This window comes from Dipteris shenzhenensis, chromosome 18 (assembly GCF_047967505.1).
Source record: "Dipteris shenzhenensis isolate YYH24624 ecotype China chromosome 18, Dip_SZ_1.0, whole genome shotgun sequence".
Classification (NCBI taxonomy): domain Eukaryota; kingdom Viridiplantae; phylum Streptophyta; class Polypodiopsida; order Gleicheniales; family Dipteridaceae; genus Dipteris; species Dipteris shenzhenensis.
Window position 1 is genome coordinate 6,556,695 of NC_141613.1, and position 144,179 is coordinate 6,700,873.

Here is a 144,179-nt window from a genome sequence, read left to right on the forward strand (position 1 = left end):
TTTCCCAATGTCATGCTCTGCACATGTTATTGCTTTCTTTCTTCATCTTGCTTAGTACTCTTGCTTGCTAGGATGAATAAATGAAAGAATGAATGAAAGGGGGGAGAGTTTATATAAGAAATCTAGGTTTAATATTTATTCTCTCCTCTCCTCTTTCCCCCCTCCTATCTCCTCTGCCCTTCCTAGTCTCCCATGTCGAGGCCTCCCTGCCTTGTCCTCCCCTTTCCTCACCCATCTCCCCTCCTAGTGGCCCCAACTCTCATCCTTTCATTTTCCTCTTCTCTATCCCTCCCCCTAGCATGAGAAGTTCTTGCTCATTTGATCCTATCGTTGAGTGAGAGACTCTGTGGGAACATTGAGAATATTATTCCTTCCACAAATTTTGGAATTTTCTTTTGGGATTTGAATGTCATTTTGTGCTCACAGTTTAGTTTTTTATATATTTGTTGTTTCCAGTCTGAGTTCTATTAGCTACTAGAGTACTTGTGCTATCCCAATTCACTATTATGTAACGATTGATCCTTGTGATTGTGTTTCGATTCAAGACTTGTGTGTTCATGAATACTGTATCAGACCCATTTTTCTAACGTAGCAACCATCCCATTAACAACCATTCCGAGTTTGAATGTGAGACTAAAATACCACTTGAACTAATAGGTATGCTTTTTGATGTTATGCTTGCCATTGGTGGAAATCACAACATGATACATCTTGTGATAGAAGCTTGATCTATCTCAAAAATTAGCAAGAATCAATGAAAAATGGCCCTATCATTGGTGAAAGTGGAGCACTGATAACTATGTATGACATCTTGTGGGTATTAATATCTCACCTATATTTTGTCTAAGGCCTATTGCTAAAATCAAAGTTGCATAGTGATCCCAAAGAATGCATGATTCTATATGAGCACCAAACATATTGAGTTTCATAAAATATTCATTAGGGAGATGATGAAGGATAGCTAGATCATGTTTTCCCAATGAAAGAAAATGCAACCAACATTTTCACCAAGGCTCTATCTTGAGGACAAAGCAAGCATGTCATTGGAAGGCCACATTGGGTCAATGGAGTGTCATGTTGGAGAAGTGAAAGGAAAGCATGGAGTTGAACACAAAACAAGAGAATGCTATAGAATGAAGAAGGGTGAGGTCCATATGTAGGCACCTCTACATGAGCCACCAAGCTCCATAATCATCTCCTCAATCAGCTCCTAGAATCTCTTAATCAGCCTATGTGGCATCTACCACCACCTAACAATGCTTATGGGCACCTAACTGTGCCTCTAGCACACACACAAGGTGTGCATGGGGCATACACCTTGAGATACCCCATCAAACCCCCCCTCAAGGGAATGCCTCACGCTATGTCAAGGATACATCTAGTCACATAGTGTCTCAAGCCATCTCATGGTGGTCAAGGATAATTCTATGGCTAGGATCTCATGCTAGCAAGGGTTCCCAAGGGTGTGAAGTCAAACAAAGGGATACATAAGACCCCCCAATGGTTATCTCCCCTGCATGTACATGGACACAATGTCTACAAGAGGTACCATGGAGCTAAACACATACACATGGCCTACATCATATGGTGACCAGAGTTGTTTACAAAGAACACAATAGTTTATTCCATTCATTTTTGAGGACTATCCAGCCACAGTACCTTGACTCAACATAAAAGAGAGATATGGAGCATATGTGGAGCTGGTTCAAAAAGCATAATCATCATAGGAGGCCTCATCTTGTGAAGGCACATCAATCGAAAGTAAATTTGTGGTTTTGTAGTTTCTAGTTTTGTAGTTGCTTCCTTCTTGGCAACAATTATCTTGGCAATCTGCAACAAGGAAGCCATGTTGGCATTCTCTTCCATTGTAGCATAACAAACGCATAACAAAACATTGCTTCATGATTTGGCTTTCCACATATTTTGCATAAGCAAACCATGAGAGGGTCTAACCCAAGAATTGGGCAGTGTCTACTCGATCACAAGGCTAGAAAAAACTGAAAAGCTTCAAAGTACAAGCATTTGGTGTAGCAAAGATTTGTAACCAAATTCCAAAATAAAAATCATAGTGGAAATGATACTTCAACTTTCATGCTTCATAGAGGTGGCTAAATTAAAGTATTCCGAGCAAATCCAGGTATAGAGACCTAAAAGAAAGTTGTAGCCACAATTGTACTGATGCTATTCAACACTAAATATCAGAAATGCCAAAGTAGCATCCAATGTAGCACCGAATTCACAACACTGTTCAAACTGTCCAAAACAAAGGCCTGATCTTGGAGGGCTTGTATCTCACTCTTCAAATATCCATTAAAGAATGTTGTTTTCCATCCATTTGGAAGATGGGTCAACGTATGTCGTTTTATGAATCATAAGAGAGCTACTCAACGTAGATTCCTTTTCAGAATATCCATTAAAGAATGCTATTTTACATCCATTTGGAAGATGGGTCAACATATGTCCTTTTATGAATCAAACTGTTATGATTGCAATAGGCCTCAAGAAATTGTATATCCTAAGTTATAGCTATTTGTCACTAGCCTTGCCTTAAACTTTAGTTTTTTAATTTGTCCCCTTTTTATTGAGTACATCCATTTATGCCAATGACATTCTTTCTTTGCAGTAATGTAAGCAGCTCCCATATGTTGTTCATTCTTGAATTACGTTTACACTCTCACCATGAACTATTTCTTCAAAAGGTTGAGGTTCCTGCCACTATTGCACCTCTCCCACAAAAGTTTCATTAGAGTACTTCCTAATGATCTTAACTCTTTGCAACCTATATAGTTCTTTTCTAAATCCTTCATAAATAGAATAGCACCTACCAACTTCTTTTCCAGTGTTGAAGGGAGAGTCTCCTCTCCTCCTCAACCACCTTTTTTTGTTTAACCACAAACTTTGGCTATTGTACCTACAGCTCTAGTTCTTAATACTCTTCAATTTGAAGAGTAAGTGGTGGTTGTTTTAGTTTTCCAAGCTTTAGATGCATTAACCTCATCAAACACAACATCTTTGCTGATTTTTAGTTTCCTGGTGTGCACATTATATATCCTGTATGCTTCCTCTCCTCTTCAAATACCTTCTTTAGTTTATCCACAAACTTGGGCTATCGTACATGCAGCGCTAGCTCTTCACACTCGTCAATTTGAAGAGTAAGTGGTTGCTATTTTACTTATTTTTCAAGCTTAGCAGCATCAGCCTTTACACATTATATAGCCTGTACGCTTTTGGTCTTCTATAGAACTAGCAAATAGCATTTGACTTTTGCATCCAACTTTGCCTAGTTTTGTACACTCCACAAATACTAGGCCTTAGGATCTTGATCGCTTTGTTTATCTAATTCTCCACCTTACTCCAAAGGATTTTGAAAAAAGGGTTCGGCTATATCTATGTGAACTAATTCCATAGCATCTCTTGTTGTCTATGCCCAACCCATTAGAAATTGACCCATTCTCAAAACAATATTTTCATGCTTTTCTAACTTCATAAAAAATGTGTGGCAACCCATGGAACATTGTTGCGTGTGTGTCATTACTAAGCTCTCAAAATTAATATCAACATGAGGCTCTTGAACCTACAATCCATAGCATGAGGCGTCCAAATCTATAATCTAACCAATAAATTGTGGAATGATAAAAATTGAGATGTTTAGCAACCATGCACTCAAAAGTTTGATCCCATGTTTGAAGTCGTGCTCACTTCTAGCAATAGAGCCCTTGCTATCATGTGCCTCCTTTTACCCAAATCAAAAGCATGTTTGCGTTTGCCAACAAGTGAATTCCTGGATCCTTGGCAAGGAGGTGAATTTCTTACTTTATTTGTCTTTGCTTGAAGAAGCAATCTCACCCTATATCTAAACAAATCTCATTCTCTAAAAACACAACATTTCCTTTTCTAAGATGGCATGGGTTTTTTCTCTTCTATAGCTAGTGCCTTATCTTTAACTCTTTTTTCAAGTTGAGCACTTGCTAAGTTCTTGTTCTCTTCTTGCAATAAACAACCTATGAAGTCCTCAAATGAACGTTGTTTCTTTTGTATTGCCAAACTCTTCACATCAAAAGAAAAAGGTGTGATTCAATCTATTTGTACCACCTCAAATTTCTCAAGCATAACATCAACTCTACAAAAAGGTGTGATTCATATTATTTGTCCCATTTCAAATTTCTCAACATAACATCAAACTAAGCCAATCTATTATATTTGAGATTTGAACTCTACAATCTATTCAACCTCACTTGGTCTCATGGAGTACATGTGCTTCAATTCAAGAGAATACGTGGTGTATTCTTTCTTACATTAAGTCCTTCAAGACTTTTCGACAACAAGAAGTGGGCTATTGCCTCAAATGCTTTGATAATGAGAGGCCAATGGTTTTTCTTCTTTTACTGACCCCTACCAGCCTTTGTCAGCACCAAATTAGTGAAGAAAGATGTTTTATGCTTTCAAGCTAAGAATAAGATGAACCCTCCAATTTTAAGCATTATAATGATGTGTTTTGTTGATAGAAGTTATATTTTATCAATCTCTTGATCACAATGCACTCATAAATAAAGCACAATACTGGTAAACTCTCACATCACAAAGGGACAATTGCTTGCTCAAATTAAGTGCAAAACACTACAAAAGTACAAGGCCCAAATTGTGATGTGAGATCTTCCTATAGGTTTTATAAAATTTTCTAATGTCTCCCTTTCTAATGCATGATAGTAAAATTACTATCAAAACCATCCCAACTAAGCTTTAACAATCAGCCAAATGTCTACAATTTTTTCAAGGTGAAAAAAAATCAACAATTTCTACTAAAGTTTAGCCACACAACAAAACACAATCCGTACTACTTTATTTGTATAAACAAACAAAGGCTAAACAATGTGATTTTCACACATGGATGTGTTACATTTTTCATGCAATTTTATTGTAAATTTCAGTGATACTTGCTCATCAACAACCTACATGCTAAATATACAATCTCAACGACTTGCAAATGCAAAATCATATGTTCCAAGTTTAAAAACATTCCTCAAAAGTGCCAGACACCATTAAAAATATCCAAATCCATCCCAAAATTTCATGTGCAAAATTTACTTGCATTTTCCACTAGTTGATGCTTGTCTGCACCTTCTTTGGTCAAATGTGAGATTGCATCTACAATTCTTGACCATATTGAGCAAAACCATGTCAAATCTACAATTCTGTTTCCAGCTCTACATACTTAAACCACAAGGAGTTTCAATCTGCTTTTTCTTTTTGAACTTGCATGTTGCACACGACCTCAACTCTGCCCAGGCAAAAACATTTTGAGGAAAAGCAAAAGAAAGGAAAAACAATCTCGCTTTTTACCCCAAAAGCAACCGTATCTTGATAGTTGTCGCTGCTCCTCTTGCTGACTACTACTTCACTCGTGGAATAAAAATGCAAATGCTACTCTTTTCCACCAGCTTCAGCTCCAAATCGCTCCCATAGGTGTTGAGATGAGAAGCAATGTAGATGCAAGCAGAAAGCGAGAGAAATTGATGATCTCCCTAAGTTGGCGAGGGATAACATCTACACGAGTATGTGAACACAAACCAAGAGAATAATAAATTTATGTAGACACAAGTTAGGGTTTTCAAAATCCTTGATGGAGTGGTAGTGCGATGCGGTTGGCCAAAAGATTTTACTGACCACATCTAGGAAAGAGCATTCAAAGAAAGCATGCTCATGTTGTTGTACAGCGCCCCTGATGAAGCACAACCTCCATTGAGTATGGGTCAGACCATACCGAATCATCAAGAAGTGCTTCAGGATGGGACCGTCGCCTACTAGAAGGAGACGAATCGAACCACACACAAGCTAGCTATTGGGTTTACACCATTCCAACTAGTGTATGGGAGAAAAGCCATTTTGCCCATTGAATTGGAGATACATAATCTTTGCATTGTTGTTGGAATTATAGAAGGACATGAAGATGCCTATGCTCAATGCTTGGTACAGTTAGAAGACTTGAATGAATGCAGATTACAAGCCTTATAAAAGTTGGAAGCATCTCAAATAAGGCGCAAGGCACATTTTGACACTAAATTATGCAACAAGAAGGATATTGCAGAAGGAGATTTGGTCATGAGATTTCATAGCCGTTTGGACAAGCAGCTAGACAAAAAGTTTATCGGCTGATGGGAGGGACCATATTGAGTTAACGAATCAATGGAATGAAGATCAAATTGTTTTGGCCACAAGCAGTGTGTGTTTGTTAGAATTAGTGCTCAGTTTTCCTTTTGTTAGAAGGTTAATTGCTCAGCTTTTCCAGTTGTCAATGCCTTCTTTGGACCAACCAGTGGTCGTTTTTAATTTGACATCAATTAAGCTGAGCTAGGGCAGCTTATGTATACAATATTGTCACAGTAGAAATAGTGTTACAGCCTATGTATCGTCCATGTGTCAGTGAGTCACCATCTCATCAAATCCACTTATGATAAGGCATCCTTCTACAGATAGTTGACCATCCACCTGCCCTGTTTAGAAACTAGGAACAGGTTAGATCCAAGCTCTCATTGAGCTCCTTCCAGCATTGAACCCTGAGTCCTCCCACATCAATGCAGTTGAACTTTGCACCTTGATGTTTTTGTTAGTGATCACAAGAAGCATTTATGAGCTTACGTGATTCGTGCGTTACAGTATTCTGTCTCATGGGTTATGTTAGTCTTCCAAAGATATTAATAAAGCTCTCTCTCTCTCTCTCTCTCTCTCTCTCTCTCTCTCTCTCGGTGTGCACACCATGCTTTCTTTCATTACACGTGAATATAAACGACCCAAAAGGTTAGCTAAGTGGGTAAAATTTATGAGAATCATCATGGACGACTGCCAAGCTTGGTCAAACACAATTTCAGTCCAAAGCAAATGTGACTGAACCTCTTTATCATTCATATGGAAACCAAAGAGGGATTCCAATTTGAATCCAATGATGACATAAGATATGTGAGACCACCCAAACAAGGTGGTTCCATGGATTAATGCTCTTTTTCTATTTGCCATCGATGGGCCATACTAGTATACAAGTGGCACCCCAGCTGACCTCTATCATGCTTACTGCAGTGATAACCCTGAACTCATCAATTGCAAAATTGTACATATGTCCAGAAGAGAATAAAGCCTTCCTTTCTAAGAAGTTAGCAATGAACGAGCTGATCCTTTACGTGCTCGTTTCCGCCGTTTTTGTTGCATACGCCACAGACCAAAAATCAACATAAAGCCTGCATAATGAGCATATCTCTTTCTGAGAAGGCCTAACCAAAATTCACCACAAAGTATATCATCTATCTGTGTTTATACAGCTTGCAAAGCCCAACAGGCAAAAAAAAAACTGAAGTCAAGAACTTGTTATCTGATCCATCTAATCTGGCCAGAAGTCCTTTAAACCTTACATTGCATGACTTCAAATTGATCTTACCTGCTATACAAAGGAGAACAGGGATGAGCCACTGAACAGCCAGCAATGTTGATGAATCGAGCTGCACAAACCCACTGTCTCAGGCCTAACGTGGACTGACAAGCATCACGCAAACATGTCTAGAAAGGCAAACGATCAATATCAAAGCAATCTAGATATAGCATAAGATCCAATGGTTCACCTCATCATGGTTTAACCATCCAAAGTTTAAGCCAATATTCTGCTGTTGCTTTCGACTGGAGCCACCCCTTCCCATCTTCTGTGGTTCAATTAACTTGTCTTTTCCCTCCAAATCTGCATCTAATATGGTAAGGATCTTCTCTTCTCTACTTTCCGTAACAGCGGTTTGAGTGAGTTCTGTACCACTTCTTTGAAATTCAGAAATGGATATTGAGTTCCTACCCGAATCAGTCCTTGGTATGTGTGGCTGCATTATTTGAGGTACATCAAAAGACACAGACAACGACGATGGATCATGTCCATGAGAGTTCCTTCCCATTGGTTGGCGTTGTCGAAATGGGCCTTGCGGAGGTATAGTAAATCCTTTAGAGCCATGCACCTCGAAGCGGGCATCATTACCACATCGCAGCTCATGCCCAAGAACTAATGAATATGCCGAAAAGTTCACATCATCTCTTCGAGATGGAAGTGGACCCTCAGGACCAATTATGCCAGTTACTTGCTTTGAAGGGGCAAAAATCACTGGGTCCCGACTATCATAGCTAGTGAATTCCAAGAGCTTTCTGATCAACCAGTAGCAGTTAATCACCATATGACTGCTGTCCAGACAATTGGAATCCCCAAAGACTGCAACCCGACCTTTTCCAACTTCTACAGCACCAAGTACTGCTCCCTCCACCTTTCCAACATATAGACATTAAATTAGTACAGTAAAATTCAATCACATCAAGCAAAGCTCACAACATCGACTAGCTATAGTAACAGCCGACCTATGCACAACTACAGTGCCCACATGTCTCCTGCGAGCATGTGAGAGCAACAAAGACAATAGACAAGCAAGAGAGGCAGCGCAAGCTACAGAGAGAGACTCATGACACAGATGCAACAACTACAACCAAGACAACTGCGACACAGAAACGAGCAAACTGAGCAAAATAATCAAGAAAGGAAAAAGACACAGTGGACCCACAGTAGCAAGCAAGGAGCAAAGATGATGAACACGCGACTCTGCAAACAGAAACAAAGTGCCACACAAATACAGCAAGGCAAGCAAAGAAACAACGCAATGACAGAAGCAAGACAAGCGCACACAAACCTCGCAGCATGCTAGATGCGACACGCGACGCCGTTGACAAATCATACTTCTGGGAGAGCTTACTTGTGGTTGAAGAGACGTTTGAGATAAGGACACCCCTGATCTCCCCTTAGTACTATCCTGGAACGTGAACCGATGCACAAAACCACCAGCTGGAAACCTTGAAATATCTGTGCCAGAGGCAAAAAAACCCCGTTCTCCATTGATAGAATAAGGCCCATTAAGAATTGTACCCCCAAATGCAATACCAAAAGGGTGAAGTAAATCATTCAATGCTGGGATATTTGCTCCGCCTGTAATTGGCGTCCACCAGCTCCGAGTGTTATCATCAAAAAACTTCATTTTGGTCATTGTTTCGACATGGTACCAATCAGCAAAAACAATCAGTCCCAAGCCTAACAATTTGACATCATCCTCTATCTTTTTTATCTCTTCCTTGTGGTATTCATCTTCGAGGTCTACCATTAATAAGGTCCCATACTGCCGTGCATCAAAGCAAGTTAGTGGAGAACCCAGTATTTCCAAGTAAAAACCAGCGTCACGTAGCATATCAAACATGCCATGGAAATTTGTGTGAGGATGGTCTCCGTGCCAATCAAGGATGTCGTTTCGTACATCCAATGAGTCTCTTGGTATATATCCTGGTGGATAGCGCACATTATGGAACTGATCCCAAAGAATTCGACGTTCACGTTCAGGAGTGGGAATAACATTCACTCTCACATGAACTGTACACTCACTTCTTTGCCATGGTTCCCCCCTCCCAGACGGTGACACAACAGACAGACTTACATTCCCTTCTATCACACCAGAGAAATCAGCACCTTCATCTCTTATCTGTAGATGCAGCCCCAAGAACCCTGTCCATGGCCAGATGACATCAGAGTAGGTGAAACGGATATCCAGAAGCCCACCAGCTTCATCAAATGGCTTCCATATAGGAGTATTCTCAATGTAGCCCACTAGGCCCATACCATTTAAAATAGTTGCATTAAAGATTATGGGCATGGCACCAGCATAAAGAGGCTGCCGACAAAAGGGCCACATGTATGGGCAATCCAGAAAATCAATTGTGGAAGGAAAAATGCTTGCATGAGGTTCATACTTCATCAAGATTTCATATGATTCCAACCTGAAGTCAAAATAAACACAAGAACTTTGCTATATTTACATTCACACATCAAAGAGATATGAAAAATCTGAAAAATAACTAGAAGCTCACAAAGCAATATCATGTGTCAAGTGAGAAAAGTAAGTACAAAAGTGTACAAAATATTAAAAGTGCAGTTACCCGCACCAGCATGATCTGTCCAGTATTACATACACAATGTTGGTTCTATGGATGAAATTAGGAAATGATGAAACAACAAGGATGATTAAATACACGATGTTCTTCTCCCCAGCTCATATGAGAGGCAAGTGTGGCAAATACAACAGCACTCAGTCTAATGTGTGGCTACTGCAACAAACTTGGAGTTCCCATTCATGGTTAGAGAGGTCTTTGGGAAGCTCTAAGCAGCTCGGAGCAAGTGTGGATCTGTAAATCGAGGATTGCTGTCGCCAAATAGGATGAAGTACAAAAAGAATCAAGTCATATCACGGTATGCAAATAGCTGAACACGGTGAAAGGAACAAGCAGAAAAATACTTGAACGGTGCATCTCTTCTAGAAAACACACGCACGCACGCACACAGAGAGAGAGATAGAGAGCACGGTCGGGAGCCGCCAAGGGCAGTTTTCGGCAGATATTCCCTCTTTGGAAACTATTTCTTGTAATGTAAACAAACATGAATTCTCACCAAAAAAAGAGAGAGTGTGCGTGTGTGTGCGCACACGTGCATGTGTGATGAGGGAAAGTCCCCCCCCCCCCCCCCCCCCGGCCCAAAAAAAGGGGGTTCTTAGTGCAGTAAACCAAGCTCAGAAAGCACACTTACAAGTCCAATCGGCCAGCTCCTTGCTCGAACATATTAGGACCATTCAATCGGGCTGCACCCTCAACAAGAGCTTGTTTCATGCTAGCAGGATTAATTATGTTCCAACGAATGGCCTCCGGAATGACACTGGCCAGTAGACACACTGCACCAGCAACTACAGGGCTTGCCACACTGGTTCCTGAAAGGCTTTTGCAGCCTGTGCTTATCTTTGAGCCAATGATATCCCTTCCATATGCTACAATGTCTGGTTTTACTCGTCCATACCTTTATCACATCAACATTACTTTCAGAGCAAGACATAGATTCATAGGGAGTGCATATGCGACAATATGCAATTGAAAACTACATCCTGGTATCTAAATTAATGTCCACAATCTACAGAAGTACAAAATAAGAATTGAAGTCCATGCACAAGCTACAACACGAACTTCCATAGACAAACCTCCCTATTCAGGTATTATTTACCACAATACCATAACTCTTTACAGGATGATGCAACAGAGAATAAATCATTAAAGCTTCGACCACAGCATTCAATTGCCAATCAATGTGTAAAACGAAGCAAGCCCTCCAGTGAAAATAAGGCACAGGCACTTGCCAAAACTCATGGTGCACTGATTTGACAAAGAGATTCAAAAAGATTACCAAGATCTGATAGAGGGGTAGCACCCCCTTCCAGGGCTATAAGATGATTAGTACATTAGCGAGAGGTCCATCAATACCGATGCTTTGGAACGAGGCTTCTCACAATTTGTCATCATTGGGTCACACATTGCAAGGCTTGTGTTGGGTTCTATCTGATTAAAAACTAGACCAGTAATTGAAATATGCTGAAAATGCATTGTGACTTCTTACAGAGAGTTTCGGGTTAAATCATGTTTGCACTTGCAGATAGTGCAACGAGCTGAACAAAACCAGTCACTTGTTATCTTGTCATTGACAGTGAGCACTAACTTGTAACAAAATTTTCAGCCGGTATTGTATTGCAGCTTTCAAAATACGGGAACATTTCCATCTGTATGAGTAAACCAGTTTCTATATTCTCAGTGCCAAACACATATATTGAACCAGTTGACCAAGGGAACTTCACAGTAAAAAGCTGAATACCAAAAGAACAAAGAGGTTGTGCAGAATCTTTTATTCCTAAGATCCACACCCTTGACAAGACCCTGCAGACCGTATCGCTGAAATGTTTCACATTTAACAAATGCATACCGTAGGATAAGATACAATGTACAAGTAATACTAAAGGATATGTGCTTAAACACTTTCATGGAAGAACTTTTGCAAATAGCTTTTGAGGAAACCTTTAGTCTCCAAATGAGATCGAAGTTTTTTGTTTAAAAAATCATCTTTAAAGAAAGTAAGTGACTTGGCTTGAAGTCATGATTGAATGGTTATAACCCTTACATGTATCACTATCCAAATCGGTTGCTTCCATTTCTTAAAAGTTCCATTTGGTTCCATAACCTAAGGCATTTAGACCACATTTTCACATATCCAATAATCCAACCAAATTATTTTTGGGTGCAATTTCTAAATTCTGATTTAAGAAAAAAAAAATCAACTCTCTATTGAAGTATATCAACACCAATCTTAGGTCACCTTGCAAAGAGAAGATCTCTCCTTGTTAGAACGACTACGCATCATTAGTCTCTTTAGAGAAAATTGTCCAAGAGACTCAACATGAAAAATGGGCCCTTGCAAGTATCAAGAAGTCCGCCCTTACTACCCTCGCCCACTTGAGATAACAGTTTCATTCTAAGCAAGGTAAGGGAGGACAGACTGGCATAGTTGGGGACTCACAGAGTCTTAACTCTCAGTCCCCTTCACAATTGTCAAAGAAAGACACCTTCCTTATATTCAATGATATGAAGATGATGTAATGCCAAGCGAGGCAATATATTGACTGGTCGGTTTCCCTAGACTCTTTTTGATAGGATGCCCATGCACACATGATAGAGTGTTTAGCCAGTCACCACTAGTGACAATTTGAAGCTAGTGTGTGAGGTGGACTCCACATGATTATTAAACAAACGAGTCTGCCACTATTGGATACTACTAGATCACCCTTCACTTGATCATGGATTATCAAGATGTCATACAAGAGTGAGACACTTTGCACATCCCCTAGGGTTTCTCATGTCTGTAAGGCCTTCAGTACCCCATTACTTGTTTACCTAGCACCTTTAATATGGCTTTTGGGGCTGGGCCATGTTAGGCAATGACCACCAATTTAATGAGGACAAACTAAGATCATATTCTAAACGGTGAGGCAGATGTGACCTTCACAATAGTCTATTTTTTGAGTGTATCCTAGCTACATGTGTAGCATCATGATCATCCTCATGCACACTAGTGTGTGCACATCAAGCCCATTTCAAATGCAAGCTAAAGACCACGAATATACAGTTGCTAAAACAGGCATCATATTTCGACTACGCAACAAGCCAATGACTGTGACATCAACTAGAGGCTCCATTTTTCAATTCGAATTTTGTGTGAGATCTTTTTACATCTCTTGCACATGCTGTCTTTCTTACTTTGTTGCTTAATGGCAGCTGGTTGCTTTCCCCTCTCCTTTGCCTCATTTGCTTCCCTTTCTCTCCAACATGAAAGGCATGCACTTCCTTATCAGAAGCTACTTTGAAATCCATGTACTAGATGTTGAGAGCATTCCCAAATGCTATCATCATTCTTGAAGAGGAAAGGAACGTTATATTCTAGTTTGAATGTTACAAGAACTTAAAAACATGTGTTCTTTAGAGAAACCATTGACGGACTTTATGTAGCACAACAACACAGATATATTTGAGTGTGTGAGTGCAAACACGTGTTAGTTTGATGTCCATGGGTTATGGTCTTAAACAAATGGTAAATGACTTTCTCAAAGTCCTGGATGAGAGAATGGTCAACGAAATTTCTCAATGTTCTTGATGCAGAGTGCAGGACGACTAGGTGTCCACAAGGCCTGATTGCTTGCATTGGCATCACCTCAGGGGTCAAGCCTCACAATAAAGGTCAATAGGCCCATTGTGACCTATTGTTGTCATGGAAGCTAAGTGGCACGAGGTATCCAACATGTGAAAAGACCATCCATAGCCATGTAGATAGAGAGGAAAGGATGGGATGGGATGTAAATAAGAAGTGGGCTGAAATTAGAGGGAAACATGTATGGATAGATGGAGTATGCCCTCTTTCAATAGAACAATATGGTCAAATCTTTCCTAGAGAAAGTTTTGACTATGCCAATATACCTAGATGAATCTAGGAACATTCCCAAACTCATCCTCTAAGAACACAACATAGTGCAGTTTCAATCTCACGATAGTCACTCATAAGATTGAAAACCATAAACTCCATCATGCATAACACGGACTAGCTACTATGACATCCCCACTGACGTCATCAATGCCCCACAATGGGTGTAGACCATAGTATAAAAATATGCTCTCACACATACCACCCACACATACTTGAGCATCCTTTTATACAAAGTCTTCATACTGAGTTTCTGTCTGCACTCCATAGGTGAAGGGCAAACTCAGCCGAAGGCTAGCACTAAAGGAGAAGGCTAATCAAAAAGTCGTCCAAAATCTCTTCATTCAAGCTACAACTGCTTGTGAAGTCTAAACGATTTCATTTTAGTCTCTCCCAAGCGAGCATCTAAATCTAGCTGATAGGGCAACGCACGTTTTAAGATAGAAAGAATTATCACAATACTAGCAGGCCACAACTTGGACTGAGATCTTTCTAATATGCTATCAAGCACATGTAGTTGCAAGAGGAGCTTTGCTGCTACCCTTTACACACACACTACATATTTACTAAGTTCTTGTTCACATAGGATTAACATTCCCCCGGACCAATTTTGTTACCCGTCCGATGCTTTGAATGGAAGTTTTTGACTTGTGTTCCTTCCATGGGGCTTTGTGTTTGATTACTCCTTGTCTTGTTCATGAGTGCTCCTAGGGTTTCTCTTTTCTTGTGGATTGCACAAAAATAAGGTCTTTGTTAGCAATGTGGCACAGTGTCGGGTACTTGATGCTGCGAGTAATAAATACTGTGTGCATCAGATTTTGCATGTCGATATTGATTCATCATTTGTCAAGAGGAATGTTTGTGAGAGATAAAGATAAGGTTTTGATGATGAGTTCTAGAACTGCATGTACCTCCATTCCATCCTCATTTTGGTTGAGTAACTCAGATTCAAGTTGGGATGTTATATCTTTTGTGATGCAATTCTTCACCACTTTCCTTGTATTTGTTGTATAATGATTTATATGCATGTTCTAAAATTTTGATTTGCTCTGTACTATGCTCTATTAGTGCTGACAATTGTCCACTGGCATCTGATAGCTGTCGCAGTTTGTTCGTGTGGCTTGCTTCCAATTTGGCAGGAGACGATTCTTGCAAACTTAATATATGAGAGTTCCACTGTTTCAGTTGATAATGATCACAAAAGGTTACATGAGCGTATGTTAAAGCAAGGTCAGATCATTTGTCCTGAATCACGCTGGCCAATGCGGGCCCTGCAGGCTTTGCAATACTTTGTCCAGATATGACAAGTTCACCTGCCTACAAATTTCCAAATTGACTGGTGTTTCAGAGGAGCTATCATTAATACACATGGAATGTCCTTTTGAAAACCACTACAATCTAGAGCTTTGAAAGACAGTTTCAAACCTAATGGGAGAGTAAAATAAGAAATATCATTCCAAATATTACATTTGAGTAATATAGTGACTCTTATTCTTACATAGAAAGCTCCATGAAACTTTCAGGAGCATATCTTAGTGACCAGGTAAGTATTAGAAGCAAAAGGATCTTGCTATTAAATTCAATGGCTGAAAATCAGACTTTAACTCTGTTTCAGTCATTCCTACTGAGGTAGTTCTTCACCAATATTTATGTACATCTTGGTGTGGATTTCTCCATGGTACAATCACGCATTGAATAAACAACAGGAAAATCATGGCATGTCTAATGCTTGAGGATTTTGGAGGCAATTGCATATACTGCAATAATCAATTTGACTTCCAAAAACTGTATTTACAACTCTTCAACACTGCATTTTGGATGCGCTCAAAGGTTTCAGATTTTTTCCAAGCAGCACATTAAATCAAAATAAAGCCTGCCAGAATAGCTCTTTTCTAAAATTTTGAAATGCCACGCTGCCCTAGTTACTTACCTTAACTTTGAGTTTATGATTGGGCTGCACAAATTTAAAGGAAAGATGTTTTCTTAGGACGAAAGTTTCAGTGAAGACTATATTTTAAAGACGAAAGTAGAATGTCTAGCATCCATACCCATGGGGAATTTCCCAGGTAGTCATTCCACGAGATGAAAACGATGCAATGTGATCACTATAATCAATCCCACCAACACCAATAACATCACTTTGATCAGCAGGATTGTTCAAAGTTCCATAGAGAGGCCCATCATTTCCAATAGCGGAGACCATAATGATGTTGTTCGCTGTCATTTCCCATACCTGCCAACACAAAGACCACGGATAAAAAATCGGAATCAATATCAATCCAAAAAATGAGTAGGGACCATTTGCTTCAGAAACCGAAAACTCATTTCTGTTTCATCTGACAGTTATGTTTTAATGAAACAAAGTACTTCCAAGAGAAATTGCTAGTTCAATGTTCAATTAAAAGGACTGGGAGTGCACAAGCATTTGCTAATATTGAAATAACTCAGCTCAGATAAGAACTTTGCAATCTGTGTGCATGATATATCCAAAAGATTATGTTGGAAATACAACTGGTTATCGCAATAATGAAAGCAGTTAGAGAAAAAGTCATTGTTTTCATTGCAAAAAAACTGACTCTCACATACAATCAGCCTGTTGGGATTCATAGGCCACTGCCTGTGTTCCATAGTCTTCTTGAATGGTCAAGTTGGCATCGACAACCTCTCTGTAAATATCCTTGAACCGTCTTGAAAGGCTAATATCTTCTAACAATTAGCATGCTCAACTGACACATTCCAACTCATCGTTTGATAGCTAGATCCTCAAAATGGTAACAATGCATGTGCTTAACTTCCTTAAAATCAATAGATAGGAAAACATGTATTCACGAAGTAGATATCTTTAATGTGCTAAGGGATTCACTACCCAATCGACCACCTACATGTAAGAAGGAAAGGGGATTTTTTGAATAAGGTTTACCAGATACAATGGGTTTATGCTTTATTTCAAGAAAATACCAAAATGTATAATATATTAAACGCCTATATTTTTTAAATGCACACTGTATACATGAGGATTCTTTTGAGGTCCCAACCAGCCTCAACACTATTGTAGAGAGTTCACGTTTGTGGCTTACCCTTGCATCGATGCATGGTAAGCTACTACATGTGCACTTGCCATATATAAAGCTGCCTTCTACCACAAGGGTTGGCCCTACTCCTCTGTTACCTCTCCTCCCCTCAAGCCCCTTTACAATTTAGTGAAAATGCCAAGCTCATTCTCTCTCTTCCTCATGCTCTCTTCTACCCTCCCATCATTTGACACCAGGACACCTAAGAGGCACTACTGAGCTCTCCCTTATTTTTAGTGAATTTGTGCATGCTCTCATTCCGGCACATTTGTGTCTGTTGCTTTTGCAGACAATGCTAGGAGGAATTTATCAGGTTGTGATTGGTGACGGGTTACCGCTTGGCAGAAACTTTGGGTATACCTTTTCTTTTCCTTTCATCTTTCTAAGTCTGGCTTTCTAGACTTGAGGAGTACCCAATCTATTTCTTGGAGATTCATTTCCCTCCTATGCTTATCTGCAACTTTCTTTTGCTTTTGCTGTGACCATTCGATTGCTGCCCAGACCTGAGAGAAGGCTGTATCGAGGTCTCGAACATGGTGATCAGCTGCATATATACCATCCTTGGCCCGCAGAATAGGTGGTAAAACCACCTTCCCAAGTGGACCATGTGGCCAAGTTGTTTATGGCACAAATCTTCAACCACCATGGGATGCCTAAATTGATAGTAAGTGACCGAGACCCAAGAATGACCCGTTTATTCTGGAGAGCATTTTTTGATACTATGGATATGAAATTGGAGTTCTCATCTTCATTTCACCCTCAGACAGACGGTCAAGGAGAGAATGCTAATTCCATGGTGCTAGACCTTTAAAAGTATTATGTATCCGAACAGATTTCTGAGTGGAAAGAATATCTCCCACTATTGCAATTTGCATACAACACCACTCAGCTCTACAGGAAAAGCCCCTTTTAAAGTCTTCCTGAGATCAAAGATAAAATCCATAGCAATACTCTCCCATGGCCTCTGCGGTATCGGAAGCGGCATCAAATGTGTTGGAATCTTTTGTATGTTGCACTTAACTTTTTGGCATGCAAGACATTCAGTCACGAACACTGATGATGCACATATGGAGGGGCATGACATTCTTCCAAAACTTTTGTTCGCATATTCTAGGTCACACAAAGGTGATCATCTTTCATGAGGTACCCATCCGTAATGAGTTATTGGTACTGATTCTCCCCAATAGATTTGTTGGGCATCGAGAGATTGTCCTCGTTCTTCCGTCTTGATCCCTAGTTGCAAGGCGAGATCATCTTGGTCGCTTGCTTTGCACTTGGATCAAACAAAATCAGTCTCTCACTTTGCCGCATGAAAGGCAAAGCTCTCTAGCCTCAAGATCGGCCACCTCCCCAAAACATCGGAAACTCCTCCTACCAAGGTCTTTAGTGGTTTTTGAGGCGTTTTCTGCTCCGTCAAACCCAGAGCTTTTTCAAGGCACTCGGCAGCCATATGCCCTACTTTTCCACAATGGAAGCACTTTCCTTCCTTTCGGAAGGTCTCAAGCTATTCTAGGGTGAACTTCAATTTTTCTCTAAAGGGCTTTGATGAACCCCTTGGCTTCTGAGGCTGAAACTTCCTTTGACTTTGTACTGGTACCGTAGTCCTTCTAATGGAGTCTCCACCCTTGTCTTTTGATGCTTGTACTCTCCACAACAAATCTTCTTTCATCAACTCAACCTATGAGGCTGAATTAATCAAGTCTCGATGTTTTGCCTTGGGTTCAATACTTACTTGGGCACGGATACTAGGATGTAAGCCAGCCCTATACTTTCAAAGCTAGTCTTTCCTGAGACATCGTTGAGTGATTTAAAGACAAGCTGTCCAAAACTTCTGATTATAAGTCTCGACAGTATCTGAAGTTGTCATATTCATGCTTTCCCAAGCTATGTGGACATCATCGAAGAAATGTTTAGGCAAGAACTACTCATAGAACTATTTCTTGAAATCTTTCCACTTCTTTGGTGCTTCATCTGATGAAGCACCAAAGAAGTGGAAAGATTTCACTATATACCTTTGCAAGACTAGAATACGTCCAATCATACAAATTTAGATTTTTGGCCCTGCAAGGGTCCTAAGGGATGACTATGTTAGTGAGTTGCTAATCAGGGCCATAGTTTTGAAGTTAGTTCATTTGGTCAATTTGACCTTGCAAATTATGGTTAGTATTAGGCTTAAATGTAGAAGTTTAAGGGCTTCTAGTGTGTTTAGGGTTTAAGTTTTTTGTTTGCTTGTGGAGGTCCTAAATGTTTTTTTGTCTTTTGTCTTTTGTTAGGTATCTCTCTCTAAAGATGGAGGCTCTCTTTGTCTCTTGTATGACACCACATTTATATTACTTTTACCAAAATAGGCACTCTGTCCCCACTTTTCTTTAATGGCCCATCCACCACACACACACACACACACACATACACCTTTTCACCTCTTTTCTCTCCTCTCTTTTACTCATGTACCTTTACTGATATTCCTTCACCTTCACTTGCTTTTTCTCTTTTCCTTTCCTTCCAATTTACACCTATCGTTTCCTTTCACAAGTTATTCGAAATATTTATCGAGCTACTTACACTTGGACTTATAATGACACTCCAAAAGGCAGGGCCATAATGGGATCCCCACCTTGTTTGTTGTTCTAAAGACAATCTACAGAGCCAAGACATTTCACATGGGATAATCCTCATGGATGTGGTGTATGGATATCAAGAATTCATCAACAAAAAGAATAGAAAATTTATGGAAAAAAAAGGAAGACATACTTACCAAGCAAAGCAACACTTATGTCGTCATCAGTGCCCAAGCATAAGCACTTTCAACTTTGACTTCCCGGTAGCATCCTATTTTGAAAGCTATCTCGAACTGCTGGATGAATTGCAAAGCTTTTTCACTTGCTCCATACTTTTTGTCAAAAGTGGTGAACTTGATGGACTTATGGGACTTTGGGCACCTTCTTCTTTCTCTTATGCATAGTGCTTTCGAGATCGTGAAGGACTTTGAGAACGCCTTCTTGAAAAAGGGCGTTGTCTTGCGGATTATTTTGAGGCAAGAGGAGTAGGAGAACGCCTTCGATTAACTTGCTCCTCAATTTCCTAAAATGTTTTTAAAAAAAATTCCTAAAATAAGTGCAAAATCGAGGTATTTGCTTCAATGATTCTTACTCCTCAATTCTTTTCTTGACAAATTCTTCATATGGGACGCCCCTGGTAGGGCCATCTAGTGTCTGAACTACCTCACTTTATAACCATCATGTGCAAGACGAAGAATTTGAACCCGAATTGATTCTGGCTGAACCAGAATAATAGCCAACTGCAAAACCCCGCAGTCTCAAGGAGGTAAACACGTACAGGTAAAGACGGGAGCCGGCCTGATGCAAAATGAAGTAAGGGTGGGAGTGGCTTTTGCTTGTATGATGCAACAAATAGTCCAAGATTCAAGCCAAAAATCAGTTAATATGATGAATCAATGGATCTGCTCTTCTGCTCAGAACTCACTGCAATTCAAGGGCTGATTGAAGATTCAATCGCTTGTGCCATGGACACAACATTCAAGGCACTTGCCTAGATTTTGACGTTGAGAATTCCCTTTCTAGCCACAATGGGACAAACTTCAAGGATTCATTGATGTCTCTCCCTCATCTGACGAGTATTTGGATCGCTGCCACCAAGGAAAGTGGCAAACCTTCACTCTAATACCACTGAAACCTCAACCGGACTTCAAATACAGCTTTTACAACATATCGCAGCCTTTTGATCACTTCGTACTTTGGAAAACGCACACACAAGCAGCTAGAAATCAAGGTGGCTGTAAATCACGAACATGAGAGAAACTTAACAATTGGGACTAGTATATGATTCATTGGAGACACACACACACACACACACACACACAGAGAGAGAGAGAGAGAGAGAGAGCACAACATTAGGGCCTAAAAATAAGGGATGGACCCCCTTAGTCTTTATTGCAATAGAATAACGTTGTACAACTAGCTCATAGAGGGAGCATGAGGCTGAGTACAATTCTCAATACAATTGGGAGCCTAGAGGCCCTTATTTTATAGACTAGGCCAACCACCTAGAGAGCATGTGCTTTCTAAAAGCTGAGCCTAAAATAGGCACTTTTTCTCTAGAAAGTCGAGTTTTCTCCAATATCTTGGGCTTAATCCAAAGCAAGCACTTTCCTCCATAGAGTGGGTTGCCTTTAATGCTTTTAGCTCAAGTGGGGCCTTCTTTAATTGGAGCACCACGTGTCTTGTCCTTTTCCCCTTAAAAAGTGGGAAAACTTAGCACTCTACAAAGTCCTACACTTGCACAAACAATATCCAATACTTGAACCCATTAGAGGTTAGCCAAATGCATGCATTCTAGTTCTACCAATGCAAAGCAAAGTAAATAAAACTCGGTCTAGTTAATCAAAGTCAATTTCTTTGACCGAAGTCAATCTAATGAAACTTCCTCTTTATTTCTTGGGAGAAGCACCAATTGGTGACACGTGTCCCTTCCTGCCCATTTGGGGCTTTTTTCCCAACCTATTATTAGAAACATTAATCTCCAAGGCAGTGGACAATGTAATAAGGATTAGGGGCACTTTTTTCCTTTATAAGATTAACCTCAGTTAGTGGTATAGTAATTTTGACTCACCCTAACCACATTTAGTGGTACAGTCAGTTTTGACTCACCCTTGGCTCACCCTAGGGTTGTAGGGTTTTGTCATGTTGGCAACCCTCTTGTACTTCATTCTTGCAATCTCATTTCAGCTGAGCTCCACATTTTTTAGCTCTCCACCCCCACCAACTCTCAATTATCAGAGAAGACTGCCCCTTGCTCCCATGCACCTCCTCTCAGCTCCCGCACCCTTAGGGCAGATTTGTCCCGAAGAACTCGATCTCCATTGCGAAAAAAAAAGCTGTTCAGCTCGCTTTTGATCAGCTGCCCTGCTTTTGTCACTTAAGTTCTCCTGGAATGAAGCCTTCAAACAGCAGCGCGCCTCAGCTTTGGAGCTCGTCATCTCATTTCGGGGTGATTTAGGAGTTGGTTTCTGTGACCCAGCACCTCCACAGCCTTAGACACCACTTTTGAAGCAGAGAGAGACTTTTCCTACCACGACGACCCTTTTTTGAAGGAATTTTCTCCAATTTCAACTGCTACAGCCTCTCTATTGCTGTTCTGAACCAGGCCACCTTAATTTTGGAGACGTTCCTGCTGTTTCTTGACTGGTTGCCTCTCTTTTTGGGACGGAGACCATTTGTACCTGCCCTACATGGTGCACAGGTTGCAAGCCTAAAACAATAAATTTTGCCTCTTTTGGAGGCATTTTTGACTGCTGTGCAGCACTATTTCAACCTATTCTTAAGTTTTTTCTTTTCTGCAGGCACAGTCACCTCTGTTTTGGGGTCATCCCCTTTCTCCAATTTGACTGAGAAAAGTGTATCAGTTCAAAGACAATTCTGTTTTTTACTGTTCCAAACCTAACAGAGGTTGAAGAAACCCTGTTTCTGCCCGGGCTGAGACCGGTAGATAGTTGCAGCAGCTAGTCGAAGGCCTGAAGTACTCCAAAATGCACACACAGGTCCGAAATATGCAAGGCAGTCGATGTAGATGGCTAGGTGATAGCTGTAGGTGCTCCAAATGCGAAGGCGGGTCTCGAAATCTGCAAGGCGGCTCAGCAAGGCACTCTGAATTGCAAAGGCAGGTCACCAATGTGAAAAATGGTTGGTATATGAATGCTGGAGAGCTAGGAATAGCTCGAAACTGCCTTCAAACGCTTCGAACTGCTACAAAGAATGCACACATGTGGTCAGCTATGCAGCAGCAACACCAGGAAAGTGTCATTTGGTGACCAAAACGCTTGGAGAAGTTCCGGGTGATCACACGCACGAAGATGCCTTGGACAAAGAGCCGACCAGTAGGGAGGGAGGCTGCCAAGAGCACCTAGAATACTCGAAATAGAGGCGGCTATGAAGGCAGGCTATGCAGAGGCCCTAGCTGATGTAAGTGGCTGAGAGATAGCTCGGAACTACCTTCAAACGCTTCAAACTGCTGCAAAGAATGCACACAGGTGGTCGGCTATGCAACAGCAGCACCATGAAAGTGTATTTTGGCGACCAAAATGCTTGGAGAAGTCCTGAGTGATCACACACATGAAGACGCCTTAAAAAAAGAGCCAACCAGTAGGCAGGAAGGCTGCCAAGAGCACCTAAAATACTCGAATAGAGACAGCTATGAAGGCAGGCTGTGCAGAGGCCTCGCTAGGAGGCGAAAACAGAAGCAAATGCTGCAAGAAGAGAGGCGAAATGAGGCGACTGCATAGAAGAGAGCTGAGCAAAGTTAGGGTTAGGAATTGAAGAGGATGATAACGTGGCAGGCCACATACTAACCTACACTGATACCAAGGAAGGAAACATGGTGGAGTGTGCGTGTAAGAGAGAGAGACATAGGCTAGGGAGAGAAGAAGTGATTCTCAAATGAAGACATAATGAAAGGCTTTCATTCACTCTTTCATCATCTCAATGAGACAAGTGAAGTACAAGCCTTCATAGGCTACACACACACACATACTAGCACCAAGTGCATATGGGATGACACGTGGCACTCACACATGAACCATTACTAGACCTCCTAGTACAACACATCACACAACACACCACCACACTCTTTGGCTATGATTTCTCCAACACTAGGAAGGATGGAAAATGGGCGGTATATCTTGAGGGCGTGGTCCTCATCAAGGAATCAAAGTCCAAATCAAAAGACCCTCAGTCTTAAACTGATGTATAGCCATTTATTGTCTTCATTTTCATACTAAAATGTAGGTATCTTACAAATAAGTCAGAGTCACTTTATGGACTCTTGGGAGCTGCATTGTGCCCTCCCTAAACGGATGTATTAGCTGGACTTTTTGATGTCCCATAGACCTATCGTTCTCCAGTGGACATTAATAGACTTTCTTTCTTTCTTTCATCAAGCCCTATCCCAAGGGCACTAGCTATAGCCAACTACGTAACTAGCCTTTGTTACAAAGACAAGCCAGTGGCTTGAGCACAATTGAGAAGGGATGCTTCTTCTAGGATTCAGTGAAGGTTGTGCCTTCCTGAAGATGGTGGAGTGGAGAGGTACAGATTGCTGTGTTGGGTGCAGAAACCAATGGAAACGGAGTGGAATGCAAGGGAGCAAACAACAAGCTGAAGCAAATGTGAGTACTTGCAAATGGATAATGAGAAAGTACAAAGGGGTAGCCTATATGGCCCCGAAGTCAACCATATGGTTGACCAATGAAGTCAACCTAAGACTAGCCTAGCCTGCGAGGCCATACCAAGGCTAAGTGCTAGCAAAACCCCCTCCATGGTATGGCTAAAGTATCCTGGATAATCTCAAGTATACCTTGAAACTATATCAAGGTTGCACATATTCGTCCAAGATGGATATAGCAACCTATGACAGTACAAGGAGATCAACATCAAGTAACAAATGGTGCCAAGCGTAAGGCATGTTGAAAAGCCTCAAACTTGGACCGTGGTAGAGCCTTTGTGAAGAGATCTGCTAAGTTGTCCCCCATGGGAACACAACTGTAGGTCTCCAGTTGACAGTCGCTCTCGAACATAATGATAATGAACCTCAATGTCCTTTGTGCACACATGAAACACTGGGTTTCTCGCAATAGCCAAAGCACTCTAGCTATCAGTGTAGATGGTAGTAGAAGCTGGCTGGCTGATGTCAAGATCTGCGAGTAGATTACAGAGCCAGACACACTCTACTGTAGCTGTGAAGGCTGCCCTGTATTCTGCTTCACAACTGGAAGTAGCAACAGTTGGCCGCTTTTTGCTGAACCATGAAATGCATGAAGATCCAAGCATGAAACAGTTGCCACTGTGAGACACTCGGGTGTCATAACAGCCTGCCCAATCACTGTCTGTGAAAGCATGCACACCAGTGGGGACTCATCACCATAGAACAATCCCAAATTTTGTGTGGCCTTCAAGTGACGGAAGACCCGCTTCACTGCTTGCCAATGCTGTGTACTAGGCATGTGCATGTACCTGCTCGACTGAGAGATGGCATACTAAAGATCAAGCCGGGTATGACAAAAATAAATAAGGCAGCCCACTACCTGCTGATAAATGGTGGCATTAAAGGGTGCACTCCCATCCTCGAAGGAGAAACAAAAGCCAAGCTCCAATGGTGTAGAAACTGGCTTGCAATCTTCAAACTAGAAGAGGTCTAAGAGCTGTCCAATGTACTTGGACTGACTCATCATTATACCCCCCTCAACATATGCAAATTGGATGCCAAAGTAATTGCCCATGTCTATCATTGCAAATGATTCTGCAAATCAGCTTTCAAATCTGCAATTTTGTCCATATCTGGCCCAATGACAAGCATGTCATCCACATAAAGAACGAGAATTAAAAATTCAGCAGCACTCTATCAAGCATAAAGAGTTGCTTCCGTATGGCTGTTCTAAAAGCCACGGGCTGTCAAATATGCATGTATCTTGGCATACCATGCCCGGGGTGCCTGCTTCAATCCATAAAGGGCCTTTTTGAGCCCCCAATGTGTTACGCTCTAGCCGAGGTAGCATGACCTCGGAAGAATCAGTCGACATTTCCCTCAAAGGATCTATATTTGTAATATATTTGTTTGCACTTACTGTAAATGATCGGGAGGGAATTAATGTCAAGGTCCTAGGTGAGGGTTGATAGCACCAGACTAGGTGGGTCTAAGGCTAAGGGCCTAATGCAAGGAATGTGCCTAGGGGCAAAGGATATTAAAGCATCCCAAGAGAGGGGTGAAATGTTGCATTAGGAAGGCCCTATGATGATATGTGGCATCTAGATCCATCTAGGGAGATGGGGCTTGTTGAAGCTAGAGAGAGAAGAGAATGAACTGTTCACGTAAGTTTTTTCTGATTTGAATTCTCTGTTAGCTCTCCCGTTTTCAACAAGGTTGGTTGGGAGGATAGATATGGTGCTATTCCCGTGATTTGTCTGTAGTTAGAAATCAGAGTGTTTAACAATTGGTATCAGAGCTTCAGGAAGAGATCAAGGGACGGTTGTCGAAGGACCAGAGCGCCAAACCAAACGAAGAGTCCATGCAGGGCCTGGCCTTTTGGTGCTCAATTTTCTGCCTCTGCCTTGGATATCTATGTTGTGTACCTCGTAGGCGTCAGCGGAGGTCTGGATCTGGATTATACAAAGAAGCTGCTAATGTCATATGCGACGACGAAGCTTGGAGCGCAAGTGTGACGACAAATGCGTGGGCGTGATATATGACGGGGCTGTTCGCAATTGCCCGTGACCTCCATGCGACGGACTCAATTGACGATTTATGGATAATGAACGACAACGACGTGTCTGCACGGTGGTCCTCCAGCACTGGCGAGCAGGAAGTGCGGTGTGGTGTGCATAATGGTTCGTGGGCTTGACGGACTGGTTCTGCGCTCACGTGGAGGTTCTGGAGATTTTGATCTGTTCTAGTCTTAGACGGGCTGACTCGACGAATTGATATTGGTGGCCCTCCTGCGTTGGCTATCGGGACTATTGTGCATCCTTGGTGGAGGGATCCCGTAAGGCAGGTTGACGGACTGTTCGGGGGTTTGGACGTGGTCATGGAATAGACCAGCGAGCCACGTGGTGGCGCTGTCCTTCGTTCTAAAGATAGGAGACTAGTTCGTGAATTGGAACGAAACCAGAGAGCAGGTTTCAATCAGAGAGCTACGCCTTGGTAGAGAAAAAGAGGAGTGCATCCTTTGTTTGTGGAGCTGAGGCAAGAGCGAACAAGACCAGGGAGCACTTTATTTATTTTCCCTTTGGTTTTCGTCATTCCTGTTTTGTCAGAAGCAGATTAGGCTTTTGTGGTAGTAGCAGAGTTTGCAGTTTATGATGCTTTAGCAAGGACAGATTATGCTTGAGGCTATGCCTGTGTGTTTCAATCAGAGTTAGTTTGCAGGAGCTTCCCTAGTATAGGGAAAAGCGCTATTTGGGATATATGCCTGTGTCAAATGCCTAATCAATGTGCATGTGGGATTGCAGGAATTCCCTAGTATAGGGAATTGTGTCAGAGTGCCAATACCCTGAATTGTGTCAGTTTGTAAATACAGTTTTCTAGCGGTGTTTTAAAAAAAACAAAAAACAAAAAACAAAACACCCATTGAACTGAATGGAAGCAGAAGAAGGGGCTTCCAGGAGGGACCCTAGTGAGTCAGGAGTCCGGCCGACCCAGCAGGTGTCGTGCCCAGGAGCTCACACCTTATCTGGTAGGATTGCATTACTTGAGGATGCCTTGCAGCAGTTATTAGCGCAACAGTTACAGACAAATGCAGGGCAGTCTGAACTCAGAAGAGTGATACAGAGTATGTCTGCCAGACCTCTCGAGATGAGAAGGGAAAGGCTCCAATGGAACCGGAGTCTAGTGTCTATACTGTCGAGCCTAGAAAGGCTAAAGTACCAAATATTGCCAATTACAGACCGGAAAAGTATTCTGGTCGGATGAATGACCGTAGTTCTGATGTCATTGAGACCTGGTTACACAAATGGGATGAGGCGTTCGCCATTTGTGAAATCAGAAATGACATCAAGAAGATCCGCGAGGCCACCCACATGTTTAGTGCGGCAGCGGATCGGTGGTGGATTAAACAACAAAAAGATGGTATAGCATCCACTACCTGGGAGGGGTTTAAAAGATAATTCAGGAAACACTTCTTACCTCTTGATGAAGCATCCCGAGCTTGGGATCAATATAGGAACCTTCGTCAGAGAAATTTATCGGTGGCAGAATACACTGATAAGTTTCGAGAGAGTGTAATGAAGGTTGATGAACCCCTGCCTCAATCAATCCAAGTGAAAGATTTCATATTTGGATCGAATGATTGGATAAAAATGAAAGTTCGGGCTAAGTACGCGAACACGTTAGATGATGCAATAGCCATAGCCCTGAACTATGAAGATGCCAAGGGCAGCAGGCCAAGTGGGTTTGCACTGGTCGGGGCCCAGTATGGGTACCAAAAGAAATCTGGGTTTAAGAAGAAATGGATTAGTAAAGGGAGTGGTTCTCAGCCGAGTGGTCAAGCCAAGCAGGCGAAACCAACTGAAACTCCTAAACCAAGTACCACCATTGGAGTAAAGAGGAAAGTAACCCCAATGGCAGCCCGGGCTTGGTCTAAGTCTCCCTTAAACCCAGAGCAAAGAGAAAAGGAGAGGAGAGAAGGCTTGTGTTTTGAATGCCTTCAACCTCATCAGTGGAAGGATTGTCCACGTAACAAAGATCGTCGGATGGCTGAGATGGTGGTCTCAGAATGCGACGTGGAAATGGAGGGAAGTCCTAGAGCGGAAGAGATGCAGATTCAGCTAGCGGGATCTTCTCAGAGGTCAGTACCTTGTTTGTTATGTGTGTTTGTTGCTAAGCTAGTAACGAGTGCACCTGATAACATCCTATCTAAGCCCGCAGCAACGGGGTATATAGCCTTTAATGATACGGAGTTGATTAAAATGAAAGGGCAAATGGCCAATCATGATGTCATTGTGTTGTTTGACTCGGCGTCAACTCACAATGTGATTAACTCCAAGCTCGTGAAGAGGCTAAAATTAAAAACAAGTCCATCTGACTATGCATATACAGTCAGGATGGCAGATGGAAGTTCAACTAAAGTATGGGACCAAAGGGTTACCCAGTTGGAGCTTCGTATTCAGGACTACGCTGAGAAGCTTGATTTTGAAATGACCAAGCTTGCTCATGCGGATATAGCCCTGGGTATGGCGTGGCATTCTAGGAAGAATCCAGCCATTGATTGAAAAAAGCACGTATATCAATTCAAGATGAATGATGTGCTTTATGTCTTGCGAGGTGAGAAAGATATACCTCAGGGACCGTTGGTTTCCGTGATGGAAATCCGAAAAGCTCAAGAAGAGTTTTTATTCCTTTGCACGGCATCGGTAGAGCCGGTTGATGATTCTTCGGCTAGCACTAATGTTACGCAAAGTGGTGAGATGGCCAAGCTGGCTAATCTTATAACAGAGGAGTTCTCTGAATGTTTTAGGGATGAACTACCTTATGGGTTACCTCCAGAGCGGAATGTTCAGCACAAGATTGAACTGATATCGGGGGCAGAACCTGTAAATAGACCTCCCTATAGAACGAGTTTTACTGAAGAGGCGGAGGTGCGTAGACAACTGGAAGAATACCTCAAGTTGGGGCAGATTCAACCAAGTTTCTCACCTTTTGCTTCGCCAGGGCTCGGATTGATGATTTGCTAGATGCATTACATGGAGCCGTGATTTTCAGCAAGATAGATCTTAAGTGGGGCTACCATCAGATCTGGATTAGAGCCGAGGATGTGCATAAAACCGCTTTTAGAAGCAGGTTTGGTCATTATCAGTTTTTAGTAATGCCCTTCGGACTTACCAATGCTCCAGTGACATTCGTCATGCTTATGAACGATTTACTACGTCCGTATATCGAAAAGTTTGTAGTACATTTTATTGACGATATTCTAGTGTTCAGTAAAAGTATTACCGAGCATCGTGAACACTTGAGAATAGTGTTCAATAAATAAAAAGAAAACTATACTATGTATGGTTAGGCTTGAATATTTAGGATTCATAATTACTCCAGAGGGAGTAGAAATGGATCCGAAGAAAGTGGCTGCATACTGACTTGGCCAATCTCTCAGAGTCTGACCGTGTTGCGATCATTCTTGGGGTTTGTCCAATTTTATAGAAGGCATATCAAAGGATATTCCGAAATAGTATCGCCATTGACTGATCTGACCTTAGATAAAGTACCTTTTATATGGAGACAGAATCAACAAGAAAGTTTTAACACCATAAAACAAGCTGTGGTCACAGGACCGGTGTTAAAAATAGTTGATCCCAAGAAACCGTTGTTCCTCGAAACCGATGCAAGTGGCATTGCGGTAGGAGCAGTTCTCCTTCAAGAGGGAAGGCCAGTAGCCTTTGAAAGCAAGAAGCTTTCTCCCTCTCAAAGGAATTGGCAAACTCATGAATTAAAGTTATATGCTGTTATCCATGCTTTGAAAACATGGAGGCATTATTTGTATGGTTCAGAGTTTTATGTGGATGTGGATCATGATACTCTGAAACATTTTTGTAAACAGCCTGACTTGAGGGGCCGCCAAGCTAGGTGGGCAGAGCTCATGCAGGAGTCTAATTTAACGATTCGGTACCGAAGAGGGAAGGACAATAAGGTTGCTGATGCGTTGTCTCGCATTATGCACAATATGAGTTTCACGGTATTAGAGAGTGCTCTAATGACCGAGATCAGAGAAACTCAAAAGGTGGACGAGTTTGTCCAGAGCTTATGGCCTAAAGCTCATGTGTTAAAACCCGGGGAAAACGAAAAGGATGACCTGGCATCCAGAAAAGGCCAAACATATGCAAGATATACCATAAGGGATGGTATGCTGAAAAGAAAGGGCAAGGTAGTAGTATCTAGTCAAAATGATCTCAGGCAGAGAGTCATTCGACAGTGCCATGATAGCCCATGTGCGGGACATCCAGGGGTCGAAAAGACATATGATCTCATGAAGCGAGATTTCTTTTGGCCAAAGATGAAAAAGCATATTCATGAATATGTGACACGGTGTTTCTCGTGTCAGGTAAGTAAGGCCGAGCGGGTGAAGCCACCCGGACTTTTACACCCCTTGGAAGTACCACTAAGTGGGAGAGCATTTCCATGGACTTTATTGTAGGGCTGCCTACGACACAAGGAGGGTATGATTCTATCCTTGTGGTGGTTGATCGACTAACCAAGATGGCTCACTTCATTCCGACTAGAGAGTCTGCTAGTGCTCCGCAAGTGGCAGATTTGTTTATTAGACATATATTTCGTTTGCATGGATTGCCTAGATCCATAGGATCAGACAGAGATGTCAGATTTACCGGTCAATTTTGGACAGCGGTATTTGAGACACTAAGGACTGAGTTGGGAATGAGTAGTGGGGATCATCCTGAGACGGATGGTCAGACGGAGAGAGTCAACCAGACTTTAGAGGATATGCTGAGGGCATATGTGTCATTGAGGCAACATACATGGGACAAGTGGTTGCCATTGTTAGAGTTTGCCTACAATGATAGAAAACATTCCTCTACAGGGTTCAGTCCGTTTGAGCTGAACTATGGTTATAGACCAGCGAATCCAACTATAGTTGGAATACCTCAGAAAGTGCCCAATGCCATGAACTTTGTGGTTCAGATGCGGGAGATGCTAGCACTTGCGAGAGCTAATATCCGCCAGGCTATGGATAGAGCCAAGGTGTATGCGGATTAAAACCGGTCTATAAGAGTATTTAAGAAAGGAGAAAAAGTTACTCTCAGAGTTCCTTCGCACTCGAAGTCGTTAACTTCAGGAGAGTGTGCTAAGTTATCACCTCGATACTGTGGGCCGTGGTTAATTCTAGGGAGAATAGGCAAGGTAGCCTATAAATTAGAATTGCCACCGGGATGTAAGGTGCACCCGGTTTTTCATGTTTCGCGCTTAAAGAAATTTTTACATACAGGTGACTCACTAATCGAAGGTGTGGTTTTGTTTCAGGAGATAGAGGATAATGCGAGGCGCAAACCAACAAGAATCCTGGACCGAGAAACAATACAAATACGAAATCGGAAGATACCCATGGTGTTGGTTGCATGGCATGGTCAGCCGCTATCCGAAGCTACCTGGAAATCCGGGTACCAGTTGCGGAGAGTGTTCCCAGACTTTATCATCGAGGACGCTGATGTCTGAAGAGGGAAGGAATGTTACGCTCTAGCCGAGGTAGCATGACCTCGGAAGAATCAATCGACATTTCCCTCAAAGGATCTATATTTGTAATATATTTGTTTGTGCTTAATGTAAATGATCGGGAGGGAATTAATGTCAAGGTCCTACGTGAGGGTTGATAGCACCAGACTAGGTGGGTCTAAGGCTAAGGGCCTAATGCAAGGAATGTGCCTAGGGGCAAAGGATATTAAAGCATCCCAAGAGAGGGGTGAAATGTTGCATTAGGAAGGCCCTATGATGATGACATATGGCATCTAGATCCATCTAGGGAGATGGGGCTTGTTGAAGCTAGAGAGAGAAGAGAATGAACTGTTCACGTAAGTTTTTTCTGATTCGAATTCTCTGTTAGCTCTCCCGTTTTCAACAAGGTTGGCTGGGAGGATAGATATGGTGCTATTCCCGTGATTTGTCTGTGGTTAGAAATCAGAGTGTTTAACACAATGTCTGTGGGGGCTGCAGATGCCCATGACAGTAAAGTTCCCATCTCTCATTCAGCCATATGAACTGTCTAGTGCCTCCGGCTAAGATGCTCAAAAATCAAACCACTACCTTTGCTTGAGATCACTTGCAATGAAGACAAAGAAAAAGAACTTCCATTCAGCTAGCTCATTTCCAAGTTGCTTTTCATCATCGCTAAACTCCTCTTTTGTTACATGGCCTGAGTGCACTTGACTTTGCCTTCCCTTTTAATCATGCTGCTTTTTCCAACATGCATACTTGTGATGAAGAAGTTTGTTTGAATAACGACTTCCTTTATAGGTAAAAGTGAAATACTCATGCCAATTCTGTTAGAAGTATTCCCCTTCGTTGGCTGGCCTAATACAATGGAAGGTTTGCTAAACCTTCCGTCTCGGTGCAAGGGCATAATTGAATTGGCCAATTCCATGAGACTCAACCTCTTCATCTCCACTTAAAGTATTTAAGCCATTGAGGTACCCAAAGTTGGTCAGTTTTAATCTAATGGAGAGCATGGCAACTAAAGTATTACATGATGATGCTAAATTATTCATGTCGATTGACACAAGGTCCTCATTGTTGGCCTCTAAACCAATTACACTCAACCAGCAACATTAGTCTTTGACTATTGTAAAATTATCCAAGAGAGGCGTACCTTCATCTATTCAAGAGCCAATTTTTTTAAAGCAGCTTTGGTCGATCAATATCGTCTCGTACATGCCCTTGAGAGTTACTCGATATCCTACGCTTCTTTGGTTTCTCGGAATCTACAATGTGGGGTATCATCTTGCTTCGATGACATGTGGAATATACAAGGGCCTTCTACTTCCAAGCCTTGTCGCCAAGATGATGGCCGTGCTCCACACATCCAACCCCATTAGAAGGCTCTAGATCTTAAATATATGCATGATGTAATCGGTAATCCATTAACCTGCTACGCTCATTAAGCATGTTTCTCCAAGGTCTGTCATCTCCAAGTAACCAGAAAATCAGAAAAAGGTATGTACACAGAAATGCAAAGGGCTTTGGGGCTACAATAAGTCAAAAATCACAAGGATGCTTAGCCCATGCCTAGTCTCAATTGTTAAATGTGGAAAGCTTTAGTGCTCTTCTAGAAATGAAATGATTATAAATGGGGCACAAATGTACCATAAAAATCTATAGGAGTTCTAGAAAGATCTAGCCTTCAAACATCTCAAAAATACGTCCGTGTTTGATTTGGCAAATAAGCTGACTTGGATTTTGATGGACATCGTGCTGTGGGACCCATCATACATATTATATGCCATCACAAAGCATCCATGCCATTCATCCAATTCTCAAAAAGCATACTACTTTACAAGAAACCTTGGCTTCGTATGTAAAACATTTCATAATATGGAGTCGACAGACTACATCGCCAATCTTTAACTTTAATTGGACACACTCTTCTGAAAACTGCTAACCTCTAAACTCACATGCATCAAACATATTTTCACCACTAAAGGTGACCAAGGGGCCCATTCTTTGTATACACTTGTGCTAACCATGTCTATTCAGTACGATCCAAATATTCATATCTTCCTTCCAAAGAAGACTCCTAAAGTCACAAAGGCATTCGAGTGTCAAGTGACTTGCTTCTAACACACTGCACTCTTTAAAAATTATAAGAATATGTTAATCAGCTAACCCAACTGCTAAAACATTCGATCCTGAGCAAATTTTGAGGAGAATAAGCCAGATATATTTGTTTTGTTATCCCTTATTTCTTCACCATTATTACCAAAGCACCTACACTTTTTGTTGACAGAAGCTTAATCCGAGATGTAAACTTGTAGCAAAATTCACATGCTTTCATGGGGGCTCACATGTAAGCATGTGTCATTATTCTCACACACAGCTATGAAGTGAATTGTTGACAAAATTGAAATTTCTCACCTTCTCGATGAAAGGACGGTCAAGGTAGTCTGGCCCACCAATGCTTAGATTGAGAATGTTCATATCAGTTGCAATTGCATAATTGAAAGCATCTAAAAACCATGATGTGTAGGACACCTGCAGCACACTGAAAGAACTGTCTCATTACCTAATGAAGACACAACAATATTTATGCCTGACCAAATAGACTGAAAATCATACTCATCTGAATCTTCGTTTAATGCTAAACCAACAATAATAAGACCTATGCAACAACATTATTGCAACAACATTATTACTCATCAAACTAGCATCAAAATTATCAAATTGTAAAACCCAAAGTTGTACAAACATCATGTAATTTATGGATCATAGCCATAATAAACGTTTCTAGAAACATCCTTAATTTATATATGTGAAATATTAATCATAGTAGGGAACCTTTGACTCTTGGTTACCTCTTCTCCCCTCAGGGGGGACTTTGACCAGCAACATGAGCCTCCTGCAGGCCCTCCAACAAGCAATGATCAGCCAGCAAGACATGCTGATTTGCAGGTTCCTCTTCCAGCACAAAATGATCCCAATATTCATGATGCAGTGATTGAAGAAAGAGCTGTCAATAGACAGCAAAGGAAAGTTCCCAGATAGCTTCTTGACACATTGAGGGACAGCAAACAAGATCAACCTCTTGCTGCCCAGACAAGATCAGGGAATAGACAGATGCATGGTCACTTTCTTGATTTTGCACTCCTTGCTACCGCTTGCAATGAAGAGCCTTTATGCCATAAAGATGCTCTTGACAGCAAAGAGTGGATGGATGCAATGAGAGCTGGGCTAAAATCTATTGCCAAAAATGACACATGGGAATTAGTAGATCTACCTCCTGGCAAGCATGCCATTGGTACCCGGTGGGTCTACAAATTAAAAAGGAAATCTGATGGCAGCACAGATCGACACAAAGCCCGTCTTGATGCAAAAGGGTATGCCCAACAACAAGGCATTGACTTTGAGGAGACCTTTGCTCCCACTTACTACTATCAGATGTGTCATTGCCATTGCAGCCCATCACCATTGGCAAGTGCACCAGCTTGACATCAAGACTACCTTTCTTCATGGGGACCTCCAAGAAGAAGTTTATGTGACACAATGTGACACAACCTCCTGGCTTTGAGGTTGTTGGCTCTGAAAACAAGGTATGTCGGCTGAGAAAAGCCCTTTACGGTTTGAAGCAGGCACCTCGGGCATGGTATGCCAAAATTCATGCACACTTACTGTCCCTTGGTTTTCAGAAAAGCCCAACAGAGCCCACTCTTTATGTCTGTGGGAGTGGATCTGACTTTTTAGTGCAGATTTTATATGTGGATGACATGCTGATCACTGGCCCTAATACTCAGCATATTGCAGCTTTCAAGGCTGACTTGCAGCAAGCTATGGGACAACTACACTATTATTTGGGCATTCAGTTTGTTCATGTTGAACGGGGTATGATGATGACACAATCCAAGTATATTGGACAGCTCCTTGATCGTTTTTAGTTTGAGGATTGCAAGCCAATCTCTACTCCAGTGGACCCTGGGATCAAATTTTCAGCTCATGATCAAGGTTCACTTACCATGCTTGGTTACACGGATAGTGACTGGGTAGGTTGTTCCGACACCAGAGTGTCACATACCAGCAATTGTCTTTTGCTTGGCAATTCATGTATCTCTTGGCTCAGTAAGAAGCAGCCAACATTTGCCACATCCAACTGTGAGGCTGAGTACAGGGCAGCCTTCACCGCTACAGGTGAGTGTGTCTGGCTTCGACAGTTACTTGCAGATCTTGGTATCCGCCGCCAAACATCCTCCACTATGGTCTACACTGACAGCCAGAGTGCTTTAGCTATTGCGCGGAATCCAGTGTTTCATGCACGTACCAAGCACATTGAGATTCACTATCATTATGTTCAAGAGCGGTTATCAGCAGGAGACATACAGTCGTCCTACCTTCCCACAAAGGACAACATAGCATATATGTTTACAAAGGCACTTCCTCGTCTCAAGTTTGAAGTCTTTCGACAGGCTTTACACTTGGTTCCCTTTGTTACATGATCTGGCATACCTTGTACATTCATAGGTGGCTATATCCGTTGGGATGAACATGTGCCACCATGACCAGAAAATACCAAGTATTCTGAGACATTTTCAAATACTTCAGCCCATACCATGGAGGGGGGTTTGTAGGCCATCATCTCCCGGTCGTATTGATGCCCTCTGGCCCTGGTATGTGCCATGTAGCTTTAGTTATTGACACTTAGGTCACTTAGTACTTTTAGTGTCTTATGACACCTGGTACTATTGGTACCACTAGGACACTCTGTCCTAGGGTTCCCTTTTATTGTACTTTGTACTTTCATTCTTTCATAGTTGATGTGACGGCTTTCAGCTCCTGCTCCATTCTTGTGCATCCTTCCGCTTCCTTGAGCCTACTATCACAATCTGGATGGGTGTCATTTCCTTCCATGATTGATGAAGAAAAGAAAAGACTGGTTAAGGAAGGCAAATGCTTTGGATGTAAGAAACACAAGCCAAGGCATGTACGGCATAAATGTTCGATTTTTTTGACTAATTCAGTCAAAGGAAAAGCTAAGGCATCCAAGCAAGAGGATGAGTCCTCTACCTCTTCATCCCAAAATCTACCGTGAGCAAGGACATACCAACCGGGGGGGGGGGGGGTCCTTCATTGGCCCCCAAGAACAGATTTTCTATCTACAGCAAGAAGTACGAGACTCCCAATTGGTCTCTACAATCAAGGAGCTTGTTCAAAACAATCAAGAAAGCGATTGTAAAGGTGGATACAAAGGCAAATAAAAATGACATTCAAACTGAGATTAAGGAGCATGGAACCAGGCACAGCAATGCATTGAAGATCGGGATAGGAGGCCTTCTCGAAGGCAGGTTCACGATGAGGATACGTTCAGTCAAATTCTAGCACAAATCAAGGAGCCACCCCTAGCATTGAATCACTAGAGGAAAGATGACAAAAACAACTCCATAACCACTATCAAGCACTCTACATGACATGCCGTACTTACACTCAGTTCACGGGATTACGAATCAAGCTCCTTCACCAATCCAAAAAGCTGAAGGGACCAAGATATGGATAGCCAAAGAACTCGCATGAGATCAATTGAACCAAAAGGCAACGGAATTAGCCAAGGTCTACACTGCTAGGAAGGATGGAAAATGGGCAGTATATCATGAGGGCGTGGCCCTCATCAAGGAGTTCAATCAACACCAGTAGACCCTCGATCTCAAACTGATGTATGGCAGTTTATTGTCTTCTTTTCAGAGTACACTATAGATACCTTATAATAGCTCGGAGTCGCTTTATGCACTCCTTGAGAGCTGCCTTGTGCCCTCCCTGACAGATGTATAAACTGGTCTTTTCCTATCCCATAGACCTATTGGTCTCCCGTCAACATTAATAGACTCTTATGATCTTCAAAACATAGCGGGCAGCTGCACATCGGGAGCAGTTTACCTTTGAAGGAGGCCCAATGGAGATTGTTGCATCCTATACATATCTTGGGGTTCTCTTCTTAGGCCCCATCTTCACGATGCGACCAGCCATGCAATGAGTAAATCGTATGCCGCACTAGCTAGACTTGAGCATCCGTGCTTTCATTCGCATTTCCAGGACCATAGTACCAAGTCTCTCCTATTTGATTCGCTTGTTTGCCCAGCTAGGATTTACAACAGTCCCTTTTGGGGGGCAGACCTATGCCTCAACAATGCCAGCCCTCACCACATCCAGAGCCACTATCAGACGAGACCATCTTAGCTATCCTCAGCCGACCAATGGAGTTTTGGCAGCCGACATCCAATGGCCTCTCACCATTACCCTTTGCATTTTGGGTTCTCTCTTTCACAGTGATAGCAGGATGTATTTATTTTCTGGTTTCAGACACCAGCCTTGGGGTATGGGTGACCATTTTTAGTGGCCCCATCCCTTAGCCTTTATCGTATCTGGTTTTTTTCCGATCCTTCGGTCTTTCTGAGACATAAACTCTCTCTCTCTCTCTCTCTCTCTCTCTCTCTCTCTCTCTCTCTCTCGCACGTGCGTCAATAATCTCTCTCAGAGATGTGTCTGTATGGCTATCTATCTATAGCACTCAGGAAGGCCTTAGTGAGCCCTTGCACCAGCCCATGGTGGCTTGTATGAGAAACCATTTTCGTCGTACTTTGTCTCATAGGCCCGTGAAGCCTCCCATAGACATCTCTCTCTCTCTCTCTCTCTCTCTCTCTCTCTCTCTCTCTCGCGTGCGCAAATAAGTGTATACTCAAGAGTTGACCTGGCTCTACCCCAAGGTACACAATGTACACATCATAAATTTCATGGCTCAGTAAAAAACAAATTCAGGTTCTGTCTTTCATCCAATGAAGCTGATTACAAAACTCTCTAATTGTAAATGGCACCTTCAACCATTTGGCTCACCGAAAACACAGGGTTGACTACAACATAAATACGAAATGACACTAAGAATCAAGATAGTTACCACAAAACTCAAAGTGTATATGAGATTAAAGTGAACCAACACTTAGAAAGGAGTAACACCTTTTAACCGCCCAAACCCTTCCACCTCAAAAGCCACAAGTGCATCTGTTACAAACAAGATGTGCACTTTTCACCAGTGGCACACACCATGTATACTATGCAAAAAACATTTCCTTCAGAATGTGTTGAAAGCAAGCATTCTCATCGTGTACCTGTGCATCTGTAAATACTCGGAATGCAAAAATCTCTGCATCTGGTGCAAAACCCAGACACTGGGGATCTTGACTTGAAATAACCCCAGCCACAAATGTCCCGTGTCCCAGGTTATCATTTAGTGTATCTTCATTCGTCCAATTAGTTCTCTCCTGCCAGCAGCATGCTATGTGAGATTCTACCTCATGGAAAGAAATCCCTTGCTAAGTGCAAACATATTTAAAATATTGTTCTGGTCAAGTCCCTTGTCTGGATATAAAGACAGTTGTACTATGTATATCACATCACTTTGGTCCTGAAATAAAGACCTGTTTTAGACTCTTAAAGAAACTCTGTAAGACAATGTTTTAAACACATAAATTATCATGAAGACAATTTGATACGCTTTGTTGAAATGAAAAGGAAGATAGCTCAACAGAGTAAATATTGCTGGCAACATAAATGATAGCCATTTTCTCAATTTAGAAAAATGACAGCTCCAAAGTAATCGTAAAGGCCTAGTTGACCTCATTGGCCTAGCATGTGAACAGGGGTGATATATCCAACCAACATGGCTGGTTACAAAGTATCCAATAGACCTGATAATTCAATAGCTAGCCGGACATGGTAAGTTCAGTTGCACGTGCGCTTCATCTTAATTGCTCTGCACCTTCCTTATGTACCCTTCCAGAAGCACACATTTGCAAACTAATAACGCATGCTGAACTCTTTGATTGTTGTTTATTAATAGCTAACAGTCTTTACTAATATTAATTACATCTTGGATTAGAAGAGGCGTCTTAACACTTATTGGTGGCCATCTTGTGAGCATTCACAAGGACTGTAAGAGACCCAAATTACAGTCCATTTGGCCTAGTATTGCTACTCAAAATCAAGCCAATCCTTGATCTAGAACACTCTTTCAGAGGCTGATGGTTGATCTAAGGCAAACCCAATCACTAGTAGTGGCTAGACTGGGCAACCCATCCGTTCAGTCAAAAGTGGAAATCAACCACACAAAAGCAACCCCAACCAGCCCCAGTGGATTTGCCAATATCCTTCTGATCGGTCAATTAAGGGGACAGCCCATTTGAAGATGGCCTCACTTCTCACATTTTTTATTGGAGCAAGCTTAAAGGAGTGTAAAGGAGCCTTGGATAATGATCAGGAGATCCTATAGTGAACAAGGTGCCGATACCACTCTGGCCCTGCTTGGAACCTTCACCTTCATCACTCACCATCTACTACTGTTGCTCCTGCTGCTCTTCAACTACTTGCTGTGCAAGGCTAAGGGGGTAGGTACTAAGCACTTCCAATAAAGGAAGTTGCTAAAACAAATTTAGTAAGATCTGGGTTAGCTCCTATTTGGGTCAAACATTCCTAACTACATCATTAACCTACGACCTAACCCTAGTCCCCACTAGCTTGGTCAACTTGACCGACTACTCACAAACCTCCACTTTTACTAACCCAACCCAAAAAACCGACACTACCCTAAGACCCTTCACAAGGCCAAAAAGATTTATACTCGGCCACTTGGACTCACAAACTGGTTCTCATGTTAATTTCTTCGTGCAACTACTTGAGCCGACTTGCCGCATATGCTCACCTATCAGGGAAAAAGATTCATACTCGGCCACTTGGACTCACAAACTCGTTATCATAGTGAAAAAGATTTATACTTGGCCACTTGGACTCACAAACTAGTTCTCATGTTGATTTCTTCGTGCAACTACTTGAGCCGACTTGCAGCATATGCTCACCTATCAAGGAGAACTAGATTAGGGGCCAGTTGGATCTCTATAGCCTAATGGATTCTCTCATGAAATTGGTCTATGCTCTGACTAAATCAAAGACAATTAAATGTGGAGAAGAGAGCTCTAAGAGGTATGAAGGTCACACTTACAAAATGGAGAGATGAAACTCTTGCACGCTATGCTAGTGTAGACAATCATACTCTGTGGATGCCCAAATTGGGCCCCAAGACTTGTGTACGACTATAGGAAGAAAGTGGGGACTAAACAAACAAGGTTATTGATATAATAGTTGGGAGTCAAGGTGCATAGGATGTGTCCCATTCCATTGGCAACAACGAATATGTAGACCTTTGGAAGGAGGAGTTGAGACAACCTCCACTACCTCGGAACCATCCTTAAGATGGATGCAAAGAAAATCCTTGCGAGGCAAATATCACACAACATCCACACCTTGTCAAACTCTTTGAAGCGTGGCTGCATCCTACCTAATAAGCTAGTGGAGTACAAGAGTGAAGTCCTAGACCTAATGCATAACTTTCGATGCATAGACACAAAGACAAACTAACCATGGCTTGCTACATGTATAGCTACCATCTACACACAATGTAGATGGATTAAAACAATTGCCCATAGATCTCATTCGGTCTTCAACATACAATAATACAACACATTTTTGGATGTGACATCTACGTATTCTCTTTCAACCTCCTCAAACGCTTACACTCGCTTCCTCTATTCCCTTCGTCCTATCTCTCCCACCCTACCTGCTCCTCCCCATAGCTCCCCCTTGCCTAACCCCCCCCCCCTCCTCCCCATAGATCCACCTCACCATCTGCTTTCCTTACCCATAGCTCTCTCTCCCCGCAGCTCCCCTTGCTTGCTCCCCCCCCCTTCGCTCTTTCCTTCCTCTCTCCCACCCCAAGGTTGAGCTGAAACCCCAGCCCAGCCACCAAGGATTAGCTATCACTAAAGGGTGCAATCAGAAGGGCCAAGATGGAACAACCATGCTCCTCAAACTCTCTTGCAGCCTCGACCCCAGCCCAAAAAAAAATCCTATATTCTACAATTGCTGCCTCGAAACCTTCTCCCTACGCAAAGACAGCAAAACAAGGGGGCCTTAGCCAGCCCATCGTTGGCCCCCAACAACAAACTTTCTAATTACAGCCAGAAGTCAGAAAACTAAGGTTACATATGGCAGCTTTGGTTGCCCAAATCCATGACCTCAAAGGGGATGGGAAGGAAGCCATAATCGTTGAGGTAATTCAGACCTGTGAGGCCTCTCCTCCTACCCCCCAACTGGTCTGAGGTTCGACTCCCGCGAGCTCAGGAAGGTGTCGTGACCCTTGGCCTCTATGCAAAGTCGAGGGCATCAATGTCAAGCAACATAATTGAGTTCATATGCTGAAAATCAATAATTGGTACCTGGTGGTCAACAGTCCTGGGGTGGAATTCTCCAAGAAGGGAACTTCCTGATGTCTTGAACAGTCCATGATATTGCGAGACGGAGAATGGAGTTACATTCCCCTCCTTTGGGAGCTCCTTGGCAAAATGTGAGGTGTCTGTAGGAAAGTAACAGACTTAATGAAAGTATCTCTTGACAATGTGCTCTTGATTTACATGAGGCAGGTATCATTTTTTACCAAGTATGATGGGCAATGGTCCAAAAACGTGTCTTATTTGAATGCGTGAGTGTCTGATGGGCATGATACTTTGTATACACATTAATATCACCTATATTGAGTTGTGAGTGGGACTCAAAAAAGAGAACAGTCAAGCAACCAAAGACTTGCTTGGAGATATGAATCAAATGCTTGAAATACCTAAACATATCATTAGAAAGTCTCAAGATAGAGCAGGTATTGTGGACCATTCCTAACACTTACAAGGAATGGAGAGCATGCTTACAAATTAGCCTTACCAAAAGGATACAGAGTACATCTAATTTTTCATGTAAGTGTGCTTAAAAGGAAGTTAGGAGATGATGACAATCTCATTGGAAATGAAATCCTAGTTGAACTCATTGAGCATGCATCTTCAACACATTAAGCTTTTTGTAAAAAAAGACAAACAAGAAAAAAGAACAAGACATACAATACATAAGAATGTCTAGTTAAGTGAAACGATAGACCAGGGAGTCTGCTCCCTGATCTAGGCACCAACCTAGTAGGGCCCCTGACCAACCTGATCTGGTCGGTGGCTGACCAGGCCTGGCTGGTCTGGCCTATAAATAGGCCCCTTTGTGGGCCTTGTGGACTGTTGCTGCCAGGCCCAAAACTGCCCTGCATCCCTTCTCCAGCCCCCCTTGTTTGCTGGCGCATTTTACCATGCAGGGTGCTGCCTCAAATCCAGTACAGTTCTGCCTTCAAAACAACCAGGTATGAACCTCCCTTCCCCCTATTGTCTTCTACCCCCTTGTCCCCTCGAATCAGGGGCTCACAGGTGGGGACAGTGACATTCTAACACCCCCTCTCAATGACACAACTGTGGGCCGATCCTTATGCGTCGAATGAGATGTTCCATCTCCTCCCTGGGAAGCGCCTTCATGAAGACATCCGAGGTGTTGTCGTCAGTCAGGCTGTACATCAACTCTATGACACCTTCGTTGATCAATTCACCAACAAAGTGATAGTGGACCTCGATGTGCTTCGTCCATGCGTGAAACATGAGTTGTTGGCGATTGCTATACAACTCTGGTTGTCGCACATAATCACCTTTGCATCTTCTTTGGCCATGTTCATGTCCTCCAAGATGCACCTGAGCCACAATGTTTCGCATGCCACTGTACAAGCAGCCCCGTACTCTGTCTCTGTAGATGAAAGGGCGACAGTATGTTGTTCCTTACTCATCCATGACATAACTCTTGATGAGAGTAAGAAACACTATCAGAGGTCGATCTCCGGGTGTCACTATCACCTGCCCAATCACTATCGCAGAAACCTCCCAACTCAATGCCTCTCGTGTAAGTGATGCCATAGCTGCAGGTACCTTTCAAGTACCTCAACACCCTCATACCTGCGTCCCAATGGGCCTTCTTGGGTGTGGTAGAGAATTGACATAGCAATCCAACTGAGAAAGAAATATCCAATCTGGTATTGGTGAGGTAAAGCAAACTCCCCACCATGTGTCGATACAGTGATGAATCAACCGACTGAGATAAATCATGTACACTAAGCTTCAAACCAGCTTCCATGGGAGTCACCACTACTTTGCAATCTTCCATCTAAAAGTGTTTGAGTAGCTCCCTAATCCCAAGAAAGTAATGAAGTATTCCCAAGTCCATCATCTCAAACTCCTCCATGAAAAGTCTCTTGACCTGAGCAATCTTCTTCGTATAATCCCTTGTGATGATGAGGTCATCCACATACAGGATCAATACCAACAATGAATCCCGCTCTGAGTCGAGATAAAGAATTGCTTCTGATGGAATCCGCTGAAGCCCGATCTTTTGAAAGAAAACATCTATCCATTGGTACCATGCTCTGGGGGCCTGTTTCAGCCCGTATAAGGCCTTCTTCAGTTTGCATACTTTTGATGGGGATCCTGGAATCTGAAATCCTGGTGGTTGTGCCACATATACCTCCTCCTCCAGGGTTCCATTAAAAAAGGCAGACTTGACGTCCATCTGAAAAATAGGCCAACTGCAATGAGCAGCCAAGGCAATGATTGTCCGAATGGTCAACATCCTGGCTGTAAGGCGAAGGTCTCGTGGAAGTCAAGTCCTTCTAACTATGCATAGCCTTTCACCACCAATCTCGCTTTGTACTTGTTCAAGCTCCCATCTGACTTGAACTTAAGCTTGTACATCCATTTAGTACCAATTACCTTCCTCTTGGTCAGCTTGGCTACTAAATCCTAGGTGTCATTTTTCAGAATGGCATCCATCTCTGCTTGCATGGCTTCTTGCCATTCTGGAATATCCTTCGTGAGAGGGAAAAGAGTGAGGGAGAAGAACAACGGAGAGAGTGTGAGAGAGGGGAGACACAAAAGATGTGGGTGTGAAGTGTTGAGCCACACCACAAACTCATAGGTTTTATTAGGATTAGGCTTTCACCCTATGACTGTCTTAAGACAGTCATAGGTGTCATATCTTTAATAAAAGGGTGGCAATGTGCCTTTACCCCAACAACCTCCCACCTAAAGGCCAATGTGCCTAAAGGGGAGAAAAGAATAAAAATTACAGCAATATACAGTTACTGTATACAAGACCATAAAACAAGAATGGTCTCATCCTAATCCCATGATGTGGCGGCAATGTGCAAACCGCTCTGTAGGCAAGCTCTTAGTGAGCAAATCTACAGGATTATCATCAGTATGCACCTTCACAAGCTCAAGTCGCTTGTCTTCCAGTACCTCCCTGATGAAATGGTATTTCACATCTATGTGCTTGGTCTTTTGATGAAAGACCAAATTCTTTGCCAACATGATAGCACTCTGACTATCACAATGCAAAACTGGCATATCTCCTGTAATGCCCAAATCTCCCACCAGCCGAGTAAGCCATATTGCTTCCTTGCAAGCCTCAGTGGCTGCAACATATTCAGCTTCAGTGGTTGACAATGCAACGCATTTCTGCAACCGAGACACCCATGATATAGTACCTCCTGCAAATGTGAAAATATAACCGGTAAGTAGATTTCCGGTTATCTGCATTCCCTGCATAGTCTGAATCTGTAAAACCATGCACCAATGCATCCTGCCTACCATAGCATATGCACAAGTCTTTGGTACCCTTGAGATACCTCAAGACACCTTTCACTGCTTCCCAGTGCCGCTTGCCTGGATTTGCCATATACCTGCTGATGACTCCCACCGCAAAAGCAATATCCGGACGAGTGGCAACCATGGCATACATCAAAGAACCAACTGCAGATGCATACGGAACCTTGGCCATTTCAGCCTTATCATCATCTGATCTGGGGCTGTCCTTACTGCTGAGTTTTAAATGTGGAGGCTGGAGGCAACGGGGTACTAATAGACTTCCCCCCCTCCATTTTAAACCTCTGCAGTACTTTGTCAATGTACTCCTTCTGTGACAGAAACAAAAGTCCCTTGGACCTGTCACGAGTAATCCGCATGCCAAGAATATGATTTGCATCACCCAAGTCTTTCATGTCAAAAGACTTATGCAGTTGTTTCTTCAAAACACTAATCTCCTGCTGAGATTTACTCGCAATCAGCATGTCATCCACATATAGAATGAGTAGCATCAAACTGCCATCCTTTGCCCGTTTGGTGTACAAGCAATGATCGGTCTCACACCTATGATACCCTTGGGACTGCATGAAGGCATCAAACTTCTTGTACCATTCTCTTGGCGCCTGCTTGAGTCCATACAAGCTCCTCTTGAGCTTACACACAAGCTGCTCTTTCCCTTTAACAGCATATCCCTCTGGCTGACTCATATAGATCTCATCATGGAGATCTCCGTGAAGAAAAGCAGTCTTCACATCCATTTGACATAAATCCATGTCATCATGAGCAACAAGAGCTAACACTGCTCTCAAAGTAGTCATCTTGACTACAGGGGAAAAGATCTCATCAAAGTCAATGCCCTTCTCCTGCTTAAATCCCTTGGCAACCAATCTGGCCTTATACCTCGGTAAAGCATTTGAATCCACTTTGACTTTGTAAACCCACTTGCATGGCAACACCTTTCTGCCTGCAGGTAGCTGCACCAAGTCCCATGTATCATTTTGAAGAAGGGAGTCTATTTCGGACTGCATGGCTTTCTCCCACTTCCTTTTCTCTGTTCTTCCCATAGCTTCCTTGAAGCTGGAAGGCTCACCACAATCTGTCAGCATGATAAAATCAGCCACATTATTGGCTCCTGGAACAAACCTGTCAGGAGGCCGTTGTACACGGGTGCTCCTCCTAACAAAATGTTCCGGATTAGGCTGCTGTCTAGCCTGTTCGTCATGCATGACGGGTGGTTGTACCACCATATTCGGCTGTTCTACAGCCCCATTTGCTGGCATATCCAGTGGTGCATCATTGGCAAAATTGTCTGGCTGATTTTCAGCCTGTATACCCTCTTGAACAGGGTTATCTACAGCAGCCTGCTGCTGCATATTAATGGGCATTCTTTGCTGTCCGACATCATCATAAACAACCCTCCTGTATTCCACAGGTTGCACAGGTTCTTTGTGTACACAATCCTCTTTAAAGATGATATCATTGCTGCGTATAATCTTCCGTTTGACGGGATCCCATAACCTGTACCCCATTTCACCTTCGTCACCATAACCCATAAAGATGCATCTGGAAGACTTTGGCTCCAGTTTGGTGCACAGTTCTTTGCGTATATGAGCAAAGCACTCGCAGCCAAACACACGTAAGTGCTTATATGAAGGTGGCTTGCCAGACCACACCTCCTCTGGCACTTTCAACTCCAAAGCCTTGTTCGGCGACCTGTTAATTATGTGAACTGCTGTTTGCACGGCTTCTGCCCAAAAGCCATGAGGCAATGCAGCATAAGACAACATACATCGAACCTTCTCCTGAATAGTTCGATTCATCCGCTCACTCACACCATTTTGAGATGCATTATGAGGGGCTGTGAGTTCCTGTTTAATGCCCTTAGCTTCGCAAAACTGTACAAAAGCATGTGACACATACTCACCCCCATTATCGGATCTGAGGCATTTCAGCCTGCGACCTGTCCGATTCTCAACTTGAGCGACAAACTTCTTGAAAGCATCTAAGGCATTGCTTTTATGCTTCAAGAAATAGACCCACACTTTGCGTGTGGCATCATCAATAAAAGTAATGAAATACTTTGCACCCCCTAGTGATAGCTGTGGCATCTCACACAAATCAGTGTGCACTAGATCAAGCGGTGCTCTATTTTTGGGAGTTCTCCTCTTATGAGGAGTCATAGAATGCTTGCCAAATATGCAATGATCACAAGTAGGCAAATCTGAAAATGAAAGAGACGGCAGATAACCCAAACGTGACAGTTCTTGCATTCCTTTAACGGACATGTGTCCCAACCGGCTATGCCACAATGAAACCTTTGGCAGCTCGGTTATGGCAACAACATGATTACCTACACTGGAAACATAAAGAGGGTACAAGGTATCACTCTTATAACCCTCAGCCACTACAACCTGGCCATCAGTAATCACCCATTTGGAATCCCCAAATGTGGTGTGGTAACCACTGTCATCCAACAAGCCAGTGCTAATCAGATTTTTCTTGATTTGCGGCACATGGTGAACACCATCAAGCATAAATGTGCGTCCATCAGGGAATACTATCTGTATACTGCCAATCCCTGCAATCTGACATGCATAGTTGTTCCCAAGGTGAACAACTCCATGAGTACCTGTGTAGGAAGTAAACCACTCCCTATGAGGAGTAACATGAAAAGAAGCACCTGAATCCAAGAGCCAGGTGTGCATGTCATGGCCATCAATAACCAATGTATGTGCAATTACAGCAGAAGAGCATAAAACATCATGCCTGTCACTTTCACTGTCTTCTGCTGCAACATTCACTGCATCCAAGTCATCTGCCTTGGCCTTGCCTTTACCTTTGCTTTCACTGCCTGCATCCTTTGCCTCAGCCTTCTTGGCTTTCTGATCCCGTATAAACTTGAAGCACTTAGACTTCACATGTCCCTTCTTGCCACAGTAAAAGCACTCAATATCCTTTTTGCCACGGGACTGACTGCGGGGTTTGGACTTGCCAGCAGATCTCCCCTTCTGCTGAGTCCTGCCTCTTTCCTGTACCTGCAAAGCATTTGAAGACTTGCTGCCCGCATTATTCTTCCTGCTCATCTCCTCCATAAGGAGAGAGCTCTCTACATCAGCATACATAAGAGTGACACTTGAATTAGACAGGGTGGTCTTGAAAGTGTCCCAACTCTCAGGGAGGGTACACAACAAGAAAGTAGCCTTGAACTCCTCATCAAGGTTCAACCCCTGTGCAATCAGCTGTGTAAAGATGGCATTGAACTCACTCAAGTGTGAGGTCATAGCTGTACCTTCCTTCATGCGAAGATCAACCAGCTTCTTCAACCAATAAACCTTACTGGCTGAACTCTTTTGGGCATACAACTCTGCTAGCCTCTGCCATAGGGCATAAGAGGTCTTTTCAGCCTGAACATTGAACACAAGAGAATCACTGAGAGTAAGCATGATAGCAGCCCTAGCGGACAAATCTAGCTCCTCCCACTCATCATCTGACATCCCAGATGGCTTGACACCCTTCACCCTTATGGGCTTAGAAATCTTCTTTAGCAGAAGTACATTCAGACACTGTTCTGCCCATAATGCATAATTGTGTGCCCCTTCCAATTTCTTTATGTTCAGAATTGATGATTCACTTCCCCCTGATGCCATATCAGATAAGGAAAGTACATGACTCCCTGTAAGTCAAAAAATGACTGAATAGAATTCTGATTTCTCAGAAAAACCTGCTCTATCAAGAGCCAGGAGCACTCACAATAGTGCTGTTTTTACTGTCAAAAAATCTGCAGCAAAACAGAAAATTTCCCTCCAGTTACTGTACCTTTTGACACACTGTACCGTGCTCAAATAGGCATAAAACAGTAATTTCAGAATGCTGCAGCTGTTCCACAAGTGCTTTATCAGTGCATCATCAGCTGACGAAGCACAAAACACTACTGTCCTGGACACTTCTCCCACCTCAGATGAGGTATTGCACTGATTTTATATGCATAAACCACTTATCATACACTGTTTTGTTCACTGAAAAGAGGCTTCAGACACTTCAGCCTGTCACAAACCTGCAACAGAGAATGGGACAAATCCCAAGCAATCACCCTTCTGCCAAGGGGATAAAAGGCATCTGAAGGTCTCAAACAGTAACTCAAGTGCTCACAAGCAAAATCTGGGCAAAAGCCCCTTGATTTGACACCTGTACCAAGTGAAAAACACCTCAACACTGAGGTAGCATACAAAATACACGGCCCTGTGTACACAGTAACAACACAGATCCCAACGTACAAACACTGAAGAGGAAATCTTTTGAGCACTGTCATTGATGGACAGTTAGGGACCGAGTAAACTCGATGCACCCTGGCCAAGCGTGGCTCAACTGAGATTTTTCAAGGTGTCGTACACAGAATGTGACCTACAAGAAATGTCACTGAATACACTGCGAAAAAAGGACCAATGTGAGCACCCTGGCTCCACACTGCCTCAAGGCATACACTGCATACACTTCCAGGCAAAAGCCCTTTGAAAATGTCACCCAAAAGCTGAGATTTGCACTCAGCAAAAGCATAAAAGCCCTCTGCCAAATCAAGGCATTTGACCTTCCCGAAACAAGATAACTGTGCAACCACCACACACTGTGGTACTAGTCACCTCAAGCACGAGGGACACGAGGGTACTTGTTGTACCTTCAACACACAGTTGTGAGAACTGAACAAGCGGGAATGTAGAGAAGAGTGCTCTCTCTTTTTCTTCTTCTCCAAAAAAAAAAGCCTGCTGTACCTGTGCAGGGTACAAATCCCAAAACCAAAATTCGAACTGTACCTTCGTCCCCTCTCTGACGCAACAACCGTACGGCGGCGTCCGTACAGTACGGCCGCCTGTACGGTGTCCGTACGACGGTACGAACGTCCGTACCTGACCGTACGACGGCTGTACGATGCGCGAATTTGCTGCACACACGCAGCTAGCAGCAGCTAGCTGCTGCTGCAGTTAAGGCTGCCCCACGCTGCCACGCTCTGCCTGCGTGCGTGCCTGCGCGCCGCCTCTCTACCCGCGCTACCTGCGCGATGCCTAGCTCTACCTGCGCGCTGCCTGCGCGCTGCTGAGGGCACAAGGCCCGAGGGGATAGGGCGAGGTAGAGCGGAGTGGAGAGGGAGAGGGAGAGGTAGAGATGAAGGCTCTGATACCAGTTGAGAGGGAAAAGAGTGAGGGAGAAGAACAACGGAGAGAGTGTGAGAGAGGGGAGACACAAAAGATGTGGGTGTGAAGTGTTGAGCCACACCACAAACTCATAGGTTTTATTAGGATTAGGCTTTCACCCTATGACTGTCTTAAGACAGTCATAGGTGTCATATCTTTAATAAAAGGGTGGCAATGTGCCTTTACCCCAACACTTCGCTTCCTCGAAGGAAAGGGGCTCCTCAAGCTGAGCCACCATAGTGAGTTCACGGAGGGAGTCTTCATGTTGCATTGAGAGCGCCGCACTCCGAAACTGCTCCTCAGGAATGTCCGCGACCCGTGAGTCTGCTAAAGTCTTCAAATACCACTGACGTAGCTTCTTCTCTGACGGAGGTGTCTTTGCTGGACTTGCCTTAGGAGCCAATTCTGGAACATCATGCTCCTCCTCCTCCTCGGGTTCTTCAGTCATATCCACCTTGGATGGTGACCTTGGGTGGGGGTAATGATGGAAGTTCATGAACCTCTTCTGCAAGCTGGGGCTCTCACTCCTCAAAGATCACGTCCTTGCTGATAAGGATCTACTTCTTTACCGGGTCGAAAAGACGATCGGCCTTCGATTCTTAGCTATATCCCACAAAGATACATCTTCAGCTATGGGAATCAAGCTCCATCCACTCATCTATATGCATATGAACAAATGCATTAGAACCGAAAATCCATAAATGAGATATTGTTGGCTTCTTACCAAGCTTCATATGGAGTCTTGTCATCAACAACCTAGGCTGCCCTTTTCTGCTACTGAAGACTCTATTGCAGGTTGTAACCTGCCCACAGACCCCCGCCATGCTGCAGCCCTTTGCCGGCACCATGTCCTGCTTGTACACCTTCCGTACACTGCCTTGCAGCAGCCCATACAGATCCATCCAGTGGCTGACATCATCGCGCCTTCGTTCCTTGCTGGAGATGCTGTGCAGATCTGCTCTGCTATGTCCTTGACAATCACCTGGCCATTCTCTACCATATCTGCCCTCAAGGCAAGCTTCCTTCTGCCACACACTCTCCTCTCTGTGTGAGGTGCTGCCCATGTGGCAGCCCCCTCCCTCTCTCTTTTCCTAGGTTCACCCCCCCCCCCCCCCCCCCATGCTCTCCTCATATGGGGGCTTACAGATGGGGAGGTGACCATTCCAACAGAGGCAACAGATGAATCCTTGTCCTCCATCCTTGCTGTAATAGCAAACAGCAAACTGAAAATGAGCTTGCAGTAGAGAAGTTGACCACGCAGCAAACCTGAGTGTTGATTGGAGTCACCTTCTTGCTGAGAAACTCCATTCTAGAGCTGGAAACCCTGCTCTGATACCATGTTGGAAAGTAGAGGATAGAATCACTCACTCCTCTCACTCCCGATCGCAGCTCATACAACACTCAAAGAGAGATAGAGAGATAGAGACAAAACACAGATGTATTCTTCCACTAACAGTGGGCTGACAAAAGCTCAAAAGGTGCGCACCAAACAGCAAAGAGATGCTGATACAAAAGGCTGAGTATTCTCCTCTCCCTGCATGCTTGCCCCGGTGCAAGGCTGTCAGCGCTGGTGATGAAGAATGAGGGGGAGTGGGGGGGCTTTTTATAGGAGGGCCAAGGCCTCTCAAAGCGGCCGACCAGGGAGTCGGCTCCCTGATCTAGGCACCAACCTGGTAGGGCCCCTGACCGACCTGATCTGGTCGGTTAAAAGGTGGTCGACCAGACCTGGCTTGTCTGGTCTATAAATAGGCCCCTTTGTGGACCTTGTGGGCTGTTGCTGCGAGGCCCAAAACTGCCCTGCATCCCTTCTCCAGCCCCCCCTTGTTTGCCGGCGCATTTTACCACACAAGGTGCTGCCTCAGATCTGGTACGGTTCTGCCTCCAAAACAGCCAGGTATGAACCTCCCTTCCCCCTATTGTCTTCTGCCCCCTTGCCCCCTCGAATCGAGGGCTCACAAGTGGGGACAGTGACATTCTAGCAAAGGCTTGGTTATGGAAAGGCAGAAAACCATGAGGGCATGACGATGTTTGTATGAAAGTGACATTGATGGACAATGCCATATATGAGGCTTATCATAGTGCAGAATGGCTACGGTCTAAGGCCTAGACAATAATTTTGGGATGCATTGGTAAGGCCAAAAGGGCATTGAGTTACTAGTTCCTAAGGGACACACAAGGTCCCAATGGCAAGCATTGGATAAAGGGAGAACACATGATAGCTCTCGAGAGCATCAATGGCTAAGTATAGAAGAGTTTTTAGAGCCCTCATATGAAGAGATGATGAAATCCTTTACTTCTGAGAACATCAATTAACAACTCTCTCAAAACTATAAACATGACAAACAGCTCTCTCTCTCTCTCTCTCTCTCTCACACACACACACACACAGCACACTAGGACCCAGGACAATCTTGTCGAGCTGGACCCCCCCAAAGGTTTTTATTCATGATAGAAATTCTGAATACAGAGTTTAGCGTTGTAGGCCATCTTCTCCTGGTCGTAGTGATGCCCTATGGGCCCTGATATGTGCCTTGTAGACATAGTTATAGGCACTTTAGTGTTTTAGTGCCTTTTATGCCACATAGGACATTTAGTCCTATGTGACACCTAGGACTATTAGTCCTAGGGCCTATCCTTATGTACCTTGTATTTTCATTTTCTTCAGTCTAGTTGACGTGACGGCCTATCAGCCTCAACTCTTGTACTTGCTCACACACTCACCGTACCTACAGTGGTATCAGAGCTCTTGGGATCTGCTCCTGCGCCCCGGACCTGCATTGCTCCCTACTCCCAGCTCAATTTACGTCTACGACTGTACGGACACCCGTACAAACAACGTACAAGCTGCTTTGCCTGTTGCACCTGCTCTGTACCTACAATGGTAGGTACAAACATTGGGTCAGATTGCAGGACATTGAGTCACATTTGCAGGACATTCGGTCAGATTGCAAGACATTCGGTCACATTTGCAAAATCTCAGCAAAATTTGGAGCTTTTCTGTATTTGCCCTCTTTTTGGCCTCTTTGCCCTCAGTAAATTTGGGGCTTTTGCCAAATTTGCTGTTTTTTGCAATGAACATTGCCTGACACAGTCACATTTGGGTCAAATATACATTTGCCCTTTGATTTGGGCTGGAAATTTGCAAGACATTCACTTGGAGACATTTGCTGTCATTTTTTCTTTTGAACAGCCAGCTCTTTGCAGTGATAGCCTTGAGGATTTTGTGTTTTCAGGTCTTCTCTTTTCAAGGTATCCCATTAGCAATGGCTGGCAACAACCATGATCTATTTGGCATTCTTCGTGAAGATGATAAGTTGGATGGCACCAACTATCCAATGTGGTCTTATCTTATAAAACATATTCTTGTTGCAAAGCATTTTTGGAATATTGTTTCTAGGGTTGATCTGAGGCCAGCCAATGCTACAGTGACTGCCCCTACTGCTGGTCCCTCTACAGAGGGTACTCCTCCTGATGCTTTATCCTCTAGCACCCCTGCTACTGCTCCTCCAACTCAGGAACAAACAAGATGGGATGCAAGAGATGCGAATGCACATTCCTGTATTGCTTTATCATGCAAGAGAATCATTATTCCACACATCCGATCTTGCAAGACAGCAAAGGATGCTTGGGATAAATTGGCTTCTCTTTATCAGATTTGCAATGAGGCACATGTTGCATATTTAAGAAGGCAATTGCAGGAAGTCAGTATGAATAAAGGCGACTCTATGGATGCATACCTGACAAAGGTCAAGGACCTCATGGAACAACTTGCCAATATTGATGAGGTGGTGCCAAATTCTCAGCTTGTCAGTACCACATTGAATGGACTACCAGATACATATCAAGGGTTTGCTACAACCCTTCGATTAGTGGCCATGGGTAATCCAGACCACTACTCTTTTGATCAGCTAGTCACTTTGCTTCTGCAGGAAGAGCAAAGTTGTGCTGATAGACAAGCTATTATCCCTGATCATGCATTTGCTTCACAGTAGGCATCTAAAAATACAGCAGATAAGTCAAACAAGAAAAGATGCAACTATTGTCGCAAGCTCGGGCATGAAATTCAGAATGCAGGAAGCGCATTGCTTTGGAGAAAAAGAAAGCACGATTGACAGTTAATGCCTCACATGCAATTGAATCCCACGAGCCAACAGATGCCTCACATGCACATGCTCTCTAGGATGATTGGGCATGGGCTATCCATTGCTCATTTGATCCCTCCAAGTTGATGCATTCTTTACTACTAATGATGCTCAGTCTTGGTATTTTGATAGTGGTGCTTCCAAGCACGTCACATCTTACAGACAGTTGTTTCATTCCTTAGCTAATGCACCTCGAGAGGGGACTGTCACATGTGCTAATAATGCCTCCTATGCTGTAAAAGGAATTGGAGATGTGCAGCTCACATCCATTTCAAGCCATCCTGTCACTCTGACTAATGTTCTTTTTGTGCCCGGAATTGAAGTCAACTGATTTCAATTTCAGCAATTGCCACTTCAGGTTTCAGAGTGATCTTTGATGGATACAGGTGCCTAGTATATGATCTTCGTGATGACAATGCCATAGTTCTCACTGGCACTTTGAAAAAGGGGCTTTATCACCTTGATGATCACTCAGCTGCACTCTCTATTGAAGCATTTGCTATTTCAGATTGACAGCTTGCTGAAACTCATCTTTGGCATGAGAGAATGGGTCATCTCAATTATAGAGCTCTTGCCAAGTTATATTCATAGGACATGGCAAATGATGTACCTCAAACTCACACAGTTTCCAAACATGTATGTGAGGGTTGTCTTTTGGGTAAGACGCATCGGTTTCCTTTTCAAAAGAATTGTCCAAAACTCTCACAAAGGAAATTGCAGCTAGTGCACAATGATGTCTGTGGCCCAATGAGGACAAATGCCATTGGGAGGTACAAATATTTCATGACCCTCATTGACGACTTCACAAGATATTGCTGGGTATATGCTTTAAAAGCCAAATCTAAAGTGTTCTCATGCTTTCAGAAGTGGCTGAATATGGTTGAGAATGAATCAAGATGCAAGCTTGTCACCCTCAACACACACAGGGGGGTAGAGTATATGTCAAAGGAGTTTGATGCATTTTTGTCTTCACGGGCCATTGTTCACTCATGCACTACTCCTCACACTCCTCAGCATAATCATGTTCTTGAAAGGAAGAACAGGTCCACTATGGAGATGGCCAGATGCATGCTTAAGGCCAAGTCCTTGCCCGATAAATTTTGGCTTGATGCAGTGATGTGTGCCAACTATGTGCTGAATAGATTGCCTACAACGGCATTGAGGACTGTTACACCTTATGAAGCATGGAAAGGCAGGAAGCCTTCACTTTCACACATGAGAGTTTTTGGGTCTCTTGCATATGTTCATGTACCATCTCAGCTGAGACATAAGCTTGATGAAAAGGCAATCAAATGCATACTTATTGGTTACAACCAGGAGAGCAAAGGGTATCGGTTATACAAACCAAATACTAGAAAGATTGTTGTCAGTAGAGATGTAATCTTTGCTGAACATTCGGCTTCTCCTCTTGTGGACTGTAAAGCTAAGCCAGAAATTGACATGTTTCAAGCCTTTGACTCTTGCTTACCTCTGCTTCCCTCAGAAGGAGACTTTGACCAGTAACATGAGCCTCCTGCAAGCCCTCCAACAAGCAATGATCAGCCAGTACCCCATGCTGATTTGCAGGTTTTTCTTCCAGCAAAAAATGATCCCACTATTCATGATGCAGTGATTGAAGAAAGAGCTGTCAAAAGACAGCAAAGGCAAGTTCCCAGATGGCTTCTTGACACATTGAGGGACAGCAAACAAGATCAACCTCTTGCTGCACATATTGCAGCTTTCAAGGCTGATTTGCAGCAAGCTTTTGAAGTGTCAGACATGGGACAGCTGCAATATTATTTGGGCATTCAGTTCGTTCATGTTAAAGGGGGTGTTATGATGACACAATCCAAGTACATTGGACAGCTCCTTAATCGTTTTCAGTTTGACGATTGCAAGCCAATCTCTACTCCAATGGACCCTGGCATCAAATTTTCAGCTCATGATGGGAGCCCACCATGTGATATCACCCTTTACCAATAGGCTGTTGGATGTCTCACTTACTTGTGCCACACCAAACTTGACTTACAAGATGCAGTATCCTAGCTCAGCAGGTTCATGCACATGCCTAGTTCACAGCATTGGCAGGCAGTGAAGATTGTCTTCAGATATCACAGAGGCACTCAGGATTTAGCCCTATTCTATGGTGATCAAGGTTCACTTACCATGCATGGTTACACGGATAGTGACTGGCAGGTTGTTCCAACACCAGAGTGTCACATACCGGCAATTGTCTTTTGCTTGGCCGTTCATGTATCTCTTGGCTCAGCAAGAAGCAGCCAACCTTTGCCACATCCAACTGTGAGGCTGAGTACAGGGCAGCCTTCACCGCTACAGGTGAGTGTGGCTGGCTTCAACAGTTACTTGCAGATCTTGGTATCCGCCAGACATCCTCCACTATGGTCTACACTGACAGCCAGAGTGCTTTGGCTATTGCGCGTAATCCAGTGTTTCATGCACGTACCAAGCACATTGAAGTTCACTATCATTATGTTCGAGAGCGGTTGTCAACAGGAGACATAGAGTTGTCCTACCTTCCCACAGAGGACAACATAGCAGATGTGTTTACAAAGGCACTTCCTCGTCCCAAGTTCGAAGTCTTCCGACAGGCTTTACAGTTCGTTCCCTTTGTTACATAATCTGACATACCTTGTACATTCATAGGTGGCTATATCCTTTTGGATGAACATGTGCCCACTGCCACCATGACCATAAAATACCAAGTATTCTGAGATGTTTCCAGAATTCAGCCCATACCATGGAGTGACACTCGGCATGTTGCCAAATGAATGAGCTTGAAGCTCTTGTAAAAGCCTTCACGTTTTGAATTTTGTAACACTCAGCTCTACACTTGTAGGTACGGTGAGTGTGTGAGCAAGTACAAGAGTCGAGGCTGATCGGCCGTCACGTCAACTAGACTTAAGAAAATAAAAATACAAGGTCACATAGGACTAAATGTCCTATGAGGCATAAAAGACACTAAAACACTAAAGTGCCTATAACTATGCCTACAAGGCACATACCAAGGCCCAAAGGGCATCACTACGACCAGGAAAAGATGGCCAACAACAAAACAGCCAGCAACTCTTTCTCATAGATTCCTAAATATCTCTCTGCATCCCGAAGTCTATAGGCCACTACATGACCATTCGCATGCAATGCGGCCCTAACACATTCCCCACAAGCATCACAATCCACATCAAATGGCTCATATAAAATCTGGAACTATCAAGATTGGCTCTGTGATCAGCCTCTCTTTGAGTGTGGTGAATGCTGTCTTTTGTGGAATTCCCCATTTGAAAGCTGCATTTTTCTTAGTAAGGTCGTGAAGTGGAGCGGCTATATCGGCAAAATGCCCGATAAATCTTCTGCAGTAAGACCACAGGCCTAGGAAACTACAAGCTTCATGCACAATTTTTAGCTCTGGCCATTCCTGAATGGCTTGGATCTTTGGCTTGGATCTTTGCCGGATCCATTCGTATCCCATCTTTGGATATTATATGCCCCAAATAATGGATCTCTTCAAGGAAGAGTTCACTTTTCAGCTCTTGAGATACTATAGCAAGATGTTCCTTGTGCTCTCCTTCGGACTTAGAAAAGACAATAACGTCATCAAAGAAAGTACCCATGAACTATCTGTAGGGTCAGAAGACACAATCCATCATTCTACCGAAAGTAGCTGGGATATTAGTCAAACCAAAAGGCATCACCACATACTCATAGAACCCAAAAGTAGTGCGGAACGCTGTCTTATGCACATCCTGAGGCTGTATCCTCCCTTGGTGATAGCCACTCTTTAAAGTTTAAGTCTATCCTACTGAAAACTGAAGCCCCATTTAACTGATCCATCACATCATCAATACGTGGAATAGGGAATCTATTCTTGATGGTAATTTTATTTAGAGCGCGATAATCGACGCATACTGAATGAACCATCTTTCTTCTGTACCAACAATATCAAACTTACATATTGACAACGTGTAGGGGGCATCTCGTCCAACCCACGTTTCCTACCATCATAGGTAAATCACACTTAAATCGAAATTAGACATAGATATCGCAATTAATACAACATGATGCTGCCCACTAGTGCTAATACTGAGGCCGGGTACTATTGCTCACTCCTGCTGCTGAATGTTTCTCCAAAAGAGTTCTTCAGTTGTTGAATGGAATGCAATGGAGGGGAAAAGCTTAAGAGTACTCCCAAGAATGATGGAGAATGAAAGTACAAGTCTAGCCATATAGGCCTAGCTTAGGACTAAGTGTTCTAAGTGTACTAACCCTCAAGATTAAGTGTGCTAACTGTCTGATTGTCATGATGTAGCCTACAAGGCTCATACTAGGGAAAATGTGGCGACACACCCCTCTCCATGGTATGGCTAAAGTATCATGGCAACATCATAGGAATACCTAGAAATACCTAGAAACTAGATCATGGTTGCACGTCTTCATCAGTGCTGGACATAGCAACCTATGATAGTACAGGGATGAGTCACAGTAGAGTGTCACCACAATGTAAATATCCTAATTCAAAGTACAGTTGACCATTTATTTGATCATAATTAAAGATTTTTCCTTCTGGGTTAATTATGGTCAAAAGAGTTTTCTTCTATTGGTCAAAGAATTGACTACGGTCAAAGATACTTGACTTTGGTTAAGTAAGCCTGGTTTCGATCAGGAAGACTTGGTTTATACCAAGAAGGATAACTGCGGCTAGCCAAGCTGTGCCAACTTCGGTTAGAGAGTTGTGCCAACCTCAGTTGGAGAGTTGTGCTAACTTGGGTTCGAGAGACTTAACTATAATTAAGGCGCCTCGACCCTTGGTCAAAGCCCCTTAATTATGATCAAGAGCGTTGACTCCCGTCAACCAGAGAAAAAATATATTTTTATATTTATTATGTGTGCATATGTGTTCAATGGGGACGCCCACTATGACTAGAATTAGTCCACAGTGTATTATTTGCATGCAAAGCGCTAACAATTAATGGGTGCCATGGTAGTGCGCTTTGGGAGACACAGCTCTACGTTGAACTCTTGTACTCACTTTCTCCTTATGAATAAAGACCTTCGGGGGGGTCCAGCCCGACGTTTGTCCTGGGCCCTAGTGTGCTTGTAGAGAGAGGGAGTGAAGGAGAGCAAGAGAGTAAGTGTTTGTATTGCAAAGAGCTAGAGGTTTCATGCCTTCGAGGTTTCAATTGGTATCAGAACCTGTTATCGAGGCTTTCTCAAGCTTTGATGATCGCACAGATAGAGCATTGAGCAATAATTTTGGCTAATTAGTCGATGTCTTTCCTTGGTGAACAATTGGAATAGGCGACATCCACTGCTTACTCAAGGTGCATAATTCGCCTACAATGAACAAGGGACTGCTCCGCTACGCGTGATGCCAAAACGATTAAAAAGAGCCAAGGTGTAGGCTTGGCACATGAACGTTGAGGTTGTTGGGGAGACTGTCTCTTACACATCAAAAGGGCTCATGAGTAGGACGTAGGGCTCGTGGCCTCCGTGCGACAGGGTAGATCTAAGAGGCGCTTGACAAAAGAAGTCGAAGCAGAATTTAAGCATGACTAATGGATATGTTACGGGGTCACGCAACGTGACGATTCTTCACATCCCTAAGCTTAGTGTTGTGAAGGTGCCGGGCCTGTGCGCGTAGGCCAAGCGACTCTTCGCAGCCAATCTGATATGTTGACGGAGCCCGGCACGTCACACGGAAGATTCTCAACCCAAGGTCTCAACCTTAGGCTGTGCTGATGTGGACAGGGTGCCACCTAGGAGTACACGTGGCAGAAGAGCAGCAGGCAGGTGACGTGGCAGCACATGCAAGAATGCTGATGTGGCAGACAGGGTGGCAGCACATGTGGCAGCCAGCTCAGATGCTAACATGGCAGCCATCTCACAGATGATGTGGCAAGACACGTGGCAGGCCAGTGGTTAAGTTCACTCTGGTAAGTTAACCCTGGTCAGAGGTCCAGTTAGTTGGCCCAACCAGACTGTTTGACTGGCTCAATTAACCAGTTTGGTTAAGTTAGTGGCCAAGTTACAGACTAACTAGTCTGTCAATGTAACCAGACCAGAACAAGACTGATCTGGTTAGTGTAACTAGCTATCTAGTTACTGTCCCCCCAAAAAAAAAGACAGTTACAGAGACTGTTTCTGCCTACAGTTTTCACCTAGCTAAGAGAGTATTTACTGTCAGAAAAAGCAGAAATCAGAGTCAGAGATTTGCAGAAAAAGAGTATGCATGACTTTGAGAAGTGAAAAGAGGGAAAAACAAATGCATTCTGAGTGCCTATTGCAGCAACCAGGAAAGGGGCAACACAGTCATCGATGCTTTGGCCACTTTGTGGGTATATGCTTTGAATTGACAGCCCATTACTGGCACAAGTTGTGAATGCGAGACACCTCTTGTTGACATAATTTTCTCTTTGAAAAGAAAAGGCAGCATACATCAGTTGCATACACAGTGCGTGTTAGAAACTTTTAGATCTCAGACAAGTTGTAGGAGAATGGGTCAATCACCTATCCAGTGGGATTCACAAGATAGGGATTCCAAGACAGAGAAGTGAGTAGCAAACTCAGCAAGAATTTGAGCAGATGGTACGCATTCGTATGCAGGAGATGGAAAATCTTAGAAGAGATCCAAGAGCTCAGCATTTGTTTCAAGCAGAAAATATGCCTAATGCAGCTTATGTGCCAATGCCAGAGGCACTCTCGTGTTCAGCCTGAGAGAGAGGGATCTCATAGGGGACGGTCTCATAGCAAGAAGAGATCAAGGCATCATCACCAATCTCCAAGTCCTTCACCGTCTACCTTGAGCTCAACTTCTGTATCTTCTTCTTTATCAGATAAACCATCCAGGAAAAGAAGGAAACACAAGAAGTCTAGGAAGAGCAAGTCTTCAAGAGAGACCAAGGAATTTAAAGATGGAGGTAAATCTGTCAAGTTTATGACCTATAATGGCCAATATGGTCATACAGACAAAGCACTGCAGTTCATTAGACAGTTTGATGCTGCGCTCGGTACAGAAAAGTTTTCAGAATCCTCCAAGTTGAGAATGGTCAGTTTGCATTTGACAACGACAGCTAGTGCATGGTGGAGTGCACAGACCACAGATGGGTCAGCCCCAAAGAGATGGAAGGGCTTCAAGAAAGCCTTCTACTAGCAGTTCATGCCTAAACAGTTTAGAGATCATGTTCTTCAAGATTGGGACACTTTGCATATGGATGCAGGAGATACACTGGATGTGTACAACCAAAAGTCTTGGGATGCTTATTTGCAGGTTGCACCTTTCAAAAAGATCTCCAAAAGAACCCAATTGAGAAAGTACAGAGCAGGTCTCAGTCCAAAAATTTAGACAATGGTGAATGCTTTGGGGTCAAAGAACATTCAGGACATTATGCATTCAGCTTCAGTAGCTAGTCTTGTGCCGTTACAAGATCCATCCACAGTGCTATCCTTGCATGCAGGAGGTGCTGAAAGGAAGAAAACTGATTTTTCAAAATCAGAAAAGAAAGAGTATCCCAAGGTTGAAAAGAAAGGGTTTCAGCCTCAGAAGCCGAGGGATACTCAGCTTTCGAAGTCATATAAAGGCAAATCCCCATTCACTTCAGAACAGATAGCTGAATTCCGCAGAGATGGGAAATGCTTTAGATGTGGGAAAGAGGGGCATATGGCTGCCCAGTGCCCTAAGAAGCCTTCGGGTTCTAAGGAGCAGAAAAAGCCACAAGTACCACCGAGGCCAATGGTGGGAGCAGTCCCAGATGTTTTGGGTAGTACCTCAGAGCCAAAGGAAAAAGAGATTTTGCTATCATGGGGAAAGATAAGAGATCAGCAAGCATTAATCCTATTTGATCTAGGGTCTACAGACAATTTCATATATGAAGATTTAGCCCTGAGACTGAAGATCTAGGCAGAGCTCTTGATGCTGATAACTGTTCCATGGAAATCTAGTGCAAGTTAACTCCTTTGATTGGAAAGCTTCGTGTCCATGTGCACACTATGTAGATCAGGAGGACTTCTTAATTTCTCCTCTCAAGCAGCATGATGTTGTACTTGGTACATCGCGGTTCCATCAAAAGGAAGTAACGATAGAATACCCTGAAAGGGTGCTGAGTTTATCCATAGGGGGAAAAACAAGCGTTTAGTTGCCAGGAATAAAGGGGAAACTATCCCCCTTGTATCTGATGTTACATGTGGTAAAGCAATAAAGTCTGCAATTTTTGTGTACATGGTTTTTGTCAAAGAAAAAGAGAATAATATGCATGCTGAAATGAATGATGCAGACAAAGATAAATTTCAGTTTCTTGTAAACTTTAAAGATTTCTTTTCCGATGCTTTGCCATGGGAGTTACCCCCAGAGAGACCAGAAGATCATCAAATAGAGTTAATGCCTGGTAGTGAGCCACCAAATAGACCACCTTTTAGAGTCGGTGCGACTCAGAGAGAGGAGATTATGGCTCAAGTGCAGGACTTTCTGTCCAAAGGGTTGATTCAGCCCAGTTCATCTCCTTTTTGCTCACCAGTCCTTTTAGTACAAAAGAAAGATGGTTCTTTTCGAATGTGCATTGAATAAGATGAACATAAAAAATAGATTTCCGATACCACGCATAGATGATGCGCTTGACCAGCTCAAAGGAGCAACATTTTTCAGCAGGATAGACTTGAAGAGTGGCTATCATCAAGTCAGAATACAACCACAACATGTACATAAGACAGCTTTTCGCACTACATTCGAGTTGTATGAATACTTAGCGATGCCTTTTGGGTTGACAAATGCTCCGGCCACATTCAATAGAATGATGGATCGCATCTTCCGAAAGTACAGGCACTTCACTGGTCCTTTCTTTGATGATATCCTAGTTTTTTCAAAGACAGAAGAAGAGCGCCGGGAACATCTTGCTTTGGTGTTTCAAGAACTTCGAAATCATCAGCTTTTTGCTAATAGCAAGAAAAGTGAATTCTTTTTTAAAGAGATCGATTATCTGAGGCACATAATATCCAAGAATGGAATACATATGGATCCTGCAAAGATCCGAGCCATCCAAGAATGGCCTGAGCTGAAAATTGCGCATGAAGTCCATAGTTTTTCGGGACTTTGCTCCTATTATAGGAGATTCATCGGGCATTTTGCTGATATCGCAGCTCCACTACATGACCTTACTAAGAAAAATGCAGCCTTCACATGGGGAATGTCACAGAAGAAAGCATTCAATACACTCAAGGAGAAGTTGACTACAGAACCCATTCTTGTAGTTCCGGATCTTTATCAACCTTTTGATGTTGATTGTGATGCCTGTGGAGAGTGTGTTCGGGCTGCATTACATCAGAATGGACATGTAGTAGCATACGAAAGCCGAAGATTGTGTGATACTGAAAGATATCTAGTAATCTATGAAAAAGAATTGTTGACTATAGTTCATGCTGTGAATACATGGAAGCATTATCTTTTGGGTGTAGATTTTACAGTTAAAACAAATCACCAAAGTCTGAGATATTTTCTAACTCAAACAAAACTCTGCGAGAAGCATATGAAATGAGCAAATATGCTGTCAATGTATCATTTTCAGATTGTCCATACTCCAAGAATTCGGAACAGAATGGCGGATGCCTTGTCCCGAAGACCCCACGTCAACAATGTAACCATTGCTTATCATCAAGACCTGAAAGGCATGAGGGAGCAATATGCTAATGATGCAAATTTTGGTGAGATATTACAGTAAATGCAAGAGGGGCAGTCCACCAGTCACTTTTCCCTGAAAGATGGGTATTTAATGAAAGATGACTGCCTATGCATCACCAAGAGATGAAGAAAAAGATTTTGAAAGAATGCCATGCACCTCCCTATGCTGGACATAGAGGAATTACAGCAACAACTCTAGCACTAGAAAGGTATTTCTTTTGGCTAGGAATGCGGAAAGATATACATCAGTCTCTTATTGAATGCCTTACGTGTTCGAAAGTGAAGTATGATAGACGGAAGGCACCTAGCCTACTTATGCCTCTTCCCATGCCTCAGGCACCGCAAGAAAGTATTACAATGGACTTCATTTTTTATTTGCCAAGATCAAAGTCAGGGAATGATGGGATTTGGACTATCATTGATAGATTCAACAAGCAAGCTCGTTTCATTCCGGTTTGCAAAAGCATAAAGGCAGATCATATGGCTAAGCTTTTCACGGCACAGATCTTTAAGCACCAAGTAGCAAATTCTATAGCATTGGATATGCTGAAATGCTACCTGGGTGACCAAGGTTCAAACTGGGAAAAGTACCTACCATTGGTAGAGTTTGCTTACAATAATACAGTACACAGCTCTTAAGGGAAAGCCCCCTTGGAGCTCATCTATGGGAAGGTGCTTCTGCCACCCATCCAGAGGACCAAGGACGAAATATTTGCAGCTGATCAGTTTGTGAGAGACCTTCAGACAGCTTACAGCCAAGTCCGGACAGCAATTGAAAGGTCTCAAGAGAAGCATAAAAGAGCTGCAGATAAGCATAGGAGACAGTTGGATCTCAAGGAACGCAATTGGGTACTTTTGAAGTTCGAGAAAGCTAGGCTTCGTAAGTTTAAAGGCAAACAGAAAGTGTATGCAAAGTTATCTCCCAGGTACTATGGCCCTTTCAAAGTTACAGAAAGAATAAATGAGGTTGCATACAGGTTAGCATTGCCAGAGCATTGGAGGATTCACAATGCATTCCATGTGGGTCTTCTAAAGAAATTTCAGGGGACAGAGCCTACAGAGGCAATATCAGAGGATCCACCAGAAGTGGATGAGCTAGAGGAGGTTCTTCAACCAAAGCAGATTGTGTACCATACTGTACGCAAAGGCCCTCACGGCAAGGAATTTTACAGGTACCTTGTAAAATTCAAGAATTATACGGCATTGGATGCCAAGTGGATGGATGAAGACATGTTGTCCGATCATCCACAGCTTTTGGATGTTTACAAGGAAGCTTTTCAATTGAGGTCAACTGAATAGAAGCCGAGGGGATGTCACCACAATGTAAATATCCTAAGTCAAAGTATAATTGACCATTTATTTGATCATAATTAAAGAGTTTTCCTTCTGGGTTAATTATGGTCAAAAGAGTTTTCTTCTGTTGGTCAAAGAATTGACTACGGTCAAAGATACTTGACTTCGGTCAAGTAAGCCTGGTTTCGCTCAGGAAGACTTGGTTTATACCAAGAAGGTTAACTGTGGTTAACCAAGCTGTACCAACTTCGGTTGGAGAGTTGTGCCAACTTGGGTTGGAGAGACTTGACTATAATTAAGACGCCTCGACCCTTGGTCAAAGCCCCTTAATTATGATCAAGAGCGTTGACTCCCATCAACCAGAGAATCAATATATTTTTATATTTGTTATGTGTGCACGTGTTTTCAGTGGGGACGCCCATCGTGATTAGAATTAGTCCACAGTGTATTATTTGCATGCAAAGCGCTAATAATTAATAGGTGCCATGGTGGTGCGCTTTAATAAGTGTTGCAGGTACTGGGAAGGGTTATTTTTCCCAAGCGCTATGGAGCCTAACAAGCAACTAGGAGGCGGTTCGCGTGACCAAGTGCTTCGAAGACTCCAGAGTTGCCCTTAGTGTTATGTAATAGGACTTAGTCTAGATTTTAGACAAGTGGCATGTTGCCAATTTGAAATGAGCTTGCAGCTCTTGTAATATTGATTCACGTTTTTGGATTTTTGGGAGACACAACTCTACGCTGAACTTTTGTACTCACTTTCTCCTTGTGAATAAAGACCTTCGGGGAGGGGGGGGGGGGGGGGGGGGGGCAGCCCGACGTTTGTCCTGCGCCCTAGTGTGCTTGTAGAGAGAGGGAGTGAAGGAGAGCAAGAGAGTGAGTGAGTGTATTGCAAAGAGCTGGAGGTTTCATAGAGCCTTTGTGAAGAGATATGCCAAGCTGTCCTCCTTCGAGAGATGGGGCAATTATATGTTTCCAATCGACAATCGCTCCCTGACATTATGTTAGTGAACCTCTATGTGCTTGGTACGCGCATGAAACACGGGATTGTGCACAATAGCCAAGCCACAATGTAGATGGTAATGTTTGCTGACATCAAGTGTGACACAAATAATTCAGGCAACCAACAGCTTGCTGAAATAGAGTGGAATCAAAATGGGATCATCATTGCCATTCTCTCAAGAAAAATAAAAGCTAAGCTCCAAGGTGTCAAGACCCGCTTACAATCCTCGAACTGAAAGCAATGCAAGAGCTGTCCAATATGCTTAGATTGGCTCATCATAATGCACCCCTAAAAAAGAGCAAACTGGATGCCAAGATAATATTGGAGGGACACGCAGCAAATGCCACGTGTCACCTCGAGAAACACGCTGGGTGCGGGGGTCCCAAACCCCAAAAAGTCCCGGGAGGGATGAGAGAGAGAGGGTTGAATTCCTTATTATATTCAAGGTACATGAGATTATCCCTTTGCTTATGGGATTACTTTCTTGCCAAATACATGTGTCAGCCCGAACCAAGAGCCCTTCATTAACACATTAATCAACCAAGCCACAAGGGGGTACTAAGGGGCATAGGCCCATATTCTACCACCCCCCCATGGGCCAAAGCACCTTGAAACGTGGACAAGGCCAAACAAACGCCAGCCCAACCACAACGAGGGAGACCACAAACTGCACGAGATTCAGCACATCAAAGCTGCCCCCTAAAGTGCACAAACGTGTCACCACCTCACAAGGTCGTCAGTCGCCGGTGCATGCGAGACGCCGCCAAATCATCGCACTTATTACAAGACACGGATCATGACACTCCGTGCAGGGTCGCACTGAACAGTGAACAGTCTGCTGCGAATCACGACGCAAGCAGCACACAGTTTTTGCCAGACAGCCTGCTCTGATACCATATTGGAGGGACACGCAGCAAATGCCACATGTCACCTCGAGAAACACGCCGGGTGCAGTGGTCCCAAACCCCGCCCCATGGCCACGTGCAAGAAGCCTCTCTCTCCTCCCAAAAAGTCCCGGGAGGGATGAGAGAGAGAGGGTTGAATTCCTTATTATATTCAAGGTACATGAGATTATCCATTTGCTTATGGGATTACTTTCTTGCCAAATACACGTGTCAGCCCGAACCAAGCGCCCTTCATTAACACATTAATCAACCAAGCCACAAGGGGGTACTAAGGGGCGTAGGCCCATATTCTAACAGATAATAGTGCCAACTGAGCCATATTTGTCATGGCAAAAGAATACTGCAAATCAGCCTTAAAGGTGCAATTTGCTGCCTAGATGGCCCAGTGATAAGCATGTCTTCCATCCATGCTTGGCTGTCAAAAGCATTATTGTGGCATAAAGGCTCCTCATTACAGGCTGGGGCAATCAATGCAACATCTTAAAAATGTCCATGCATCTAACGTTGTGCACCCCTAGTACGGGCAGCCAAAGGTTCAGCCTCCTTGCTGTCCTTAAGTGTATCCAACAGCCATCTAAGACTGTTTTGTGCTGTCTAATGGCAGCCCTTTCCTTGCTAACTGCTTGCTCAATAGCATTGTCATCATGCTGAGGCATATCAGGCTTAGCATGGGCATCAATCTGAGGCTGAGAACCGCTAGCAGCTTGGGGATGTAAACTCTCCAATGGCTGACCGCTAGCAGCTTGGGGATGTAAACTCTCCAATGGCTGATCTAAATCTGTACCAGACTTGAAGAGGGGCAGCAGTGTGTCAAAGAAATCAGAGGCATTACAGAAGGCTGTTTTGACAGTCCAGCCAAGCTAGAGCTACTTGCTCAGCAAAAACTTCTCTGATGACAATAATTTTTCCAGTGTTAGAACTTAGGCTGGTACAATATGTAGCCTTTACTTTGTGAGCTGTAGCCAATAAAGATACACTATCCTCCAACTTCTACCGCAGCTGAGATGGTACATGTGCATATGCCAAACAACCAAAGACCCTCATATGTGAGATCACTGGCTTACAGCCTATCATAGGAATTTATGGTCTTCAATGCATCTTCAATGCCCTGGTTGATGCTCTATTCAGCATATTATTGGCCCACATGACGGCATCCAACCAACATTTGTTTGGGTAAATACTTGCCCTTTAGCATACACCTGGCTATGTCCATTAAAGTCACATTCTTCCGCTCTGCAACTCCATTTTGCTGCAGTGTGTATGGCACTGTGCACTCGTGTATGATGCCCCGGGCTGCTAACAAATCAAAAAATTTACAAGACATGTAAATAGCGCCACACTATGAACCATAGTTGCACGAAACGCTCGTTTCGTGGGAGGAAACGGAAACGGCGAAACAGAAACGCCGTTTCGTCAAGAAACGGCGTTTCGTTTTTCCTGTTTTCCCAGAAACCCTAAAAACGGGTTTTTTGGGTTTTCTTCCAGAATTTCGCCGCTGCCGTTTTTCGTCGCCTCCCGCATTCTTTCAGCCTCCTTCTAGCATCCTTTCAGCATCCTTCAAGCTCTCTCCATCCCATCCTTTGCTCTTGGACCTGCCCTCACCTCCATCCTTCTCTGAGCTCTCTCCATCCTCTTCATCCTTTGCTCCATCTTCTCCATCCTGCAAGCTGCAGCCTGCAGCTTGGCAGCCTGCTCTCCTGACTCCATCCCTCCATCCTTCTTCTCTCCATCCTCTCTTTAATCTTACCTTCTACCTCTCCGTCCTCCTCCTCTCCATTCTCCTTCACTTCTACCTCTCCATCCTCTTTTACCTCTATCTCTCCATCCTCCTTCTACAGTCTACCTCCCATCCTTTCTCACGAGTCACTTGTGACCTCTCCATCCTCCTCAATGCCGAGAGATGCTTATTGGGTCCATGTCTCCCTCCTGGATAGTTATAAAGGAGGCGGTGGCTCCAAGAAGTGGAGATGCAACTATTGCGGCATAAGCAAGACGGGGTCTGTCACACGGGTGAAAGACCATCTAGCAGGTGTTCCCTGCAAGGATGTAGGACCTTGTGAGTTCGTGCCTACTGCAGTGAAAGGTGGCCTAGCAGAATGGAAGCGTGCGCGTATGGCAGCCTTGGCTGCAAAAAGTGGAGGACAAGGGCTGCAAGATGAAGAAGAGGCTGCTGACACTGAGCCATTGGATGATGCCAGCACATTGGGTTCTGCAAAGAGAAGTAGAGGGGCATCAACTACATCGAGCGCAGGTCCTAGTGCCACAAGAACACCCTTGCCACATGGATCAAATAGTGTGGATGCTAGTGCGGGGAAAAGAGGATCACTGCAAAGGTCTAGCATTCAAGCACGCTTGCAAAAGCAAGCAGTGAAGGAGGCCACTAGTGAGCTCACAAAGCTCTTCATACAATGTGCAATACCCTTTCATGTGGCGAAGACTACACGATGGAGGAAGGCCATGAGAGCTGTAAGCCGCATTGGGTATGAATGGGAAGGGCCTACATATGAGGCCTTGCGGACAAGAGAGCTAAGAAGAGAGAGGGAATGTGTGGAAGACCAAATGAAGCCCTTGAAAGAGACTTGGAAAAAATATGGATGCACACTCTTATGCGATGGATGGTCAGATGCACGCAAGAGGAATGTGTACAATATTTTAGTGTCTTCTTGCAAGGGAACCATGTTCTTGAGAGCCATAGACGCTTCCACTGCAGGTACAGTGATTACAGGGCTGTATATTTGGGAGCATTTACGGGCAGCCATTATGGAGATAGGTGTTGAGTATGTGGTGCAGGTGGTGACAGATAATGGCAGCAATTGTGTGTCAATGGGTGCCATGTTAGAAGATGAGTTCCCTAAGATTGTGTGGACACCCTGTGCCTCACATTGCCTTGATCTTTTGATCGAGGACCTAGGGAAGATACCTTGGATTGATGCCATCTTCTCCACAGCCCGCAGTATCGTGAAGTTTGTCACGAAGAGACCCAAAGTCCTCAGCATCTATCGGGCTTACAGTGACCTTGAGCTATTGAAACCTCCAACCACAAGGTTTGCTTACATGTTCATAGTGGTGGAGAGGCTTGTGCGAGTGCGCCAGGGCTTGTTGCGCACGGTTGTGTCTCGGGAGTGGGGAGATTGGGATGATAGAGGCCAAGCAAAGTCTATCAAATTTTTTCGCATGATCATGGATGAGTCTTGGTGGAATCAGGCGGAGGCATTAATCAAATCGATTAATCCTATCTACACGGTGCTTCGCATCACAGACATGGAGGGAAGCACATTAGGGCTCTTGTACGAGTTTATGGACAAGATTGGAGAGGCCCTCAACAGAAACACTTCCCTATCGCCTGATAAGTAAGACTTTTTACTTTTGTAATATGTATAATTATTGCAGTTACTAAATGGCAATTTGTTATCATGAAGCCTGGAATTTTCAGATATATATTATGTATGTACTATTATCTATAGTCTATCAATTTTGTATGCATAATGCATTCTAATTTCTTGTGGCATGATTTAGGGTTGAGTCCATCCGTGCTATATGGAATAAGCGGTGGAATTAGTTCCACCGCCCAATCCATGCGGTGGCACATGTATTGCATCCGCTCTGGCGCAGTCAAGAGCAATATGAGAATGACGAGTTGGAGGAGGGGATGCAACAGTATCTACAAAATTGGACAGGTGGTGACTTGGAGATGCAACGAAGATTGGAGGATGAACTTCTATTGTTCCGCAATCACAGCCTCTCCTTTGGTCGACCTACAGCTAGGCTCCGAGAGACACAGTTGCAACCTGTCTCCTGGTGGGAGAAATATGGCAACTGTACTCCTACTTTGGTAAGAGTCTAAGAGACAAGTTCCAACGCCACTAGTTGGAGCTTAGTCGTTAAGTAATTTGAAGTTTTATCTACTACAAATATGTTTAAAGTTATCAAGTTCCTGATACTTATCTCGGCTTAATTGGCTTATGGCAGAAACGCCTTGCTATACGTGTTCTCTCACAGGACTGCAGTTCCGGTCCTTGTGAGAGGAACTGGAGCACTTGGGCCCTCTTTCACACAAAGAAGAGGAACAGATTGAGCACGGCTCAATTGGAGCGGTTGGTGTTTTGTCATTGCAACCTCCGTCTCCTTGAGTTCACCGCCGGCTGCCCCGAACCTCGCCAAGTGAATGTAGACAAGGTGGACGTGGAGAAGATGGAGGTCATACCAGATATCCCACGGGAGGAGCTGGACATATACACCATGTTGTATGAGGAGTTGTCAGCGCCAGCACACCACACACGATCATACACTCAACCATCTGGAGATGGTGCTAGTACTTCAGTTGCACCCGATGGTCCTGATCCTGATGTTGATGATTCTTCTTCAGACAGTGACACAGATGCCTCGAACTTATCTGAGGACGCAGAGGATGACGATGACGAGGAGGCCATGGATGATGCAGATGATCAGTAGTCCTGCTGTTTTTTTATATCATCCATGAGTGCTTTTATTTTGAGTCTTGCATGACTCATGAGTCATGAGTCATGAATCATGATCATGAAATTTGTGGACCATGAATCATGATCATCTATGGAGTCTGGACATTGAATACTTTCAAGTTTCAAGTTTCAACTTGTGTGCTAAGTTTAAACTTTTAAGTACTTCAAACTTCTAAATTTCAGATTCTTGTAATGCCAAACTTGTTAGTCATGACTCATGATACATGTTGATTTCAGATTATTGAAGCATCATTCAAGAATTTAGAATCATAGAGGCATGAATCATGAATGATGCATTGATGCTTAAAGGCTGAAGCCTGAAGCTTCAGCCTTCAAGTATAGATAATTGTAATTTGTATTATGTATGATTTGCACTCTATTGATAATTAAATTATGTATAAAAAATAAATTTTTATACATAAATTGTATCATATTGCCGTTTCTTCCGTTTCCGTTTCGGCGGGGCCCGGAAACTCCGTTTCTTCCGTTTCTTCCGTTTCCGTTTCTTCCGTTTCCGTTTCGGCTGGTAACTATGCTATGAACTGAGCTTAAAAGACTATGGTTTCCATTTGATCAGCATATCGTTTTTTGTACATTGAATCAGCAATCAAATAAGATAAACATCTAATTAACTTGAACACAAAACGCTTATGGAGAAGAGCCTCCAAAGGGATTCAGCTTATACTTCTAGAACAAATTTGCCAAGCACAATTGCGAATTCAGCACACACTTCTAGAAACAAATTGCTAATCACAATTGCAAAAGCATAAGAAACAGTTAGAAAGAAATGCAAAGTATATACCTAGATGAATCCAGGAACATTCCCAAACTCATCCTCTAAAAACACAACATAGTGCAGTTTCAATCTCATGATAGTCACTCATAAGGTTGAAAACCATAAACTCCATCACGCATAGCAGGGACTAGCTACTATGACATCCCCACTGACGTCATCAGCGCCCAACAGTGGGTGTAGACCATAGTATAAAAATATGCTCTCACACATACAAATCCACACACCCACACATACTTGAGCATCCATTTATACAAAGGTGTGACACACAATAGCAATGCTGACCTTGATATTCCTGAAATGTGGATGATCAGCCCTTACACCAGTGTCAAAAACTGCCATCCTCACTTTGGCTCCCGTAAAACCTTTGGCCCAAAGTCTTTCAGCTCCAAACATAGACGTAATTTGCGATCTCTACACTCATAAATTCACAACTTAGGTATGCGCATGATGCATCTCTCTCTCTCTCTCCTCTCTCTCTCTCTCTCTCTATATATATGAGGAGTTAATAAATGTTCTATTTAGCAACAACTCCAAGGACTTTTGGCAAAAACTCCTTGGGCAGAGATAACGCCACACCCAGATCTGGCACACCTATGCACTCACATTTTATGACATCCCCCACCAACCCACCGCCGACCTCTCGCACTGACCCCATCCTACCTTTTGCACTCTTTTCACCAAGGGTGGTGTCAAAGACGCAGCTTTGAAACTGCATAATGGCTGAGGAAAGATCTGAGGGACTATGGACAGAGTTTATTGCATATGCAATAAACATCCTAGCCCCAATTTTAGCGAAGCTCTTCAATGATGCAGTCTACCTTGGCTTCTCTTAACACCATCACACCCATTCACAAGGCAAGGGGATCCCATGAGATGGATGTGGCAATGGGGATGATGCGTTCTCTACCACTGCGAAAGGCAAAGGTTGTTCCTCCACCAAAGGTGAGTCCTCTACTAGTGGTGACAAAAAGAAGGGCGGCAAGAAGAAGTTTCAGGGAGAGTGCTTCTACTGCAAGAAGAAGGGCCATGTGATTGCAGATTTCCGGGTCAAGAAAGCAGATGAAAAGAATGGTACCCTGAAGAAGACAGATAAGAGGAAAGAGACAGCTAACAAAGTGGAAGCAGAGTTGGATCTATTTCTGGCCATTGAGGAAGAGTGTTCCTCAGTTCAAGAAGCTTCAACCACTAATTCATGGGTGTTGGATAGTGGTGCCTTCCATCATATGACCTGCAAGAAGGGTCTATATATTGTTCCTTGCAGCCTCTATAGGAACCCATCACCGTGACGGTTGGAAATAACACAAAATGCCCTGTTGAAGGTACAGGTATGGTTCCATTTGTTTCTATAAATGGAGATGTTAAGAAACTATCTAATGTGCTATATGTAAAACTACAGCACCATCATGATCAAACATGTCATGTCCAAGGTATATGCATCAGTACTTGACACAAAGGTCAGCCGATTCATAGAACTACAAGGACTTCAGGGAGAGAAGAGGAGTAGGTCGATTTCTAATGTGACCACCAGACCATGGATCACATAGTCACACTCAGGAGTGCCATCGAGAAGGCCACGGCACGGAGGCAAGAGGGTCTATTGTTGCTTTGTGGATTTTCTCTATGCCTTTGATACAGTCCGCTTTATTAGACAATTATAGGAGCGGTGCTACAACCAGGAGATCATATAGGCTGTTATGGCACTCTACGAGGGGGTTTCCAGACATGAGCTTGATGGACAGAGGAGATCATGAGCACTATTGGGGTCAAACAAGGGTACCCACTATCACCAACCTTGTTTGGCCTGAGCTAGAGACATTTATGGATACTCTGGGGGGGCTGGATGCTCTCTGGCTGGTTCCTTGATTCAGATCCTGTTATACGCAGATGACGTGGAACTATTATCTTCTTCTACAAAGGGCCCTCAACAGCACCTAGACGCATTAGACGCATTATAGGCATTCTGTGAGTTGTACGATTTGAGAATCAACCTTGGTAAGACCAAGGTTATGATCATCAACACATCTTGAGCATCCATGTATAGAGAACAGTTCACTTTTGGTCCCTTTCCTATTGCCCCTAGGACCTAGACACGTGTGTGCACATCTTTATTACTAATCATTGGCCAATGTTACATAGTTTTGGCGGTACTATTTACACCGCTTGATCGATCATAAATACAAACATATAACCGCACCATCAAATTGGCGCCTAACAATAATAAAGTTCTAATGACTATTAATTAACTAAATAATCATTTCTCTTGTCATGACACTCCCTCCTGCTTGAATGAGCAGAAGTCCTCTTCTGGATTATTGCTTGTCTCTTCCTCTTATGTGCACTTTCTCTTGTTACTTCTGCCATTGCATCGCCTCTTTGTAATCTGCGAGTATCTGTGGAAAATCTGTAAAGAACTCTTCTTCCATCCATTGTGCATCACTAGCTGGCTGGTTTTTAAACTTCAGTAAATACATATATCTCTTCTTTCCACGAGTACTCTTCTCTTTATGGTATACGATCTGTTCCGGAGTAAGAACTTCAGTCCCATCTTCAAGTTCAGGTTCTTCTTGCTGCTGAGTATCCAAAAACGCAGAAGTATCGCCATGGTATCTCTTCAAATTGCTCACATGAAAGATGTTCTTCATACGCCAGTGGGCTGGTAACTTCAGCTCATACGCTCTGGATCCTTCTTCTGGATATAAAGCTGCTGAAATATGAAATGGACCATAAAACTTCGGTGCTAGCTTGACATGTTTGGTACTTCCTCTCACTGACTTGATTCTTCTTTTATCAATCTTCAATAAAACCCAATCATCCTCCTTGTAATAAACTTCTTTTCTTTTTTTATTGGCTGCCTTGGATTGTTGAACCTGGGCCTTCTTAATATGTTCTTTTACCTGCTCAATAACCTGTGACATATCCTCAGCAAACTGGTCAGCAGCAAAAATTCGCTCCCCCAAGTGTGTTATTGGAGTGGGTAAACATTGCCCATAGATGATTTCAAATGGGGCTTTCTTGGTGGAAGTATGTACAGTGTTATTATAAGCAAACTCTAACATGGGTAAGAACTCTGGCCACCTTCTAGGTTGGTCATGGACATAAGCTCGAAGTAAAGTAATTATGGTTTGATTGGCATTCTCACTTTGTCCATCTCCTTGAGGATGGAAGGCTGTAGTAAATTTCAGTTTGGTTCCGAGATTCTCTAATAGAGCTGTCCAAAAGTTGCTAATGAAACGGCCATCATTATCGGATACAATGGATTTTGGTAACCCATGTAACCTGAAGATTTCCCTAATGAATAACCTTGCTGTTTCAGGAGCAGACAACTCTTTTTTACAGGGAATAAAATGAGCTTGTTTACTCAGCCTATCTATAACAGTGAAAATCTGCTCAAACTGACCAACCTTGGGAAAACCAGACACAAAATCCATTGTAATGTGTTCCCACCTTTCCGAAGGAATAGGCAAAGGCTGCAAAAGACCAGCAGTCTTACTTGTGTTAGATTTAATGCGCTGACATACGTCACATTGTTGAACAAAGGTCGAAACTTCCTTGCGAAGTTTAGGCCAATGGAAGTATCTCTCAATATTGTCAATGGTTCCTCTAATACCTCTATGTCCAGAATATGGACTCGCATGTAACTCACTCATGACTAGATACCGAAATGTTTTGGGTACACATATGGCACGTCCCAAAAATAAGTATCCATCCACGATGGAATAAGCCTCTAAATCCCCAACCTCATTACGTTGAATCTTCCCATAAATGTCAGCGAAGTCCTCATCTAAAGGATAAGCTTCAACCATTGCTCCTAATGATTTCTCCTTAATCACAGAAACGTGATTAACTTGGGGCCGTCTACTCAAAGCATCAGCTACTAAATTCTCCTTTCCCGGCTGATATTCGATATTTGGTTGCCCAAAGGATTGAATATATTCAGCCCATTTGATTTGTCTTGAAGAGACAATGGGTTGAGAGAACAAGTGCTTGATACTTTGATGGTCAGTCTTAATCTTGAAAGCAGAACCATATAAATAATGCTTCCATAACTTTAGAGCATGAATGATTGCCAATAACTCCTTCTCATACGTGATATATTTCAATTCAGCCCCTTGAAGTTTTCTACTCTCATAAGCAATGGGATGCCCTCCTTGCATCAACACTGCCCCAATCGAGGTACCACTAGCATCCGTACATACAACAAAGAACTCTTTGTCCATGTCCGGAAGTGTTAACACTGGTGCAGTCACTAATGTTCTCTTAAGCTCCTCAAAAGCTACTTGGTGAACCTCTCCCCACTCATACAAGGAATGCTTCTTCAACAAATCTGTTAGTGGGGAAGCAAGACGTGCAAAATTCTTAATGAATCTGCGATAACAACTACACATCCCTAGGAAGGATCTCAGCTCATGTAAGTTTTTGGGTATTGGCCATTCAATTATGGCCTTGACCTTTTTAGGGTCAACCCGAATTCCCTCGGCAGACACAATGTGTCCCAAATACTCTATTTCTGTCTTGAAGAACTCACTCTTCTTGATATTTAGAAACAATCGATCCTTCCTTAGGAGCTCCATCACCTTAGCAAGGTGATCCTTATGCTCTTCCTCATTCTGGCTGAACACTAAAATGTCATAAAAAAAGACTATGACAAATTTTCCCAAGTAGGGTCGCAAAACCCTTCTCATCAGCCTACTAAAAGTGGCTGGAGCATTAGTTAGGCCAAAAGGCATGACCAAAAACTCATAATGTCCAGTGAGAGTGCGAAAAGCAGTCTTATGTTCATGCCCAGCTTTCATACGAAGTTGATGATAACCAGATTTCAAATCCAATTTGCTAAAAACTTTAGCACCTTTAAGCATATCCAATTAATCATCCACTCTTGGAATCGGATACCGGTTCTTAATCGTAAGTTTATTCAAAGCACGGTAATCTATACACATACGATATGATTCATCCTTCTTCTTAACCAATAATACAGGTGCTCCAAATGGAGAACTGCTTGGTCGAATCAGGCCTTTTTGCAATAGATCTTCAATTTGTTTTTCTACCTCCTCCATTTCTATCCTGTTCATCCTATATGGGGCTCTACATGGAGGGGAAGCTCCTGGCTCTAAGTCTATGGCATGATCATCTTCTCTCTCCATGGGCAATTCGAATGAGTCATCTCTTGAAAATCGATCCTCATAAGCTCTAAGGAACTCATTTCTCTTCCGATCTTCTTTTGAGATATGAAGATCTCGTGAATCCCGTATATACACAAGATTACAATCTACCCCTCTTTTTACCAATCTTTTGGCTTGGGTAGGAGTAATCAATGGAATTGTATACACGTCCCGATCCCCTACGATCCTTATGTTTTCATCCTTATGTACAAAGCAACAATGATGAGTATGAGGATGAATAGCAGGGTTAAAATCATACCGCCATGGTTTACCTAGTATCATGTCAACGTCTTGTAAAGGGGCTACTAGAAAATCCCTTCGATCTCTATATTTTTGTATACGAAAAGGAATATTTCGTACTATGGATGTGTCTTCTTCATTGTGTCCCCTAAAAGCTCCTGAAAGCGACATGTTTTTTATAGGTTCTGGTTTAAGATGGAGTAATTTTGCCAATCTATCACTTACTAAGTCATAATTACATCCATCATCTAGGAGAACCACTATTCTCTGTCCATTCACGAATCCATACACCTTAAAAAGATCATGAGGCCCAAAGGTATTGGCTGAATGGACAGCATTCACTATTGGCTCAATAGTCACAGTAGATTTCGAGGGTGACAAGGTAGAAGCCTCACCCTCCTGCTTGGATGCCTTGGCTTTCCCTTTTACTGAATTCGTCTTGGCAATCTTAGCCAAGAGAACGGGACACTTATGCCATACGTGCCCTGGCTTATGTTTCTTACAACCGAAACATTTTCCTTCCTTAATCAACTTCCTCTTCTCTTCGTCAGTCATAGAAGGAAATGGCACCCATCCAGGACGTGATTGGCTATTCACATTCCTTACAAGAGCTTTACCCTTCCCTTTATTATTCTTAAACCGGTTTGGTTTCCTAAAAGTGGGTATATTATTGGTCTTAGATGATGACCCATACTCCTATTGAAGGGTTTACGAGGATTCAATTTTCTCTCGGCTATTTCAGCCAGCTTAGTGAGGTCCTTAAGCGTGGTCGGGTTAAACATTTCAACCTCGTACCTTACTTTTGGGCTTAAAGCTGCTAAATACTTCTTTCTCCTATCTTCCTCACTCTTTTCGGGTAACTCTAGAGAGAGTTTCCAAAATCTGGCTGTAAAATCTGCATTACTCTCATTATCGAACTGCCTAAACCTCTCCCAACGAAAGGTGAGGTTCTCTTCATGCCTCGGTGGCATGAAAGTGGTTTTTAGTTGCTCCACAAATTTAGCCCATTCATGAATAGGCTCTTTTCCTGTTTGTGACAAGGACCACCACATTAGAGCATCCTTCTGCAGATGCAATGTGGCAAGAGCAAGCTTCTCTTGCTCGGTCTTGTCTTGATGGGCAAAGTATAGCTCAAAATGACGAATCCAATTGAGGATTTTGTCAGCCTCCCTTGCCCCATCATATTTGGGGAACTCAATTCTCTCTCGCGGTTGGAATTTGGACCTCTTAGAAGGGTTACTCAACTCTTCATCCCCGAAGTTTAAAGTCCTCTTAGTCCCTAATCTTGTCATAATGGACTGCTCAATCATATTGCTAAGCTGGAAAACCAGCTTATCAACAGGAGTCTCCTCTCTTCCTCTTGCACTTGGATTAGAATCCATGTGTATTGGGTTTTGAGTTGAAGGCGTGAACTCATCACCTTGTTCTTGGCTGGTCTCATTTCTTCTTTCATTACGAAAGGAGAACTCCCTATCAGGAGGTTCTTGAAGGAGAGACTGCTGTAAATCTATTTGTGGGTTATCATACTCAAGATGTGTATAACTCTCACCTAATCCATCCTCTTCAAGAGGGGGTGAAGGTGTTCTTTCTCTCTCTCCTTGGGGTAATGAAGGAAAAGGAATAAGTTCATTGTTATATGTCCCTTCCCCTTCCATTCTTTCCTTTTAGTACTACAAGAGAGAAAATGTCTTGCTGTAATTTCAAAAAAGAAGGTTTATTTTACAGCAAACTTCAAGTGTTGTAGAGGTGGTGGTACTTATCCGACTCCCGCTTCGTTTGTGTTGAGAAGACACTTAAAATGACCTCCTTTCCCTTCTCTTTGAAGCTTTTCTTCTTGTATTTCTGCTGTAAACTGGTACGCTCCGTTTGGGCTACTTGTTTTGAGCGGATTGGAGCTCTAGATACCGTTATAGGGGTTACTTGATGGGTGGATCACTCCCTTAAAATCTTATTCCGATCCGACTTCCGGTTAGGTAGAACGGGAATCCCTTTTTCTCACGGTTTAAGGGTACATTCACATGGGGGGGGGGGGCAAAAGAGAACACCCCGTTCGCCGTTCGCCGTTGAAGGCCAAAATTTTTTCAGGGAAAACCCCTTGTCTCAGAACCTCGAGATTGGTCGATCGTGATCCTTTTCCGCCAACCTCTCTTGTGACTTCCATCGTTCACAACTGTCGCCCTCTTCTCGTCCCGCTCGTGGATCGTCGCCGCTCTGATACCAAATGTGAAAATCCACGCTTTTCAAAAATGCAAATGGTGGGAGAGAGATGACGGATGAATGCAATGTGGTAGAAAGAATGCTACGTGAGATTCACAATGAAAGGGTGATACCCTTTCATTAATGTCCCTTGAGATCACTCAAGTTCCATCTTCCCATTTACACCTACCCTTAGCCTATGACCCATGCACCTACCATTCAATGCACTCTAATGCACCCTTTCCCTTTCCTATTGCCCCTAGGACCTAGACACGTGTGTGCACATCTTTATTACTAATCATTGGCCAATGTTACATAGTTTTGGCGGTACTATTTACACCGCTTGATCGATCATAAATACAAACATATAACCACACCATCAAATTGGCGCCTAACAATAATAAAGTTCTAATGACTATTAATTAACTAAATAATCATTTCTCTTGTCATGACAACCTTTTGGTTTGACCAATGCTCCCACCACCTTCCAACAAATGATGAACAATTTGTTTCGAGATTTTCTGGGCAAATTCGTTGTAGTGTTCTTAGATGACATCTTGGTATATAGCCGAATGCTAGAGGATCACATAGGACACCTCCAGATTATCTTAGTTATTCTAAGACAGCATAAGCTCTATGCCAAGATGAGTAAATGTGACTTCTTTATGAAGGAGATCATTTATTTAGGACACAAGATTTCTTCTGAAGGTATTAGCATTGATCTTGATCGTATCCAGAAGGTTTTAGAATGGCCTATCCCTCAGACTGTGAAACAACTTCGTTCTTTCCTAGGATTTACGGTATTTCTACAGAAGTCTGTGCGTGATTATTCACACATCACGGCACCCCTAACAAACATGTTGAAAGGTCGTGGACGCAGGTCTACCCAACCAATCTCTTGGAATAAACATTGAACAAGGCTTTTAAAACCTTGAAGCTAACTATCAAGGAAGCACCAGTTCTTGCATTACCCGATCCTACCCGGCCTTATGTTTTAGAGGCCGATGCGAGTGATTTTGCGATTGGGACAGCTTTATTCCAAGAGGGCAGACCTGTAGCTTTTGAGAGTAAGACGCTAGACGACACCCAATATCGTTGGCCCACACTAGAAAAGAAACTCTATGCAGTAGTGTATGCCCTGAAGGTTTGGAGACACTACTTGTATGGTTCGAAGTTTCTTGTATTGACCGATCATCAGTCAATCAAGTATGTGTGTGATGGGTCTGAATTGAGGGGACAGAAAGCTAGATGGAAAAAATCAATGCAAGATTTTGATTTTGAAATATGTTATTGCAAGGGTTCGTTGAATAGTGTGGCGGATGCCTTAAGTCGAGTCAAATTTGTAAATGCTATGTCATTTACGGAAATATCCTCAAACCTATTTCAATCCTTGAGAGGGCTTTGCGCAACTGATAGTCATTTCAGTTCTTATTGGCAAAAAGTCCAGGATGGGAACTCCATGGTTGACCAAGACTCAGGGATTGTGCCCCCTACGGTACAGGCGGCGGGAGGTCAGTGGATGATTAGGAACGGCTTGCTGTTCCGGGATGGAAAGATTTGTGTGCCGGATGTTCTGGAACTTCGATCCAAGATTCTCTGGGAGTGTCATGATGCTCCTAGTGCTGGACATCTAGGTATACATCAGACTCTGTCTCTTGTAAAGCATACCTTTTATTGGCCTAAGATGCGTGCATTTATTCAAAACTATGTGGTAGGTTGCCGGGTTTGTCAAGTTACTAAGACAGAACGCCTTAGAAGCGCAGGTTTATTACAGCCATTGCAGATTACAGGTAATAAATGGGAAAGTATTTCCATGGATTTTATTACTGGTTTGCCTTGAACGCGCAAGGGTCATGACTCCATTTGGGTCATAGTCGATCGTCTGACAAAAATGGCTAGATCCTTACCTACTAGAACAACTATTTCAGCTGTTCAGCTGGCTCACGAGTTTGTGGACCACTTGTTTAAGCTGTATGGTTTGCCCTCTGACATAGTCAGTGACAGGGACTCAAAGTTTACAAGTAAATTTTGGACACTTGTTTTTTAGAAGTTAGAAACTACTCTAAGTATGAGTTCCTCAGATCATGCACAATCCAATGGCAGTACATAGAAGGTTAACCAATTGGTTGAAGATATGCTTCGGGCATATGTTTCTAAGAGACAGTCTTCATGGGAAGATTATCTACCTATGATAGAATTTGCTTATAACAGTACAAAGCATTCGAGTACTGGTTACAGTCCTTTTATGCTTATGTACGGGTTTCAACCTAAGTCACCAGTTATGGTTGGGTTAAAGGGAATCCAAAATGATGCTGCAAAGACCTTCTTGCTAGACATGCAGGAAATGTTGCAGTTTGGCAAGGAGTCTATTAGAAGTGCCCAAGATCGGGACAGATTTTATGCTAATAGACATCGTTCACCTAGAGAGTTCTCTGAAGGAACGATGGTATATTTGCGAATTCCCAAGGAATCCAAGAGCCTAAGTACTGGTTTGGTTCCGAAGTTATCCCCCAGATACTATGGTTCGTTCAAGGTTATTAAAAGAATTGGACCAGTTGCATATCGACTAGAATCGCCTCCTGATGTTAAAGTACATCCAGTCTTTCATGTTAGTAGACTGAAAGAAGTATTGGGTGCGGATGATCAACTTGTTTCACCTCAAGAAATAATATAAGTTACAGATTTGACTTTTATTCCACACGAACCTGAGTGTATTCTTGAATTTCGTGAAAGACAGATTCGTAATAGAACTATCACGGAATATAAGATCCAGTGGAAGGATCGTGTTGAGGAGGATGCAACATGGGAGACATTACAAAACCTCCAGAGGACATTCCCGGGTTTTTCAGCGAGCTCAAGAGTGTGTTCTTAGAGGAGGGGAAGTATGTCATGTGCACGGATTGGTATCCGACGTGTACTGGGTACACAAGACTAGCTCAAGTAGCTTGGGGAGGCTTAGAGCTAGGCAGGCTTGATTCTCGGGTTGAGTGGCAAGGGTACGAACCAGTTAGAGGTCTTCGCTATTTTTGGCGCTTGGGGCCCGAGTCTATATAAGGGGCCCAAAGGTTCAGTTCTCAGAGAGCCGAGGGGAGCAAGTTTCGTTCCTAGGTGCTAGGTCTGATCCTGGATTGAGTCGCGGACGTGCGCCTGCATCATAACGTAGCCCAAGGCCCAGCAACAAATCCCAAGCTTCACAGCGCCACCTGGTGGTATGGGACACCAGGCTGGTTAGGATCTGGTTGGGAGTTCGTGCCAGTAGCTCAGCTCGTGGCTTGGAGGGGACATCTCTTGATTCGGGATCACATCCCGTAGATGTCATGGTTGGGTGGTGAGCAGCCTGCTCAGTTTCCTCACGTTGGTGTGTTCTTGTGTTTGCTTGCAGATCAGAGGTTTCAGGAGTGCTGGGACGTGTCAAGAAGGGCTTAATTGATCCTCCAAGGTATACCCGGATCCACCTCCCACACTCACTAAGGATCTCTATTGGACAATTCTGCATTGTGATCGATAGGATTGAGATCACTCCTTGTACACCAGGACATTGCCACTACAAGGTGGTTGTTAGTAAGGCAGTGGCCCTATTACTTAGAAGGGTTAGAGGCAATTTTTATCCCTATCAAAGGGCTTTTCCCCTAATTGTAGTTAGAGGTCCCTATCTAAGGTTTTTTCCCCTAACTGTAGTTAAAAATTGAGTTAATGTTAGCACATGTGGTTTAACCCTAGTTGGGTGCCACCCTAGGGTTTTGTCATGTTGGGCAGACCTTTCTCCATGTTGCAATCTCGAATTCAGCTTGCTCCCTCCATCTCCAAGCCCCATTTTCTTCACATTCAGCATGTGTATGCAAGTAGATAGAGGACACTTCAGAACCAGGAGAAAGAACACTGAGATGTTCAGCTAACGGAATACATAAAAAGATCCAACTATAAAACTTGTCAAAGATGTACCAGCACCTGTAGCATAGAGGCTGCGGTAGTACGCAACTGGCACAGTATGCTGCTGTAACTCCTCCTGAACTGCCACACACCGTCAAAGTAGGCTTCAGTAGCTGCTCTAGGCTGAGCCCTCTGCTACTTCACTCATGCACTTCCAATTGCTCTCTCCCTGCTCTCTCCCTGTGCTACCCCCTCCGCTAACCCCTCCGTACCCCCTCACTACCTCTGCTACCCCCCGCTACCTCTACTAACCCCCCCCGCTACCCCCTCCGCTACCCCTACTACCCCCCGCTAACCCCCTCCACTACCCCCCGCTACCCCCTCCGCTACCCCCTCCGCTAACCCCCACGCTACCTCGCCACCCCCTGCTACCCTTCTCACTACTCCTCCGCTACCTCTAACCCCCCCGCTACCTCGCTACCCCCCCGCTACCTCGCTTTACACCCCCCCCCCAAACCCCCCTCACTACCCCCTCCGCTACCCCTCTCTACCCCCCGCTACTCCCTTCGCCAACCCCCCCGCTACCCTCTCTACCCCCCGCTACCCCCCCCCTCTCCCCTCGAAGAAAAAAAAAAAGGAAGAAGAAGAAGAAGAAAAAGGAGGGGGGGGAAAGCAACTTCGGTCTCCTGCAGTCTCTTCTTTGCCCCCATAATGAAAGGAACAAGGGGATGAGGACAAGAGACTAGGCGGGAGACCCCTCGATCCAAATCTGCATACGCGTGGAGATGGGGAAGGGGAACGGTGATAAGGCGAAAAATCTAGTACAGCAACAATTCTAAGGATTTTTTGCGGAGATTCCTTGAGCGTAGGTCCCCATCACCCCTCACCGACACGAGTCAGGCACACGTATGCACACCATCTATATGATGTCCCACACCAGCCCACTCCAGACCTCATACACACACCTTGTCCCACCACTTGCACGTTGTTCACCAGAGGGGGAGTCAAGGACGCGACATTGAAACTGCACAATGGCCGAGCTAAGGATCACAAGGGGCTATGCACTGAGTTTATCGCATATGGGATCGACACGTTAGCCCCGATCCTAGCAAAGCTATTCAATGACACTGTTTGCCTTGGCTTCCTGCGCACTTGGACACTCAACACCATCACCCCCATCCACAAGGTAGGGGATCCCATGGACCCGAGTAACTACAGGACTATCATGATTGGACATGTGATGTCCAAGATCTATGCAGCTGTATTAGATGCATAGGTCAGCCTGTTCGCAGAGATGAGAGGGCTCAAAGCAGAGGGTCGGGCCGGTTTCAGGCGAGACCATGGGACTATGGATCACATACTTACACTCAGGAGTGTCATTGAGGAGGCCAAATCACGAAAGGAGAGGGTATACTGTTGCTTTGTGGATTTCCACAAAGCCTTTGACAAAGTACCTCGAGCTCGTCTTATCACACGCCTACAGACACTGGGATTTGATCAGGAGATCATCTGGGCAGTCATGGCACTGTATGAGAGAGTCTCAGGCCGAGTTTGTACAGGCGCAGGTTGAACAAATGAGATCCTGAGTACCATAGGGTCCAACAGGGTTGTCCCTTATCACCGACCCTGTTTGGCCTCTACATCGATGAGCTTGAGACTTTCATGGGGATGTTCGGAGGGACCGGTTGCTCACTTGTCGGGATCATCATCAGGATTCTTCTTTATGCAGATGACGTGGTACTCTTGTCCACACCCAAGGGGCTCCAGCGACACCTGGATGCACTGCAGGCTTTTTGTTTATCCCATGATTTAGAGGTCAACCTTGGCAAGACCAAGGTCATGATCTTTAACACCTCTCGAGCAAACATGCAACGGAAACAGTTTACTTTTACTTTGGGTGGGTCACCAGTTGAGATCGTATCCTCATACACTTACTTGGGGGTCATCTTCTCCGGCCCGATCTTCATGATGAGACCAACGATGCAGGCCAGACTAAGCAGGGGATACACCTCACTGGCTCGGCTAGAGAGACAGTGCTTTCACTCCCACTTCCAGGACCCTCGGACCAAGGCTCTTCTCTTCAACTCCTTGGTCCGACCAGCCAGTATGTATGGCAGCCCTTGCTGGGGGCCTGACATGTTAGAGATAGAGTGGACACGGGAGGAGCGCTTGCAGATCCTCATGCTCTCACGGATGATCCGGGGGAAACCGTCTATACCACATCACATCATTCAGGCCGAGTTTGGTGCTTCTCCACTCCAGCTCGATGCAGCCTTTCAGACCATCACATATCTACACCGGGTTAGATCATATGGGGACTGCACATCAAGGAGACAGAGGTTGCCATGGTTGGCTCTCGATTCCTCCATGAGGTTGGTAGCATAGGGAGACGAGCGATGCTGGTATGCACGGACTCACAGATGGTTTGTGAGACTAGGGTATCGATAGGATACCTCCTTTTCAGTACAGTTTAGATGCCCCTCTGGTACTCCCACCCACCATCCCGATTGGGCCACATATCAACCAGGTCATTCGAGAGGATCTCCTGCAGCTACACACCTTTAGGACCTGGTTGGAGCCGAGGGAGCTTCCAGTGAAGCTGAGTTTCTACAGAGATTACTATCTTCGCATTTTGGAGGAAGGATTCATCACACCACCGGGGTACATTGAGCTTCATATGCCCCACTCACTACGGATCTCCATCGGACAGTTTCGGGTATCATCACACCACCTCCACATAAAGAGCGGCAAAGCAGACGGGATTCCTAGGGAGCATCGCTTATGCATACTGTGCGACTGTCAGGAGGTTGAGTCGGAGGGGCATTTTATTTTCAGGTTCCCAGTGTACTACGAGATCCGAGGTCTCAACCACTGCCTCTTCAGAGGCGGCTCCGAGCTCCTTTCGAGATTCCTCGCCTACTGAGATCAGAGATGCCTCACGGCCTTCATTCACGAGGGAATCCGACATAGAGAGTACTTACTCATGCGACGGGGCTTGGTCACATCATCAGACACCTCTCAGAGCAGGATCACAAAGTTCTTCCCATCGAGTGACATTGATCGTCCAGTCTCTAGCCGCCGACGTGACAGAGACCCCGACCCGACGATCACAGCACGACACACGAGACATCAAGGGGACACACAGATCACTCTGGGGGACCTCCCGTCATTGTTCAGACCCGGGATACGTCCCACGGGAGTCACGGTGGCTCCGGTCTTGCGTCGAGCCTCGTCCAAGAGACTGAGACACACGGCACCCCTTGACGGGCACCAGCGTCCCATCACCAGCTATGCACCAGCCAGGGGGACATGACATACGGAGGATTCCGCTCCGCTCCAGTCCTTTTCTTTTCATTGTTACATCCAGATGTATTTGATTATGTATGATCAGACTTAGGATTCAGCGCGGGTGATGATGCTCGTTTCAGTAGCTCCACCCTTACTGTGATTTGTATCAGGTTTCTTTCAGTCTCATAGACCCATCCGTCTTCCGAAGACTCTAATAAAATTTCTTTCTTCCTTTCTTTCTTTCTTTCTTTCTTTCTCCAACACTATGTTGATGTGCACACTAGAGTGCCCTACTCTATGCAGACGTCTATTGTCGGGTTCTCCCAGCCCTTGGGGGGCCCTTTGGAGGGTCATATCAACTCAGTCAGTTCTCACTCTGGGCTCATAACCAGTCCTAACAAAAGGCCTAAGGCCATTCATATGTGCTGACAGGGTGGTCCATGTGGCTGCCCTAAGATTTACATAAGGTCACGTGTGCTGCCCCATGTGGCAGCCTGCTCACTGCCCACATGGCAGCTCCACCCTATTCGCCTACATGTGCCCATGTGACAAAAACAGCATGTGCCCGCATGGCACCTTCTACGCCCATCATGCTGTAGGTGTCAAGGCCCTTTGTCCTCCTCGTGTGGGTCTCAGGTGGGGCAACAGAACAGTCCACGTGGGACTGCCATGGGGCTGCCCATGGGCCTGTAGGGAGGGGGCACTGGCTAAGATCAGGTACAGCAAATAGGCCCAAAGAGTTGGCTGCAGAGCTCGGCAAAGTCCCAGCAAATAAGGCAGACGAGAGGGGTTTTATAGGCCATAATGAGCCGGTCTGGTCGGCCAGTCCTCAGCCATCAAGCGGACTGGTCGGCAGCAGCAGGTTGGCTAACCAGGTTGACTTCCAGTAGGTCACTCGGCCAAAACAGAGGGCTTCCAGCCCCTGCAAGTCCCGTTGCAGGCTGGAAGGAGGCCCCTCAGGAGTGCACTATAGAGAGCCAGCAGAAGTGCAGCAGCAAGAATCCAGCCCTTGTACCAGCCCTCTGGAGACAGAGGTTCCAGCAGGGTGCAGCAAAGGTGCCAGCAGATTCGGCAGCCCTTAGCCTACATTAAGAGCTCATCAAGTGAGCAGATCACCTCAAGGCAAAGAGGGTGCTGATGGAGAGTTCTAGGTGTTAGACAAGTGGCCTCTCATAGAGAGGGTAACCCACAGCGGAAGACTCTTAGTTAGCCCAGGAATTACACGCGGGCGTGTTTCACCTATGTGCAGACTAGCAAATAGACTGTGCTCAGAGGCAAATATAGAAGCAACACTTTATATTTCCGTTCGTCCACAAACTGGACAAGATACAATACCAAAAGGTTCTTCTGCTAAATGCATAGCACCTTTAGATCTCTGAGCCCTCGTGCTCCACTGAGCGTATGTAGACTCTCTGTCTAAAGGATCTCAGCTCCTTGCTGCCCTGAAAGATAGCCTAGGTTCCAACCTCTCCTGAGCTAAGTCTGCAGCTCCTCTAACCCTTCTTCTCCTACTGGATGTAAGCCCAAGAAGAAGTCTTTTGCTGCTCCTTTCTGCTCACCTGGTGGCTGAACCGCTGGATGTGTTTATGGGCAAATAGGCCCCTCTTTTATAGGGCTGGGCTGCCACCAAAAAAACTGACCCAGAGGGGGTTTGTACTCTGCCCCCCCACTGACCTGTGGGGCACTCAAAACCAGGCCCCTTCAGGGCCATGTGCTGGGCCGACCTGCCACGTGGCATAGCACCACTGGCAAGGCCCTTTTCAGCCCTCTTTGAGGCCCTATTCCAGGCCTATGTCATGCCCAATGCATGCCCTAGGCACTTCCGTACCTGCAGCATATCTGCTCCATGTTCCAGCTCTTGATGCGCTTCTTGTCGGGCAATGTGGACCTCCGTACAGCTCGCTCCAGGTGCCCGTACCAATCCGTACATCTCTTGATGTCAGCGCAATCTGCATCAGTCTCTTGCAGCCTGCTGCTGTCCACCATTGTGCCAGGTATACCTCTCTTGTGCTGCAGGTATACCTCTCTTGTGCTGCCCACATGACAGCCTTGCTGCTGTCCACCCTTTTCTTTATCTGATCCCTGCCCCCATGGTAGCCATGATGCTGCCCATGTGGCCATCTCTCGGACCCTAGGTTCACCCCCCCAATGCTCTCCTCATATGGGGGCATACAAACGGGGGAGGTGACCTATCCATTTCTAGCACTGGGATCCTCCCTAAATCACTGAAGACCTCATAGGAGAGGATCTAGCACTAGTGGAGCAGCAGCCTGCTCGCAGCTGTACACAGTGTGTAGATAGTCAGTGCACTTTTGTATCTATGTTTTGGCGGACATCTCTATTCAGTATTTTGGTTGCCATATCTTGTGGTATCCCAAGTAGGATCTAGACTTATCAAGAGTGCTCTCGTGGATGATTTATTTTCCCGGATTTGAGCTAGAGGTACATGCTTACTCTCCGTAAATGGTGAACTGTCCAATCTTTGCCTCTCAATGGGATGCATCTTCTGGAGCATTTTTTATCTCGTCTCAGTGTCTTGCTCAGCTAGCATCACCATTTGCTCTTCATGCTTCTGAAAACAGAACATCTGTATTGATAATGATCTTCGTCTTGTCCATGTCATAGAACCTCTAGCTTACAGAAAACCATCTTGGCTTATAGAGGTTAACAAAACATCTGGATCACGAATTAAAAAGGTGTGCTCTTTTGCTTTCCTTTGCATTCTTGCATACTCAACTGTGATATATCTCCTATTTGAGCTCATAGAAGGCACTTCTGAGTGATATGCCGAGCATAAGTAGATCTGAGTGTCTGCCTGAACTCTTCTATGCACTCAAGTCCTATATTGTGCACGCTCATTTTGCTCACCCGACTACTATTGAACAAGTTAGGAAGTAATAGAAGTTCTCTTGTGTGTTACGAGAAGTGATCTTGGTTTTGTTGGTTCTCTGCGTCCTTTCTGTTCTTGAAGTTATCCATAATTTTCCTCTCTTTGAATTCGGATTTCTCCAATAAGCATCGTATATTACGCCGAATACGGAATCGCTCTGAATTAATTTGTTCTCAGCTCCATATCCAAGTATCATTGATGCTCTACTCTCTTCATCATTGGAAGTCGGCTATACAAGCTAGGACCTTCCATTCTATGGGCAAATGAAGCAGCAAAGTGAAAATGCCAATTATCGACTACGATAACTTCTTTTGCTTCATCGCAATGGATACCTTCTACAAGCTGCAAGCTTGTGCCAAGGTGCCTTCATAGCATTGTTCATTAATGTACTTGCGTGAACTCCTTTAAATCACTGAAACAGTCTCACCTTCAAGCTAATAAAGTGACAACTTCGTCAAACTCCAAAATGCTCTCCTCAAGGCATGCTTCCAAGTGGCATTGATACCAATGACAATCATATTCACAGTAAGCAAATGACACTTGCATGAGTTCATCAGGTAACTGCTAAAGATAGAGGAAGGCCATTTCAGCTTTCAGTTTGTATATTAGAAATATCAATGCTCCCTACATAGTGAATATTTCTTGCATTGTGAGTACCATTAGATTCTCAAAAGGAGTTATTTTTAGTTTCCCTGACCTAAGCAATGTATGTGCTAATTGCATTTGTACGATCATGCAATGAGCACTGGTGTCATATTGAAGGAGTATGCACAAGAAGATGCTGTTCACAGTCTCCGCTGCTGCCTAAATATAGCTGTTCGCCCCATGATGTCAAAAATCTTGCCCCTCCATGTCAAAAATCTTACCCCTCCACTAATAGTGGAGGACCTTACAAGACCATATCAAGTGGTGTGAGCTTGTCCAAATTGGACACCGCACTCTCGGCTTGTATTTGAAGCGTACATAGTGAATATTTCTTGCATTGTGAGTACCATTAGATTCTCAAAAGGAGTTATTTTTAGTGAATATTTCTTGCATTGTGAGTACCATTAGATTCTCAAAAGGAGTTATTTTTAGTTTCCCTGACCTAAGCAATGTATGTGCTAATTGCATTTGTACGATCATGCAATGAGCACTGGTGTCATATTGAAGGAGTATGCACAAGAAGATGCTGTTCACAGTCTCCGCTGCTGCCTAAATATAGCTGTTCGCCCCATGATGTCAAAAATCTTGCCCCTCCATGTCAAAAATCTTACCCCTCCACTAATAGTGGAGGACCTTACAAGACCATATCAAGTGGTGTGAGCTTGTCCAAATTGGACACCGCACTCTCGGCTTGTATTTGAAGCGTACATTACGTGCAGTGTGAGATAGAAGGCATCGAGTGCATCCAGCACCAAGCCACCAATTCGCATCAAACATCACCTACTCAGGCACGGATACAAGACCCAGCACAGCCATTGTGGATTTTTATTTGCCATATCAGAAAACCATACCTTTTTTGTAGGCAAGTTAAAAGGCCCACGGACGTTATGGCCCATTAATCATATCTTTATTTCTTTTTGCTCTTTCCCCTCCTTTGTTTGTATCAATTCTTTCATTTTGCTCTGCCGTAGTCCAAGGTAAGGTCCTCTGGTAGACCTTGAGCTTGTTTCAAATGCTGTGTCCATTATAAACGTAAAACATGACCCTCGTGCGTAGCTATGCCTTCATGTTTTGGCCTTCGATCTAAAGATACTACTCATTACTAGATTACTAACACGAATGTCCTCATATGCAGGAAAGTTCGAACAAAGCTATTTCAAAGAGAAGCAGTCACAACAAAGTATATAATCTGAACGTTTTATCTACAGATAAGGTGAGGGAACAGTCTGTGTAAACCTCTGTCCTGCCTTCTATGCGCTAGCTATGGATGAGGCGCAATGCTGTTGAATATTTTATTTGCAATGTATTAAATTTTCCTTAATATGGAACAAGATAAGCACACATGAACCATCCCATGCGGTACGGATAAACGAATGCAGAAAAGTGAAATCGTTTAACAGCTTGCACCAAACTTCCAAACGGAGAGTAGGGACTGCCATCCTTGTCTTTGGAAGAGGCAAGCTGTTGAACAGAAGGATAGGAAGGGACAAAATATACTAAACAGCACAGACGGATTCACAAAATGATGACGGAATACCTGCAACAAAAGTTTACGGCCTGCGTTGAGAATAGAGACATTCTCAAGCTGTTCCGAATTGTCCCCCTCTTGCGTCCAAAAAGTGCAACGCTTTCCTTCCTCTGAGGAAATCCTATCTGTTGAACTTTCTTGCCCTCTCACATGGGATGCACTACCACTCCAATCTGCTTGTGTGATATCCTCATCACTGTGCCGGTAATCACCTGCTGCGGCTGTGTTTCCTGTGAGCCGTTCTGGATCACTGGGCACATTCGTTTCCACCGTTTGAAAATTCGTCATCACGGCCCTTAAGAAACGTGACTGGGGATAAAAGTCTTTCACAAAACTCAGCCCTGTCAGCTGTTTTTGCAACCTTTCGCGAGCACCTTCTTGTATTTTCAACAAGGCAAAATCTGTAGGAAAAGCTGATGCGGGATTGATCCTGTCAACCCATTCCCATCCACCCCCCTTCAGCGACTTTTCAAGAGCTCCTCGATGCTCAGAAGCATGTTTATAAGCTGAAAATCTTACGATAACTTCATCAGAAACCTGTCCCGCCACCTGTAACCTTGAATTTGGTCGACCCCCACCTGCTGGTATTGAAAATTCACCGCCAACCTGTTCCTGGTCCTTCAAACCAAAAATTCCGCTTGCACTAGAGAAGGGCGACTCTTTTCCGTTATCGGCCCTGGCCCTGTCCTCCTTGCTCCCCTTTCCATGATCCGCAAGCGCGTGATCAGGTATGACCTCACATACAGCACAAACCTGTTCGGGCGCCCTCAAATCGGCAGACCAGCTTGCTCTAGAGGGAAACCTCTTCTCGTCTCTTTTCCTCTCCGCGTAATCCCCGCCACATCGACTCCAGCTTCCATCGGCAGCTGTAAAAGCGTTCGCCGCGCTGCCAAAACTGTCGAAACAAGGCGCTCCTTCACACACCACAGAACAATTTCCGACAGCGATTGGGCGCGATTGCGTCTGAGAACAAGCCGGCAGCAGCTGGCAAACGGGGGCAGGCCAATCCGTGTGAGAGTGTGCAACCAGCAAAACAAGCAGAAGCAGAGAAAATGGGAGGGAGGAGACCGCTAGAGATCGCGGTGTGGGCAATATCATGCTGCCGCCTCTTTACATGCTGAAGCCTACAGATCTAGCAAGCTAGAAGGGGGCAAGTGATGGCAAAAGGAGGATGTGATAGGGAAGGTAAAGACTGAGTAGATATCGATGGAAATGGAGGGAGCATAATGATGGAGAAGAAGAAGAAGAAGAAGACGACCAGGAAGACTACGACGAAGCCGATGCCGAAGACGACGACGACGACGACGACGAAGTAGAGCTCGGAGCTCACCTTTCACATGCATACATTATGACCGTACATTCCTCCAAAACAATCCTAGTTATCAACTCCTCTCCTTGCTTCCAACCCCACATCTTCACCTGGGTTTGGTTTCACCTGGAACTTTTCCAGTGTCCACCTCCCCAGAGCATCAGGGGTCTGGCACTGGCTCTAATGAGAATCTGCACAACTTGCAAACTCAGAAAAAAAGGGCTCTGCTCCACAAGGTCCAAGGTGGTTTCAAGGGAGCTCAATTGTTGCAGGAGTAAGAAACCTCTTCCATAGATGGTAACCTCCTAGATGTCGCCATCCTCTCTCAACAGCTCTCACACTACAGGACAAATTGTGTCCCAACATGTCGGACTACCCCTAGCTACACTGTCTACAACAACCGGTTGAGCCACTCATGCCCTACTTCATCCGTGTTGCAGATCTGCTCTACCAAAGCTACGCCACATGCCGCCGATTCACAACCAATCCAGCAGTGGAATGCTGGGTTGGAATTGGAAAATTCGGGCAACCAAGCTAGCAATCCACCGCCAATAAAACTGCATCGCTCAACATTTACCAACCATGGGGCTACGCAAACATTCTACCAGTGGGGCTCCTCCAATGCCACTGGCTGCAATGGGAAGGTCCTCTTAATAGAAAGAAGATCATGTAGGGGTCTCAAGAGGACTTTAGCAGAATCATATCATATCCAATCATATCATGGTTCAACGATGTTAGAGTGAGATTCACCTTGACAGTCCTCATGCAGTACGCAATCACATGTGTGACCCCATGTACCCCGCACATGAACTCCTAGGGATACAAGGGTCGGGAGAGGTTTCTGTTAGAGCATGCACATTGCACTTTTAGATAGAACTAGTGCCCTCACCAGGGGATCATCCACTTGTATAAATATTAATTCTCTTAATCTAGTGTACAATTAGCTAGATGTGTGTGCATACACAGCCACTGTAGTTTCCATCCTCTCCATGGGCTCAAACACTTTGTACTGGCGTTTATGTTTATGTTGAATTTGTCTTGAGTGTAAATGCCCTCCTTAGAGGCTCCACCTATTAAGCTTGTTGTATCTATCTCATAGGCCCTTTGGCCTTTTGAAGAGTTTAAAAGTCTCTCTCTCTCTCTCTCTCTCTCTCTCTCTCTCTCCCCCCTAACATGATGCTTGCTCCATGACGCCATCGCATTTCAAAGCCCTTGCAAAGCAAAGCATTGTGAGCATTGAGTCCCTATGACAATGCATTGTGAGTGTGAGTAAAGCTATCACCTAAATCTCGAGCAATTGTCTGTGAGAGTGAAAGTTGGAATTTCATTTTTCTGAGCTATAGCTATCATTCTTTAGTTATAGCTAGTTTTTGGAAATCAGAATGACGGTGATAAGGCTTCATTTTAGCTTCTATAATACCCCATTATGTTCTTTGTGAAGCTCCAATAGTCATTTACAAGCACCAATAAAGTTTTCAAGCCATCTATTCCACATTTCATTTTTCAATAGTTAAGTTTAGAATGAACTTAGTGAAGAGTTATCAACTTGGAGGCAACAATGGCTACTTCAAAATAGCTCACGACAATGGCTACGTGCAGCTATTCTAGACTTTGTTTTTGTAAAGCATTTCGCAGCTTCCACATTAAGTTTTCTATAAGGTCCTACAAATTAAAGGAGGTCATGGAATCCCAAATATAAAGTTTAGCACCAAATTTGTGTTTCTTAATATGAGCTCAATATGTGAATAAAAACTCCCTAAACACTCTAGTTCAATAAAACATTGATGAAAATATTCGATAATTTGATGTAGGTGAGAGTAAACAAATTTCTTATGAGAAAGAATGGTTTTTGAGATGCATCCAAACAAAAACAAAAGATATATGTCATACAAGTGATAAGAGCCCTCACGAGATTGAAGCAATTGGCACTAATATTCCACTTCACACAGCAACAAAGGTATTGCATGTAGCATTGGTGATGCTTTATATTGTCCAACAATGATACAGAATCTATTTTCAATTGTCAAATGATTGAATGAGGTATTAAGGCTCTATGGAGATGCAAGCTTTCTTAAAGGGCTCTGGTGGAGTTGGGCTATCACTCAGTAGAAGAAGGCCTTAGCTTGGATGTGGATCTATAGGCTATGAGGTCGGTCTACAAAAAAGGGTTAAGAAGATGGTTGGAACTGTGGGATGGTTGGAAAGCTTGCTAGAAGACTGTGTGGGGGCTCAGGAACCAGTATGGGTTGTCAGATAAAATGGTGGCCCTTGTTAATGGCATCTTGCTAAACATGCCTGAAGACTGGCCAGCCAACTGTATTGCCTCTGAGTAGGTGGAGGGTTAACTAATAAAACTTGGGTTTGTCTGGTTTAAGAAAGATTGCTGCCAGGGCAATGTACAAGAGCCTAATGTAGGGGGGTCCTTACTTTAACAAATTGAATGAAAAATGGAAATCGAGTGGTAAAAGCTCAGAATTGCTACTGCATGGAAGGGGTGTCAAGCTGGAAAAGCAAGCTTTTTTCTTTGCAAAGCCATGTATAAATCGCTTTCTCTAAGAGGGAGAATGTTGAAGTGGTCAAGGCTCAGCCCATCCTATTCTTTGCATGGGAGTTGTGTTAAAGACACTATCATATGTTGTGGCTTGTGCCCGTGTTGAGAAGGGTCTAGTGTGCAGTGCAGGGGCCATTAGAAAGGTGGGGCTGATGAGTAGATTCTCTCTAAGAACCAACTAGAAACTGGGGGTATTTGGTGATGCACAAGGTCTCCTTTAGCTTTGGCTGCATGTTGTTAGCATATTAGGGCAACTATGCTGTTGTCCATCTAGAGTCTGCTGAATGATTTGGTTTTTAAGCAAGGGGTAGCGGTTGGGTTATAGGGAAATGCTATGTTGTGGCTTCTTGAATTGATATTAGCTGATCTAGGGTTGGTCATAGGCAGGAAGGATTCCCTCGTTGGGCCCTATCTTAGTGAAATGAGTGTTAGGGGATTTTAAGCCTTTGCCTATAAGGCATTGGCCATGGGCAGAGTCTTCCCATTATAGACAACCAAATTTATATCTTATCCTCTTTTCTTATTAAAATAGAAGCTGGCATGTTAAGTTGTAAAAAAACTAATTTAAAAAATGAGGTGTGGAATTAGTCTTCAACAAATTTGGCTGCACATTTAGAGAGTTATACCATTTGGACGCCGTTATTACTAAAGGTGCCAAAATTAGTAGGATATTTAAGTCGACCTTAACAATTTAAGTTAACTTTCTCTTATTGCAATTCAATAGAATACCTTAGTACATTATGGCATAGATTTGGTCATTTGATTTAATGAGCTTTCTTTTTTAAAAGATCAAATATGGTGCAAGGCAGATAACTACCATCCACAATATGGTCTCTCTATATCATGCAGTCAAATATTTGGGGCTATGCCTCAACACTATGCATGAATAGATTTGTATATTTCATCACCTTCATTTATGATTTTTCCAAAAAGGCTTTGATTTATTTTGTGAAGAAAAAATCTAATATACTCAATGCCTTTAAAGAGTTCAAAGCTCTCATTGTAATGCATTAGACTAACAATGCAGGAACAATACGAGCCAATTAGTTCAATTCATTTTACAAAGCATCATGAAATAAAAGGTAGTTAAATTTTGAGTTATACTCTTGAGACGGAATTCTAGATGCATGTTGGGATTAAATAAAGTTTATAGACCCTATTGGGATGAAGCATGTACCATTTGAAGTATATTTGATGAAAATAAGTCATAATATAATTTTGCAAAACATATACTACAAGAAGTCTTTGGAAAAAATAAAAACCTTCACGGATGTTGGTAATAGACTCCATCAAGTGTGTTTTCACATAGTATAGTCACAATGTGGTGAATAATCCAAAGCATAACATCTTTATGATCTAGATAAGGCTAACCAAAGCATATCGCCTAGAGAAGGATACCAAAATCATATCATCTTCATGATCTAGAGAAGGCTAACCATTTCCAGATATGTTGTCATTGATGTGACATCTTCCTAGTTTGATAAGTGAATAAATATTTGTATGCCTTCGTCACCTTTTACTCTATTTATTTAGAAAGTCTTTACTGTTAAAGATGTTAGTAATAGAATCCATCGAGTGTGTTTTCATATAGTATAGTCACAATGTGGTGAATAATCCAAAGCATAACATCTTTACGATCTAGAGAAGGCTAACCAAAGCTTATCGCCTAGAGAAGGATGTTGAAATCATATCATCTTTATGATCTAGAGAAGGTTAACCATTTCCAGATATGTTGTCATTGATGTGACATCTTCCTATTTTGATAAGTGAATACATATTTGTATGCCTTTGTCACCTTTTACTCTATTTATTCAGAAAGTCTTTACTGTTAAATCCCCTATGACTACACAAAGCAAGGGGAAGCAAAAAGATCAAGGTATAGTTAATATTGATACAATAGATGGCGCTGCCTCCCAGCCGTGCGCTCCTGTGTGAGAAGCTTCGATGGCGTGTTGAAAATAGTAGAGGATGGAGGCTAGATGCTAAGTAATCAGGGTTGCTATAGCCAGTGATTAATATGGGCTTCACGGGCTTGCTCTTATATAGCCACCAGTCGTAGTCGGTTAGACTCAATTGGGAGACTGTCGACCCAGTCGACCCAAAATGGCCGACTGGAGGTCAGTCCCGAAATAGGCCACCAACCACACAATAGAATCGTGGCACAAAATAGAGCAACTAGCCTGCGGTCTCCATTTGGCCCAAAGCCATCCGGGATCATCTGGGGCTCCAAACGGGCCCCGCAACCCGAGAGTGGGCTGCCCTGAGAAATGCTCCGTCTACCCTCAGTGCGGTCAGTCATGGGATACCTTCCCACACTTGCATGTAGCCTAGTTGGTAGTGTGAGTACAACGAAGGTAGAGGGGTAGGGTTTGCCTTCTCCACTATTGTTGCTACCTCTTCTTATGCCTCAGAAGAGGGGGTCGGTGGCAGTAGTAGGGGCTCAGGGGGGGATGCAAGTGGCAGTAATCCTATGTCAAAATGTTGCTATTTCTACAAATCTTCATTCTCTACCCATTCCCAAGCTCCTCTTTTCTTGCCTACAAACTAGGACATGCATTAAAGTCAGCACTTTGGGTGTTAAGTGTGATTATAGAAAACACTTTTGGCTGAAACAAGTTGTAGACAAAACATTCCTTGACTTCCTTGGTAGCAGCTTTTGACCTTGCTATCGCATCGGCATGCAACGACCTCCAATATGTGAGAAATATATGATTTTGATGACATAGGCTTAAATTTTAAATTCAACACCAGTAGGGTGAAGTGAATGACTATAAAGCATGGGCAAGCGTTTTTAGTGTAATATTATTTTGCCTATCTATCTATATATAGATAGATAGATAGAGAGAGAGAGAGAGAGAGAGAGAGAGAGACATAGATGTGTGTGTGTGTGGATTTAATAATCCCATCAATAAATAAATGAACCATACAATCGATTCAATCATAGAATAGCTTAGCAACTATAAATAATTCAAATATGGAGAATAGTTCCAAGTACAAGTCTTTATTCTTACAAAAATGTTAAGTCCCACCCGCAAGGCACATGTCGCAAATAGCTATCGTAGATGGAGGGGAGATGGACGGCTACCTTAATAGTAGCAAATTGAAAAGATACTAGCCCTCTCACCCTACAGACCCTCCAAACCATCCATAAGGAAAAGGAGCTCAAGGCCGAGGTAGCCCAGATGAAACGCCATTTCTGGGGTGGTGCAGCATGGCCTTACTGTCACTGAGATTAGAACTTCGCGCTGGCTTTGCCTGAACTTCCTTCTCTGAGGTTTGGAGTTGGGATTGCTGGAGGCTACTGGGGCCTTGGAATTGTTTTCTTTTAAAATTTCCTTGCCTTTTGTGGTGAAACGCCACACCACCCCTACCTCCCACACCCAGCGCTAGGCGCCCCACCCAGAAATGCCGCGAACAATAGGTACAAGAAGCCATTCTCTGTGCACAACTCCACATCAATAGAAGTCAATGGCCCTGGAAGACCGAAGCAAGAGAAGGGTCTCCAATACCTTCTTGGACCGAACCAACACGGGCAATCCCATCCAAGAGAAGAGCTTGATGCTGCCAATTGGCTCGACTAGAAGGGCCAATTTCACCACTCTAAGCACAATGGCCTCATAGGCATTTGGTTGCGATAAAGCTCTTAGATGCCTAGGGCTACTACCAAGGCGAATGAGCCGCTTGGGTCCAAAAACTTTTGACGACACTAAATATGCGGTCCCAACTCACTGGGGTTTAGAAGGTAGTAACACAAGAACCTATGTCAACTCTAGATGCAGCCCCACAAGAACCTACCCTTAAGCCTAGCGCGATGAACAATTCTGCGAGCCCAAGGAGTGTCATGATTCCACATATAGTACAAGTCAAGGAGAAGGCTGCCAAGGTTCTCGAGGAAGAAACACAAGAACGACCCCTAAAAGCAGGGTAGTTACACAATACCTTCCTCTTGGGCCATACGCATGCCATCATAAGTCACATCGCTCAACGTAGCACCCACAGTGCCTCCCGGGGACTGACCATGCCTGCCAAATTAAAGGTCACGGTACACACCAACCCGCCATCCTTAGGCCAAGGGAGGTCCATCGAAGTGGACACCGCAACACCGCTACACACCTGACAACCAGGATGATGCACAAACTCAACACATGCTCTACTTGGCTAATGACACGATATGCTACTACTTGGCATTCATCTCCATTGCATTCCACATAATCATCAAGTCCACGTCTAGGTGAGTCTATATGGTAGGTAGATCACCCACATCCTCTAGCAGGTCACGTGTCCTTGCGTGTAGGAATTCCTCCGAAGGTAGGACTGTCTTGAGCACTCCGCTCCACACTCTAAGGGCAAGGCTTCCATCCAGGACCCCATCGATGTCAAAGACTTCCATGGGGATGATATTGTACACATTGGCCTCTACCTTGGAGCCCAAGGCATTCTGGCCACCCCCTCTACTCCCCACATCACGACCACAGCTTCTGCCCAACCCTAGGAGAGTGCCTCCTTCATCATCGGATCTTCTTCATCCCCATGGGCTAGGCTCACAGAAGCCCTCCAATTTTGCATTACACCGTAGTACCAAACCTCGAGCGGCTACAGCACCATGTCAACATAGCAACTCTCCTAAGCCAATCATATGGAGCTCTAGGTTCTACTGGATCCGATGGCCTAACTGTCGCAAGTGGCGTGAACAATTTTGCAGAGGAGGCAAGAGCATGTCTCCCAGCTGTCATTCTCTCTCCTCCAAACACAACTCAACATGCATGACAGCCACACACTTATGGTTACCACACAAGCTACCAAGCAAACCGCCTCGATAGAGGAGACGAATATCAGGCCAAGGCCAAAGAGTTAGAAGTCTCCCTCACCAAGCTCAAGGATGAGCTTTCTACTAGTGACTCCCTAGTGTAATCCCAATCATTGTCGCCCCGCCCTTGCCATGCTTATTTCTCCCTCAACCTTTAGCTCGCCAGTCTCTCACTCCTCTGTCCTTCCGATATTCAAACCCTCACTGCCCACCCCATCCTGCTAAACTTCCAAGCATGGTGCTGGGTAATCTCAGAGTCAAATTATCCACATGGCGATGAAGTGATGCAACTAGCAAAGCCCGATGAACTTAGCCCATGGGTCTGCACTCCCCACAGCCTCCAAGCCAACATCAACTAGATGCAAACCTATGGCCGGGCCTCTGTCATCCAAATGCAAGGGCACCTAGTTGCATACCGCTCCACCACCTACCATCCCCTCGGAATCATCATTTTGTATAATTGGGTGCTACAAGCTCTCCAAAATTCCCTCGAGTCCTTGGTCAGCAATTTTGAAACCATTCATGAAGCCTACCTTGAATATGTCACTAAGGAGGAAGGGCAGAAAGCCATAGCTATCTTCAACTCTACCGCCCCCCTATCAAAATTCTGCAGCGACCTTCTACAGATCCCACCAAACCCCCCCAACAACCCACCAATCCCATCTCGCCCCCTCTCCCTTGCACAAACCTCAAGAAATACTCCTCTAACGCCTCCAACACAAGCTCTGCACAACACAGAACCTCCCAGTCCATTTCCTCCAACACTCCTGTCAACCTTCTAGATGAGGCGCTTAACACGCTCTTGAAGCCAGTAAATTTTGTACCTACGCCTGTTGATCTGTTACCCATAGGGACTGTTGAGGAGGAACCTATGCCAAATGAGGATGATGATGTCCCTCTAGCACACCTCTCATCCTTGTCCGAAGATATTCAATGGCGGCCTGATATGTAGTCCTTCCAAGACTTGCTCAACAAGGCCCTAATGCATCACTAGAAGGCTCAGCTCGAAGGCTCTCATCTCCATCTCTACGAAATCATGAAAGTTCGCCCCCTCACTCAGTTCATTACCTAGTCCTTCAACAGCTAGCGGCGAACCCATTCGAAGTGCACACATGGCAGTTAAACCTAGCCCCTGATGCGTTCGTTCCCCTCACCAACTCGGACATCAGCCTTCAACCATGTTGGCACATTCCTTTTTGAAGAAGGAGCAATTTTGGCGCTACTATCGTAGTGCACACCAACGCACACCTCGAGCAGCAAATTCATCCCCTCTACATGCCCATGGAATGATGATGGACTTGGACCCACGTTTGTTGACTCCAACAAAAGGATCCGAATATTATTTACTACTTCTCAAAGTACAATTTTCCCAAGGAAATGACTCAGAAGGGAATTTACTTCTACCTCTAGTCATTCAATGACACCTACAGCTCTGTTCCAGTAGACCCCACGATGGTTGCAGCGGTCCACTTCAACCACCTCATCCTCTTGCTACTCCGTGATCTCCCCACCCACAATCGGCCCATTGACGACAAGCTCCATAATCTCAACAATCAGATTGTCTTCAACCCCGACATTGGCCCCCCTTAGTTCCAGGACCTCCGCCTCTACCTTTGAGTCCGCAACCTCCATGGCCATCACATTCGCACCTTCGAGGACATGCATGCCACCCACTTTTGGAAGTTTCGCTCTTATTTCACGTGGATCACCCCCTGCCAATTGGACCACTACGCAGTCCTCCAAATAGTCCTCTCCACCCACCTACTCCAACGCGGCTAATCCAAGGGTGGCTCAACAACAAGAAGGGGAGCATGTTAATAGCCGCAACCATGGAGCACGATGACGGATCTGACCATATGGGTTTTGAGCATTAAATGGCTCAACATCAAGCTGGCCTGATGGGGTTTGAGCCGCAAATGGCTCAACATCAACCTAGTCCTTCGGGTTTTGAGCCTCAAATGGCTTAGGATAGAGGCAAGTACCGGGATCATCCAAATTGGCAAGGATAACATAAGAGCCATTTGAAGACAAGAGGAGGTTGTAATAAAAGAGAGATGAGAGAGAGTGATATAAGGAAAAGGGTTGGCCCTCCCTTCAAAAGGTGACTTGTATCAAAGGCCAAATGGTTGACTTTGGTCTTCATTGTTGTATGCACAAGTTTGGAATACAAGCTCCCTCTTCTCTTCCAAGAGTGTCTTTGGGTGTTCTCTTGTTTCCCTTGTAGTGCCTTTGTGTTTGCCACTCTATCCCCCTTCATTCTCCCCTTCCGCTCTCCCTCTCCCTCTCCCTCTCCCTCTCCCTCTACTCTCCCATCTCCCCCTCTCCCTCTCTTCTCCCCTCTCCCCCTTCTTTCTTTCTCTTGTGGAAACACATTGCAACAATCCGGGAGCCGCTTGAGTGACACTTGCAGATGGTTCGGGCCTTGCATTGCTCTCACAAGGAGTAGCTTAGAGTGGAGGCTCCATCGGCATTCCTTCAAGATCCCCACAACATGTGAGTCACCATAGAGACTACACACCCTATAAGGATCTACTTGACATTTTTCCACTTTGTATTTGTTAAATGTTCCACCTTGGTAAAGCTTAACTCTATGTACCCATTTGTTCCACTTTGTATTTGTTAGTTGTTTCACCTTGATAAAGCTTAACACTATATACCCATGTGTTCTAGCTAAACAATGTTTTATTTTTCATGATAGCTTTCCTCATCCATAGCACGTTGCCATTCTAAAATTTGAGCTACTTCTTTGGAGGATATCAATTCTTCCACTTCCATCAATTTGGAAATAGAAGAATGCCAAACCTTCTTAGGGTGAGGGATTTTTGTGAGAATGAGGACATAGAAGAACAGGAGGAAGTGGATAATATATAACGGATACGTGATCAAGTTTAGCTTTAGGCTTTTTAGGGCATCTTTTAAGGTTAAGGTTATAAGTAGCACAATCTCTTTTGTTACTTGTTTTAGCAAAATTTTCAAAATGCTGCATTTGCTGAATTGTCTTTTCACATTTTGTGCATATAGCAACTCCAATGCATTGCTCAACGGAATTCGGCAAACTTTATCTTCAAGTTGTACTACACATTCAAATTGAACATGAGACCAAAAAATTATGAAATAAGGATTTGGAATGCGATTGCTAAAGCATTACAAGTGCTATGTTGCATGCGAAGCATGCATTCTAAAGACTATAGGATATAGTAATTTTTCAAATTTTGTTATGTACATGCATGCAACCAAGTAATCATTCAAAAGTACACTCCGTGAGCTTATCCTCAACCCAAGGACACACCTAAATGAGAACATTAGGCATGGATTAATGGGCCTCCAATGTTGTGCTAAAGTGATGCACACCCATTTGAGGGCACGCTCCATAACTTTTTTTTGATTTGTTGAAAACCAAAACGGATTGAAAATTTGGAATCCAGACTAGTGGTATTACTGCATGGTGGTCTTAAAACATTGATAGTTGTTGGTATTGGTATCTAGATTCACCCTAAAATGAAAGAACTTAAAAATGTGCAATTTGTGCATGTGCAAAGATATTTTAATAAATCCAACACTATTTACAATTTTGAATTGTTTCTTTTCCCATGCACTTGCTTGCTCTATGGCTCATAAGCATGCCAAAGTTCATTGCATTTCATAATACATAGCATCAAACCCGATAGCATGCCCTTTGGCATATGTGTGTTTTGAAGCATTTGAGGCCACATTGCACTTGATGAATTGCAAGCTATAGAATCGTACTATATTATTGGAAAATGTCCATCAAATTATAAAGTCAAACTTAGGGAAACATTTTCAAATTATAAAGTCCAATTGAGTGAAGCAGTCACATAAGAAAATAGGACCTTCGAATCCAACTAAATACAACATTTTCAAATTATAAAGTCCAACTGAGTGAAGCAGTCATAAAAGAGGTATCTAAGGATGAATAAATGGCAAAATATTTCTTTAAAACTAAAGTTATATAGAAAAGCTAAATGTATAGTCAACCCCTAAAGTTATATACCCGGGTAGTATACATCAAAGTTTTAATCTCTTATGTATGGAAAAGAGACCACCATTTTATTTAAGGAAGACAATTTACTACTTTTTTTTTTCAAAGAAGACAATTTCCTACTTAGCTCAAGTTCTATTGAAAAGCTGACTACATTAGAGGGGTGGTTAGCCCCTAAAAAAGTATCGGGTAATATATATCCAAGATTCCAAGAGATCAAGTCCAAGATCTTTGAAGGACTTTATATTTATGCAAGGATTCTAGGACAAGGGTTCAACACTTCACACAGTGGGAGCCTTCAGCAACATACTTCACAAACTATGGGTTCTTATAATATTGAGGGCCTTCCCACAATTCCTCCTGCAATATGACCATCTTGTGAATGATACTCTTGGGAACTCTATGTTCCTCCTCCAAGCGATCAATCTCATCTATGACAATCTTGGGTTGCCAAGGGACCCCTTGAGAAATGGCTTCATCAAGCTCAGGACAAGTGGTAGAAAAAATGTCATTACTGTTGTGGCCTTCCATCTCTATTCCTTCACTCGAGACCTATCGAGTTTTTAAACTTAGTTTGCTCTCCTTCTATCCAAGCTATAACTGTCCACATATTCTAATTTATCAAATCAAGCGGTCTTGTTTGAAGACCCGTGTACCGATAGATTCCCCCCACATTATATTGATGGATATGACAGGTTAGTTGTATGATAGTTAAGGCTAGAGGAGGTAGGCACTGGCAAGAAAATGCATTTTCCTTGGTTTAGGATCAACTTGAACCCCCACAAAATATAACCTTTAGTAATTCCCAAACAACCACCATGCTTGTTTCAGTAAATCCCAATCAATAAACCCCAACGTAATCTCAAACAAGGGAAAATGTAAATCCCAAACAATATACTAATCTCAAACAACCACCGCGTTGTTTTAGTGACAATGACTGCGCATGAGGGACCATCTAATTCATAGGTTCAAATTAGCATTGAGTCAGAATCAGGCTGTAATATAAATGATTGTGTATGAGGGACCATCTAATTCATAGGCTCAAATTAGCATTGAGCTGGAATTAGACTGTTATAACAATGACTTTGCATGGGGGACCATCTAGTTCACAAGCTTAGATTAGCATTGAGTCGGTTCATCAGACTGTATAATAACAATAGTTCTCACCCTTATGACTGAGAACTATTGTTATTCTCATTTGATGAACCGACTCAATGCTAATGTGATGTTCTATTTTGATCTTGCCTTTCTTCAAGGCAATTGGCTATAATAACAATGACTTTGCATGAGGGGCCATCTAGTTCACAGGCTCAGATTAGCATTGAGTCAGAATTAGACTGTAATAACAATGACTTTGCATGAGGGACCATAAAATTCGCACGCTCAAATTAGAATTAAGCTAGAGTTAGACTCTAAGAACATATTACATTGTTAGAATTTCTTGATGACCAAGAAATTCTCCCATGGCAACCATCTAATCACATGCCATGGCTAGACAATGATGTATATGACCACCTACGCTAGGCTACCAGCAAGCTGGGTGCATGTGCCACCGCTCCTCCCCCTCATCCCCTTGAATTATTATGATCTTGGCTCTAATGACCAAGAAATTCTTGTTAGATATTAATGCTCCACTCTCGTGTAACTACGCGGGAACCAGCTAACTCTACTTGTAAGCCCCCCATATGAGGAGAAGGCATTTGAGTAGCTCGGTTATCCAGTAGGTCCTAGTTTAGACACTAGATGGGGGCCATGTGTGGCTTGATGGTTGGACGACTTTAGATAGAGTTAGCACACTGCCAACTAGGCTACATGCAAGTGTGGGAAGGCATCCCATGATTGACCGCACTGAGGGCAGACAGAGCATTTCCCGAGGCAGCCCACTCTCGGGTTGTGCGGACTGTTTGGAGCCCTAGATGATCCCGAATGGCTCTGGGTGGGGAACGACAGCTGTAGGTCAGTTGCTCTATTCTGCACCACGATTCTAACGTGTGGTCGGTGGCCTATTTCAGGACTGACGTCCAGTCGACCATTTTGGGCAGACTGGGTCGGTTTCCCAATTGGGCCTAACCGACTACAACTGGTGGCTATATAAGAGCAAGCCCGTGAAGCCCATATTCATCACTAGCTACAACAACCTTGATTCCTTAGCATCCAGCCTCTGTCCTCTACTATTTCTAGCACGCCATCGGAGCTTTTCTCACAGGAGCACACGGCTGGGAGGCAGTGCCATCTATTGTATTAGTTTTAAAGTAATCAAATTTTTGATTCTCCATATCTGCTTTTCTCTCTTGCACACGAGATCCTATTATCTGTTGAGCACAGATGTTGTATTGTTTTCTTACATGGTATCAGAGCTTGGGCTCTAGCAAGAAGATTTGGTAGTGTGTTTCTATTTGCGAGCAGATTGTGAGAGATGGCCCAGCGTGCAAGACTGTGAATCCCACCATTTGGCAAAAGTGAAAAGTTGGACAGCACTATCCACTCTAGAAGTTCAAGATGAAGACCATCCTAAGCACATACGAGCTTTGGGATACTACTATTGGGGTGGACCTAAAGCCAGTTCCGAGACTGAATCCGGCCAATGCAGAACAACAAATAGTCCCAACTGTGGATGAGATTCTCATGTGGATAGGAAGAATGCAGATGCACTGTGTTCTATTGTCTGCAGTGTAAGTGATTCTGTCATGGCATTAATTCAGCATGTTAACACAATGGAGGAGGCATGGACGGTCTTGAAAAATCAATACGAGACCACGAATCAGATGCAAATTCAAAATCTGGAGACTCAACTCGCGAACGAGAAATTGTCTGAGTTTGAAATGGTAGAGAAGTTCATCACCAGGGTGAAGAATTTGCGTGATCAGATGACTACAATTGGCATCACCATCATCAGCGAGAATCTAGCACGAAGGTGCATACGGATTCTCCCACCAAAGTACGGCGGTCTTATTACGACGCTGAATACATAGAGCAAAAATCCGCCCCTCAACTTTGAGGATTTCAGTGCAATGCTTCTGGAGGAGGAGATGTGTCAAAAGACGAGGACTGGGGCTTTCTGGGCTGGATCAAAGAAAGGTAAGGGTAAGGACTCTAGTAACCCATCTTCTTCTGATGATAAAAAGAGAAAGAAGAAGATCAAGTGCTTCTATTGCAACAAGGCAGGGCACAAGCAGAATGAGTGCTAGAAGAAGATTGTAGATGAGAAGAACAGAGTAAAGAAAGAGTCCAGCAACAGTGCGCAGGCAGTACCAGTAGAACTATTCGTAGCAATTGAGGAGATTTGCATGGAGGCAGTTCATGTACCTACGGATGAACCTTGGATTATTGACAGTGGTGCATCGCGCCACATGACCAGTTGGAAGGATTGGTATACCTCTCTACATCTGGTAGGGAATGACATCCTGGTAGTAGTCTGCAATGATGCAAAATGTCTAGCAAAAGGAAAAGGTACGATTGCTCTCAAGTCAGATGGAGTTGTAAAACAGTTGTCGGATGTTCTTTATGTGCCAGATATCAAGAGGAACTTGTTGTCCATTTCTGTGATCATGGATCGGGACCCCAAAGTTCAATTTGATAAGAATGGTGCATAGATTTTGGATCTTCAAGGGAAGGTCATTGGTAAAGGTACATGGTGCAACAACATTTATGAACTCTCAGCTTTCAGTGCTCAACCTGATGTGAGCAACACTAAGTTGTGGCATGAGAGGTTTGGTCATCTAGACCTTAGTTCTTTAAAGGAGATGCATAAAAGTGGAATGATTGCAGACCTACCAGAAATTACACATTTGTTCGATGTATGTGAAGCTTGCATGATGGGCAAGCAGCATTGGTAGCCCTTTCCTAAAGAGGCTAGTAGGCTAAAGGCTCCTCTAGAGCTCGTTCACATGGACCTCTATGAAAAGATGGAGACGGATGCTTTGGGTGGTTCCTAATACTTCATGACACTGATCGATGACTACAGTAGAAGGATATGGATATACTTCCTGAAGACTAAAGATGAGGCTTTTAGTAAGTTCAAAGAATGGCATGTAATGGTCGAGAAAGAAACGGGGAGGAAGGTGAAGAAGTTGAGATCAGACAGAGGTGGTGAGTTCACATCAAGTGAATTCAAAAGTTACTGCAAAAGTCACGGGATCAAGAGGCAGAAACCCGTGCCACATACACCACAGCAAAATGGAGTAGCAGAGCGCAAGATGTGCGTCATCTGTGAAATGGGCAAGAGTATGATGAAAGGGAAAGATTTGCCAAAGACTTTCTGGGCTGAAGCATGTAACATGGCAGTTTACATTCTAAATCGTAGCTACACGAAGGATGTGAACGGGATGACTCCAGGGGCTACAGTGAAGACAAAGGGTCACCGTCTCTATAATCCTGTTACCAAGAAGGTTATAGTAAGTCGCAATGTGGTCTTCTCAGAACAGCCGCATCGATTGGAGGAGGATGCTTCCTTCCTAGACAACCAAGACCAGGATATCCATCCAGTACAACCACCAATAGCAGACCAAACTCCCCCAACGGTGCTTGGGAGGATTCAAGATAAAGAAGAGGAAGAAGAGCCTGCAGAACCACAATGGCAACGGCCATTCCCAAAGTGGGTAAAGTAGCTTTTGGATGGTAGAGAACCTCAAGCCATTGTTGAGGAGGAACCATCCGAACACCACTGGTTCAAGAGATTAGAGGAGCAAAGAAGGGCGCACGAACACTTGGTCAACTACGCTGTGATGACATAGGTGATCCATGCTGAAGAACCCAAGTTCTTGAAGAGGCACAGGGTGATGATAGGTGGATGGAGGCTATGCAATCGGAGTATGGCTCCATAATGAAGAACAACACTTGGGACCTTGTGGATTGACCACCAAAATGCAAGGTCATCGGCACCAAGTGGATGTACAAGACCAAGTACAAGTCCGACGGCACGTTGGATAAGTACAAGGCTCGGCTCATGGCAAAAGGATTTGCATAGGTACATGGTTTTGATTATCGGGATACTTTTGCTCCCATAGCTTGACTAACCACAATTCGTAGTGTTTTGGCTTTAACAGCACAGGGAAGTTGACCCATGTTTCACTGTGTTTCAGATGGATGTAAAATCCGCCTTTTTGAATGGAGATCTCAAGGAGGAGGTATACGTGGAACAACCATCAGGTTTTATGATCCCCGGTTCAGAAGGTAAAGTCTATAAACTAAAGAAGGCACTTTATAGGCTAAAACAGGCCCCACAAGCATGGTACCAGCGGATTGATGCCTACTTTTTGCAAAATGGGTTCAGGAGGAGCCAATCTGATGCAAATTTGTTTATCTTCAGAGAAGGAGGTAGATGTATGATCGTGGTCCTTTATGTGGACGACCTTGTCATAACAGGGAACCATGAAGAGAAGATCTCATAGACAAAGCATTTGCTAGGAAGAGAGTTTGAAATGACAAACCTCGGACTGATGCATTTCTATTTGGGGATTAAGTTTGGCAAGAGCCAAAACAGATCTTCATCTCACAGCTAAAGTATGCTGGAGAGATACTGAAGGCATTTGGCATGGCTGAGTGCAAGACAGTAGTTGGCATCCCTATGGAGGTTGACGTGAAGCTCTCAAATGAGGATTCATCACCACTGGTGGACGAAGCGAAGTACAGAAGGCTTGTGGGTAGTTTGATTTACTTGGGCAACACGCGGCCGGACATCAGCTTTGCGACTGGTGTACTAGCAGGTTTTCCAATAAGCCCCGAGAGAACCATTGGAGGGCAAGGATGCGAGTGTTGAAATACATCAAAGGCACACTTGATTATGGCATCACCTATACCAAGGGCAACACCTTGACTAGATTCTGTGATTTGGATTGGGCAGGAGACGTGGACAACAGAAGATCAGTGACAAGTTACTATTTCTCACTTGGATCTGGAGCTGTGTCATGGGTCAACAAGAAGCAGCCCACAGTTGCTCTTTCTTCTACTGAGGCTGAGTACAAATCAGCATGTTTTGCTTCTTGTGAGGCAGTGTGGTTGAGGAGGATTTTAGGGGACATGGGTGCAAAGCATAACAAGCCTACACAGTTATCATGTGACAATCAGAGTATCATGGCAATTGCAAAGAACCATGTGTTCCACGCTCGCACAAAACACATTGAGATTCAATATCACTTTGTATGTGAGCTCATCATGGATGGAGAGGTCGACTTGGTATACTGTTCGACTACAGAGAATGCTGCGGACATCTTCATGAAGGCTCTTGGAAGAGACCTGCTGGAGAGGCATCTTCATCGACTTGGCATTGGGCCAAAAAAGTAAGTTCACTTGCGGGTGGACATTGAGGGGGGTGTTAGATATCAATGCTCCACTCTCGTGTAACTACGCAGGAACCAGCTAGCTCTACTTTGTAAGCCCCCCACATGAGGAGAAGGCATTTGAGTAGCTTGGTTATCCGGTAGGTCTTGGTTTGGACACCAGATGGGGGCCATGTGTGGCCTGATGGCAGCTTCAGATAGAGTTGGCACATTGCCAACTAGGCTACATGCAAGTGCAGGAAGGCATCCCATGACTGACTGCACTGAGGGTAGATGAAGCATTTCTCGGGGCAGCCCACTCTCGGGTTGTGGGCCCCGTTTGGAGCCCTAGATGATCCCGGATGGCTCTGGGTAGAACGGCGTCCATAGGTCAGTTGCTCTATTCTACACCACGGTTCTAACATGTGGTCGGTGGCCTATTTCGAGACTGACCTCCAGTTGGCCATTTTGGGCAGACTGGGTCGGTCTCCCAATTGGGTCTAACCGACTACAACTAGTGGCTATATAAGAGCAAGCCTGTGAAGCCCATATTCATCACTAGCTATAGCAACCTTGATTCCTTAGCATCCAGCCTCCATCCTCTACTATTTCCAACATGCCATCGAAGCTTCTCTCACAGGAGCGCACGGCTGGGAGGCAGCGCTGTCTATTGTATCAGTTTTAAAGTAATCAAATTTTTGATTCTCCATACGATTTGCTTTTCTCTCTTGCATATGAGATCCTGTTATCTATTGAGCATAGACGTTGTATTGTTTTCTTATAATTCTCCCATGACAACCATCTAATCGCACATCATGGCTAGACGATGATGTATATGACCACCTATGATAGGCTAGGCTACCAGCAGCAAGCTGGGTGCACGTGCCATTGCTCCTCCCTCCTCATCCCATTGAATTATTATGATCTTGGCTCCGATGACCAAAAAATTCTCCCAAGGCAACCATCTCATTGCATGTCATAGCTAGACGATGATGTATGTGACCGCTTATGCTAGGCTGGGCTACTAACAAAATCCAATAGGTGGATTGTGTGCTCTTAGCGATGATAGGTACCCAAAATCACACAAACTGACATAAGAAATAAAGGGTTTAGGAGTGGAAGGGTGGCAAGGCTAGCTATATAAAGGCCTTAAGGGTAGAGAAAGAATTCATTGCACCTAGGAAAATCCCTCTCCTACTCCCTTCCACGCTCTCCAAGCCCCCTTCCACCCCCATGATGAATCTTCCGCTGCAACCTTGATGCCCCTTCATAATGCTGCCCAAGTCATGGGATCCGTTGTTTTCCTTGGCTCTCCATCCTGCAAGACTCCACTAGCCATAGCCATGTTCAAGTAGCCAAGGTTTTTTTAACATCGTGCCCTTCTTCTGGTTAGTAAGCTCAATGTGGCAAACAAGTTGGTATTGGCGCTGTGTTTGGAGATCGCCATGAAGCGGTGGAGACCCAACCTATAATGGCAGAGAACCAACTCCTACTTGAGCACACGAGGCCTTTTCTATGCTTATCCATGGGCAAGGGAGAGAAGAACTCAACCTAGGAGTAGATCATCGTTGTTCTATCAGGCACTTGGAGAGAACTCAACTTGGTGGAGAGTTGCTCGTAATTGAGTACAACCTTTGGCATTGGGGGAGGAGAAGTCAACTTGGTGATGAGATCCAACACACTGAGAGCATCAGTGTGCTGGAGCTCACCACCATATTGAGTTCTCCTGCCTACTGTCAAAGGTTGTGCTCGATTATAAGGAGCACACCACCCGATTGAATTCTCTCTCCCAATGTCTTGAAGGAAGTTACTATGAAGAAGGTTATGTTCAATTATGAGGTGCTTGTATTGTCCCCTCCATACGAGGAGATCTGCGTCAAAAGTGTAAGAAAGTGCTAACTACAAGGTGCTCGTATTGTCCCCTGCATACGAGGCACCAGGTCAAAAGTGTAAGAAAGTGACACCAGGTCCTGCCACAGTGGCGGTGTTGACAATTGCTAAAAGTGTTTAAAGCAATGTCACAAAGGCAAAGTGCTAGCAGCTTTGGATGTAATCTCTTTTGTTAAATGTTTGATTTGGATGTAATTTCTTTTGTTTCAATTTTGATGTAATACTATTATCACAAAAACCATCGGATGTAATTTCTTTTGTTTCAATTTCCATGTAAGTACCATTATTGCAAAAACTATTGTTGCTATTACTTTGGTAGTGAGAGTGGCTCTAAAGAAGCACAAATGTCATATTTTTGCCCATGTTTACATTTTACTGCAACCATAGGGATCGTTGCACAAGAAACCATTGAAAAAACTATTGTTACTATAGTGAAAAGGGTTCACAAATGCCCTCATTTAGGATTTATTGCAACTAGTGCAACCGATGTGATTGTTGCACAAGCAATTGTTGTAGAAGGACTAAAATAGGTCTAAAATAGGACTACATTTTTCTTAGCTTGGAACTAAAATAGCTCCAAGAACTAGCATAAATTGTTGCACGAGGACTAGTAGGACTTAAATAGTTTGAGAATAGGAGTATATTTTCCTTAGTTTAGAACTATAATAACTCCAATAACTAGCACTGTGGTTGCAAGGAAACTATCATAAATTGCAAATGTCTACAATTTCCTTAGCTTGGAACTAAAATAGCTCAAAGAACTAGTGCAGTGGTTGAGAAATTATTGCACAAGGACTAATAGGACTAAAATAGCTCCAAATTAAAGACTATCTTTTCCTTGGTATAGAACTAAAATAGCTCCAACAATCAGCATGGTGGTTGCAGATATGGACCTTGAGGGGTCTCCATTAGGGATTGATATGCCATGATGGTCTTCATGCCAACATGGTGGTCTCTCCCTGCCAACATCTTTGCTCGAACCAGCATGGTGGTTAGTGCGACAAAAGATTGTGTTGCATAGCGATAGATGGCGAAGTTCTGCAATAACAGGTGGCAAGGCAAAAGTTGTGTGATGTAGTTAGGCCAATGTGCCAACACCATTGATCGAACCAGTGCAATGGTCAGTGAAACAAAAGATTGTGTTGTGCAGTGATAGATGGTGAAGTTGCACAGTGACAGGTGGCAAGGAAAAAGCTATGTGATGTAGTCAGCAGTCCAGAGACTACGCTCTGCGAAGGAGGGCAGGGCAACAATCTCTATGCTCATGAGTAAATGCATGTAGTGCCATGTGTTGAGCTCTACATTGTTGATAATGATAAGACCGTGTCTCATTATTAATGCAGTGTGGCAATCATGATGCCATAATACTTTCGGTGAGAGCACGGGCCCACACGAAATTCAAAATCTCACCCACCAATGTGTTGCGTCGCGGCCCCAAAAGGTCCTTAAAAATAGTTCTGCAATTGGCTACACCTAAGAAAATGTTGACCCATCTCCTCTACCACCATCTTGCCCCCGCTGTTGCTTCCTCCCCTTCCATTCCTTTGTTGCTTCCTCTCCTTCCACTCCTAACCCTTCCCCTCCACTCCCACAGGTTTTGCCTCTCCTTCCATACTTAACCCTTTACCTTTTGCCTTAATTTCCATGCTTTTTCCCTTAACCCTCCTCCCTTTCCTTGCCACACCTCTCCACCATCGTCTCTGAAGCCTCTCAAGACAATGGCTTCTTTTGAATCTCAATCTTGAAAGTCTTAATGGCTTCTTTTGAATCTCAATCTTGAAAGTCATCCATAGATTTGATTTATATTGCTATCTTCATTTTTCCCTATCCTTGTACTTTAGATACTTTAGCTATGGAGGGATGGTGGTTGGTGAGTTGGCTACACCTGTAAGGTGACTCTCTCTTTGAAATGCTGTCCACAAAGACGTTTCTTGCACATGTCTTTCTTTCATCTCCCAAGCTGGAAATGTAGGTAGAAGACCTCTCTTGCATGTGTCTTTGTTTTACCTCCCAAGCCTAAAACATAGGTAGAAGGCCAATCTATTGGTGTGTGAGGGATAGCCCATTCAAACATTGAATGGTAGCTTTGTCATGGTAGCCCAATTCTGCAAGCAAGCTGGTAGACATCCACCAGTGGCTATGCAGCAACATCCACCGTAGGCTATGGAACAAACATGTGGGTTGCTAGGACAGCTCTCCTTGTACCTAACTATGATCTAGACAAATCAAGGGGATTGTTCCTTAGAGTTCCTTTCCCTAGCTCTTACAACAATGTCGGTAGTGCCAATTCTGAGAAGAAAGGAGCCATATGAGAAAAAGTGACGCACTCTCCCAAAGGAAATCCTTGATATAAAGTTGAGGCTAAAGGTATCTTTGAGGAAGAAGAGGTAATGCCACAAGCCCTTGCTAATAGAAACGCTTGAGGAAATACACAAGAAGGTTCATAAAAACTTCTTGCTATCTCAATCAAAGGAGGGTGTTGATACTATAGCAAGAGAGGCACCTTAAAAGAGAAATCTTGAACTTTAATGACATGCACTAGCAGCTCTAAAAAGAAATAAAAGACCATGAGAAGGAGTATAAATTGATCAGTGGGCCCAAGGTTGGATAGCCAAGACACCTCCCTGATTGACTTCAAGTAAATAAGAGGATATGTGACTTAAGGATTGTGAAAGCTTTTCCTCTAGGCATGCAATAGCACTTTTATGTTCCAAGGGTAACTTTTTTCGTGATGACTCCTCCAGTGGTGACTATTTTAGGGGGTTAATACCTACTTTTTTCTTTTTTAGATCTTGTTACTAAAGCACTTCCTCGATAGGTCTTAATAATTCTATCATAATCATTAAAGCAATTCCTCAATAGGTCTTAATACTTTTGTTAATACTGATGTGTTTCATATCAACTTCTCATTTATTCATGTTAGTTTCATTAAGATGCAAAAATTTTATATTGGTGTCGAAAGTTTGTGTGCCCTTATAAAAATAAATATTTAAAATATTTGCTAGGGTTTGAAACTTTTATGAGAAAATTTAAAGTTTCACCTGGATTTACATCTTTTACTTCAAAATTCAAAAGAAAATATATAAAAGTCTATTATGTTCTATCAATATTGTGAAACTAAAAAAGACATCTCGATAAACTTTCGCCAGGATTTTATATTAATATATAAGTATAGCTTCAATAAAAACATCCATGCAATTTCCTCAATTGCACTTCATAAAGTGTAAGATAGATTATAGATTCACATCTAGTCTCACTCTAAGTAGAAATCATTTGTGAAGGACTTTGAATTCCTATAGCTATTGGTAGGTCTAAGAGGGCCAGGGGCCTACCCTCCTTTGCCACATTTGTACCCATCGAAATCTCTCATTCTAACTACCATCTCCTCCCAACACCTTCTTGCCCTTCCAAATTTGAATGAGATTTGAATGCACCCTAGCTCCTTCCAAGTAGAGACAAGCCTTGACACATTTGTCACCCAAAAATCTACCATGGAATGTAGGACACAACATCCTAGGGAGCCACTGGCATATTGACAAAATCCCTCTCACCTACTACAAGTCCAGGATGCCAAATTCCCCTTTAGCTTTTGATACCCACAATGCATGCCATTGAATGAAATGAATCCTCCAAGGTAAGACCTCTGCCCCATAAAAACCCCCTCTTTGTCTTCTCTAATGACTCTTTGTGAAGTACCACATTGAGGCCACTATGTAGTTCCTATTAGTGGGGATAATGAGAATCAAAGCATTCTAGAGGCTATGCGAGGCTTGAAACTTCTCTCTTAGATTCTCACAAAACCATTTTGAGCCTCTATCCCCCCATAGTAAGCACCAACTCTAGGGGCATACCCAGATATCGAAGCACCACTTGCCTTCTAATGTATTTAATTTCAGCTCCTCTAGCCACCCAATCCCAAAGTTGAACCACAAGGAAAAAGTCTCTAGTGAAATACAGAAACATCATAAAAAAGTTGATCTATGTGTGTGTGTGTGTGTGTGTGTGTCTCTCTCTCTCTCTCTCTCTCTCTGTCTATTTCTATGTCTCTGTCTTTGTCTCTTTGTCTCTCTGTCTCTCTGTCTGTCTGTCTGTCTGTCTCTCCCTCCCTCTCCCTCTCCCTCTCCCTCACCCTCTCCCTCTCCTCCTGAGCCCTCCGTCCCTCCGTCCCTCTCCCCCCCCCCCCTCTCTCTCTCTCCTCTCAACACCTTGTGCCCTTCCAAATTCAAATGGTCCCTAGCTCCTTCCAAGTAGAGACAAGGCTTGACACTAGATTGGACCCAAAAATCTTCAGTGGAAAGTAGGACAATAGCTTATCATAACAATTCAAGTATCTCCACAACCCAATCCCAAAAGCTTTGCATCTGTCCAAAAACCATTTTTTAACCTCTACCTAGGGAGCCCCTCTCACCTGTTCTATAAGTCTAGGATGCCGAGTCCCCTTTACCTTTTGGCACCCATAATGTATCCCAGGGAATGAATTGAATCCTCCAAGGTAATACCTCTACCCCATAAAAACCTAATGAGCCCCTCTCACCTTCTACAAGTCTAAGATGCTGCAACCCCCCTTTACCTTTTGGCACCCACAATGCATTCCAAGGAATGAGGTGAATCCTTCAAGCTAAGACCTCTACCCCATAAAAGCCCCCTCTTTATCTTCTCTAATGACTTTTTCTAAAGTGCCAAATCGAGGGCACTTTGTAGTTGCTATTGGTGGATAACAAGAATGAGAGCATTCTAGCCGAAGGGCAGGCTTGAAACTTCTCTCTTAGCTTCTCACAAAACCATTTTGTATCTCTATCTCAAGGTAAGCCCTAGCCGTAGGGGAGCACCCAAATATCTAACCACCACTTGCCTTTTGATGTATTTAACTGGTAGCTCCTCTAGCCGCCCCGAGTTTCATCCTAGAATATATCAACAAGGCAAAAGTCTAGGGAAAATACAAAACAAAGTAGACAAATCATAAACAAGTCTCTCTCTCTCTCTCTCTCTATCTCTAGGATAGACATGACCATGATATCATCCATAAACAATTGTAGCACAAAATATTTCTCAAAGACAATGTTCAACATTGAATATAGCCTTCCTCCACTCCTGTCCTAATCAACCGAGTCAAAAAGCAACCTTTAACCTTGAATATAGCCATCCCCCACTCTTCTTCAAATTAACCAGCTACTGTCCCTAAACCAAAATACAGATGAGATATGCACTGTTGCTTAATATATTGTGTCAACCTTAAGCTCCCTAACACTACCCCCTAAAAGCAATGTATAGCAAAAGCATTAGCAAATAATGTCTTAAACATCCTTAAAAAGGCTCCACCAAACCCTAACCATTCTAGCACATGAACAACAGAGTCCCATCGAATTCTATCTATGCTTTGTCCACGTCAAGACCAAGAAAAATACCTGTACATGCCCTTGTGTAGGCCTTAATCCTCCCCCGCACATGTGTGCCTCTGCTACTGCAGCACCCAACCATGAGATGCCTCTCCTCTTGGGTCCATGCTACTGTCCTCTGCTCCGCCTTATGCTCCTGCAGATTAGGTAGGTACCTTTGTCTCTTCTTTTGATGTGAGGCACTGCTACCTGTTTGATAGCCCCTTCTCTTTCTTTTCTCTTTTTCTGTTGTCTCCCCCATAGCAGCCATAGTGCTACCCATGTGGCTTTCTCTCAAAACTAGGTTCACCCCCCCAATACTCTCCTCATATGGGAGCTTACAGATGTGGAGATGACCTTTCCAACAATCCAATGATATGAATTTAGATTTTTGTTGTTCTAAAGTACACAGAAAATAAAAGAGGCTTGCTCAACAAGGTAGTTTACCCGTACTTTACCAAGCATATGTTATGGGATTTTCTAGTCTCCATGGAAAATGAGAAATCCCAAGTCCAGTTGTTCTAAGAGTGGAGAGGCTGTGGAGTTAGTTGGCTAATTTTGGGACCTCATTAAGCACAACTATTTGCAATGGCAAGATTTGAATTCCGGTTTAGTCAAACTATTCCTTGAACATTAGAGCTGCTTGAAAGTTGGTGACTGATGCTCTATCATAATGCTAAACTTCTTTTGCTTACATTGCCAAAGCTGCTACGAATCATGGAAATTTGGATGATTCTGGTTTATAGGGACTAGAAATGGCTTCATCAAGGAAGAGATATCTTTGAGAATATCTTAAATGTCTCTTCCACACTCTTGTGTGTAGCTCTGTGAACAGGTACCTAGATCTCGATTCATCCTCCTCAATCCATCATTATGTCCATTCCTCATGTCTAGAGACCCCCTCGATCCTACTACGTATAATCTATGGGTCAAACTCTGGCATCTTTTGTCCCTGCATTGAAATCTCCTTGGAGGAAAGGATCGACATGCTTCTCCAATGTGCCCTAACCCTACATTGACACTATGTGATAAACAAGCATCCATGAAATGGGTGTATGAAATTGAGAAACTATCTAACTACAATTACTGTCTTGGTTGACTAAAATGGAAATGTTATCGCTAGGGTAAAGGGGCCAATAAAGAGGTGGGTGCCTTTAAAATGTCATCAATCCCTCCAATAGGGAGGCAGGTGCCACCCAATGCTCTTCATAGAAAAAGATGATGTGTCAAGCCCTCCTTTCACCATTTTTTGGACACACAGTGCCTTAGTACTGGTCCTCACCTTACCTATGCAGTGACACTCATAGATTTCTATCTTTTACAAATTTTTTCAAAAGTTTGAAAATAAAAATTAGCTCCCTATTATGACCCAATGACAGAGATAGCTTCAAATATGAACTCTGATTTTAGGAAGGCCATTTCTACTATGGATTAGTGCTAAATTAGTTAGCCCTCCATAGTACTGGCCACCTTACCCTATATGGGACGTCCCGGATGGTACCTTCATGTTGTTCACAAGGCATCAATAGTCTTTTGACAAAGTCCAAGGACCTATCTAATATCATACTACAGTACTATGATGACTCTGAGAGAGGGTGACCGAACTGCATGGGACATGAACTGCGTCAAGTCTAGAAAAACTGATGCCCTGTGAGGAGACGAAAAAAAATGCACGCATATGAGAATGGAAACATAGAATGAAGTGGAAGTCGGAGTATCTTTATTGAGGGGGATGGACGTTCATATAGAACGTATACATTCGGGGGTGGCCAACATCATTGATCCATGCCAACATCATTGATCAAACCAGTGCAATGGTAAGTGAAACAAAAGATTGTGTTGTGCAGTGATAGATGGTGAAGTTGCACAGTGAGAGGTGGCAAGGCTAAAGCTATGTGATGTAGTCAGCAGTCACGAGACTACGCTGTGCGAAGGAGGGGAGGGCAACAGTCTCTATGCTCATGAGTAAATGCATGTAGTGCCATGTGTTGAGCTCTATGTTGTTGATAATGATAAGACCATGTCTCATTATTAATGCAGTGTGGCAATCATGATGCCATAATATTTTCGGTGAGAGCACAGGCCTGTAAAAAATTCAAAATCTCACCCACCAACGTGTCGCATCGCGGCCCCAAAAGGGCCCTAAAAATAGTTCTGCAATTGGCTACACCTAAGAAAATGTTGACCCATCTCCTCTGCCACCATCCTGCCCCCGCTGTTGCTTCCTCCCCTTCCATTCCTCTGTTTCTTCCTCTCCTTCCACTCCTAACCCTTCCCCTCCTCTCCCACAGGTTTTGCCTCTCCTTCCATACTTAACCCTTTACCTTTTTGCCTTAATTTCCATGCTTTTGCCCTTGACCCTCCTCCCTTTCCTTGCCATACCTCTCCACCATCATCTCTGAAGCCTCTCAAGATAATGGCTTCTTTTGAATCTCAATCTTGAAAGTTTTAATTGCTTCTTTTAAATCTCAATCTTGAAAGTCATCCATAGATTTGATTTATATTGCTATCTTCATTTTCCCCTATCCTTGTACTTTAGATACTTTAGCTATGGAGGGATGGCGGTTGGTGATTTGGCTATACCTGTAAGGTGACTCTCTCTTTGAAATGCTATCCACAAAGACGTTTCTTGCACATGTCTTTCTTTTATCTCCCAAGCTGGAAATGTAGGTAGAAGACCTCTCTTGCATGTGTCTTTGTTTTACCTCCCAAGCCTAAAACATAGGTAGAAGGCCAATCTATTGGTGTGAGAGGGATCGCCCATTCAAACATTGAATGGTAGCTTTGTCATGGTAGCCCAATTTTGCAAGCAAGCTGGTAGACATCCACCAGTGGCTATGGAGCAACATCCACCGTAGGCTATGGAACAAACATGTGGGTTGCTAGGATAGCTCTCCTTGTACCTAACTATGATCTAGACAAATCAAGGGGATTGTTCCTTAGAGTTCCTTTCCCTAGCTCTTACAACAATGTCGGTAGTGCCAATTCCGAGAAAAAAGGAGCCATCTGAGAAAAAGTGACGCACTCTCCCAAAGGAAATCCTTGATATAAAGCTGAGGCTAAAGGTATCTTTGAGGAAGAAGAGGTAGTGCCACAAGCCCTTGCTAATAGAAACGCTTGAGGAAATACAAAAGAATGTTCATAAAAACTTCTTGCTATCTCAATCAAAGGAGGGTGTTGATACTATAGGAAGAGAGGCACCTTAAAAGAGAAATCTTGAACTTCAATGATATGCACTAGCAGATCTAAAAAGAAATAAAAGACCATGAGAAGGAGTATAAATTGATCAGTGGGTCCAATGGATAGCCAAGATACCTCCCTGATTGACTTCAAGTAAATAAGAGGATATGTGACTTAAGGATTGTGAAAGCTTTTCCTCTGGACATGCAATAGCACTTTTATGTTCCAAGGGTAACTTCTTTCGTGATGACTCCTCCAGTGGTGACTATTTTAGGGGGTTAATACCTACTTTTTTCTTTTTTAGATCTTATTACTGAAGCACTTCCTCGATAGGTCTTAATACTTCTGTCATAATCATTAAAGCAATTCCTCGATAGGTCTTAATACTTTTGTCAATACTGATGTGTTTCATATCAACTTCTCATTTTTTCATGTTAGTTTTGTTAAGAAGCAAAAATTTTATATTGGTGTCGAAAGTTTGTGTGCCCTTATAAAAATAAATATTTAAAATATTCGCCAGGGTTGAAACTTTTATGAGAAAATTTAAAGTTTCGCCTGGATTTACATCTTTTACTTCAAAATTCAAAAGAAAATATATAAAAGTCTATTATGTTCTATCAATATTGTGAAACTAAAAAAGACATCTCGATAAACTTTTGCCAGGATTTTATATTAATATATAAGTATAGCTTTGATAAAAACATCCATGCAATTTCCTCAATTGCACTTCATAAAGTGTAAGATAGATTATAGATTCACATCTAGTCTCACTCTAAGTAGAAATCATTTGTGAAGGACTTTGAATTCCTATAGCTATTGGTAGGTCTAAGAGGGCCAGGGGCCTACCCTCCTTTGCCACATTTGTACCCATCGAAATCTCTCATTCTAACTACCATCTCCTCCCAGCACCTTCTTGCCCTTCCAAATTTGAATGAGATTTGAATGCACCCTAGCTCCTTCCAAGTAGAGACAAGCCTTGACACATTTGTCACCCAAAAATCTACCATGGAATGTAGGATACAGCATCCTAGGGAGCCACTGGCATATTGACAAAATCCCTCTCACCTACTACAAGTCCAGGATGCCAAATTCCCCTTTAGCTTTTGATACCCACAATGCATGCCATTGAATGAAATGAATCCTCCAAGATAAGACCTCTGCCCCATAAAAACCCCCTCTTTGTCTTCTCTAATGACTCTTTGTGAAGTACCACATTGAGGCCACTATGTAGTTCCTATTAGTGGGGATAACGAGAATCAAAGCATTCTAGAGGCTATGTGAGGCTTGAAACTTCTCTCTTAGATTCTCACAAAACCATTTTGAGCCTCTATCCCCCCATAATAAGCCCCAACTCTAGGGGCGTACCCAGATATCTAAGCACCACCTGTCTTCTAATGTATTTAATTTCAGCTCCTCTAGCCACCCAAGCTTTAGCCCAAAGTTGAACCACAAGGCAAAAGTCTCTAGTGAGATACAAAAACGTCGTAAAAAATTTGATCTATGTGTGTGTGTGTGTGTGTGTCTCTCTCTCTCTCTCTCTGTCTGTCTCTTTCTCTGTCTCTATCTCTATCTTTCTGTCTCTCTGTCTCTCTGTCTCTCTGTCTGTCTGTCTCTCCCTCCCTCTCCCTCTCCCTCTCCCTCGCCCTCTCCCTCTCCTCCCCAGCCCTCCATCCCTCCGTCTCTCTGTCCCTCTCCCGCCCCCCCCCCCCTCTCTCTCTCTCTCTCTCTCTCTCTCTCTCTCTCTCTCTCTCCTCTCAACACCTTGTGCCCTTCTAAATTCAAATGGACCCTAGCTCCTTCCAAGTAGAGACAAGGCTTGACACTAGATTGGACCCAAAAATCTTCAGTGGAAAGTAGGACAATAGCTTATCATAACAATTCAAGTATCTCCACAACCCAATCCCAAAAGCTTTGCATCTGTCCAAAAACCATTTTGTAACCTCTACCTAGGGAGCCCCTCTCACCCGCTCTATAAGTCTAGGATGTCGAGTCCCCTTTACCTTTTGGCACCCATAATGTATCCCAGGGAATGAATTGAATCCTCCAAGGTTATTGGTGAGCCCCTCTCACATTCTACAAGTCTAAGATGCTGCAACCCCCCTTTACCTTTTGGCACCCACAATGCATTCCAAGGAATGAGGTGAATCCTTCAAGCTAAGACCTCTACCCCATAAAAGCCCCCTCTTTATCTTCTCTAATGACTTTTTCTAAAGTGCCAAATCGAGGCACTTTGTAGTTGCTATTGGTGGATAACAAGAATGAGAGCATTCTAGCCCAAGGGCAGGCTTGAAACTTCTCTCTTAGCTTCTCACAAAACCATTTTGTATCTCTATCTCAAGGTAAGCCCTAGCGGTAGGGGAGCACCCAAATATCTAACCACCACTTGCCTTCTAATGTATTTAACTTGTAGCTCCTCTAGCCGCCCTAAGTTTCATCCTAGAATATATCAACAAGGCAAAAGTCTAGGGAAAATACAAAACAAAGTAGACAAATCATAAACAAGTCTCTCTCTCTCTCTCTCTCTCTCTCTATCTATCTCTAGGATAGACATGACCATGATATCATCCATAAACAATTGTAGCACAGAATATTTCTCAAAGACAATGTTCAACCTTGAATATAGCCTTCCTCCACTCTTGTCCTAATCAACCGAGTCAAAAAGCAACCTTTAACCTTGAATATAGCCGTCCCCCACTCTTCTCCGAATTAACTAGCTACCGTCCCCAAACCAAAATATAGATGAGATATGCACTGTTGCTTGATAAATTGTGTCAACCTTAAGCTCCCTAACACTACCCCCTAAAAGCACCCCTAAAAGCAATGTAGAGCAAAAGCATTAGCAAATAATGTCTTAAACATCCTTAAAAAGGCTCCACCAAACCCTAACCATTCTAGCACATGAACAACAGAGTCCCATCGAATTCTATCTGTGCTTTGTCCAAGTCAAGACCAAGAAAAATACCTGTACATGCCCTTGTGTAGGCCTTAATCTTGCCCTGCACATGTGTGCCTCTACTACTACAGCACCCCACCATGAGATGCCTCTCCTCTTGGGTCCATGCTACTATCCTCTACTCCGCCTTATGCTCCTACAGATCAGCTAGATACCTTTGTCTCTTCTTTTGATGTGAGGTGCTGCCTGTTTGGCAGCCCCTTCTCTTTCTTTTCTCTTTTTCTGATCTCTTCCCCATAGCAGCCATAGTGCTACCCATGTGGCTTTCTCTCAGACACTAGGTTCACCCCCCCCATGCTCTCCTCATATGGGAGCTTACAGATGTGGAGATGACCTTTCCAACAATCCAAGGATATAAATTTAGATTTTTGTTGTTCTAAAGTACACAGAAAATAAAAGAGGCTTGCTCAACAAGGTAGTTTACCCGTACTCTACCGAGCATATGTTATGGTATTTTCTAGTCTCCATGGAAAATGAGAAATCCCAAGTCCAGTTGTTCTAAGAGTGGAGAGGCTGTGGAGTTAGTTGGCTAATTTTGGGACCTCATTAAGCATAACTATTTGCAATGGCAAGATTTGAATTCCAGTTTAGTCAAACTATTCCCTAAACATTAAAGCTGCTTGAAAGTTGGTGACTGATGCTCTATCATAATGCTAAACTTCTTTTGCTTACATTGCCGAAGCAACTGCGAATCATGGAAATTTGGATGATTCTGGTTTATAGGGACTAGAAATGGCTTCATCAAGGAAGGGATATCTTTGAGTATATCTTAAATGTCTCTTCCACACTCAACTTTGTGTGTAGCTCTGTGAAGAGGTACCTAGATCTCGATTCATCCTCCTCGATCCATCATTATGTCCATTCCTCATGTCTAGAGACCCCCTCGATCCTACTACGTGTAATCTATGGGTCAAACTCTGGCATCTTTCGTCCCTGCATTGAAATCTCCTTGGAGGTAAGGATCGGCATGCTTCTCCAATGTGCCCTAACCCTACGTTGACACTACGTGATAAACAAGCATCCATGAAATGGGTGTATGAAATTGAGAAACTATCTAACTACAATTGCTGTCTTGGTTGACTAAAATGGAAATGTTATCGCTAGGGAAAAGGGGCCAGTAAAGAGGCAGGTGCCTTTAAAATGTCATCAATCCCTCCAATAGGGAGGCAGGTGCACCCAATGCTCTTCATAGAAAAAGATGATGTGTCAAGCCCTCCTTTCACCATTTCTTGGACACACAGTGCCTTAGTACTGGTCCTCACCTTACCTAAGCAGTGACACTCATAGATTTCTATCTTTTACAATTTTTTTCAAAAGTTTGAAAATAAAAATTATCTCCCTATTATGACCCGATGACAGAGATAGCTTCAAATGTGAACTCTGATTTTAGGAAGGCCATTTCTGCTATGGATTAGTGCTAAATTAGTTAGCCCTCCATAGTACTGGCCCCCTTACCCTATATGGGACGTCCCGAATGGTACCTTCATGTTGTTCACAAGGCTTCAATAGTCTTTTGACAAACTCCAAGGACCTATCTAATATCATACGACAGTACTATGATGACTGAGAGAGGGTGACCGAACTGCATGGGACATGAACTGCGTCAAGTCTAGAAAAACTGATGCCCTGTGAGGAGACGAAAAGAAAATGCACGCATTTGAGAATGGAAACATAGAATGAAGTGGAAGTCGGAGTATCTTTATTGAGGGAGATGGACGTTCATATAGAACGTATACATTCTGGGGTGGCGTTGGTATGCATGAGAGAGCTGTAAGTGTTTTTGTCAACTAATGTAAACATAAGAGGATTACAGTTTGGAGTGTGGACGTCCAGCTTGCAATCCCTCTACTCATGATACTTCATCTAGTGCATGGAGGCAAAGGAGGCCTCGAGTTGCATCAATGTTGAGGTGGATATTTTGAAAGCTTCACTCAACACAGCCAGAGAAATTCCTGACCCGAACAACGTCATCGGAAGCGCTACCGTGCCGGGGCTCGCACTGCTGAATGATGCGAGCGCAAATGCCATTGTGTCCGCAGTGGGATTCATTTGGAAGTGCACCAGACCCTTGGGGAAGACGAAGAGATCGCCCTTCTGCAACGTTTGGTTGTACATCTTGTTGGTGGTGTCGACGAGGCCGACCGTGAGAGTGCCGTCTATGACGAAGAGTAACTCTGTAGCCCGAGGGTGAGTGTGGGGAGGGTTAAGGGACCCGGGCTGGAATTGCAGCAACGCTGCAGAGATGCCAAGGCCGTTGAGGGCTGGGAAGGCGTCGGCGAATGCTTTGATAGGCTTGAAATTACCCGTGGTTGCCTTCGGACCTCCTCGGAATCCAGTGAAGGTAAAGAAGTTTCCGTCGAGGGTGCTTGCATTCACGCCAGCGGGCACAGAGAAGTCCGTGAGGATGTCAGGGTCGGTGGCGAGCACAAGTTGTCCTGCACAAAGCAGGATAGGCAGGACGAATGCGTAGATGGGCATTGAGATGGTTGATCGGGCCATCGTGACAGGCTTACGGTGAGGGGGTCGCCTGCATGCAACGAAAAAGTATGCCAGGTGTGTAAGACTTGCAACAGTTCAAAAATAAATTTTCATCTCTATTATAAACTTCGAGCGCGCGCGCGCTCTCTCTCTCTCTCTTTTACAAGCACACTCACATACACACAGTACCGTCCGCCTTAAGGAGGTGGAGTTTTTTAGCTGTATCGTCAAGTCATTGAATCTTATGTTTTGAACTTCCAACATCAAACATGTTAATTTCAAGGATGCAACCACGTTAGACAATCACAAACTCTATGGGAAACAAACAGAGGTGAGTATAAAGAAAAAAAGGTCCATCAAAGAGGATGACACACATTAGGAACATCAGTTGTCCAAGTCTGTGCACTTCAATCTCGGCTGTGTAGTGACAACCTACAACTAGTTTTGCTTAACGCCACATCTCCTTCATGATTCCGTCCTGGTTTTCTTTCCTCTTTCGGAGACAGGAATCATGTCACAGCGTAGGCAACTTTTCCAATTCACAATAATGCAACAATTTTCCATGGATAAACAGACGCAATATCTACACGGGGCTGTGCTTAAAAGAGCTTACGTTCGCGTACAGTTGCTCGAAGTTTGAAGAGCCCAAGGTCAGACAAAGTGAGAATTCTACGTAAACGGGGTTGCTGTAATGAAAAGGCCACACTGCACCTATATATCCACCGAAAAGACCTCGAACACATCGAAGAACTCTTTTGCATTGCCGGCCTGAGTGGAGGATTGCATCTTCCGCGACGTTGAAGCGTGCCATGTGGAGAACAAGTCCAAAATGGAAGCGGCAAGGCCTGCGGCCGTTCTAAAGGCGTTTAGCTAATCGTATCGAATACGGGGTTGTCGACGTTGTCACGGGGATGATGATGTATCCCCGCAATCGAACGATGATTGGAGCCGTCCAAGGCTTGGGTCATTTTTGCCTCCAATAAAGAATGAAGAAGAACACTCAGCCACTTGTTATGAATCTAAGCCCTTTATCTCCCTTGATTTTGTTTGATGTAAAAGCTAAGCTTTTGACTAAAGCACTAAAAACATACAGGTGCTTTTCACAATAAAAAGACTATATAAACTTTTCAAACCTATTAGATGCTTTTCACAATAAAAAGACTATATAAACGTTTCAAACCTATTTGATTTGAAGAGATGGTCTACTTGATTTGCAAGTTTGGGCTTATTGGCATGTGAAGCTTTAGCGAGCCTCCGATGACCTTATGCTCTACTTCCATAAGCCTAAAAGTTCGACTTAATATAGTGGTGATCAAACTTCCATTTTTTCGAGGTTGGAGAGACGCGCTAAGTGGATAGTGAGAATGTTACGTGCTCTACTTCGGACTTCCTCTAATGATAGTTGTCTTTTTGTGCTATCTAGAGTCTACTAAACGATATGAGAATGTTGGAATCATTCCGCTCAAGGATACACACAGATCCGCTCAGGCAAGTTTTCAGGATATTGTCTCTCGGTGTTCGACTACGATTACTACTATTGACATTCAGGTAATATGCTAGTTTTTAATCCATTCGCGAGACTTATCCTCGGTGCTAATATTCTCGACGTTTATATTCTTGGCATTATCTCGGTACCCAAGGAAGGGCTCGTTTCCTCAGATTATAATTCTTTGGGGAAGGAAGCATGCCGCCTACCGGCCCACACTATGTGTGGTTATAATAATTATATATTATATATTATAATATAAATTATTTCAATTATTGGTCCATTCAAAATTTTTTGTTTTTAATCTGAATTCTTACAACATTCCTCTCGTTTAATGCATGTTATCGATGCGAAGGAGCAAGGAAATCCAAGATGGATGCAAGATTGAAGGATGACTACATCGTTATTCATATGGTTGTCGTCCATGTGACAATATTGTAAAAACTGCAACGAGGATTGATGTGACAATTCATGTATTTATTGGACTTCAACTTTCAAAATATGGACATCACAAAATCAATAATAAATCACCTCCCTTGACATTTTCATGGAGGATCCGTAACTAACGAATCCTGTGTCGCGTCTCATGTCCACTATTTTACTCATTCTCTTTTTTTCTTAAACAATTAATAAAATAGTAGGATTCAGCTTCAATTTCGAGCTAGTAGTTACTTGCTCCACGATGGAAAGACTGCCTCTCGCAAGTCTAGTTCCATTATATCATCCTTCACACTCTCTCTAGATGTAAAAATAATATTTACTTTAGCACCCATCAAAATACAGCCCTTGAGACATCTAAGAAAAGCTCAAGGTCTTGATAGAGGACTACAATGACAGAGTGAGCTCACTTGTAGAAAGGGCTGATAACCGTAAAAAATATGAGGTGTTGACATATAGAAGCAACTTCTGATGATGGGATGTTAGCTAGAAGATAGTCAATTGTTAGCTAGAGAGACTCCTTGCTTGATGCAAAAGCTTGAGGGAAAGGAAAAGTCAGGTCGACGAAAAGTAGAGAACCGGATTAAGTTTGTATGGGAATAGATCATATCTTGCATATAGGAAGTTGATAAATTAAAGTGAAGGTCAAGTAGGGTAAGCAGGGTTAATGACAAGCCATAAGGAGATGAGATCCCATGTAATCATTGCAAACAAAGAGAAGACGAGCTTTCTATACTAAGAATTAGAGTGCTTTTCTGGGTGTATAGATCGTGGGTGTGGTGTACCCCCCATCATCATCATCTTTTTTGACCATTAAGTATAGATCGTGGGTGTGGTGTACCCCCCATCATCATCATCTTCATTATTCTCATCATCTCTATGTTACTTAGTTTTAATAAATAAGTAGGAGATAATTCGCTTTTCTACAAGGGTGTGGACTACACCCCCTTGGAATTGGCTCACATAAAGAGAGACACCATCCCTTGTTATCTTATTTAAAGAAAAGTATGTAACTTTTGTATAGAAGCGGGGTCATCCTTTATTTATTTTTTTTGATGCTCCAATTTGTTTTAGAATCCTGATAGGTGTCTTACTCTGTGGTATAAGCAATAACAAGCTGGGGTTTACAAGCGTTACCTATCTTCCCTCACAAAACTATGATGTTCTAACACATTGTTTTGTCTGGATGGTGGCAGGTAAGTGGACCCTAACCTCGGAACCGGGACTACTTGATGGATTCGACACCTGTTTTCAATCTTGTGTTCCTATTTCAAACTCAATATGATTATAAATTCTCAATTTTGTTTAAAAAGATTTTGCATATCTCAATATTTTACATTTCCCAACTTAAATGTCGAAAATATATTTTTGTACTTGTCTCATATCTAACTTTTTATCCAAATGGTGGAATTAATTGTATGGCTCATTTATTGATGGGACTATTAAATCTAAACACACCAAAAACACACACATAGAGAGAGAGAGAGAGAGAGAGAGAGAGAGAGAGAGAGAGTTGGGGGGGTAGAGAGAGATTTAAAAATGAAATAACAATTAAATGAATTTGGGAATTGTCAATTATAGGCATGGCAAAATATGAGCTAGAATGCAAAGTTGTTCTACTAAGGATGGAAGGTAGCCAAGGGGACAATTATTTCAGTTGATCCAAATGGTTCTTGCCACTTTCAACCACTGGGGAATGGGGTGGTATCAGTTTCTATTGATCTTTGTTACATGGATGTTGATGTTAAGCTTCTGTATCCTAACATGGGTGCATCCAATGTCAAAGAGGAACTTGGTAGTATTGTACATTGGCACTCAAATGCAATGCAACCCTTATCAGAGGTAACCTCAGGCACTAGTACACATATGCCAGATGTTGTACTTGAGCAACTCACACAACCTTCAAGTTCATGTCCATGTACGTACATACTCTCATTAGGATTTCATTATGCACATATTGTTTCTTGTCATAATTGGCTAGCTTCAATGGTTGATTTTTTAAAATCTTTCTTGTTTAAGAACCTATGTAAGGAGAGGAAGAGAATATGAAAAGTAGATATGATTGGGTGGGGTCACGACATTTGGAAACAAAGTTGTGGGAGGTTCTTGTGCATTCATATGAAGTAATCGATTCTAAAGAGTTAGGGGATGATCACCTAGGGATAGCCACTTCTCAAGTGTCTGTGCTAGATGGTACCAATAATTAGTCTGTAGAGGATGGTCTTTAGGTGAAGTTGCTAAAATGGCCAAGTGAATGACTTACACTCGAGGATGGGAGTAAGTTGTTACTAAGAGATCCGATTGAAAATGAGGACAATATTGATCATTTCTTTCTCTCTATTGATGACTTACATGCGGAAAAACATCAAAAAAAGAAATGGCCACATAAAATGATAAATAGGAAAGGACATGATAAGAATGAAAGTAAAACTAGGTTGTCCATGAAGACTATCCCCAGGGCTATCCAAAGGGTTGCAAGTATTGATTGTTGTAAAGGGCATCGTCAAGTTGCTGATTGGGAAATGGTATTGAATGCTCGACAAGAATATTGGGGTCAATCTTTTGCTGATCATGTGAATCACATTTATAGCAACCTGAAGACATCCGCGAGGTTTGGGAGCCATACTAATGGATTGACATTCTTCATAGGAAATATGAATGTTTGCTGCAAGGCTTAGTACATGATACGGGGAATTCCAAAGACAACTTTTTACAGGTATAAGAAGCAATATGATCTTGGAGTGTGAAAAGCTATGCATGGAAACACCGATATAATATGAAATCGATTGAGGCATGTGGAGGTTGGAAAAGATATGATTCAACAATTTTTTGATTATAATGCAGTGAAAATGCCCCATATAATTCGCACCATTTGCATGACTAGAATACCTCTATTGCATTATTTTGAACCAGAAGAGGAGATGCATGGGCAAAAACATGGAAATGCTCGTTCTTGACCATGCAAATGGGATTGTATGGACATGATACTTTTCAAGGTTCTCAATGTAGGATAGTTTAAGTCCCTCAAAAAGTATCATGGCCATCGGGTCCCATTTGCAAGACTAGAATACCATCGAGGCATTATTTTGAACCAAAAGAGGGGATGCATGGGCAAAAACATGGAAATGTTCATTCTTGACCATGAAAACGGGATTCGATGGCCATGATTTTTTGTATGGGCTTCAATATAAGTGATTCTAACTCCCTTGCAAAGTATCATAGCCATTGGCTCCCATTTGCATGACTAGAATACCACTGCTGTATTATTTCAAACCAGAAGAGGGGATGCATGGGCAACATGGAAATGTTCATTCTTGACCATGAAAATGGGATTTGATGGCCATGGTACTTTTAAAGGGCCTCAATCTAGGTGATTCTAAGTCCCTTGCAAAGTATCATGGCCATTGGGTTCCATTTGCATGACTAGAATACCACCTAGGCATTATTCTGAACCAGAAAAGGGGATGCATGGGAACATGGAAATGTTTGTTCTTGACCATGCAATGGGATTAAATGGCCATGATACTTTTCATGGTCCTCAATCTAGGTGAGTTTAAGTCCTTTGTAAAGTATCATGGCCATCGGGTCCCATTTGCATGACTAAAATACCACCATTGCATTATTTTGAGCTAGAAGAGGGGATGCATGGGCAAAAGCATGGAAATGTGCATTCTTGACCATGCATATGGGATCATATGTCCATGATACTTATTAATGTCCTAAATCTAGGTGCGTTTAAGTCCCTTGCAAAGTATCGTGGCCATTGGGTGCCATTTGCATGACTAGAATACCATCGAGGCATTATTTTGGTCCAAAAGAGGGGATGCATGGGCAAAAGCATGGAAATGTTCGTTCTTGACCATGAAAATGGGATACGATGGCCAATGATATTTTTTATAAGACTCAATATAGGTGAGTTTAAGTCCCTTGCAAAGTATCGTGGCCATCGCGTCCCATTTGCATGACTAGAATACCATTGGTGCATTATTTTGAATTAGAAGAGGGGATGCATGGGCAAAAACATGGAAATGTTCATGCAAATGGGATCCGATGGCCATGATACTTTGCAAAGGCCTTAATATAGGTTATTTTAAGTCCCTTTTAAAATATTGTGGCCATCGAGTCCCATTTGGATGACTAGAATACCATGGGTACATTATTTTGAACTAGAAGAGGGGATGCATGGGCTAAAGCATGAAAATGTTCATTCTTGACCATGCAAATGGGATTCGATGACCATAATATTTTGAATAGGAGTCAATATAGGTGATTTTAAGCCCCTATAAGGTATCATGGCCATTAGGTCCCATTTACATGACTAGAATACCACCGATGCATTATTTTGAACCAGAAGAAGGCATGCATGGGTAAAAACATGGAAATGTTCATTCCTGACCATGCAAATGGGATCCAATGGCCATGATATTTTTCATGGGTCTCAACATAAATGAGTTTAAGTTCCTTGAAAAGTATCGTGGCCATCGGGTCCCATTTACATGACTAGAATACCAGCGAGGCATTATTTTAATTTGTCATGAAGAAGTAATACGGATCCTTAAAAATAACACTTTTTCTTACAACAAATACAATAGTACCTAGTTAGAATCTTTGTACCATTTTGAATTAGAGAACTACCAACTTTCATCCCATTTCATGAATGGATGCCAAACATGGCTATGGAAAACTGACATCCGGTTTAATTAAAATGATAACGGATCCTAAAAATATGCCCATAGGTTTTAAAACTTCATAGCCCATTTTAATTTTCATGCTATCACCTTACCAACTCTATGAAGACCTTTTGAGACTAAAGACCCTAAACCCTAGAAAATTAAAATAAATTTATTTTGTTAGGCTTTATGAATGTATGTTTTTTAGAAATTGGCTTGAAACATACGTTTTCCCTTTCTTATGTGTGTTTAATAAGTTGAATTTGCAAGGCCTATAGGTTTGAAGCATATGCATATGCATATGCTTAAAGCTTAAAGCATATGCATATGTTAAGCAGATACATAAGCATATGCTTTAAAGCTTAAGCTTTATGCATAAAGCTTTAAGCATATACATAAGCATATCCTTTAAAGCTTTACGCTTTATGCATATGCATAAAGAATATGCTTTAAAGCTTTAAATTTTATACATATGATTCAAGCCTATATGCTTCTCGAGGCTTGAAGCATATTCTTTGAAGCTTTAAGCTTTATGCATATGGTAAAGCTTTCATGCATAAGCATATGCTTCAATCCTATGTGCTCATGAGGCTTTAAGCATATGCTTTAAGCATATGGTTCCCTTCCAGGGGTTTCATTTATCCAAGGGTGAGGATTCTAGGGAACATAGTGTTGAAGTGGATGGAGACTTCACCATTGTGTTGCCTGGGATCCTCGCCCTCCCTAAAAACATGCCTCCCTTTCCCTTCCATTTCCCAATCCTTCCCTTGTCCTTTTCTTCTATTTTCTATCTTTGTGTTTTCTTCTATTTTCTCCCTTTTTGCTTTATGAATGTATGTGTTTAAAAAATAAGCTTATAGAATGTTTTTAATGAATGTATGTTTTCTATGCATATGCTTAAAGCTTAAAAGCGTTATGCCTGGTTTGAAGCATATGCATAAAGCTTTGAAGATTTAAGGATATGCCTCAAAGCTTTATGCATATGCTTTAAAGTTTTTAAGCTTTAAGCATATGCATGAGCATATGCTTAAAGCACATGCATGAGCATATGCCATGAAGCTTTAAGCTCTATGCATATGCTTCAAAGCTTGCATAGAGCTTTAATTATTCTCAGGAACACAATGCTTAAATGGATGGAGGCTTTACCAGTGTGCTCTTTAGGATCCTTCCTCTCCTTGAAAAAAAGCGTGTTTGATTAGAATGTATTCTAAAGTTTGAAGAAAATCTTTTCAAAAGTTTAAATAGACCCTCCCATTTTGTTTCGTGAAGGATGCTAAGCGAAGGATCAAAGTGGTAGGGGTAAGAAGCAAAACTCCTCTGATAGTACTACCTCGGGTAGTAGTACGTAGAAGGCTCACAAGTTACTCATGAAGCTAGATCCACATATTAGGGAAAGACTCTTGCTCGAGTGGGATGAGGAGAGATAGCGAGTGTCAGGTCCACCAACCTCCATAGAGATCTCCCAAGGCACCCCTGAAGATGGAGCTAGGGAGAGAGAGAGCCATCGTCGACATAGATGGTCAGGGTTGGGTATAGGTTGTGCCATTGAGGGGAGTCAAGATGACTCCCAAAATTCCACCACCCTCCTCTATGAGGTTAATAGGGAGTATGAAATAATAGTGGATTCTAGAGGTACTTGCATTATAAACCAAATGAGCGGGCTTGTATCCTCTAAATTCAAGAGGGTGGTGATGGATTTTTGCAAGAATCCACAAAAGAAGAAGGATTATATCCTTAATACATTAAAGGCAGAGTTCCTTGTGCCATATGATGAACTTGAGTTCGACAACTATTGGATGCTGAATAAAATGGCCTACGTGCTCACGTCGCGAAAAGACCAAATCCGTAAGAAGGCTAAGGCCAAGGAATCCAAGCCTACTTGGGACCATGTGGAAGATTGGAAAATTGTTAAAAATGAGTTAAAGGACCCAACTAAATACACTCAACAAAAGAAGGTGGTGATAGTGAGGAAGAGTAAAGTGGGCCGGGGCTTTGGCGGGAGGACTGCTTTGAAAACTTTTTTGTAAGTACATCTTCTTTCACTCTTTTAGTGTATAATTTTTGGTAGACAATCGCTAAAACTAACGTATATTCTTATGATGTTAGTCTACGAAAATGGCCAGGAAATGTATGGATGAGAAGTATAGGCATGCATACAATAATAAGTGTGAAGCTCAAATGAAACTACTCAAGGAGAGAGGAGAATTTGTACCGTTCCTCAATGTAAGCCATAATTACATTGATTTTTAAAGAAATTTTCTCAAAGATATTATACTTACCATGCAAATCATGTGTCGGTTGGTTGAATAGGAGGACAGAGATGAATACTTGAGAGAAGCTCACCAAGAGGATGGTGCAGCATGTGGAGAGAGAGTGGGGAGGGAACCAGTGGGAGTGGAAAGGATGAGGACGAGGATGGGAGTAGCAAGGACTAGCACTACATTCTGCCCATCTACTTGTTGATGATTAACATCAATTATATATAGAGTATATAGACTTTTAACATCTCTAGAGTGTCAAGGTCTAGAGAGAGCACATCAATTATAAATAGTATATAGATTTTTTAAATTTACTTATTTAGTTTTTTGTAAATGCCAAGCCTATATTACAAGAATTGGTCATAAGGTACAAAATTTTGCCAACTAGAGGTGTCAATAGCTCGTTGACAACATTGCATAGCAATCTTGTTTTCTTGGTTTTTTTACTGTGTATGCTTTTGGCTATAAAAGTGAATGATTCCTTTAAGAGTCAGTGCCTTACTAGTGTGAGGAACACCATTCTAAAGAATTTTCTTTGTGTCATATAGAGACATTGAAGACCTACATATAGTGTTAATATTTTACCTCATATGATGTAATAGGACAATTTTATAATGAACAATTCTAACAATACAATACAATGGCCAGCACAGTGTAATACATACCTTTAGAAAAGGGTAGATTAGGGCTTGGCTAGGCTCTAGTTTGCCCTAAAAAAATTTTGTCCACAAAAAACAGTGTTGATAAGGCTTTGGAAAATTTTACTAGCGTTGATACTAGCATGGATAATGCCATCAAGAATTGTGTCCTAGAGCCAATATTACCATTGAAAAAAGAGTCGAAAGAGACCTACAAAGACTAAGGAAAGCATTCACTATGCACGTCAATATTACCATTGCTAGTTGCATAAAAAATTTATATATCGACATAAAATTCAACTTAAATAACGACTTGAATATCGACGCTAGTATCGATAGATATTAGAGTTTGAAAAAAATATTTAATTTATTTTCCATTGAAAAAAGCATCGAGAATGAGCTGAACTGTTGTTGTCTCTCTCTCTCTCTCTACTCTCTATCTCTTTCTCACAAGTGCACCACCATGCCTCCCCCCTCGCTTTCTCTCTCTCTCTCTCTCTCTCTCTCTCTCTCTCTCTCTCTCTCTCTCCCTTGTTGCAAATATAGGGCTATATGTGGCTCAAAAACCTCTTGTGAAGCATGTGGGTAATGGAAATTAGAAGGGGCTAAAAAGGCCCTTGGCATATGCAGGTTGACACATGTACATAGGGAGGGAGAAATCCCATAAGCAATAACATGGTACAAAGAGCCTAGAATATAAAAAAGAGAAATAAACCCTCTAGACCAATCCCTTCCCAGGACCTTTTGGAGAGCTTTAGAGGCATGCATGGTTATGGTGCAGGGTTTGGGGACCTCTGTACCCAGTTCTCCCTATGGCTGCCAAGTGGCAGCATTTGCAGTGTTTCCTAACATTTGTGTCTCTTTCTCTCGTGTGCACTGTCATGACAGTGGCATCTATCCCTCCTCTCATGTCTCCCTCTCTCTTCTCTCTCTCTCTCTCTTAGCTTCTCTCTCTATCTTCACTTTCTCTCTCTAGTTTCTAATTCAACATAAGATTCAAAGTACTTTTGTACAACTTGACAAAGAAGTACCTGGAAAAAGATTTGAGATTGAAATCTAGGATTTATTTTGATCATTCTTGCTCTTGCAATTGCTCCTTTTCTTATCCTCTTGCTCTTCCTTATCAAAATGGGAGAATGAATGAGAGAAGGAGGGTGTATATGAGAAAAGATGGGGTTTAAGTGCCACTCTCCCATTTTTACCCCATACCTCATCCAACTACCTACTCTTCCATTGGTCCCCCATCCCTCATCCCACTCCGCCATTGGTCCCTCTCCCATGCTCCTCCCCCCTCCCATGCTCCTCTCCCCTCCCACCCCCCACTTCCACTTCCACTCCCCGCTCCCATTCCCATGCTCCCCCACTCCCACTCCCACTCCCACTCCTCCTTCCCCCACACCCACTCCCACGTCCCATTAATCCCTCCCACTCTCCCCTCCCATGTATTAGATTATATATAATTTAATACTTGTTGAAAATTGGTTGCATTATTCAACTCAGCAAACAACTTATCAACCAATTGAAAACTCTTTACATAAATCAATGATATTCATCACGTGTAATATCAATTATTAACCACAAATATTCATTAAACAGATGCATAAAGAAAGGCGAAACCATAAGTGATCCAAAAACACTCATAAATTCAATCATTCCCCTCTATTTTGATGGACTTTGTAGAAGAAACATAGACAAAATCCACTCTTCACATATACCTTATTAATTCACGTGCAATGATAAACCAAAATCTTCCCAAGCTATGAAAGCATGTAGATTAGAGGTATAAAAAAATTGCAACTAGTTTCTTCTATTATATATACAATCGACCTTACTCACGACCTCGCTTCACCTCTACTGAGATTGTTGGTGGTAACAAGACATAATAGACTCAACTATGACCCTACTACATTGATCAGTAGGTGCTCTACCAAAGACCTTTCCCACAAGCTATGCTCAAGCAATGGCTCATAGCACTATGGGTCGTGGCCTTGAGAAAGATACAAATCAAGTCAGCCGATCACATATATGTAGAGCCAACTGCATGTGTAAATTGCTTCAACTCGGTGCTCCTAGAACCACCCCCACATTGCTACCATTTGAACACCAAGATTGACCAATCATCTCTTGCATGAACCTATGTTGCAAGCCACCCAATCATAGACTAGCTCGAGTATCATGTACGAATCATGACCCATGCATCCCATCATGTGCATTCCATCACATAGAACCATCTATTGCCAACTAAGAAACCATGAACTTTAGGCCATTTGAATCCCTATGAGGATCATCATTCTAGGATGGAAGCACTTTAACCCGCTATCCTTTTGTGCTTTTTAGTATTGATGAAATAGCATGAGTTGAAAGCACATGCATTTGAGAATGATTCATATTCATTTGATATTTTTATTTTATAACATAATGTTTGAGAGTACCTAAATAATCATAACAAAGAATGGCCTTGCATGACCTTGCTCTCAGCTGCATGCAACTAAAGTTGAATGATAGTTGAGAGCCTTAGCGTGAGTAGCTCAGAAAGTAGGAGGGTGCAAAATCTATAACGGGCAACGTGCTTTGCACAAGCTGATCATCATGGCTGGGAAGGGAAGGAATGGGAGGCATGGGCTCCACAACTGCACAAAGGGAAGGAGGCATAGGAGATAATAGGTTGGAGGGAAGCTAGAGCCACCTCTAGCTCTAGCTTAGAAGAACACTACCAACAGAAAAGAGCAACTTGCTCCTATGGACTCTCAGAAAGGAAAGCAACTAAGCCAGAGGTTTGCCCAAAAGCAGAGGATGAAGCCCATCCAAAGAGGAGGAGAGTCAACATGCAAGCCTCTTCCACTACTATTGTTGATTCATTTCCTTCTATACCTATTTTTTTTTTCTCTATGTCTCACTACTACACACGGATCCTATTGTGACGTTTACGTACCGACGTTTAGTGCTCGCTTAGCATTAATTGTCGGCATGAAAAGCGGGTTTCGTAAATCGTCGCTATATAGCGACTGTTGCTAAAAGTCGCTATATAGCGACTTTTACAAAAGTCGCTATATAGCGACACTGATACAAAATATTATAGTGATGTTTTTACAGAGGTTTTTTTTTTTTTAATAGGCGTTAAAAGTTAGTTTTTTCCAATGACAAATTTTTTTAAATTTTCATACATGTTTGAGCTCATAGAGAAATAAAAAATGAGAGCATGTACATCAAGCCTTTGAAGCTCATATATTCATGTCCAAGTTTGAGATGAGAAAAATCAAATAAGAGCATTTACATCAACTGTTTCATCTTGAGCCAAATCTAAGGCGCCAAGCAAGTCTATCTCCAACTCTATACGGAGTTGATCTCCTATATCATCATCGTACTCTAGCATCGTACGTTCACCTAAAAGTATTTGATCATCTTCTTCAATAAAGCTTAAGTGTGGTGATTGATCTTGATGATTGTTGTCTTCTTCGTCAATATCGTGATCTCCATCCTCCTCCCGTGCGATGTCATTATGCGCATCTTCCTCTTGGCTCATATGGTGATCTACATCTTCTTCGCTAGATTCATCAATTGGATCTGGCATTGGTAGTGGCATCTCCATATCCACATCTCGATCTTTAAAAATTTGCTTACTTTGTGGTGCAACTTGGATCACGTACCACCATCTTGGATCAGAACGATCCGGATGAAAAACCACCTATATTGAAGATGGGTGCCAAATGTCGTCAATTATATATATATCAATGGACTTTAAAAACGAAAGCTTCGACTAATTAAATCATTAGTATGCACTTGCTCACAGTGCTCGGGAAGAACAAAAGTATCACTTTCATCGGTCCAATGTTTGGTGGAGTCTATTGCAAAGAGACCGCTACTATCTTTTCTCACTGTCGCATGGGGACCGTTGTAAGTAGTTCTAAACCATTTTACATCAAGAATGAAAATAGTAAATCGTCTGAAATCAATTTCATAGATGTCGCATATGATTCCACAATAATCCAACTGTGAGGAGAGAAGATTGGTATCCGAAGCACTTGCTCGGCTATCTTGTGTGAAGTTAGCCATGACTCCACAATCATACGTGACTCTCTTTGAATCGATGCGTTCCACGCAAAAATGTCATCCATATGACCATAATGCACTGTACTTTTTGTACTGTAAAAGAGCATCATTAAAACAATGAAGATGCACCTATTTTATAGCATATTTTGCCACAAATAATTACTTAATTACGTTAAGAGATAAGAAACTTACATGCACCATACATCCAGATGATAACTCCCGCTCGCGCTCGTTTATTGTCTCTCCATCACGTTCGGCTTTACGTAGAGCCAGTTGTAGCCAATTAAGTGACATGTGAGTAGGGAGAAGAGCCAGATCTCGTGGATATGGTTGTGATCACCTGTACATTACTCTGAATCTCGTCCTTGCATTTATTCTTTCTGCTTTGGCCACTTCATATCTCTCAATCCACTTCTGCATCTCAGGGCTATTGAGGATACAAAACTTATTGAATTTCTCCATTTGCTCTTAGCTCATCTTTCTTTCAATCCCTTTTCCTTGGGGAACCTCACCAATGATGCGATCATCATCCTTGTTGTGCCAAGCTTGCGGCATATCAGGATCCGTGGATGCAAGAAACTCTGTGATATATACTAATGACTCTTGCACAAGCCATCCCTCTACCATGCTTGCTTCCGGTCTTGCTCTTTGTCTTACAAACCCCTTTAAAGTTTTCATAAACTGCTCGAGAAAAAACATCCATCGATTATGAACGGTACCTGCTATAGCCACCTCATCAACTATGTGCACAAGCAAGTGGACTTGAGTTGTCATAATGCTTGAGGGAAAGTGCTTCTCAAGCAAGCATACGGCTTCGATGGATTCCACCCTAGCCTTCTCGATGCTCGATATAGAGATCTCTTTTTGACATATCCACCTATTTCACATGTCCATGCATATGTAAGATATTTGAGATATCCACCTATTTCACATGTCCATTAAGAAAATACATAATGCGATTTGATAGTAAGCATACCTCACAATACCACAGATCTTGAATATAGCATTTCTAACATCTTCTTGTAAGCACCCTTTTATTGTAATTGGGAGGATGAACTATCAAAGCAATAATGAAGTCATGTCAACAATATAACATAATAATAATTACGCTAACGCATCACTATTATCGGTACACTAATTCTACTTAGAATACCTGTAAGACCTTGTGCCAATCATGGGACTTGAGGCCACTAAGCTTATTGTCCTTTGAAAATGCTCCTTTCAAGCAACGCATGTACCCTGTCGGTGTTTGAAAAGAGGCAATGTTTGCCTTGACCGCTGCCTCCTCCCTCGTAGAGAGGATCCACGTTGCTTTCGGGAGGACAACTTTTCCCGAAGCATGCACTTGGGGCCACAAACGAGACATCCTATTCATAGCACACAAGTCTTCTCGCACTCCTCTCGAGTCCTTGGAACCAACCAAGTGTGCCCAAATAGTAGCCCCCACATTCTTGAAGATATGCATGGGATCCAAGAGATGATTGATTTGTAACTGACCCCAATAAGGAAGCTCGTGAAAGATCGATAGCCTCTTCATACCAAGAGGAGGTTCCTCTCCATTTGCCCTCCAAGCTTGAATCCAATCACTTGCCTTCAAATATGATGGTGGTGGATCAAGCTGATCTCCACGTGCGAGATGGTCGAGGGGAAGGTATCGAGCATGACCTTCATAAACATTTTTCCTCATATGTTTGGAGTAGCATGCAAGCGATTTCACAGCCGGTCCACGAACAGGACAAGCATGGTACCCACTTGTAACAAGTCCTGCACGCGTGCATGAATGTGTTAGTACAAGACATGCATGCAAAAGAGAGTAAAAAAAGCATAATCCCTCATTTTACATTTAAAGACATAACCACGTACCTGCGCACTCTCCATATCCTGGGTAGTCATGCATGGTCCACATCAAGATACCCCTGACCAAAATATCATTGGTATGTCTAGGAGCTCTGGAAATATCAAAGACCTGCACTCCTCTCCATAATATCTGTAACTCCTCTATCAAAGGTGCCATGTACACGTCCATGTTTTTTGCCTTGTACTTTCCTGGCACAAGTAGTGCAAGCATGAGGTGTCCCTTTTTTATTGTTAGCCATGGTGGGATATTGTAATTCACCACGACTATGGGCCATGTCGACCAAGATGTCGAGCGTAACCCGAAAGGATTCAAGCCGTCCATGGCTAGCCCAAGATGTAAGTTGCGTGGCTCCCTCGCAAAGTCCGGCCACTGATAATCTATGTGCTTCCAAGCTGCACAATCTGCGGGAATCCTCAATGTGTGATCAGTGGACCGATGAGATGCATGCCATGTCATCAACTCCGCTATGGATTTGCATCGAAACATGTGTTGTATTCTTGCAATGATGGGAAAGTGTCTCAAGACCTTTACCGGTATCCGCTCACCCTGCAAGTCATCTCTATATTGTTGTTCCCCACACTTTGGACAACTAGCCAAATCTCCATGCTCACGACAAAAGAGAATACAATCATTACGGCAAGCATGGATGGTATCATAATCCATACCCACCGTTGTTAGCATCTTTTTCGCTTCATCTCTTGATGCGGGCATGGTATTTGGTGCAGGCAACATCTTCTGGAGCAACCTATGACAAAGACACTATCCAAATGATGATTCTCAAAACAAACAATATCCAAATAATGAGTCAAATTAATGCAAGGGCTAACCTCATTAAGGCCGAGACACTTGTATCCGACCACCCATACTATACTTGTAGATTCAAGATTGAGAGACAAGCACGTAGTTTAGACATCCTAGCACCCTCGTACAATTGTGTTGATTGCAACTCTTGCATTTTGACCTCAGACTCTGACATCACGTGTACGTGGGATGTAGTGCCCCAAAAAATGGAATCCATCATGTCGACCATACCCTCGTCGTCATCCGGGAGACTATAGTCTTGTTGAAAGTGAGAAGATATATGTGTACCCTCGTCACCCTCCTCATCCTATTTAAGATTTCGTGTAAATATAAGATCTTCTATTTCCTGGTATACAATAAGATTGCGAACTTAAATAGCTTTGACTTACCGATGATCCATCAACATGTGCAACACCAACGGGGGGTACTGGTTCCGGCTCCTCCCCATACATCCGCAAGTGGCGCATGATAATACGATGTTGATGTCGTACTTCTCGCTTGCAATGAGTATGACAGTATAACCTCTCCGTAAGCCACTTCGTGCTCCCGGGCGTTGGCGCATCATCGGACGAGCTTCCACTCGTCCCTTCCATCTACACTTATAAAATCACAACATAAGCATGAAGAGGAGATATTGACAATT

General features: G+C 43.2%; 3 protein-coding genes across 3 annotated transcripts; 1 reads left to right on the forward strand and 2 right to left on the reverse strand.

Annotated features, from left to right (window-relative positions):
* Positions 1 to 6,230: 6,230 nt before the first annotated feature.
* S1P (SITE-1 protease) lies at positions 6,231 to 93,868 on the reverse strand. The gene is made up of 10 exons (XM_087389292.1): positions 92,547 to 93,868; positions 73,004 to 73,132; positions 38,829 to 38,981; positions 34,102 to 34,218; positions 15,946 to 16,130; positions 10,637 to 10,900; positions 8,766 to 9,834; positions 7,608 to 8,285; positions 7,427 to 7,487; positions 6,231 to 7,229 (listed from the first exon to the last, which is right to left on the reverse strand). Exons 1-10 carry the CDS (start codon positions 93,633 to 93,635, stop codon positions 7,138 to 7,140), a joined length of 3,837 nt encoding a protein of 1,278 aa, XP_087245418.1. The 5' UTR covers positions 93,636 to 93,868; the 3' UTR covers positions 6,231 to 7,137.
* Positions 71,062 to 72,021, forward strand: LOC147890739 (uncharacterized). Its single transcript, XM_087389085.1, has 2 exons — positions 71,062 to 71,279; positions 71,417 to 72,021. The coding sequence occupies exons 1-2, from the start codon at positions 71,097 to 71,099 to the stop codon at positions 71,897 to 71,899; spliced, it is 666 nt and encodes a 221-aa protein (XP_087245211.1). The 5' UTR covers positions 71,062 to 71,096; the 3' UTR covers positions 71,900 to 72,021.
* A 32,854-nt stretch (positions 93,869 to 126,722) lies between the features above and the next one.
* LOC147890740 (germin-like protein 9-3) lies at positions 126,723 to 127,358 on the reverse strand. The gene has a single exon (XM_087389813.1). It carries the CDS (start codon positions 127,356 to 127,358, stop codon positions 126,723 to 126,725), a length of 636 nt encoding a protein of 211 aa, XP_087245939.1.
* Between the last annotated feature and the right edge of the window lie 16,821 nt (positions 127,359 to 144,179).

Bases quoted from the DNA above. Each gene is read 5' to 3' on its own strand.
- LOC147890739 (XM_087389085.1), top strand. From the start codon at position 71,097: ATGCAACAGTATCTACAAAATTGGACAGGTGGTGACTTGGAGATGCAA. The intron at 71,280-71,416 runs GTAAGAGTCTAA...GGCTTATGGCAG, and splicing joins GCAACTGTACTCCTACTTTG to AAACGCCTTGCTATACGTGT.
- S1P (XM_087389292.1), bottom strand. From the start codon at position 93,635: ATGATATTGCCCACACCGCGATCTCTAGCGGTCTCCTCCCTCCCATTT. The intron at 38,982-73,003 runs GTCAGCATTGCT...TGCTGCTGGCAG, and splicing joins CACATTTCAGGAATATCAAG to GAGAGAACTAATTGGACGAA. The intron at 34,219-38,828 runs GTACACGATGAG...AGTGTGCTGCAG, and splicing joins GAGTATTTACAGATGCACAG to GTGTCCTACACATCATGGTT.
- LOC147890740 (XM_087389813.1), bottom strand. From the start codon at position 127,358: ATGGCCCGATCAACCATCTCAATGCCCATCTACGCATTCGTCCTGCCT.